Below are 112,811 nucleotides of genomic sequence, written 5' to 3'. Positions count from 1 at the left end.
TAGGTTTGACCCAGGCTCCTATCAAATGACTGCTTTTGCCCTGGGTCCCAATGTGCGAGAGATTTTGTGTGTGCCCTTTAAAAGTGAAGTCACTATTTCCCCCAGTCCTGTGGGCCTCCAGAAATTAAGCCCCACTGGCCTTCAAAGCCAAATGCTCTGGGGGCTCATCTTCCCAATGCAGGACCCCTGGGCTGGGGAGCCTGATGTGGGGCTCAGACCCCTCACTCCTGTGGGAGAACCTCTGCAGTATAATTATTCTCCAATTTGTGGGTCACCCCACCTGGGGCGAGTATCGGACTCGATGATATCGCGAGTCTGCCCCTCCTACCCTTCACATTGTGGTTCCTTATTTATGTCTTTAGTTGTAGAAGATCTTTTCTGGTATGTTCTGATCTTGTTCATCAATGGTTGTTCTGCAGGTACTTGTGATTTTGGTGTGCTTGTGAGAGGAGGTAAGCTCAGAGTCTTTTGACTCCACCATCTTGCTGGGCTCTCCTATCATCTTTTTTTTTTCCCAAACTTGATGTAGTTTTTCTTTTAAAAACTATCAATCAATCATTGTTTTGTTGCCACAGTCAACTTATGTACAGCACAATCATCTATGTGTTTAGTGAAATTTGCTTGCCATCTCCTTTCACCCCAGTGTGGTTTACAGTATCCTGATTTTCATGATGTGAAACAAGCCGGGACCTCTGTAGGTGAATGACTCCTTGTACAGTGATAGGACTGAAAGTGGGTTCCTCACTGAAGTGGTCATAGTGCCCTGCTACTCATCAAAGGGACATAAAGTATCCACCCTCATCACCCGGGGTTCACCATGTGTGTCTGTGGCAGTTGAGTGGCTGAAAAGATGGGGCAGGGCAGCCACCTTTAAACCTGGAGATGAGCTGTGCTGTTGATAAAGTTGAAAGACAAAAGCAACGATCTGGGTCTTCTGTAGCAGCCTGCAGCTTGGCTCTTCTGGGCCAGCAGTTTGGGCTCTGAATACATGACAGCTGTGGGGGGACTTGGCATTTAATACGGGTTGTCACTGCAGCTGTGAGTAAGCTCCAGTTCTAGGTTCTTCACTCCATTTACCTAACCAACAATCACCCCTTTCAGCTTTTTCCTAACAATGATGACTTTTGGAAATTTCAAACTGATTCTTCAGTGTGATCCAATTATCCAGGAATGAAAAGTGGGTAGAAATAAATGGGCTTTAAAGAAGTGAAAAGGCAGGTTTTCCCAGATACGTTGGCCTATGAAAATAATCCTGAGGGAGAAGATGCTTTCAATTAATGCAAACATACATAGGACAGAAAAGATTCAGCTGTTTTCTCTGGAAAAAAAAAAAAGTTTATTGCATTTGGAAGTCAATAGATATCTTTTACAAAAAAAGGTTAGAATAAAGATCTCACATTTGTAAAGGCACATATGAAACATTTTAATAACAAGGGCAGTGAGAACATAAACAATACACAACTAGGACCAATAGCTAAAGACTTTATAAAAACAGAGAGGAAACAGTGCAAAAATACTGTCAAAAGTCAGTTTCATACACCTCTTAATTGTGTATAAAACTGGCAAGCATAAGCTTATTTACTGATATAAAAAAGCACATAGAAGAGCATGCATAATTTTATTTAAGGCTTTTAATATTATTAAATTGAGAGGGAGTCTACACCAAAGTAAAGTTGACATGTGAATATTAATCACTCCCCAACTTGGGGAACGTCCTATAAATGTCTCACTCCCTCTCTCCCCTTACAATTAGTTGGCAGTGAAGAGACTGGACCTCCATCTTGCAAGGTAGCAAGTGCCCACCACGGGGAGAAGAATGTGTTATCAGGATCCCAAGCCCCTATCTGGAATGCATTTCTCACAGCAACAATACGATAGGTGGTTAAATGTCCAGGTCAGCCCATGCCAGCCCGATCTGGCTGACACCGCCCTGCTATTCAGCCATGTTGGACAGCAGAAGGCTTCTGTGGGCTGACCTAAAACCCTTAAGAACAAACTGGTTTCTACATTAGCGACTTGTCTGTAGGTTCGAAATGAGACCTATTAAATGTCAGTTGGTTTGAATGATAAAACAATTCACAACATTTTATAAAACACAGACCAAGGAAAGCATCAAAATACTGAATTAAGTCTCACAACAATAGTCCAGTGAAACGAAATAGATCAGCATGTTACTTGATGTAACACAAATTACTTAAGGTTATCTAATAGTCATCTGCATATGTAAACCTCTTTTCCCCATTTACACGTCCTCAAGCAAGTTAGCTGACTATTGAAGGAACAAAGGACATACACAGGAAAGCATCTCTGATGAAGAGTAACCTTACTTTTGAAAGGATAAGGGTAACAGATTTTTAAGATTTCAAACTGGCAAGAAAGTTCAGTCAAAGGAAGTTGCAATCACATTTTGCGGTATTCCAAGTTGGGGGGAAAATGGCTCTGAATGACAGCTCTCAGTTCTAAGCTGAAGGTGTTTATTAGCTAACACTACATACAGTTCAGGGAGGTGGGAGGCCCCTGAGAAATGCTGAGAACGCCAAGCACCTCTGCTCTGAGAGCCAGCTGAACTCAATGCAGAGCAGGGTTCCTGAGATGTTAGCAAACTAGTTCCACCCTAAGGCCCAAAAAGACCCCAATCTAATGTTTTTAGCTTTTTCCCAAAACCTCTGTCACGTGAGGCAGCCTCTGTGTTTCCCTGAAGGAGGAGGTGGAGGTGAGGAAGAAAAAAATAGGACACATTGCAGACTGGATGAAGAGCGTGTCCTGCCCTTCCCTAGACAGTGGAGAACGGATCACAAGGCAACGTAGAAATGTCCCTGTGGAGCCCAGAGCTTCACCCATTTCACCAGACTGGCCAGGCTGCGTAGAGGTGACGGTGAAGGGAACAGAGTCAGCAGGAGAAGGCTAGAAACAAATTAATCCGACTACATGTGTCACGATGCCAAATGCAGCCGCTGTGGCTCCATGTCAGCTCGCCTCAAAAGAAGCCTGAGGGAGTGGTGCAACCTTTGTCCTAAACAGGACTGACCATCGATCCAGCTTATCTTCCACTCCTTCTAGTACTGCCAGTGCCCGTCGCCAAGGGGAGAAAGGGGGTAAAGACAGCTTCCTGGCTGCCGACAGCACCTAGCTATTTTCATTATGGTTATTTCCCTTTGCCAGATTTCATTCCTTGAAACTACATAAATGCCAAATTTTACTTTTTGAAACTACATAGGCTTTTCAGGATTAAAATCAGATTTCCGAATTACATAATTTGGAGAGATTGAAGAGAGTGATTACCTATGACTAGATTCAGCTGCTCTGTAGGAGTTGCTAAAAGGGTAGGGAAAGGAAAGAAAAGGTGTGCCGTCGAGAGCTGATCCATAAAGCAAAGGAAAAACAAGGCCGGCGTAGCCCTAAGTGAATGGGGTGCTCTTGGAAGAGGGTGACATCACAAAGTAGTCCCACCTGTGCCCTCAAGTGAGCCAACGAACTGCCGTCACTACTGATATATTGACGTCTTACCTGCTTTTTATGCCCTGATTAGAAACACGATGTGCTGGGAAGGGGACTCCGCTCTGCAGCCCCCCCGGGCCGGAGGAGAGGCGCAATCAACATGCACAGGAGGGGCTTCCCTGGTGGCGCAGTGGTTGAGAGTCCGCCTGCCGATGCAGGGGACGCAGGTTCGTGCCCCGGTCCGGGAAGATCCCACATGCCGCGGAGCGGCTGGGCCCGTGAGCCGTGGCCGCTGAGCCTGTGTGTCCAGAGCTGTGCTCCGCAACGGGAGAGGCCACAACAGTGAGAGGCCCGCATACCGCAAAAAAAAAAAAAAAAAAAAAAAAAGATGCACAGGAGCTGTGATAGCTAACTCCAGAGCCGTGTGGTCGAGCAAATCTTCTGCTAATAAGGTTGCAAGGAAAGGGAGGGCCACCAGCAAGCGAGGGGAAGTGGTCTTTCTGAGCAGCAGACCTAGGCAGGCATCAGAATCGAGAACATTCGTCAAGCTCCACTGCAACAGTGAGGACACGATTTAAAACTACGAGCGAGGGTACGGACTTCCCTGGTGGCGCCGTGGTTGAGAGTCCGCCTGCCAATGCAGGGGACATGGGTTCGAGCCCTGGTCCGGGAAGATCCCACATGCCGTGGAGCAGCTAAGCCCGTGCACCACAACTACTGAAGCCCGTGCGCCTAGAGCCCGTGCTCCGCAGCAAGAGAGGCCACCACGATGAGAAACCTGTGCACGCAACGAACAGTAGCCCCAGCTCGCCGCAACTAGAGAAAGCCCGCACGCAGCAATGAAGACCCAACGCAGCCAAAAATAAAATAATTTAAAAAAAAAAAGCAAAAACTGTGTGAGGGTGAAACAGATCTCCCCACTACAGCGTGGTCTTTCCCAGGATCACCACCTCATCTCCATCCCTCTGGCCTTATAGAAAGGGAAGGAGTAGGAGAGACATCACCGAGTTCAGAAAATTGTTTGTGAATCAGGAACTTTTTGATAGAAACTCCAAGCCTTCCTCTTTCTCTTCCCATTTATAGCTCTTCTCTGGGCAAGCTTATGGCATTTTTTGGAAAGAATGATCTTGATGGCCCAAAGCGTGGCAGAAGGAACAGTGACTTTCTAGATAGATGCGTTCTCATGTTCAAGGCTGCCCATCAGCTTTGGCCCTCCTGTCTTAAAACGAGAAGTTCCTTGAATTTAGTTTTTAAATGAGAGGGCTGATCAAAGTTCCAAACGGTAGGAACTGATGCACATCCTCCTTTTCACTGCACCAAGCAACAATAAATTATGCAGTCCTGTGAAATGGACTGATGCCAGCTATTCAGTGCCAGGCTCATGGACATTTTAGTAGAGAACCTTTTAGTTTGGCCTTGAGGAAGAAGACACAGCTGTTTTAAGCTGGAAAAAAATAAGTAAGGTAGTAAGCTGGATAAAAACACGCATCTGAGTTTCTAACAGAAATGCAAAAGCTGAGAGCAGGCAGGATAAAGGTTGAGTGTCAGGCAAGTAGGCCATCAAGTTCCTCAGGACCCCATGAAGAACAGCAATTTTGGGGGCAACACATATGAGTTGGCAGAATTTGATTGGATATACCTGCCCATTTCTCCCAGGCATGTTGCTGTTACTTTCAATAGATGCACCAGTAAGGTCTTTTGCCCCAAATGTCTTAGAAGCTGAGGCAAAGACAAGAACCATTGTGCTTAACTTGCTCAGAGTTCACGGGAAGTGTCAAACATAATTTAATATGCTAGAGATGTCCACCCTATAGGGCCGAGTAGGATTATTTCAACCCTATAGAGCCAACTAATCTGTCACCCGTAAAGCTCTAGACCAATGGAAAATTTTTGCGGTCTCCATGAAAACCCCAAATTTCTCCATTTGGAATCAGTGCTAGATGAGTTGTTACTTTGCTCACGAAAAGAAATCACTAAGTAAGAGCATGATGAGTGTCTGATAAAATCCATAGGCAATAAAATAAAACACAGTTGCAGAAGTATCTTTGGTAAAACAAGAGGAAACTATTCCCACAAAGAGCCACCTTAAGAGCCCAACAGTAATTACTTGGTGCTTCTGGAAATTTCTTAGTCTGGGATCCTGACAGTTACTCCCGACACGAAGGAGGAATGAAGGGTAGATTAACACTAAGATGGCTCAGACTCAATCCCCAACCCTTGAGTCTAAGCTCCCTGGCACACATCTTAGAAGGTCCCTGCATTTGCCCACCCCCTGACCTCAAGCGATTGACAGGTCTACCCCCGCCCAAAGAAAATCAATAACCATACCCACTTTCTCCATCCCACGCACCACTGGAAGTGGGGAAGAGAGATTCAAAAGCACATTCTGCTTTGTGACTCTGGACACTTCGGGCCCACATGTTGTGTTCCATAACCACTGGGCTGAGGTCAGCTAATACAGACTGTATATCAAGAAAGGATGGCCTGCCTAGGAGAATCCAAAGTGCTCTCTGCAAAGAGTGACTCCAAGCCCCAGGAGATGGCCCACTCTAGTGAGGCAAGGGTTGCCGTAGCAAGGCAGTGAGTTCACAAAAAGCGCTTAAAGCCCAAGGAACCCAGTAAAGCACAACAGGATACGGTTCGGCTTTTCAAACAGGCTTAGCTCAGCTCAAGGATGAAGACGTCAAACTCAGCCCCTCTGGTTCAGGCACCACGGTAAACAAGGATGAACACTGGGTCAATATATCCAAATGGGAGTGGATGAAAGAAACAAAACATTTCAACTGGAAAAACTTCAAAACCAGAGGCCTGAAAGTGTTGGATGGCTTTGTTGTAAGATGGTATCTTTTTTTTTTTTTTCCCCTCCATTTTTAATTTTCTCCCTTCAAGTCGAAACTGTAGCAACAGACCCCGATAGCTCCAGCTTCAGACTTGATACATCGTCAGGAACTCACTCCAAAAGCTCTAACTAGATAACTAATTTAATACACTTTGCTTCAAGGTTTATTCCTTGGCTTGCTTCCCAGATATAAAGCATCTCTGGGCAATTATTATGCAGATGCCACTGAAAGGACTTCAAATGGCTGCTGCTAATTTAACAGGAGATAGGTTGGCATTTACTGGAGACATGAAAAGGAAGGCAAAATGGGCTCAAGGGCGAAAAGCATTTGTTTTTAAAAACAAAATATGGGGAATCACTTTTAAATGTTTTCCTTTGAGTTTCAATACAACCTCTGGCTAGGAAATTGGATACTGAACCTACTTCTTTGCATTTTGTGCGTTCATGAATATTCCCAGAGCACCAAGTGGCAACAGTGGATGAGTTGAAAGGAGGGCCGTGAGTGATGAGCTCAGAGACAGCAGATCTACACGCTGCCCACATGAGACATTTTAACACCCACACTGGGGCCTGAGAGACAAAGAGAAATACCGATGTGGTTCCTCAAACAATAAACCAGCAACGGCAGACCAACTGTTAAAACATCCCTAACAGCAGAATATCCCAAGGATGGGAAGTCCCTAAGGAAATGGAAACAATACCTCTTTGCTTGCCGATGACCCAGTTTCTGAGCGTCTCCTAGTGAGGGTTACGAGCTGTGATCCACTGAAAATACACGTCATACTAGTGGTTTTCTTTTTCAGATCACGCAGCAAAATTCCAGAATCTATGGCGCTCAGCTGAAGTTCTACTCCTTGACTGATTCTTTAGACCTTGGAAGAGAAGGTAGGAGGCCCTCCATCGCCAGATACTGAGTCCAAATACAGAGAACCACCACTCTAACACCTGGCCAGATGTGAAACCAAGTTGATTCATACCCCAAAGTAGTTCATCAGGAATCTGCTTCCGCACCCGCCTGTTGTGGTGACCGGAAGCCACAAAGGCACACTCTTTCTGGTCGACTGGATGCCATTCTTTCTTTATATTTGCACCTCAGGAGGAAAAAAAAAAGGGAGCAGTGGAAGAAGGCATCATGGAACACCCGCAAAAGTCAATTTTAAGAACAAAGCCACAATTAAAAGTTGCATCAAGAAAAACTAGACAGTAGAGGGGAAAATTCCCCAGAAGTCAGCAGGAGGGAAACTGTGCAGAACATGATTTATTATGTACTAACCTACAAAATTCAGAAGGACAGTGGCCAATGAAGGCCCAGAAGGAGACGAACTAAGGACTGAGCTTCAAACTGAGGGCAGGGTTAATACCACAACTGACCAGAGTGGGCTGTATGGAGAAAAGGAAAGCAGCACAAATCTCACCGTCTTTCAGCAGGTGGGCCAAGCTTTGGACTGCAAGGTCCTGGGTGGGCTTAGTTCTGCTCCTGCAGGCCAAAGGCTGGAGATGCTTAGCAGCACAGCGGGGATAACACTTGGGGTGGCTCCTGGCAGGGCCCCTGCCCCCTGAGTGCCAAAGAGCCCCCATACATCAGCTTTCCCAACCGCTTCCTTTATAACCTTTCCATGGCACCCAGCACCTTGACCTTCAGATCCCCGTCAGCACAGGCTTCATATTTAAATAAGAAACAATATCAAGGGCCTGCATGTCTCCTCTCTCTTCCACACTGGTCTGTTATCTTCTCTCAATCAGGCAAGAAGCCTAGCCGCACAGACGGCCTGGCCCAGGGCCTCGGAGGCCACCAGATTAGGGTCCACTGAGCCAACAGGGAAAAGCAGCAAATATCAAGGGTGCAGTCTCCAGCAGGGGAACAGGCTCCAGAGCCCAGAATAAGGAGTGGTTGAGAAAGATACAACACAGAGTCCTCGTTCTTCCCGGGCAATGGCAATCACTGCATTGGAAAGGGAGCATTTCCTCTAGCTGGTCCTGTCTTTAACTCAAGCCTGGGAGGAAAAAAGAGACTACTGAGGGAGAGGGCAAAAAGGGGAAAGGGAAGGAACTGCCCATCAAGCCGCAGGAGCCCTCAAATATAAGAAAAGAGTGTTGTTCTTCTCCTTCAGGAAAGGGCCTTAGCCCTTATCTTTTATATTTTAGGATGAACTCATTTTCTTGCCATCTTTGATTTGGACGTGAGCAATGAGGCTGACAAATTTCAGGGCTGGTTACAAATCTGGCTGCAACTTCACTAGAGATGTGTTCCCTTATGCCTCTGTCCCCCAAATAATCCACCAGGCAACCCTCCCTACTGACCTATTACAATGCAGATCAGTCAAAATGTGGTTCAGAGGAAAAGTACTATATTATTGTGAAAACTGCATTACGATGATTCACAAAAGTTATTCCAAAGGGGGAAAAAATAAATTATCTCCTATAAAATAATACACGATGTTTGTGAACGATCCGGGCGCTCCTGTCTTCAGGGAGCCCGTGACCTGCCTGCTCCGGCCATCCGCGCCCTGCCGGGGGAGCAGATGTTGTCTGGAGGTGCGTCCCCATCTGGAAGGTGGGGCTGGCCGCCTCTTCCAGGAGCTGAAGCCGGGGGTCAAATGAGTCTGGAGTTCTGGAGGAACTGGATGAGGACCTGGTAGACAAACTTGTACTGAGCGATGGTCTGGATCATAAACATCCTCTGCTCCCTGAGGAGCCTCAGCATCATGGGCACTTCCACCTTCTGCAAGAAAAGAGAAGAAGATCCTGAGATGGGGCGGGGCGGGGCGGGGGGGGGGGCTTCCCTTGGTTCCTTCCTCATTCCCTCATCCAGGAAGCATTCACTTGCTGCCCCTGTGCAGGTAGAGGAGAAAGCCAAAGACAGCCCCCTCTAGGTTATCCCAGTCAAAGACCCTAACAGTAACTGGAGAAGCTGGTCGTCGTGTACCGCTGGTGTGGTATTTTAACTGCAGACCAGTCCACTAGAGAAAACACAGAGGCTGGAGTTAACCCCGATTTGGTACTCTTAACCCTACCATGACCCAATGGTAGGATTTAAGCCCTTTCTGGGTCTTCGCTTCTTCATCTGTAAAATAAGGATAATGATGCTTTCCTCCAATGGCAGTGTGGCCTTGGCCAAGTTAGTGACATTTCCTCGGCAGTAACACAGGGTGATAAACAGTACCCTCCTCAGAGGATCAGATGAAGAAATACATGTAAAGCATTTAACACAGTGTCTGGCACATAGTAGGCTCTTAATAAAGACTACTCACTGTCTCATTAATATTAATGAAATAAGAACACTCATGCTCATCCTGCTACCCCACAGGATCGCAGGCATAACCAAGTGAGATAATTTACATGTAAACCTTTAAAACATCAAAGCACAATCTCTGGGCACCAGTCACGCATGTTTGGAGTGAAAGTCTTTAACTAACGATATCTTGAGTATTAAATGAGATTGCCAATGTGTAAATTCTTTGAAGATCTCCAATGGAAAGGAATTAATACGGCGGATCATTGGTGCCACGGTGTCCCCTCACTTGTGTCACTTCCATCCCCCTGGACCAGCCAAGGCAGAAGCACCATGGAGTCAATGTACCATCATGGCCTTGGTATACTTCCCCCTGCTCTGGGAGCCCTTAACCCAGGCAAACGACCACACCCACGAACTCAGCGCGGACTGAGCAAGCATCAGAAATAAAATAATAAGAACTCAGCTGTATGTCTTTTCTTACTTTACTTTCAAGTCATTTCAGCTATTTCCAAACTGTGTGTAGCTACAATACCATACATGCCATCCTGTTTAGTCACGCTTCTCCAAAACTAGCTAAGTAATGCACACCACAGATTTAAAAGGAACAAGTCCCTGGTAATACGCAAAGAGAAAAAGGCATGTGAATCCTTAAACTATTAGTCAAAATACAGAGCCTAGACCATAAGCTTCTGATGGTAACTAGTGGGTCTGTGCCTAAACTCTACTCCAGAGTGACTGACATCATGATACACAACACAGAGCACCTAATAATGAACTTAACATAATGCATGATAAGCATTACTCTGTGTTGGGCACTGAATATAAGGATAGAATAAGGCTGCTCCTACCTCATACCCATCAAAGGCTTTGACAAGAGAGGCAGGGTCACACAGAAGCTAAGAGGTCATCTCCCTGTGCCTCAGTTTCTCTTTGTTAGATGAGGGTACTAACAGAACCTCTCTCGTAGGGTCACTGTGAAGGCTACGAGCTGTAAGGCTCTTGAAATAGTGTTGGCACATGGTAAACACTACATACACGTTAGCTGTGGTTATTATAGTATTTTCATTCTCCTCATCATCACAACCACCACCACCTCCCCCGCCACCATCTCCTTTACCTCGACCATCTCCTCCACTTCCATCTCTGCCATCACCACTATCATTCATGGTCATTACCATCTCCATAGCCTGTAAGACTCAGCCCCTCAGGCTGACTCAAGGACAGTATACTAGGTGATATAGGGCAGTTTGGAGACAAGACAAAGTTCCCCCTGGTCCTCAATGAAAGAATCCTTCAGCTTGCCTTGAAGATGCACTTCCACAGGCTCTGCTGCCCACCGTCCCTAACCCAAGGAATCCGGAGGCAGCTGGCGCTTGCTCCATCTTGCTTAGAAGACGTCCCTCCCACCCCCCTACTCTACGAAGGAGGGATAACCAATTCAGAAAAGCAGCAAGATCAAGACATCTTGCTCTTTGGCTAGTGAGAACCTGACCTTTTGTAATTTAACTAATCTGGGACAGGTGGTCAAGAGAGAGTATCACAAACCATGAAACTGGTGCGTTTTGAAAACAAATGTATGGGCATTAAAATGTCATAGCTAACATTCAGTGACCAAAAGCAACAGGGCACAAAGAAGCTTCTCAGGGCAGCCCAGGAGAATCCCCTCGCAGCGGCCCGACTTCACGGTTAAGCATCTTTGCTCCAGGAAAAAGAAAAGGCATTTCACTGACAAAATTAAAACTCTATGGATTATAGACTAAAACATAAAGTATCCTAAATCCAGAAGCCATGGAAAGAAGATGGGAAAGTTTAGACAGGAGAAAAATGGGACAACCAATTTTATATTGATTTAGCAAAATCTTTTGTTTAAAAAACAAAGAAACATGGTCGCACTCCTCTTCTAAAATAAGGGTTTGACTTTTACTAGCCAGGTCTGAAGCAGAACAAGTAGAGACCTCTTTTCTTCCTAGCCGGCTACCAATAGCAATTATGGGAAATGGGACAGATAAGGCTGGCTACATGTGCTAGGGGAAGGGAAGTGAAAACTATGAGTCATCTTGCTATCTTTGAATATCAATGGGAACAGAAGTCCTTTTTGGACTGACCACATTCCAGTTAATGTTCTGGCATGCAACTGGGCACTGAGGAAATCTGCTATGTCTGGATACACCATAGAGAATTTACTCACCCTGAGCCCTCACCAAGTCCCCTCAAGGCCCTGGTGGCTGAACCCCTTACTCTGTACCACGCTGGCTCTGACATCTGTTATGTTCCACTGGGCCAGTGACATCTGGTGATCGATGAGCCTTCATGTCATCATGTTACTGAGGCTCAGCCTTTGATGGGTCTCCAAAGAGCTCTCAGAACACAGCGATCCTTCATGTCAGACCAGACTGACAAAACAGCTTCTCAAGTTGAAAAGGAGGAAGGGGGAACAGAGGAAGAGCACATGGGGAATGCAGAAAAGAAGGGGAATCTGGCGAAGAAAGTGACATGAGGAAAAGATCTCTAAGTGGGGAGGGGTTGATGCAGCCCTTCTTCCTCCCCAGGAGCCCACTGGTGCTGCCAGCGGAGCTCGGATATGCTTGAGCCACACGTACCCAGAATCCACTGCATCTTAGTCTGTCTTCCCAGCAGTGAGCGGATCTGGGACTCAGTGGCGAGCTATTCACTCTACTAGAAACTCCTAGAGACTTCTAGTAGTGACAGAGAAGCAGACAATCAGGAAATCTCATGCGAGACAAAACGATAAAAACTCACAGAAGATGACGAGATTTCTGTTATGTAGACTCAAGTGATTCCATGATGGGCATTTTGTTCCCCAATAGAATGTTTGTTTGTTTGAACAATAGGCCACATGTGATATAACTCCTCTTCTGCTTTTTAGCAGCACAAGCATTCATATGTACAGACTGAAAGTTTCCAAAATTAACCTTTCATAGGCAGGGAACTTAAAAATCCTTTGAACATATTTAAACTTGGCATTTATCGTTTTCCGAGAAGTTTGAATATAACAAACTCCATGGGGCAATATTTAATCTGATCTTCAAACCATTGAGTAAATACATATATTGTTATATAAATTCCTTCACAGAACATGCATTATAACATCTCCTGATTTTAAAACTATCACACCACTTCAAAAGTTTCCTTTGATTCTCCAAGCTGTACAACTTGTAAATTGAACAAGAATCAAATGACACTTGGCATTTGGAGGCAGAGTGAAGACAGGAAATAACTCAGGGCCAGGAGGTGAGAGACCTCACTTCAAACCTTGGCACCACTGCTTAAGGGCCACCTGGCACTGGACAAGCCACTAGATTGTTTCTGGACCTCAGCATCCTCATCTGTAAAACAGGAACGGGACGTGTGCTGCTAGCGGTGATTAAAGAACCTAAGAAAAAAAAAGTGAAAGCCATCTAAAACCCCTAAAGCCCCCTGTGAGAATAGAAGGCAGAAGAATTGTTCTTTCGCCTTTGATTGCCATTTGTCTCATCTCTACAAAATCAAAAGCCCCTCGGTGTAACTCCCTGACCTACAGCAAGAAGGGAATGCCACACACCGTGTGGGCACAAATTCAGCCGCAGCCCGCGCTATGGGAGAAAAGCTGGGCCTCCAGCCTCAGCAGAGGCAGGCCACGTCTGTGCCCTCGGATTATCTGCCCGGCTCTGCTACACATCACTGCCAGTCTAGACAAGAGCAAAGAGTCCCCTCAATAAGACTCCGCACTAAAGAATGAAAAACGTGTTTAAAGTACACACATTTTCACGTAGGAGTTAAGCCAGAACACATCCCAGAAATGCAAGACGCATCTATACTATATGCGACCCCATAACCCACTGTGGAAAATTACCCACAATAAAACCAGACCTTCTACGAAACACTGCAGACTTCTGAGAGTTGATGCCAGCGAAGATCAGATTTTCTAAATGTTGCCTCTCTCACAGTTTCAACTCTTTTTCTATATTATCGGGGTCTCTACACAGAGCAGTGAAAGGCGAAAGATCAGGAAGGTTGTAAATGTCAGAGTCCAACTAGGAATCATGGGTCTGGAATACTCTTGTCAGGACAGAGGACATTAAACAGTGGAAATAGAAGGGCACAGGTGAAGGTTTGGCCATGGTGTAGATTGGTCCCCAAGGTGGAGGATTCAGAAGCCCAGAATGACTTACTTCATTATGCTCCAGGCAGTAGATCATCAGCTCAGAAAGGATGACCACGCCAGTCCTTCCCACCCCAGCACTGCAGTGGACCACTATCGGGGGGTGCTGGTTCTTGGTGCTTTCCAACATGCTGTTGGTATGGCGACGGACCGACTGGATCTCCTCCAAGTAGGCTGCAAGACAACATGCAAATCTTGTCACTGATGTCCTGCATCACTTTGCATACAAGTGAGGGGAAAAAAAACTGACTGTGAATTTTTTTTTTAAGTGACAATAATTTACACTACTTACAAGACACTAATTATTTGGCTGGTACCCACTCTACAGTCCTGGATCCAGAAAGGACCAGCTGGGAGTCAATTAGTCCACGGGAGAATTTGTTCTTCAAATTAAATAGTTCTTTTTAAAAAATTAAATTCTGTCTTCCCCTCTGCAAATCCCAAAGTCCCCCAAGCAGATGATTCTCGACATTACTTACAGCAATTCCTACTATTAACAGACTGGGATCAGACACCAGCTAGGTCCCCTTGAAATGCCCGCCTGTCAGAGCCAATTTCTGGTGGGAAGAGCGTCCATCTGTCCTCTCTTCCTTCCCCTCACTGAATGAGGGAATGTCAGCTGAGGCTTGACTCCATTTTTAGATTATAAAATAGACTTTGGGGAGCCTGGTTTTCAGCTTGGATCCCATGTGGTTATGTGAGTAGCTCAAGATAACCCCCCTTTCCTGGAGGCAACATGTGGGTAGGGTGTGTGCCACATGCCCCGTCAACATCTGCTTAGCCCCACAGGGCTGTGCAGGAGACTGTTCACTACTCCAACTGGGCACAAACTGAAAATTGCTCAACCCAAGCCTTAAGGACTATTTTTTTTAATGGTCATGAAAAAAAGGAAAAGTGTATAAATGTAATCCCCAAACAATCCAAGAACCGGAAAAAGTCAATTAGTAACTGAGATTTTATAGTAGCTAGTTCAGGGGAGAAGCAGATTTGAAGGTTCCTGATACTCAGAAAATCTCATCCCAGTGCAGCAGTGTAAAACCAAATGAGGAGAAAAACTCAAACTGCTGAAGAGAAAACAGCATTCAAACCATTCTCATAATATTTTATAATTAATTAATTTATTTATTTATGTTTGGCTGTGTTGGGTCTTCGTTGCTGTGCGCGGGCTTTCTCTAGTTGCCGCGAGAGGGGGCTACTCTTTGTTGTGGTGCGCAGGCTTCTCACCGCGGTGGCTTCTCTTCCTTGCGGTGCACGGGCTCTAGGCGTGCGGGCTCAGTAGTTGTGGCTCACGGGCTTAGTTGCTCTGAGGCATGTGGGATCTTCCCCGACCAGGGCTCGAATCAAGGTCCCCTGCATTGGCAGGTGGATTCTTAACCACTGCGCCACCAGGGAAGTCCCCATTCTCATAATTTAAAAGCACCTGTTTACACGCAATGACTAGGAACTCCAATTTCTTTTATAACCTTATTTAATTAGTAATCTGAAATAGTTTACCCAAATAAACGTTTACTACCATCACCATCACCACCACTAATAATGTAAAATGAGATAGAACAAAACAAAAGAGGGAAGGCAATCTGAGGTGACTAGATAAGATAGTTGCTATTGGTACCAACATGAGCTAAATACTGAGCATGGAATTCCTTTCACAATTTTTTTTTCCAAAGGGGAAAAGACACTAGGCAATAACATTTTCTGACGGCAGGCAATGTTCACATACAAGAGACTAGGTTTTTCTTGTGCTAAATTTAAGGAGAGAAGTAAAAGGAATATTGATCAATAAAGCTGATGCCACCGTCAAGGGGAATTTCATGAAACACAGAGAAATTAGATTTAAGCAGATTCTTTCTCCTGCAATCATATTAATAAAGTTCCTTAAGGTGTAACTCAGTGAAGCCCTCTGGAAGACAGTTTGACCCAGTTCCTCTGCATCCAAGTAATCTCATTTAAACACAAACAAAAATCTCCTAAAATTCTTAAAAACCTAAAGAACCAACATTTCTAAGACCCTGCTCAGCACACTTGTCCTGAGTTTCTTAGAAAGGTAAATTAATAAACACTGTTTAAAAATATTCTCTATATTTTTCAGTAATTTAGACGGGCTGTCCTTAAATTGGTTCTGATTTAAAAGATTTGATTGTAATTTTAACCATCTCATAAAACCTTTTATCAGATCTGTTAGCCAGTCATCAAACGGATCTACCTTTATTGTTTCCATTTTCTGAGTCTTGCTTCTAATAAAGCAATTAGCAAAACAGTACCAGAAAGGAAGAAAAAGAACACTGTTATGAGGAAAGAAAGCTCTGCAGAGGTCACTGTGCTCATTAATATTTTGAGCTGCAGGTAACTGTGACCTCAGGCCAGCCACCAACCTGCTCTAGGTATCATTCTAGATCCTTTGATTCCAATCATCTTTCTTACTCTCAGTGTCCGACTCCTTAAGAACCATCATCACTTGAATGAAAAATGAAATAGCTGCATTGATAAATAAGTGTGCATCAGAATCTTTCTGTTGGAACTTGTGAAATGGTACTTCAGGTACTTGAAAACCTATTCTCTCTTCTCTCCCCCACCCCTCCTACTCTAAATGAATATCAAAATAAAAATCAAGGTTTTGACATTCTCCAACCTCCCTTTGTTGTGGCCATAGGTCTTCTGCCAGCTGGTGAGTCAACAACATAGCAGGTGTAGTAAATCTGCAAGGCACCCTCAGGCCTCCTTCCTAGCTGGGTGAGGAAAGAGTAGGGTTTCCCGCAAGTGCAGGATGTTTAGGCAAGTCTGTAGAAGGGAAGGAGGCTGCTGCAGCCATCACCAAAAGCACCAGATCTCACCTCCGGACAGTGATCACCGGCCTGTCTTCGTCATGAGACCGCAAGAGCCTTTAAAACAAAGACTGCTTCATTTCTGCGTTCTAAGAGCCCAATTCAGTGCCTGGCACTGGTGGACACACACCCAGTTTTTGGCCTTACAAATAAAGTACTGCATACAATCTGGATGAATTAGTTTCTAAGATAACCATAGCTTGAAAACTACACATAAATTAATGAATCCAAAAATGATAGTTTCAAATACTACAAGTTGATTTCAATAATTCTTAGTATGTTTAATCGTAGGTATGAGAAACTACTAATTGGGATTGACTGCTGTAGGAAATACAGGGCTTCCGAGATACAAATTTTCATGAGAAACTTTTGAAGTTGTTTTTTTCTATATTTTATTGCTTTGTGTTTCTTTTTTTTTGGTTGTGGTAAAATATACATAGCATGAAATTTACCATTTTAATCACTGTAGTGTGCATTGCATTAAGTGTACAGTGGCATTAAGTATATTCACAGTGTTGTGCAAGCATTACCACTATCCACTTCTAGAAATTTTTCATTGTCCCAAACAGAAACTTTCTGTCCATCAAACAGGAGCTTCCTATTCCCCTTCCCCCTTGCCCCTGGTAACCTCTATTATACTTTCTATCTCTATGAAGTTGCCTATTTTGGATAACTCATGTAAGTGGAATCACACAACATTTGTCTTTTTGTGTCTGGTTTATTTTATTTAGCATAATGTTTTCAAGGTTCAGACACGGGACGTGTACCAGAATACTAAAGGTCTAAATCAAGGTAGAACCAATTAGTTTACCACATTAGCTCATCTGCATAAATGGTAAAGAGAATATGATAAATGCCATGTATTAGTCTTCTCTGTTCTACACATACTACTGAAGTATTATATACTGAATGTTGTTAATACTTTTGCCACTTAAGAGAAAGTAGACTTTCTTTCCATTTCACCTCCAACTGATAAGACCATTATTACTGTTGGTAAAACCCCGACAGGGAAGAAGAGACTTACACAAAAATCCTTGAACATCCTCTGGGCAGCCGTGATCTGGCCAATCAGTATATTGCAAATGCCACACTGTCCTTTCCTGCCCGGACAAAAGGTGCTTGACCTTCAAGCCTGTGGTTGCATAGCAACCGGAATCTGTTCGGAACTTTGTGGTGACCTTGAACTTGCCATAGGTGGCTGAGCTGTGCTTGGAACCCAGTTTGGGCCAATATCGGTGGCTCTTGGTTCGTCCGCCTTCCTGAATCAGACACAGAAGCAAAATTGGACATGAGTCAGGGGAAGCTCTTATCCTCTTAATCTTAAAATCTAAGGACAGCGGAAAACTTGAATGGCTTCTAAGTCACTGACTCAGTAGCATCATTCAGTGTCTATCCCAGAGTAGATACCCATATATTTTAGCTAACACCAATAATAAGATTTACCACACAGTTATATCAATGGTAAAATTTGAAGGTTCACAACTGGGCTGCAGTTGAATGTTAGAGAGAAGGGCCAGGGTGAAGACCAGAGGCGGGAACAAGCTAGGTGTGTTCAAGAAACAGAAAGGTCTTCAGTGTGGACGGCAGAGAGGAGGTTAGGCCTCCTGGTCCACGGTAGGGCGTTTGGATTTCACCCCACGGTCAGTGGGAAGCCATCCAAAGGTGATGAAGTGACCTTAAGCAGAAGAGCGACAGATCCCAGTAATCGTTCTAGGTCACGCTTCTCACGTCGGATGCTCGGCCCTGGGCTCTCTCTGTTACACCCCACCGGCCACTGACACTGTCTTTACCATCTAGTGTCAATCTCACGTTTTTTTCAGCCTGACCCATCTGTTTTAGTTCCATTGACAACTGAAGCAGAGGAAAACTGGCGTTACCCCTCTTCTCTCTCCCTTAATTTTATAATCTTTTCTGGGGGTATGCATTCTCAACCATTTACAAAATGGGGTCTATTTTAAAGTTTTGCACAGTTTTGATATCATAGGAGTGGGAGCGGGGGTGGAAGAGATGGCAGCTTAGAAGGGGACCCAGCAGAAGCGGGTGGTGCGAGAGGAGAAATGCCCAGCGCACGGAGCTGGGGGAACGAGTGGCAAGTGAAGGCTGGCCTGCTCACAAAGCAATACAGCTTTGGGTGACACAAGTAATCTTGCCCTGGTTCTTTGGGTTGAATTGAGTCTTCTTAAATTTGAAGCACACCTGCCTCTTTTATTTAACCATCCTGTGAAAGGAGGTTTATCTGAGGCCTTTAATTTATATAACTGCTGAGTACCTACATCAATTACAGATTTCAAAAGACTGTAAGTCTCTGGCTGCCTCACAGATCACTGGATTTTGTTCCTAAGACTGGTCCCTTCTTGTCACTCAGGTGTTAGCTCAAATGCAACCTCCTCAGAGGGCCCCGGGCTGCAGTCTAATCTAAGGTAGCCCCCCAGTCACCCTCCATTCCATTACTGGTTTCATTTTTTTTCCATGGCACTTAGCACTATCCGAGCTGACTTTGTTCACGTTTTACTGTAAATCCCACTGGGATGTAAGCTCCCTGGGGACAAGGGTCATGCCTGTTGTGTTTACCCTGGGGTCAGCACAGATGCTAAGTACACTGTTTTAAGTTGAATGAATCCCTCCCAAGGATGTAATTCGATAAAGTTATAAAACTAGAGATTTTCAGGAACATTTACTCTTTGTGGGAAGGTGGGACAGAAGGTCAGCCTAGAGAAGTACAACTGGCCTGAAAGAGACCAAAGTCTTTCAGCACTACCTTCTAATGGGCTGTTCTGGAAAGCATCTGCTCAGAAGAGTTAAGGAAGGGAACATGACTTTTTTTGTTTCCAGTTCTTTCTGTTCCCCGTCCTTTTAAAGTTGTTAGGAAAGGGATATGCAATACCATACATACGGTAAAAAACAAACAAACAAACGAACAGAAAACTCTTGTTCCTTAAATGACTTCAAAACATAAGTTAAAATTTAATGAAAGGAACAAAAGGAAGTGGTTAAAATAAAATTAAAATAAAAACTCGAGACTGTGACAAGAGAAGAAACCCAAAACGTCCTCCCCCAAAGACAGTAAGCTCCAAGCGAACTGCTAGACGGAACGGGGGTATATGCCAGTTTTTGGAACACCACGTAGACTTCTCTAGTTACAAGGGAAAAGCTATGTTTGACTTGGCAAAGGAAGAAAAAGATTTTTTTTTCTCTCCCCAAAGAAAGAGGCCTCTACAGGAACAACAGCTCTGGTCTCTTTTCAGCTGATAAGCAGGAGGGCATGGGAGCCGGCCACGCCCGGGGTTGGGAATATATGCCGATTTACCCAGAGCAGCCCCAAAGTTCTCAAACTCCAGCGGAAAGATCATTGCTTTGCTTGGCACACAGAAGTGAGCTGGCTGAACTGAAGTTTGGTTCTTTTTTGATTGTTTAATTTTAGTTCATGGTGATCCAAGGAAAAGAGTTAAGAGCTGGATAAAAATGGGGCATAACAATAAATTATCTTTGGAAAACAAAACAAACCTACATGCAAGTAAGGAGAGGAAAGAGATGCACGTCAGAGAGAGAAGGATTTGCAGAGAAACGGTGCTGCCGGAAGGAGGATGAGGCAGCAAGGGCGTAGACACAAAGCCCATCTTCTGCCCCCCGCCCCCGCCGGGACAGATGGCTGTACGGCCATTCCCCCTTACCTCCTCTGCGGTGACCATGGCGATCACATTCGCTCCCTGCTCCCACACCATCTGCCAGAAGTCATGGCACGTGTGCGGCAGAGGCCCCTGAGTGGCGATGTAGTGCCATTCTGCCCCACCAACCACCACCTGGAAACCAAGGCAAGCATTAGTGAATAAACCCCAAATCCAGGACAGAGTCACATGCTGACCACGGGTCCTTTTGTAGCCACCTGCAAACCCTGAATAATATTTTTAGGCCAAATGCGTTAGTGCTATCATCAAAAGCCCTGACACCATGGATGGCTAGTGACATCCATGCTCACATGAAAATACTTTTTGCCACTCAAGCTTATTACAATATACCTCATCATTTTTGGTCTACAACCCACAGTAATTATGTACAAACCAGTGCATATTAAAAACATATATATAATATATATATATATATATGCCCACATATACAATATTACATGAATATATGTATATAACCTAACAACTTGTTACAGAAATAATATAGTTATGTTTCCAATGTGCAATGTACTGGTAATTGCCATTCTCTTCTCCTTTTTCTAGTCTATTCCATTAAAAAACAAAAGAAAACAAAACAAAAAAACCCCAAACTGCTCCCGACTACTAAATTGATTTCCTATACCACTACCATATTGCAGTCCACAGTCTGAGACACAGTACTCCATGACATCCTTTTAAATAATAGAAAAATCTACCATGGAATAACACCCCTTTGGGAGCAATGTCTTTCTACCACTGCCCTGGTTATGAAGTGTATCCTAAACCTCTACTGTACCCGCTACTCTGTACCACATACAGTAGAGGTATCGTGAATGTACTTAAGCCAACAGTACATGATATTTTATCATCACCTTCCCCTCGTACAATACCACAGCATCCAACTGAACTTTGGAGTCATGAGATGATTTTGGATAATAAAATCATTACCCCACACAGCTCAGGGTGATCTTGGGAGGATAATTCTGCAGCTATAAATATTAGCAGCAGAGACACATCAATAAAAAGTCATGCCTCAAGTGTGAAAGCTCGTGCCATCCGGGTGAAATGGTGGCCTTTGGAGGGGTTCTTTCTGGGTTTGCCTCCATTCCTGTGCCTTGATACTGCCAAGTCAGGCTCCCTTACTCATTCACCAGTGGGGAGCTCAAGATGGTGCTAGGGGCAAAGAAGTGATCACTTTTTGAAACTTTTTCTCTCATTTATTTTATGAAACTATACACTAACTTGATTCAAACAAAAACAATGTCAGTTATTGTCTCGTTACACAAGGCATGTTTAGGTCAAAGCTGGCAAGCAAAATCCATTTTCCGAGTACTGGTGGGAGATAACACTCACACATTTGCTGGCCGGCTGGCTAGGAGTTTGGCTTATCTGTGGAACTGTGATTTTAAACATTAGCCTCTCTGGCACCCTACAATATAGGAGCCATAAATACTTCCAGAGTATGCTGCTGCCTGGGGCCTTTCAGCGTATTCCCAAGTATTGACAGGAGGGTATTAAAAACTGCATTAAAAACACAACCACCAAAGCTACTGAGGTAGATTTCACAGATGTGATTCCACGTCTGGAGCAAATAAATCTCTGTTCTGCGTTCACGGCTGCTTGGAACCCAGGGAGAAAACATTGGCAAGACATATAACTCTACTCCAAAATCACAAGGACAAGTTCTTGCAAGCTCTCTGGGTCTGTTAAACACACCCATGTCTAACCCGGATCCACAAGATGAAATGTGGGCCTCAGAGAATATGGAGGAAGGGATGGAAGGGATGTTAAGAACACCCACTGGGCACAGCGCATGCAGACTGACAGCTTTTTCCAGAGAGCAGATGGAAAATGGGGGAGGCGTTCTGGCCAAAAGAAGAAGATAGTATATTGCAGCTGTGGAAGATTTTCTCAGACAGTCTAGCAAGATGCAGCCGTGTGATCTGCATCTTTGCATGCATTATTTTGGTCATTGTTTCGTTCTCTAAACTAAGCCCATGAAATTCACCACCGTCAGTTTCCTTCAGAGTTTCCTGGGGCTCAGTTTTTACTGTTTCATTGTTTTGAGAGTTCTCACTCTGAAAAATAAGAGTAGAATACACAATAGGATCCATGAGGGTTGACGCCATCCTATTTCCTTGGACAGGACTTTCTGACACTTAAAAAATATATGTGGTTATCTATGCTGGGTGAACAAAAACACTACACCCAACCATGGTACACTTCCCATATTCTGTATCAAAACCATTAGAACTGATACATAGGCCAGACATCTGGCTGTATTTTAAAGGCTCAGAGGAACCTACCTATAATTTGGCTACGGTTGAAAAGTCCAATGAAGAAAGGAAATAATGCCAGACACAGATTTTCTAAGGTTATTGATCACAGCAGACTAGGAATCTGAACCTTGTATTGTTTTGAAAAACGTCCTGTAACAACTGTTAACAATTATACTAATACAATTCCCATTGGTACACAGATAATTCCCCTACTTCAGAGGTCAGAGCAAATGGTGACATTCTAAACAAATGTGTTCTGTCATTAGGAGCCCTGAGGAAGGTAAGCTATTTAGGAAACACTTCACTGCATGCACACATGTATCCATACCTCTAAATTCTAACTGAAGTAAAGCTAAGCTGACCAATTTTAAAGTCTATGAAATACTGAGATATGAAGATTTGGAGTGTTTGAAATGGTAACAAACATTTAATGACCCAAATGCACTGAATAATGTGGCACATTTTGCAAGATTCATTATCAACCACACCGTTATGGCTTATGTTGAAATTAGCCCACTCTTCTAAACATCATGCAAATTTGGGACTTCAGCTCTAAAATGCCTAACCAGTAGTACTACAAGGGAGAAACAGTACGTTTCTGTTGCTCTTGAACATCATAACTCCAGTGACAGAAACATAATGCCTGTGATTTCCAAATTCTCTGTCATCTGCCACTTACACACCGAAAGGGCTAATCCTCAGCTTCACCTGTGAGTTCTCGGGAGAGTTACAACACACAGAGAGAAGAAAAAGTTAAACCCTCTGTAATGAGCAAGCTTCAGAAATAGCTGACCTGAGGTTTTTTTTCCCTGAGGCCGCTGGGCTTCCTTCTCTCTGTGCAGTGATAGGCATGGCCTTCCAGTTGACTAAGAAAAGCACAGGAGTTCAAAAACACTCCCTTGGGGTTTGGGGACAAGCCAGGATGCACAGTGGCAGCCCGTATGTGTTCTCCTCCCTGCCCTTTTACCGTTAACCCGGCAATCTTCAGCCAGCCTTCCCAACACGCCCCTCTCCACCCCCCACTTCTTACCTTGATGTGGGAGGCGTTAATGTAGCCTGTGTTGTTTTCTTTGGTCGGTATGAGCTCTACGCGGTTCTCCTCGTAGGGGACGACCTCCCGGATACGGCTGCGCTCAGCATTTTCTGGCAGAGCTGCTGTGCTGAAAACGCCATTTGCCTTTTTCTTTGGAATCTGCTCATATTCTGTGAATACCATTCCCTCTTCGAGCTTCTTCTTCAGGGTTCTGAACTGCAACAGAAATTGATCTCCAGCTCTCTGAATTATCTTATCCAAACACTCCAACCAAACCACCACATTTCTTCAAATATTTACAGTGACAGTGTTAATAAGTAGTTTCAAGATGGACAACTAATATTTGATTATTTGGTCTCATTACCGACCATATTGCTCGTGTCTCTTGTCCAATAACCAATTTCCTTCTCACTCATACCTTAAACAGAACGAATCTGCCAGACCAGGCAAGGGTTGAAATTCAAAATTAGTATTTTCGTTATTATCACCTCTGTTTAAAGTTCTAGTGATAAGGAGATCGTTCATCTTAATTACCCAGACGTCCTTCCCTCCACTTACACAGCTGTTCTTAGCTAAATTTTAAGATGATACTGGTCTACAGTCCTCTAGTCGTGAGGATTAGACGCCCCATCTTTTATTTTTCCCACGGTCAAGCTACTAATAACAAAACATGGTATTAATTAGATTAAATGATCCCTTTAAAGACCCTTCTGGCTCTAAGAGCATGCTAATACTTCATACATGCTGGCAAAACCTAAACCCTAATCTTATTGTAATGCACTCTATTACATTTACATGACCTGTTTCTTAACCTGACAGCAATTTCAGGAACTAAAAGAACGCGTTTCTTCACCTCTGAAACACTACCACGCAACTTCTGGTTACTTTTCCCACAATGCATTACCCTAACAATGATAAACCAGCCATATGTTATAGCCAAACAAGGGGCCAGTGTATTAAAGAATTCTATAAATGTGTGGGTCAAAGAATCACTCCCTAGTAAAGGGTATTTGTTCACACAAATCACAGAAATTGAGAGCTACAGCAACCGCTTAACTTCTTCATTTTGCAAAAAAAATAAAGACACAGGCCCAGAGACACTGAATGACTTGACCATGGCCACACAGCTAGGTAAGGGCTGGTGTCTTTAGGGGTCGCCATGGCACCAACCTGACAAAGAAACATGAGATGTTGAAAAGGATCAATTTAATACAGCACAGACCAGGTCTTGCTAAGCTTCAAATTGAAGAATGAATTCGTCAAACACGCCTTCGTGCTGGCATGTCTGGGCGAGGAGAGAGCGTTGGAATCCTAAGACCACAGAGAATGAGTCACATGTTTGACAAGCCCAGCGCTTACCCTCTCATCCATGGGAACTCGGGTGGCATCAACGCGACTTTCTTCCCGCCCCGAGCCCCGAGCAACCGAGAGTCCGTTCAAGGCTGCCAACATCAGTGGCCTCTTCTGTGCCTCCAGGCCTGCCATCTTCTGCTTCTCTAGATTCTTGCGGCAAGAAAAGGCATGTTCTCATTGTTTGTAATACCAGGAGAATGCTGGAATGTGTTTTAATCTCCCCAAATCTGTAACTCCCCAGCCAAGGAATGCAGACAGTCACCATTAGCAGGGCAAATTCAAACAGTCTTCCCATTATTCCCACTGTGCTGGAGGAAGCTGGTTCCTCCAGGCCTCCTGACCTTTTATTTAAAATAGAGGAATGAACGAACAAACAAACAAGAGCAAAGACTCCACACAAATACACCCTGCCTCGGGGCTCACCAGAAAACAGTGTACACCAGACACTTTAGGAAGATAAGGGCTGAAGGAAGACAGGACAAGGAAAAGAGAAACAGAGATTCATGAATAATCAAACTTAATCACAATGATAGACCTTTTGTACAGATTAAACAGTAAAAACCTTATAAAAACTGTTTGTTGCATTCTTAAGAGGTTGGATACATACATAAATGGACAAAAACCTTCCCAAGTTTCCATTCAGAGGGGCTCAAGCCTTGAGGGTGTTAATCCTGTATTGACTCTCTCTGGTCCCCGGGATATCATCCCCAAAATGAGAGCTGCTGTGGTTCTAGCAAAGTCACTAATACCACAGCCTGGGGCCACCCGAGATGACCTACCCAGCAGCACCCTTCATGCTTCATCCAGAAGACCCACAGGAATGGACACCATGGCTCCCAGGGACCATGGTGGAGCAGCGGTGGATGTGACGGAGCCACAGGAGAACACGGATCTAGGGGCCCAGCAGAGCACTTAGCGGAAGGTTCGGTTGTTGACACCTGGCGCTTGTTTGTGGCTTTGCAACTCCTCTCTATCTCACCTGCACAGACACTGAAACTGGATCAGTCGGGGCTCCTGTTACCTGGTCTACGGCTGTGCTTCCTCACGCCCTCTAAACTGATGGAGGTACCAACAAACCTCCATTTGCTCATTTCAGGCAAGACAACGGGAGCATTTCCCACCAAATAATCTTGTCTTAGAAGACAAAAGCACAGAGAGACTTCATAAAGCATAGAAACAGATGAGTTTTACAGAGTTTATGATTTTGAGCCACACGAAAGGGAAACCAATTTGCAGGTTCCTTTGGTTGCCACAGATGAAGGAGTCATCTTATTCCTGTTTTCTTGTTTCAAACCTTTAGGTATTTCTTTTCTTAGTCTGTCATTTAGAAATCTACTCCCCAGAGAAGTATCTTGATGGAGCCGTGGTGCAGATTATTCTAATTGTGGGTGTAAGGGGACGGCATTACACCCCTACATGCATGCCCTCAATGCCACCTACAGTCAGAATGGAGCCTTGGGAACTATATCCAATATCCTGGGATAAACCATAATGAAAAAGAATATAAACGCATATAAATATATCCGAGACACTTTGCTGTACAGCAGAAATTAAGCACAACATTGTAAATTAACTATACTTCAATAAAGTTAAAAAAAAAAGAATGGAGCCCTGGCCTTTATGAGTGATTCTGTCAGTAAGATGCTTGGTCCAGTGACAGGGCTGACCCATTAGACAAACAAAAGGAGCATCTCAGAGGAAGATTAACTGTGAGAAAGTGAGAAAGGTCCCAAAGGTATAATATTCTTAAGAATGGCCCTGGTTTCTCAACCCCAGACAGATTTTGAAAGTTTTGGATTTAAATGTGGTGGTGTGTGGGGGGGGTGGGGGGGAGGTGTTAGTTTACTTGCTTATTAGTTTGTTTTTGTAAGGGAGAATTTTCCCCCCATTATCTCTTTTAGTTGAGAATGTTTTACTCCTCCACAAAGTTTTAAGAGAGCAAAGTTTTTTTAAATAAATGGTCCTGAGGTCTTCCCAACAGTCCTTCTGCTTCCTTCCCACCATAAGGTAACCCCAACTGGGCCCCAAAGCCCAAAGAAACCTATTTGTCTTTCTTGGGAAAGGATTACTACTTACCTAATGAAAACTGAAACCCCAGGGATAACCTATTTCTCTTAGCTCCTCCTTACTTATCCTATCATCTTATTACAAGAGATCAAAAATAATTAATTCAAAGATCTGATTTGGCCTTTTCTCTTCCCAGTACCTGATTTGGGGTTAGGTGACTAAAGACAGTGAAATGTCTTCCAGGCAGCAGTAGGAGCCAGGAGAAGCTATCAAGACAACAGGCCTGAACTATATCCATCAAATGGATAAGCACCTCCAGAACTGGAGGGAGAGACTTGCCTGCAGGGCAAATTCTCCCCATAGCTGTCTCCCTCCAGTTCCTATTTGGTTACATTTTCTCATTTTCTTATCCTAGGGAGGCCCTGACAGCCTCCTCTTCTTAGCCATGCCTAACAAGCCAGGCAAAGGCTACCCATGGTGGGGGAGGGACACAGTCATCTGGGATGTGGGGAGGTCATTGGGGTGAGTTTCTTCACAAAGACAATAGAGACCCATCCCAAGCATCAGCGCCAGTGGTGGTCACCACCTTGCCTGGCTCACTGAAGACCCTCCAAGTCCTACTCTGAGGTTGGGACACCAGCCAAGGGCGGCAGCCCTTGAGCTCACAAGTGTGTAGGATTTGGGGAAAAAATCAGAGAAGGGACTTCCCTGGAGGTCCAGTGGTTAAGACTCCGTGCTTCCAATGCATGGGACCAGGATCTTAGCTGCTGGTCGAGGAACTAAGAACCCACATGCTATGAGGCATAGCCAAGACATAAACAGTTTTTAAAATTAAAAGAAAGAAAGAAGAAGAAGGTACACATTTAAAAAAAAAAAAATCAGGGAAAATGACATAGGGCTGGGGTAATGATGTTCCTGAACTAGTTAAGGGGTAAAATTGGCTATTCGCTCTTACCCAATGGATGGGATGGGAGGACACGTGGAAACAGTGGGAAAGGCCCTTGCTCCTTTGTGATAATGCCTGAAGCACTATGTAGGGAACCAGTGCCGTGAATTTGGCTACAGGCTTTTGTTTAATACAGGTAACAAGAGAAGAGAACGAAGACGACCTAAGTGAGGCTAGGGGACCACGTAGGCAGCAGCTGAATGCTTAGACGGATGGGTTCTTGATACCGAGTTGTGTTATAGGGGTGTGAGGCCAAGAAGTGCTGAAAATCCCTTTCTACCAGTGCTTACTTTTCCCAAACTCAGAAAGCTCTCCCCGCAGGCACCCAGCCCCGCATCTCATTCCAGCATCTCATTCCATCCCCAGGAAAAGGCTCCCCCGCGAGGCACCTAGCCCCGCATCTCAGCCCAACGGTCTTATTTCCCACAGGCACAGCACAACTTTCACAATTTCCCTCTAGGTGGAAAAAGTTACGCCTGTACCAACTTCTTAGCGATACTCCACGGATGGCCAAAACCGTGAGGCTAAGAATGTTCTTAAGGCTTGTCTAAAGTAGGAACGTTGCTATGGACTAGACTCCTAAACCGAGGGACTTGGCTTCCTTAAAACTTTGGCTCTTTACAGGTTGATTCCCTCTGGAGAACTGGGAGACTTAAAAATGAAAGAAGTCTAATGAACTCCATCAAAGCCCATTTTAAGTTACAACTGCTCTGGAGTTCCTAAAATAAGCCCTGGCTACCTTATAGTTCAGCTGTGGTACATGCAGAGGAGAAGTCAGTCTAGGTTTGAATGGTTATATTAAGAGGATTTTTTAAGGGAGTGAATACTTCCAGGACAAGTGTGGCGTGTGTATAAATATGCAAGTGTGAATTCTTGATAGAATAAGAATGGTCAATGGAAGCTCAACGGTAAACTTCTGGGTTTATTGTTATTCTCTTGGATGTGTGTTAAACATCTCTCGAAAGAAGATTTGAACGTAAAGCTGGATACATCATGGACAATATTGATGAACGATCCTGACATCTAGATCTACACAGAAAGCTGTGCTCTGAAGGGACCAAAGTACCAGGAGATGGAGGAAGGTGAGCTCCTGGCAGCTCATGCAATGGGAAGTCTGACCCTGAATAAACAGCAAATGCTGGCCCAGACACCAATCTCAACACCACCAACCTGTAAGATCCTGACTCTCTCACAGCACTTTGCACCAAGCACACCTATGAGAAGCCATGAATGAGAATGGAAGGTTTATGTGAAAACCAAGTTCTGTGAAATGAAACACTACCTGTTTATATGCCAAGTGATTTTTAAATCTCTACCACATTCCCTGAATAAGGCTTGCGCTTTCTTCAGTGCCCAGAGGATGTATGTCTAAATCATGGAAAAGGAGCAGAGGGGGCCACGGGAGAGGGTGGAAATCAGCCCGTTTAACTGTCCCTCGGAAGATGCCCTGGGAGAGGAAGCCACTTACCCGGATCATCATCTCTCTTTCTATAATGCTGTCCTCCAGGGAGAACATTTCAGACACAGGTCTCTCCTTCACAGGCTCTTTCTTGACCCGCTCCTTCACACTTGTCAGGTCGGGCTCTGAGATGGATGGACCAAGAGAGGACCCGTTGATGGCCATCTGGTCAGCCCGGGAGATACTGATGGCCTTGGCTGGCCCCTGCCTCAGGACCCTGGCCCTGGCGATGGCGGGAGGAAGGCACACCTGGTCTTGCCCCAGCGCCCCGTTGCTCACACTTTTCCTGGGTCCGGGGTACTCGGGTGGGGGCTTGTTTGGAATGCGGGCTAAGGCGGCCTGTAGCTGGGCGCTGTACTCCATCTTCTCGCGGAGCACGGGGATCTGGGGCACCGGTTCCGGAGCCTCCTCTTCTTCCTCCTCGCTCTCGCTGCTGTGGATCAGCATCGTGGCATCCGAGAAAGTCTTCCTGTGGTGATACTCGGGAAGCTGGGGGACCTCGTGGCTCCCCGGCACCTCCTCGGGTGGCCCCGGCTCTCGCAGAGTGTTGCGGCGGGCCATGGGGATGTTCAGCGACTTCAAGGTCATGGCTTCCATGCCCCGCACCATGCTGCTCATCACCTCCAGGCTGTGGCGCTTGTGCACTGTGCCGTGGTGCTTGGTGGCCGTGAGGGGCTCGCTCACCTCCTGGAGAGACTGATGCACCACCGGGGAGCTGTCCTCCTGGAAGGTCTTCACGGACAGCTGCACTTTGCGAGTCACCAAGTCGGGGCTACTGCCGCTGACGTACTTGTGGCGGTGGCTGGCGAGGTCCGGGGTGCTCGTGGCGGGGCGGGGCCGTGGGTAGGGGGGTGGTGGCCGGAAGAGATAGTTTTTGAGCATGTGGGCCGTGTTGTAGTTATAGGTGCCCTGGAGCTGCATGTTGGCCAACTCCGGGGTGCTCACCGTGTGTGAGATGGCGCTTGCCCCGGGCTTGCTTGGCACCGTGGTATTCTTCGGGTTGATCTGGTCCGATGGACTGACCAGTTTGTTACCGTAGCCCCCCTGGGGCCCGTAAGGGACAGTGTAGGGGTGCCTCTCCCGCATCTCGGGCTGGCTGTACACCAGATCCTCTGGCTGGTTGTAGGCGTGGGTGTTGATGATGTTGAGGTTTCGCAGGGACTGGCTCTGGCTGTCCGTGTGCACGACCCCCCTCTTCATCTGCCGCATGACTGTCTCATAATCGGGGGTCGGCCGGTAGGATGGCACGATGATGGCGCTGTGCCGGTGGCTCGGGATGTAGTCAGCCCGCATGATGTCACTCCCAGGGATGCTGAGGTTGGAGGACACGGGAGAAGCCTGGATGAAGCTTTGGGAGCAACTGAGGGAGTTGACGCTGTGAATGCTACACACACTGCCATTGGTGACGGTGCCATTTATATAACTTAAGTCCAGGCTGTTGTGCGAGTTGCAATACAAGGCTTCTTCATTCCCATGGAAGATGCTGTCTGCAAGAAGTCACACAGAGGCACGTGAACGTCCACACCATCCTGCTTCAATCCAGCTCATCCTCACACTTACAGACATCATAAAAAGGGAAATCCCATGGTCTCCACCCACATATTCCATGGAAAAACTGGTACTTTCTTGGGCAAGATGCCAACATATGGAAGGAACATTTTAAAGCACACTAAAAAGAAAAAGTGAATCTAAACAAAGAAAGCTCTGCACATACGGAACCGTTATCACCTGGGTTAAGTTCTCGATGTGGCCACGAGCTTTTAAATCAGGCACCAACAACGGCCCTCACGTTGGGAGACCTGTCCTCTTGTTCACGGCTCAGCGACAGAACTGGGTGTTTGGGTCAGGAAGTCAAGAACTTTAATAGAGCAATAGATTTGAAATTATTGAGTCCTGGGAGCTGATCTTCCTGACCGCAGTGGGAAAACTCCCTGTATCTGAGGGACTGCCGCGCATCCGTCAAGGCACGAGGCAAATAACACAGTCAGGATGTCAGCATGCGTGATCGGCAACCAACGGAGGGCAAAGTAAGAATCAGGAGGTTTTTTTAGCCACTGCCTAAAACCCGCCTCTACAGGTGGCTTCATCACTGAGGTCAGTTTCCCATGAAAATTAATAATACTTTAAAGAGGTACCTAAAGAGATAAAAAGCAGATTTCTAAAGTAAGGCCCATTCTGGATGTCCAGTGTTCCTTTAACACACACATGCACAGACACCCCTAGGCAGGCAACCTCTTGCCAACACACTTTTCTGTGGGCAAAGTATATTCATTTTTACACTATAGATTTAAGCATGAGCAGAGTAGAAGAAAGCAAAGGCAGAAAAGATTAAAAAACAGAAAAGGTGACTGAAAACACTTGGCTGCCTGAAGAGGAGGGGTGGGAACATAGACCAGATGAGAGGATACAGGCGAGAAAAACTAGGAGAACGTGTTGCATTTATCCGCCTTAATGGGGTTTGGTGCCCTCCCACAGAAGCAGGGTAACTCTGCTAGTCTGCTTATAAAAAGTTGTGTTTTATTAAATTACATCATCTTGATTATCTTAGTCTCCATGCTCACATTTAGACAGTGCAGAAAGAGTCAAAGCAGCTAGCATATGATAACCCAGAAACAAATTATCCAATTACCATACTGTCAACATCCAATGTTTAATCCCATTCCTTTTTGGAGATACAGTTAGTGTAATGATTCCAGAGCCTGGCTCAAGAGTCAGGACACCAATCTTCATATCCAAGCTTCCCAGTACCCTTTCTGTACCCCAGTTTCTGTATCTGTCAAATGGAAATAATAACAGTACGTATCTCCTAGGTTTATTTTGAGGATTAAATGAGACAATACAGTGCAAGTGCTCAGAACAAGTGCTTAAGGAGAGGAATTGCTCTATAAATGCTCATTCTCAGAATAATTATTATTGGAATGGGTTTTTTTACACACTTTGCATGGGAGTGTTTAGGGAGAAAAAGAGGAATAAAACAGTTTAATAAGTGCACCGAGAAAGGGGCCAGTGGGAGAGGTCGGAAAGGAGAGTTAAAATGAGGGGCTGAGGGCTTCCCTGGTGGCGCAGTTGTTGAGGGTCCGCCTGCCGATGCAGGGGACAAGGGTTCGTGCCCCGGTCCGGGAAGATCCCACATGCCGCGGAGCGGCTGGGCCCGTGGGCCATGGCCGCTGAGCCTGTGCTCCGCAACGGGAGAGGCCACAACAGTGAGAGGCCCGCGTACCGCAAAAAAAAAAAAAAAAAAAAAAAATGAGGGGCTGAGATTTTATGTGTATTTCTTTCAATTATTCTGATGCCTGTGTTCTCTGTCACCTTGAAAACCTGCTTGACTGTTACAAGCTCTCTGACACTGACAAGGAGGGTGAAGAGTATTCTGTGGGGCTTAGCCGTCACTCTCCTCTCTGTCCCACTTACAAGAAGGAAGAGGAGAAAGGAACTTGCTCACTGCCTTCCCCCAAGTCCCTCTGGAGTCAATTCTGGGGAGATTTTCCTCTCAGGAGTAAATGATATTCTATGCCTTTCTCAAATCCAAGCTGTTGCCCGCTGCCATTCAGATAATGATAAAGTTAAAATGAAAGCATCACGGTCACCCCCCAAAAAAAGTCTCAGTACCCATCACCAGTTCTCAACTTTGCGTCTTAAGAAGGGACAGCGGCCAGCCAGTTACCTTGAGAAGTGTGTGTTTCCGAGTAGTGTTCGCCACACTGGACATGCATGGGAGGCAAGATGTACGGTTGTTGCCGGGGCTGAAACAGAGAACACAGCACAGGTGGGAGGCCTTGGCGCAAACGGCCGTAACACTCACGAGCACCAGCGCGAGCACACGATGGTCCCCATCGTTCACCACGCCTGCAGGGAGGCACGCTGCAGATGCTCTGCTCTCCACACTCAACCCAACCCTGCCCTAAGCATCTGCACCTCCGTCTCGTCACCAAGCTTAGGACTGGAGAAACAAGAAGCGGGGAATGGGGAGGCTGGTTCAAGGAGAGAAAGAGGCTGTAATCAACATGAAGGCCCCTATTTATAACGTATTTTCTAACACCCCTGCAAGGCTCCCAACGCCTTTTTTAAAGGAATAACTCAGAAGATGTACTTTATTATGTTCCACCTAAAACATAATGAGAGTAAGGCGGAAGCCTGTTTCCTACTATTCAAAATTCGGTCCCTCCTGAAGCTACAAGTTCGTACCCATCAGCACAGTTGTACCTATGACCCTAGTTCACAGTGCCTCAAATAGGGACAGGGGAGTGTTAAGATGGGCCCACTTGCAAATTTATATAAAATCTGAAATGTGATCCCTAACAATGAGCGTGCAGTTCCCAGGACCACTTATGGACCCTCCCATTGCAGAGGATCCAGTTCAACCATCTAGCCCTTCAGTGAGGACTCCTCGCCATAAGACTCTTAAAGATGGACATTGAGACTCAACCTGAATAACTCCGTGCTGCAGAGGAGGGTGAAACTTATAGAGAAAACACCAAAATGCTTAGAGAGCTTCACTAACTGGGGAGCTGAGAAAGGAAATATGATGAATGGCTAATATGGTCTAGAGCAAGTCATTTAACCTCAGTAGGTCTCAGCTTCCTGTCACTCAAATCAGTCTCCTCCCTCCAACATGATCCATTTTATTCCCATATTAGGGTTCCAGGTAAAAATGTGTTTGAAGGAAGAGTTTTGATATTAAAAAATAAACTTTAAGCTTATAAACCACCAAACAGGATGATCTCTTATATTTCTATTTGATTATTTTAAAATTAATCTTATAGATATTAGTTTAAATGTTACTGCTTTGGGACAGAGCTGAGATCAAGTCAAAAAAAAAAAAAACCCCACAAAGCCAGCAGGGGTCACACTTTCTCAGTATTCCTCAACAGAAGAAGAACACCCTACGCAGAGTCCGAGGCTGGGCAAATAACTACTATTTCCTTTGCTACAAATAATGTTTAAGCATCCAAGGGGCAAATAAAGAAGGTAATGAAGACAAGAAATCCAAAAATTAAAGAGAATCAGGGTAGAGGAAGTAAAGAATTGAAATGAATCTAAGAAAGTAGTTCAGGGTATCAGCTCTTCTAAATATTCCCAAATCTCTCTTGGCTGGTTTTTGAGTAGCAATTTAAAAATATTTTTCCTCTTTTTGATAATACGTAATTCAACTCAATTTTTCCATGATTGGACAGCCAGTTTTTAGGTTTAAAAAAACAAAACAGAACAAAACAAAACAGTAGGGAGGGATTCATACAAGGGAACAGAAATATACAGCACGGCAAAGTTGGCTCACCTCTGCCTTCTTTAAATAAGAGTGATCTTATTTAAAAAGAAAAAAAGAAAAATCCTATACGTAGGTGACCGTTTATGAACTGGCATAAGTCTGTAAGCAATACAAGTGAGAAACAGTAATAGCTAATCCTCCAAACACCATTTCAGGATTATTTATTGTCTCTTTATATATTTCAATATATTATTGTTTCTTTCCAGATCTGCTAACACAAAAACAAATTAGATGCCACAATATAGGAGCTAGAAGGGCAAGAGAAAAACAATTAGAAGCCCTTGTTATCAGCCAGGAAGCCCAAAGGAGACAATGTTCTCTGGTTTTACTCTCACTCATCCCAAGGAGCTCTTGCTGAAATGGTTTAATCCTAAGGGGCAGAGGACAGGGAGAAGCCAGGAATCTGGCTTCCTGTAGATTATCTTCATCCAAACAAAACAGGAAAGCCTCTGTATCTTCTCTAGATAATTAGGATGAGATCAAATCACAAGATAGCCCTAAAACACTTTGCTTCCCCTGGTGTTTCATGGACATAAGTGAACATTTATGTCACTAGTAAAGACATGTGGACTCTAAGGAAGGGAAAAGGAAAATCATATCAACAAAGGAGAAGAATAAGGAAACCAGTGCCATGAACAAATCTATTGATACTTCAGGGCAGAAGCCCAAAGCAGCCGTCTACACCTCCAAGGCAAAGACCTCTTGTGAGATGTTGCCCATTAACACAGAGATTAATCATATTCACATGGGTTTGCAGGAATTATCAATATTATGTGATATGATGACCAAACTCTAGAATTCTAAGAGTTCATGGCAATGCATTTTCCAGAAGAAAAAGAAAAAATTCCTAAAACAGTTCCTTTTAAAAGACAAGTGAAAGATGTGCTATAGGATATACACTGCGTACAAAGAAAAATTCCATTTTATTCTCCCATGAACTCAAAGGAACTGTTCAACCTACACACATTTAAAGATCACATGTTTATTCTGATTTTGTGTAAAATAAATCGTAATCTGAAATAAAAGAATTATGACGTAAAACAAGTAGACATTTTAAAGGAAACTAACTCTCCCACGTCTTGCTATGATATCCTCCTTAAGTAATTCTCAAAATAAAACACAGTCTAAGACAGAACACATGCAATGAAATGAGTTGTTTTCCCTTATTCACATGATTAGTAGAGCAGTTTTTTAAAAAAGGCTAATGGTAGGTAGAAAAGTGGATCAACTCAAATTCTGTTGGCCTTAAAATTAGAAAATTAATTAATTTTAATTTTCTTCCCCACTGAATACTCTACCTAAGACCATCAACTAGACTCCTTCAATTTTTGCTCATTTAAAGTAGATATTTTCTGACTAGTTTATTAAACTCTGTCTATGGCAGTGAATATAAAAGAATTTGTGGAGATTATAACTGAAGACACGTCTATATGCAAAAATCAGAAATAGCGGATAAAGATAGATAGATAAAGATAGATAAAGCAAATGGAAAAAAACACACAGTAGGTTGCGTGCTCAAGGAACATGGTCTCATCGGCCCAGACTAAAATTCATGGGGGTGAACCCTGAGTCACACTTAGAAAAGTGACGGACATGGGTGGGCACAAGAGGGACAAAATGGGTGTGCATCTCACCTGCATAGCAGACTGATGCCCTTCTGTGTTCTCACCATATCTCACCTGGTCATGAGGTCATGACCTAGTCATGATGCCCTAGTCATCCCTCTCCTCAAGTTAACAACAAAGGGACACTCACACCCCGACAGTCAGAGGACTTGATAACTGAAGATTTCATACATACCAGGGAGGACCGGCTCCAGGTGGGCTGGCGTCTGATAGGGGGTGGAGAATTTGATTGTCTACGTGAAAAGTTGAAAAAAATGAGGATGGTTATTATTATTTACCATGTACTAGAAGACCAGATAGACAAGAGAGGGAGAAGAGGGGAAAGGAGAAAAGATGAGTTAAGAATTACAGCAAAACATAAACATTTTCTATTTCTGGGTGCTGAAGCTAAGAACAATTTCGATTTCTTTTTTGTCCTTTTTTTATTTTCAAAATGTTTGGAACATATGATACTTTTATAATATGTTTTACAAAGTAATATTAGAAGAACGAGGCTTATTTCTAAAGACAAATTATAAGGGAAATAAAAATCAACAACCGTCTTTTAGAGGTTAGAGAGTGGAGACCTCTGGAGAAGGATGCTGTTCAGATGAGGCTGATTTCCTAAAACTCCAGAGGGCTATCCCAAGTCCTCATGTAGCCCATGCTGAGGCTCTGAAACTATCAATATATACAGAATTTACTGTCTATGTGGGGTAGGGGGTATGCTTTTTAGAGAGTCCCAGTTTTCATCAGATAAGCGGTTAGGAACCTCCCATACATGGTTGTGAAGAAGAAAGGAATGATTATTACAGAAGTAGAAAGGAAAACAGAATTTCCTTAATTTTCAGTCTAATATGTGATGCTCACTCATATATGTGATGCTCACTCGTGTAAGAAGAAAAGGCCACAAAAGAATTACAAATACTCAGAACATTTTATGTTAAAGCCACTTGCTAAGAAATGATCAAACCAGAAGACTACACTTCTCAAAATAGTTTTGTTTTTAAATTCACCCTACAGAAGTCAACTATAGAATTCTTGTTTATGTCAAAGACACCCCAACAAATCAAAGGCAACAGCAGAGAACCGCAAAGATGTGACCTATAGGGAATCTGTTCAAAAGAATGGTGTGTGTGTCTATGCGTGCATGCGTGTGTATGCGTGTGTGTACCCATAACAGATATGGTGGCTTAAATTGCTGCTAATTAGTGCTCTTCTGATTTACATTTGCAAACTTTGCTGGCAGACCTAATACTATATAGTCATCTCTTGGTATCCAAGGAGGATTGGTTCCAGGACCCACCTCGGATACCAAAATCCATGTATGCTCAAGTGCCTTATATCATCTGGCACAGCATTTGCATATAACCCATGCACATCGTCCCACATACTTCAGATCATCTCTAGATTACTTATAATACAATGTAAAGAGCTGCCAGTTCATAGTGAATTCAAGTTTTGCTTTTTGGAACTTTCTGGAATGTATTTTGATCCACAGTTGGTTGAATTCGCGGATAGGAAACCCACAGATACAGAGGACCAACTGTACTATCAAATATACTTTCAGACTCTGACAGTGGCCAATGGCAAAGACTGGTTTGAAAGAACCTCCATCACGTAGAGAAAAAAGTCTGTCAGGACCTGATGCTCCAGTTCCAAAGCAGCACCTTCTTCAGCAGGAACTGCTCTAGGACAGTATTTTCACACTCTTGCATGTGTCCACTGGGGAAGTGGGAAAGCAGTTCTTCTCCTGCATTTACATCCCGAAGTTCTTTGAAACAAAATTAAGCACCTTGGACGCCCCAACTGCTGATGTACTCTGCTGAGGAACGTCTTTTGAAGGCAACCAGAGGAAAGGCTATGATAGTGTGAGCCCGGCACGCTATATCCAAGGTCAGGTCACAGTTAAGTTCCCTCATCAGACTCCCTTTATCATCTTTATTTCCAAATTAAACTGAAAAACACACACATGGATTTGTGACATCTATTAGCGTCTTCCAAGTCTTCCTCTAATTACCCTGGCCTCTCATTTACAGGCGGGTGACGTGACCCAGAAGCACACGCAGGGTTAGCCAACTGTGTGAGCAACACAGGGCTGAGGATGACAGCAGCTTCTTCTCTTTCAAGTTGGCTCGTCACTCTGCTACCTGCTTCTGAACACACTCCACATCTGACACGAAGGGGCGCCCCGGCAAATTGGGAACCACTCGGTTCCTCCAAACTCATGGCAGAGGTTGGAAAGGCACTGATGTCGGCCAATCCGTTCAGGAAGTCAAGCACTCACAGTCAATTTGCAAATCATTTTCTCCCTAGGCATATAGACTACACAAGACAGTCTTCATCATTAAAGCTCTTTCCCTCCCGCCCGGCTTTAACCTGCCCCTTTAGCTTCTACAAGGAATGAGGAAAAAGAGTCAGTATAAAAAGCGATCTACACCACCCCTAAAGCACAAGAATTGAAGCTGATCCCGGGAGAGGGTGGACAAAATGTTTACTTACTCAGTGCAGATTTTGTTTTGTTTGTAAAACTTGTGCCGTGTAGCAAACAATCGAGATATATACTTGGCATTTTCGATATCGTCCTTGGAGAAGAAGAAACAGGGGGAAAATAAACATTTGTTTGATTGTATTGGGCTGGCCAAACAGTTCGTTCGGGTTGGGCCATCCAAACCCGAAGGAACTTTTTGGCCAACCCAAATATATGCATTTCACTAGGATTCCTCTGAGCAGGGGCACATCCCTTCCTCCCTTCACGTCAAGCACAAAATAACCCCCTGAGCCAGAAACCAGTGTGCTGAAATTCAGTGGCGGTCATGTCTATGAAGCCCACCCAGGGATGGCAGACAAATACTGTCTGCTAAAGACGTTGGGGTTACAGTGATGATCTGACGTGTCTTTACATAATGCTAAACCAAGTGCTTTGAAAATCAGTAAATAAATCAAGGCAGAGCGTAGCATGAACGCCAAGCATCATCAAATGGGAGGCAGGGAGGTGCAGGGAGTGCCTTGGCTCTCAAGTAGGCACTCAACAGAAAGGCAATCACCCAGTTTGCTTCAGATCAGGCTTGGATTATGATGGCAAAGAAAATCCCAACCAGCCAGTAAAAGAAAATACCATGCAATATCATCAGGGGTGACTAGTCCAGGGTATGCCCGACAATGTGATCCACCACATATAAGGCTGGTGGAGGAACCCAAACCCTAGAGTCAAAACTCAGCTTGAAACCCCAGCATTGTGAGCATGAGGTCCCCACCACCTTCCAGAAATGAGTGATGACAGCTCTGGGCAAGTACTGGAAAGTTATGGGTTCAACAGAATATTTATTCTGTCCTGACATGGAGAGCGAGGAGAAGATATTACAGGTTGAGAAGACAAACAGCAAGCTGCCTGTGGGACCCTGCCTTCACCTGCCCGTCTTGCTTACCGTGTGAAAGAGGGCAGTCTCCTCTTTGCTGATGAGCTCCACCAGGATAGTTGACTTGTTGTGAGTGATATTCCCCATGTCATTCCACCTGCACAGAAGAAAGCCAACGGCGTTTGCCCAAAGACGTTCTAGGCGTTTATGACGGCATAGGAGTGTCACCTGTTATTCCTGAGTCTCATTTTACAAAGTATGATGTAACCATATTTTTAAAAGCTAAACGTCCCTCCTCTCAAAGCAGAAAAGGAAATAAAATGCAACACGCATCTACTTAAATAGCTAAAAATCCTATGTCCACGACGTCTAGATATTGCTGTTAATGAAGTACACTTTCCTTTACGACCTAGGAGGAGAATATGCCAGAGACTTCCACTGCCTTGGTTTTCATGCTTCCAAATGGACAGAGCATTTCCTGTGATCCCCATTTTCAATGCTGGAGGGGGATGTCATTTAAAAGTCATGTGTGGAATTCCCTGGCGGTCCAGTGGTTGGGACTCCGCGCTTTCACTGCCGAGGGCCTGGGTTCAATCCCTGGTCGGGGAACTAAGATGCCACAAGCTATGCAGCGCGGCCAAAAAAAAAAAAAAAAAAAAATCATGTGTCTCCAGGAATCTAGGCTGAAGAACGCACAGAGGTTCTGTGTTGCGCTGTACACTACAGATTTGATTATGCCACTTGGAAAAAATGCCTAGGGAGTGTTTAATGTGCCTACATTTTTGTGATCTAAACACACACATACGTTTCCTTCCCTTTCCTCGTGGAGATCTTATCTAAAATGAGATACACAGAAAGAACCACCAGACGAGGGAAGGTTAGCTCCTGCTTCCCATTCTACTTGGAGCCAGTTTCTAATCACCTCTTACACTACCTACCCCTCACTCTGTTCCCCGACCTATAATTCCCTGCCCACCGCTTTCTCCCACCATCCTGCTTTTGTTCATTACACTCTACCTCTGCCTGCATGATTCCTTTAAGACTCAGAAGAAGTCACCTTCTCCAGGAAGCCTTTCCTCATCCCCAAGCACCCACATGCCAGGAAAGAGCCTAGTGCAGTCCTCTATCAGTCACCACATTGTATCACAATTGTTCATGTCTGTGACCAGATCCCTAACTAAACCAAACTCGATCATAGGCCCTCATGCCCCGGGCAGAGATTCTGCTTTCTTCATCTCTGTATTCCAAGCACCAAGTACACCTGGCACACAGCATTCAATAGATGTTTGCTGAAATAATGCAAAGTAATGAGGTTGTCTCGCATCTGTATAGAGTACAGTTCTTTTATCAACTCTCTTAGGTAGGCAAGGCGGCTATTTACGTTCCACTCTGGAGATGAGGCAATTCAGGCCAAAGGGGATGACTTAGCCTCACTCACTCTGCTCATCAGGGACCGATGAGTTCTATACCTTCCAGGTTTTCCTCCTATCAGCTTTCCGTTACACCAGTACCACCTGTTTTTACGTACATCTACAGGTGTTCTGCACAGCTGTCTGCTGACTTACAATTCCATTAGATCACATCCATGTGGACTCACAGCTATGTGCTCCTTAGTGAAGGTCTCAAGAGATAAGAGAGGTGTGGTCTCCTCTAGCTCCATTCCCTCAAATCAACTGCCAAAATTCTGGGTCCACTCCGCACTCCACCATATGACTTCACCTTAGTGGCACAATTAACATGACACTGTAGTAGAAGTCAGTTCCCATCTTGTAAGGGTTTCAAGGCAAGCGCTAAAGGAAGCAGTCTAGAAGCAGTTCCTAAGGAAACTGAACAAAACCTGTGAGGCGCTTATGATCAGCAAACTTTCAAATTGCTATTTTCTACTTAATCTAGATAGCCAGAATCCAAGATGTGTCTGCTTCTCTTCTCCAGACTCAAGCACTGATTTAGCTACAAAGAACTGTGTGGGACAAAATGCCTGGATGGCTTTACATGGGCATAAAAGTGTAGAGTTACAACTCTGCACATATTCATATATTTTATTTAATTTGTTGTAGGTATATGAGTTGACCGAATATGTCCAATAGTCAAAAAGCTTATTCTGTAGCTCCAAAGAGCTCTCTCCCCAATCCTGTTTCAATAATGTCTCTATTCAAAGAGCAAGAGAAAATAAATGGACGAAAATAATGGCAGGGTGGGGACCTAGGAAAAGAAAAGCCAATTAGGAAGCTTTTAGTGGGAAAACTTTCTCAAAATGACCTGCAGTAACTGCTGATCCAGAAAATACACGGCTGGCCAAGAACTCACTTCCAGAAAGTGGACCGTGCTTTGCCTCTAAGATCTGTCTTTGATCATCTGCCCTGCACGTGCAGCTCTGCCTATCAGATGCACACACTGGAAAGCTGTCTTTCTGGTAAATAATAGGCCACACTGCCCTCGTAAATGAAAGCAGGCATGCAGTTTTTCGGATTGTTGATACTAGGATGGGATCTGTGGGCACCTATACAAAGCAAGCTCATTGACATGTAATGCAGGGGACACCCTGCCACTTCCCTATGCTGCTTCTACTCATGTTAAATGGAAAAGAAGGTTGAAGGGTCAAAATAATAAAAAGTACCCAAGTCCTTTCAGTTATGATAACAAATTGATTGCTTTTTCAAAACACACTTTCACAAATAGACCTCTTTCGTTAACAGAAAAATTAGTTTGCACTTTTCTAGCACGTGTGGTTAGGTAGAGGGTTCAGGGCAATGGAAAGAACCCAGTGTGGATTTAATGACTGGTCATGGGTAATCGAGGCAAAGGTAATCCCATGGGGACCTGACTCATGGAAGAGCCCATCTCCAACCAGACTCACAGAGTTTTGTTCCACTCTTTGGCTCAGTGGAGGTTCAACTATGCATTTCTTGGGGTCAGGTGGAAAGAAAGAACATCCCCCATCCCCAAACCCCCAGGGAAAGTGAGATGAATTCCTCCATAACCCCTGAAATCCTGCAGAGGGGGCGGATCTTATCAGAGTTGGGAAAAGCTCAACTCTGATCCAAGGTCTGCCTCTTAACTCATCTGTATAATTTTCATACTCCATGGGGTTTGCTAGAGCACCTCGAGGGGAAAAGGAGAAAGACAAATCAGACTACCTGTATATTACTGCTTGTCTTCCAATTCTGTTTCTCACGAAAATCCCCATAAAGAAAATGCCCAGGTGCACACTGTTTCCATGATTGTCCTGCATAAGATCAACAAAAGATCGTTGTGATGAAACAGATCCCCAGCGGTCTGGCAGCCTACCCATGGGGACCACACCCCGTTTCTCGCCCATACGTGGAATGAATCATAGAACGGAATGGGGGCAGAAAAGCCACTAGGTCCGAAGGGACGCATCCCACTGCACATCCTAATAGACTACGTAGATACCTTTCTTTCTTTTATCTCAGTTTGTCACAATACATTTCCTGTTTGAGAAAGAATTTTAGGATTTTCTCAGATTTGTAGGCAGTTAAGATTTTCTCTTTCATGAATATCTATTAATATCTTTTCTAACCCTAGTTTTTGGTTTTTTAAATCAGAATTATACACACACATAGTTTGATTTTATCTGCATACTGCATATGTGCAATTATTTACACACACAGTTTGAAGAACTGAATCGTCTTTAGATCTTATTTAAAAGCAGCCTTGGACCCACCATTTCCTCTCCCTTAAAGGCATCCACTTCCACCGCTTAAAACCCTAGAGTGTGTCTATTTGCATCCACCATGCTTGGCCTTCCAATTTAGAACCTCATGTTCCTCAGTTCTGGGATATTTTCTCAAACTGCTACCTTCTGTTTCCCCTTTTCACTCCTTTTAGAACTCCCACTGTTCAGATGTTGGACATCTGGGCTGGCCCTCCAATTTTATCTCCTGCCTTCCACATTCCATCACTTTGGGTTTTTTGGGGGGGTGAGATTTCTCTTAATTTAATCTTCTAACCTATCTATTAAGTTTTCCATTTCTGATATCATATTTTAAATTTCTGAGAGTTCTTTTTTAGTTGCCGAATGTTCCCTTTTAAAAGCACTCTATTCCTTCAAGAAGGTAATATATTTTAATTTTTTATCCTTGAGACTCATAGGATGGTATTTTGGGCAGGGGGCCCTTCACCCTGCAGACTCTCTGCCTCTTTCACGCTGCTTCATTCTCATTGGGTTGACGTCTATTGTTCCTATTAGGGCATCATGGGGGTGGAGGATGCTCGGCTGTCTATTCACGTTCCAGGGTGGGATGCTAAATGCTGGTTGGGACCTTTGTGAGCACAGGAAGGGCACGTGCATGATAGGCTTCACTGTTGGGCAACCTGCTGGGCCCTGTCTAGGGGAACCCAGAGGTCTTCGGTCTGGTCTCTTGGTCCAGTCAGGTGCCTCCAGCCTCCCGCCTGGAAGAGTATAACCCGGCTTCCAGTGTTCTTGAGAGCAGAGTGGGAGCAAGGTTCAGCATCCAGGGAGTAAACTGTCACCCAGCCTCCTGCTTTCACTCGGGGGACATCCTCTTTGTGGAGTAAGTGGAGGGCCGTGACCAACTAGGCCTAAGATGGAAAAGATAAACCCCTACCTCCCTCAGAACACGTGACCCCACTTAAGACACAAAGATGACAGTGTCCCTTCTCAGGGACCTCTTCTCAACGCCCCTCCCAAAGCTTCCATTCAAGCAGGCGTCTTCTAACAGAGACAGAGAAAGGGAAAGACAACTGCTGATGGCAGAAGCCGAGACAGAAAGAACTGGGGAGGAAACAAGGGCCTCGGGGACTTCCCTGATGGTGCAGTGGTTAAGAATCCACCTGCCAATGCAGCGGACATGGGTTCGAGCCCTGGTCTGGGAAGATCCCACATGCCGCGGAGCAACTAAGCCCGTGCGCCACAACTACTGAGCCTGCGCTCTAGAGCCCGCGAGCCACAACTACATGAGCCTGTGCTCTAGAACCCGTGAGCCACAACTACTGAATCCTGTGCGACTAGAGCCCGTGCTCTGCAACAAGAGAAGCCCCCGCTCGTCGCAACTACACAAAAGCCCACGCATAGCAACGAGGACCCAACACAGCAAAATAAATAAATAAATAATTTAAAAAGAGGGCCTCGGTAATTATGAGAAGTTCAAAGGTAAGCTGTATTACAGAAAAATCTGTGAGGGAAAAGAAGATAGGTGAAGTAGAGACAGGAAGAAAAAGGAAAATTCTGCAGAAAGACTTTTCTGGGCACGTTGCCAGTAGGTGGGTGCAGAGGCCTGGTGGGAGGGGATGGGGACATGGGAGGAGCAGGCCACCAGGGTGGGACAATGGAAAAAACACAGAACGGATACCCGTCAGAACAACTTAGTCAAGGATTGAGGCTCCAGACTCTGTATGACCCATTCCAGAAGCTCCGTCCCTCCATGCCCACGTGCTCTGACAATACAGGAGGGTGGAGGCCGCGGCCAGCCCCATGTTTGTGGAGGGGGAGGGGCAGACCTGTCAGGAAATGGAAGGGACCCCCGCCCTGAACCTTGAAAATTTTTGAGAAACCACTCATGGAAAAACCTACACTACACATAAAGGTTCTTCCCTGGGACACATCCATAACACACTTTTTAAACCTTACCTGGTCAAGAAGGACCTGTACTAACCCAAAGGGACCCCATCCCCATGTGCAGGCTTCCCCTGCATACTTTCCTGGTGGCTTTTTCACTTAGAGCTGACCCCATCACCGCGCACACGGCTACTGCTGCCCCACCCATCATCCTTGGGTCTCCAGGAATCATGTGGTCTGTAGGTGGTCACCTGAGTCATGAACAGATATGTGGTGGAGGAAGAAAAAAAGCAGCAGCCCAGCTGAGTTACACCCACTGGCAGTGAGTCAGCCGTGCCTATCTGCCCACTCGGACTAAGCTCTGGTATCTCCCTTGTACTTTTTCCACTAAAGGACAGACTAGAAAACACATCAGAACCAAGCACGGTGGATTTCAACACTGTCTCCACTGCCTCTATTTCCCACAGTTCAGAATCACTAAAGACAACACAAGCAAATGACCACCATGACAAAACCTCCAACTTCCAGGGCCTGAGAAGTCAGTTTTCTAGAAGTGGAGAAAAGTTTAGTCTGGTTTTCCAAAATGTCATGACTATATATGGGCTGGTGAAATGGAAGTGGGATGCAGATGGCTTCATAAGGTATTATTGCAAGGAAAATGGATTACAACCCTATGAAGGGCAGCCATTAGAGAAGCAAAAGAAAATTAAACAAATCTAAAAAAGAGCCATTTAGCCTATTTTGCAAGCTGCGGACACCCTGCTCACTTCTACTTGATACACATGGGCAGTTCTCATTAAGGCAAATTGCAAGCGTGCAACAGAGGGGGAACAGAACACTTATACAACAGCCAGCGGAGCCAGTCTGGAGTGAAATGCTTATGCTGAAATTGCAGGCATCTCCCAAATTGCCGAGATGTGCCAGTTGCTTTAGGTTTCTGATAAAATGCCATCTTTTGTAAAGTGGGTCAGCAGAGAGAGGCAAATGAGTTTGGAGGATGGGCTCAGCTCTGTAAATGACCTTGCACCATGAACCCCCAAACCACACCCACTTCAGGAGGCGGCTCTGTTACAAAGGATGGGATGTGCTGTAACCGTTTCCTAGGCATAGTTTCCAGACAACACCAAAGGGGCTGGGAACCCACAACAGAGGCTCTGTAGAGCTGGAGAAATAAAGTATGATTGCATACAGGAAATGTTATTCTTCCTCACCAACAATGATCACTGCATCAGCCCAAAGAAGAGAAAAGAAAAGAAGCTCGGGCTAGAAAACTGCTGGGGAGGGTCTGTATTAAGGCACGCAGGATGTTTGCTCCTTGTCCCACTGGAAGGCTGGATGTGGCCTCAATAAATTCTTGGCACCAAATGGGCTGGTGTTTGGTACTCACTCAGAAGGTTGTCTTACAGACGAGATATTCTGCTGAAGACCATGGAAAGCTTCAAACTCTCTCCGTTACGAAAAAGGGTTTGCTTTACCTAAAGTAAATTGGACTTGCCAGCTAATGCCACGTAGCGGTAAGGAAGCCAAGCCTTCTGGCTCTCTGCTCTCAATCAACACTGGTTTTCCAAATGCCTGTGCTGTTCTGAGACGGCTGAAGCAAGGAGAGGGTATGCTACCTTCACAGGGAAGATTTCCTGTCCAAAGCCATCCAAACGTTCCACCTCATTGATGTACATAAGCTCAGCTTCTGCTGGCAGGATTCCACTAAAATCAAAAGAGCATCAAAGGAGGAAATGGTTAAGAGCCATAAAGTCAGTGGAAGATCCTACCCTCCTGGTGGCAAATTCCAGAACTGTGGTTTTAGTTCTGGGAAAAGCCATTGTCACCCAACCAACTGTGCAGGCATGGTACATTACTAAGTAATGCATTAACATATTCCTCAGTAGCCTTTTACTCAACAGGGAATAATAAGAGGAAGGTAAAATATTTAATTAAGAGCTACAGCCCTATAAACACTAAATAATTATTCCAGACATCCTGGTGAATAATGCTGCCTGCTTTAAAAAAAAAAATGTATTTTTCTCCCACCTGGGAAAAAAGTCTCCACTGTTAAAAAAGAAAGAAGGAAGAAAGGCAAAAGTTTCTGAGGATGACATTTTGGGAGTCAAGTAACCAAGATAAGAGTCTAGGACCACTGCACATGTCCCAAAGAGCTCCACGTAGCCCTGATCAAGCTCTCAGGATGCCTTAGATCTCACTCTTTCCCCTCCTGACCTTGACTTTCCCACCCAAAGCAGCTCTTGAGGTCTGCACTCAGCCTGGAGTGAAATGTTTATGCTGAAATTGCAGGCATCTCCCAAATCGCCGAGATGTGCCAGTTGCTTTAGGTTTCTGATAAAACTCCATCTTTTGTAAAGTGGGTCAGTCCCAGGCTTCCCAGGTCTGGCAACAGTTTTAGGAAGGTCACAGAGAGGAATTCCTCTGGCCAACATGTGGGCCAATTGGTGTTAAAGAAAAAAAGGAAAAAGGGGAAAAAAAAAGAAAGGGAGAGAGAGAAAAAAAGAAAGGGGAGTGGTAGCACTGTTTTCAAATCTACATGCACTCTCAGAACAGAGCTGAATCACTTGCTACAAGAAACAGAACTGTGTTGACTCAAGCCAGGGCTTGCGTGAAGGGGCCGAATGTCTCCTGCCTCGGACAGGACGGTGGCCACGTGCTGGGCCTGGCAGCCCCCGCCTTACCTGTGGGCTTTGTGTTCTTGGGCCACCTTCTGTGTCAGCTCCTCCAGAACAGCTTCTTCCAGGGCCAAATCCTATCAAAATGGAAAGCAGTTAAGGTCACTTGCTATTTTGCTTGCAAACCTTAAAAGCTCTCTTTTTTCTAGAAGTTGTTCCTGATTAGCTTCACTTCCTCAGTCTCCCTTTACTCCTTTTGTGTGTTTGTTTGTTTGTTTTTGCGGTACGCGGGCCTCTCACTGTTGTGGCCTCTCCCGTTGCGGTGTACAGGCTCCGGACGTGCAGGCTCAGCGGCCACGGCTCACGGGCCCAGCCGCTCCGCGGCATGTGGGATCCTCCCGTACCGGGGCACGAACCTGCGTCCCCTGCATCGGCAGGCGGACTCCCAACCACTGCGCCACCAGGGAAGCCCCTACTCCTTTGAATTAAAGGTTGTCATTTTTAGGACAGAGGTTCATGTTTACTTTTGTAACAGGGCTCTCCACTGTAACAGGCTATTTCAAGGCATATTTGGGGTTGCCAGCTACATTCTGGGGCATCTGGGAATAGCTCTTTTTTCATTTACCTTCTTCTTCCCTATCTGCCTGCCTCTTGGACTTTCATTAAAAATGCTTTTTAAGAAACAGAAACAGACTCACAGACTTAGAGAACCAACTTATGGTTACCAGCAGGTAGGGTGTGGGGGGGAAGGGATAGTTAGGGAGTTTGAGATTGACGTGTACACACTGCTATATTTAAAATGGATAACCAACAAGGACCTACTGTATAGCACAGGGAAACTGGTCAATATTATGTAACAGCCTAAATGGGAAAAGAACTTGAAAAAGAATAAATACATGTACATGTATTGAATCACTGTGTGGTACACCTGAAACTAACACAACATTGGTAAGCGACTATACTCCAATATAAAATTAAAAGTTTAAAAAAATCCTCTGTAAGTGCTTACACGTTTTTAATAGTGAGGATATACAGGCAAATGAGTTTCCAGGTCATCATCCCTTCCAAAGCTGAGCCCAAGAAGGGACTGTGCCTGGCCTTTTTATCCACCAGCACAATCCCAGCAAACTAATTCAGAGCCACCTGAAGTCAGAGCTGGCTCATTCAGAGACTAGTTGATGGGGCCTTGGGAACAAAAGAGGCCACGACAGCTCAACCGCCACAGCAGAGCTCCAGAAGGTAACAGGTGGGGAGCTGACCAGCTGGTGTCTCGACCAACTGAATCCCAGGCCCCTGGACCAGTGCTGTGCTGGCTCCCATGGGATTAGAGTCAACTGGACACATCGCTTCCCAACTCCCCTTCAATGATGGCGGGAGTGTTTAAAGGGCTTGTTAAACATTTAGCAGGAAAGTGAGATGGAGTCTGGAGGAATACATCCAAGATGGGAGACCAATCAGTTCCTGAGACACTGACGGGCATGGAGATTCTATAGCTCATCCCATCCCTTTCGGTGGCTCCAGCCCAGACGCCTCTGCCCTTCCCAGGTGCAACTTCCACGCCCCCCAGGCTGGTGAGCACCAAGGAGGGCACAGATGTGCTCTGTCTTCCTCTGAGCTCCAGAGGGGGCGTTAGAAGGGGCTCCGAGCTGTGTGTCCCGGTGAGCCTTCCAAGGTTCATCAAAGACACTTGAGGGGGGGACTGATGTTTTCACAGAAAACACCCAAAACGCCTCATTCCCTCGGTTCTAAAATATCATTTATATAAAGATTACGTCCAATTTAACAGCTTTTCATGAAACACTACCCCCAAAGGTACACCTCAAAACTGCAAGAAACATCCCATCTCAAATGATGCAACTGGAGAAAATCAATATTTCTTAAAGCTGGAACATGCGAGCATAACTATATATTGGAAATTCTATAGCTCTGCAGATGGTCCTGAGAAACCTTAGAGAAGACGGAGGGAATTGCTGGCAGCTCTCATTTTTCATGTGTTACTGATTAATTTGCTGTTTTCTGTTTAGCCATCCACTGAAACAACTCAAGTCCACGATAGGAAACAAGCTCGATGTTTTCCGTTTTATGCTGTGGAATCACAAAGATGCCACGTGGCTTAGGAATCCAGCTATGCCTGTGCATCCAGGTACCGAGTATTAGGAATAACTCAATATTAATTTTGAAAAGCTAATAAAAGGCATGTGGCAATAGAATAAAATAAAGATAACTGAAGATCAAAAAGTGCTCCAATAAACTGCTGTCTCCTACTTTGAAAGAAGAAAAAGTCCAAAGGGACCCCTCTGCTATTGTACTCAACCCCACCGCCTCCATCTGTGTCTGGGGCCTCCCTGAGGTATGTGGTCCCACCACAGGGCCAGGCGAGAGTGGCTGCGCGCGGATGAAAAATGGCAGAGAGCGAGCCTGCACACAGCTGCACACCTGGGGAGCGCCCTGTGTGCTTAACTTTGTTCTTTGACCGGCTGCAGAAATGCCATTTGACAAATTCGGTTACTTTATAAGATCAAACACAGGCATTCATCCCATCTTCCCTCCCCCACCAAAGGAATGCATTCTTCCCTTTGAAAGCTCTAGTGGAACCAAGCAGAAAGTTTGCAACCTTCCATGGCTCCCCACTGCCTACTCAATTAGGTCAACACCTGGGCCTGGCATTCAGACCATTTTTCAGTGTGGCTCAGCCGTCCCTTCAGACCTCTTCTCTCAAGGGTTCAAGGCCTCAGGCCAACTCTTCCTAACACAAACTGCTTTCACGTCTCACCCCATCTTTCAGGTCCTGACACACCTACCACTCCCTGGACAGGGCTTCCATATTCTCTCACGTGGGACAGAAGCCTTTCCCTCTCTGGACCTACCTCTTCCGCCCTGTGTGTCTCTCTTAGAGTTCTTACCATAGTCTACCTATTGTCTTTCTTACATAGTTATCTGGATACTCATCTTACCCTTTATCCTTGTCTCCCTCCCTCTGCTAGATGACAGGCACCTAAGGTCAGCAAGCAGCAAGGCTCCACACTGCCTCCAGGGCCCAACTCAGGGCTTTGAACAATGCCAGCGTATAAACTCTCCACATACAGTAGACGATCAATAAACATTGACTGCGCTGAGCTGAGCTGAGCTCAATATGCAACGTGTCAGTTTCATGTTGTCAAGCGAGGGTTTTTTTGTTTCTGTTTTAATTTTTATTGGTGTATAGTTGATTTACCATGTTGTGTTAGTTTCTCCTGGACAGCAAAGTGAATCAGTTATACATACACACGTAGCAGCTCTTTTTTAGACTCTTTTCCCATATAGGCCATTACAGGGTATTGAGTAGGGTTCAAGTTACGCGAAGCGGCTGGATGATAATTTATGCGCTCTGCTTGTCCTCTGTCTGCTCACATTTCAAAGTGCATAGAGTATTGTTGCCTGGAAAGCACACTCTTCAGCAGCCTGTGCTTGCCTAACAGAGACAGAAAAATAATGCTGCTGATAATAATAATGTGAGGACAACGGTGATTATGATGACAACTAAATAAACACTCACTGAGAATTCACCACGTGCCCGATTAAGTCCTTCACATGCATTCTCTCCTTTTATCCTCACAGTCAGATTAGGCTTGCTATCCTCATTTTTAGATGAGGAAACGGAGGCTTTGGTTAAATAACTTGCCCAAGTGTGTACAGCCAGTAAGTGGCACGGCCAGGATATGGGCACGGAACACTTGACCCCTATACTCTAAACCTCCTGACCACAGGCCACAGTGTATCGAGGATACAACAGGGGTCAGGGGCGTGGGGCGGAGGAGAGGATACATGACTGATGGCAGAAGCCTAGGAATGTTCACGAATCAGATATGCATGCTGACATCAGCTTCTGCCACGTCATCCTGAGGGCCGTCCAGTAGGACTTTCTGGAATGATGGACATGTTCTATACCCAAGCTTTCCAGTACAGTAGCCATGAGCCACACGTGGCTACTGAACACGTTTTTAATGCAACTGAGGAACTAAATTTTTAATTTTATTTAATGCTAATTAATTTCAATTTGAATGTAAATAGCCACCTGTCACTAGCAGCTACTATACCAAAGAGAGAAGTTTTAGATCCAAGGACAACAACATCAATATCTGTCTGGCACAGTGAAACTGAATGAGGTCTCTGCTGTTTTAATATCCGATTTGCTTAGAGCCCAGCGGAGACATGGTCTTATTCTGAAAAAGGTATGATACACAAAATAACTCCTTAGCTGCCTTACAGCACTTTAACGTGTCAAAGCATTTTACCACCTACAAACTCATACAGCTCATGCTCGTAATCACCCTTGAAAATTCTCCTGATCTCTGCCTACAGGTTATGTGATAAAGACCTTTAATGAGAGAAAGGTAAAAAAAAAAAAAAAAAAAATTGTGAAAAATTATCAACCCAATTCATTGTCTCCGTTTGACACAAACATACACGTTCTCTAAAATTCTAAGGTATCACTTTCACTTTCCTCCGCCGAGCACACCAGAAAACATCCTGACTTTTGTGTGAGCTGCTGAGTTGTTACAGATACTGACACCAAGTCCTATGAAGAACTTCTCTGCTAAGTAATATACTAATCTCTTTGAATGGAGGTTGATTTAATCGGTGGAATTAATAAGGCATAAAAAACAGCAGGCCCAAGATAATACTGCTATTATCTTGGTGGGAAGAATAAGGAGAGAGCTATTCATAAAAAGTTAGAGATTTTGCAGTATTTCCCTAACCTAGAAGAATAAGGTTAAGTTTTCGACCACTTTAGAGAAAAGGTAACCCTTGTACACTGTTGGTGGGAATGTAAACTGGTGTAGCCACTGTGGAAAACAATAGAGAGGTTCCTCAAAAACTAAAAATAGAACTACTCTATGACTCAGCAATTCCACTCCTGGGTACGTATCTTGAAAAAAAAGAAAACACTAATTCTAAAAGATACATGCACCCCAATGTTCATAGCAGCAATATTTACAACTGAAAAGCTATGGAAACAACTTAAGTGTCCATCAACAGATGAATGGCTAAAGAAGATGCGGGGTGTGTGTGTGTGTGTGTGTATGGATACACACACAATGGAATACTACCCAGCCATAAAAAAAAGAATGAAATTTTGCCATCTGCAACAACATGGATGGACTTGGAGGGTATTATGCTAAGTGAAATAAGTCAGACAGAGAAAGACAAATACTGTATGATATCGCTTATATGTAGAATCTAAAAAACTACAACAAACTAGTGAATATAGCAAAAAGAAGCAGACTCACAGATATAGAGAACAAACCAGTGGTTACGAGTAGGGGAGGAAGGAATGGGAGGTACAAATTACTGGACATAAGGGAGGCTCAAGGATGTATTGTACAATATGGGGAATACAGCCAACATTTTGTAATAACTGTAAATGGAAAGTAACCTTTAAGAATTGTATAAAAATTTTAAAAAAGTTTTTTTTAAGTTTTGGACCAATTAGATTCATCTCATCACTGACACAGGAAATAACTGCAACCTTACTCACCCCTTCTCTCAACACTTAAAACCTTTGTCGCCAGACCCCTCTACTTTCTCCCATATGCCACAGTAGTTTAGATGCCAAGCTCTGCCCACTGTACTTCCAAAATATCTTTTGCATTGCTTTTTCGTTTTTATCTTCACTGCCAACACCTAATTCTTATGTCTTGCCGAGAACACCACACACCAGATTCTTATCTGACGTCCTTCTGCAAATGGTCTCATTACTCTAATCCAGTGGTCCTCAAAGTGTGGGGCCTGGAACCCCTGGACGGAGCCCACGCGTTCTAACTCCTCAGATGTTTCAGGCTTCTCTGCCACCGCTCCCCTCTGCACCCCTGAGCGGCCATCAGACTGGCCAGCTGACTCCCACCCAGTTACGCAGGCCGCCTCGCCTCTCCTCCTCCAGCCTCTGTCTAGAGCATCCCTTGCTCCTTCCCTCTCTGCCTGCTGCAATGCTGCTCATCCTTTAAGATGCAGCTCACACACCATTAGCCTTTCGACCTACCCTCACCTCCCAAAAACAGGTAACCTCTCCCTACATAGAATCCCTATCATACTTTGTTACACTTGGATTTGCATTAGGATTTTGCATACTTCCTATTGACTCAGCCACTTTGTCGTCGCCCTGAGAACAAGCACCGTTTCTTATATAACTTTATCCCTCAGGGGAAAAAAAAAAAGTGGTAAATGCTCGTGATTTCTAAAATCAGAGCCGGAATGTTGGAGCGGGTATAGCCTTTCCCTAAAATGGTTTTTCAAATGTTTTAACTTTCCTCGTGAAAGCTCTTCTCAATTACTCCAAAGCTACCAAAAAACAAACAAAAATACAGCAGGGATAAAAACCTAGCCTCATCCCTAATTTAACCCAGGAATAAACATTTTACTTCATGGACGCATTCAACAGACGTTTATGCATGCAAATTATGTGCCAGACAACAGTGGATGAGATAGAGTCCCTGCTTAAGGACCACAGAGCTGACATTCCAGCTGACAATAGAAATGAAAGAAAGAATGAACACGTTCAGATACTGAAAGAGCTCTGAAGTACACGCATAAAAGGGCAGGAAGTGCTGGATGGTTGGAGTGTATAATATAGATGGTCAAGGAAAAGGAAGCCTTCCCTGAGGAGGTGGTATTTGAATCAAGATCTGAATGACAAGTCGTAAGAAGACCTGGGGTCGAGCATTCCAGGCAGAGGAGGCACAGTACAAAGGCTCTGGGATGGGACCAAGCCGGGTGTGCTCAGAAAGGAAGATAGAACATAGTCGTGGAGGCTGGTGTGATGGCGCCGGGGGCAGGGAAGTGTCTTGAGGAGGTAAGAAGAGGCATCTTTACCATTCTCAGTGTCTTACAAAACTTGTTCCTACTTTATAAATGCAGGGACATTCTCCCTAGGGAATATGGGTGTAAATTCCTCTGAGATTTTCAAAGGAAAGAATTGAATATCCATAGAAGGTAGAAAATTAATTGAGAAAAAGGAAATTACACTTACCATTGGAAACAGCACATACTCTCTGAGGAAATCCTGAGAGTCAAACTGATTATAGTCTCCAAAATCAGCTGAAAAGAAAAGAAGGGGAAGCAGGGCAGTCTTTATTATATGACATTAAAGATGGAATAAAATAGGGTAAACTTATCACCACATTTACTCTCGCCACTTTACCCTACTTCTGTACCATTATTAAATAAAAACAGTGCCAAGATGGGTTTGATGTTACTACCACTTTCACATAGCAATAATGTAAATATAAGCACGTGAGCACTGCTACATAATTTTCTAGAAAGAATGGGGAAATTTGAAAGTGATTCCTAAGCTATTTTAAAAACTTAAAACAAATCTATATTTATCTTTTTATTAAATATTCACCAACACATATCTTAATAATATCTGCCAAGGGGACTTTTTTTTTTTTTTTTGCGGTACGCAGGCCTCTCACTGTTATGGCCTCTCCCGATGCGGAGCACAGGCTCCGGACGCGCAGGCTCAGCGGCCACGGCTCACGGGCCCAGCCGCTCCGCGGCATGTGGGATCCTCCCGGACCGGGGCACGAACCCGTGTCCCCTGCATCGGCAGGCAGACTCTCAACCACTGTGCCACCACGGAAGCCCATGCCAAGGGGACTTTTTAACTCAAGGTTAATTTAGACAACTGAAGAGACAAACCCATCTGCATCTCTTCATATATTTGCAGCTGGAAATTTCCACTGTAAATCACCCTTGGCAAGCATCCTTGCAAATTTTATACCTCTTAAACAGCTGCACATGTTATAAGATGCCCAAAGTTCTGTTTTCTCCTACTTTCATCTCACAGTTGTAAGTTTGAGCACATGTAAAATGAATACAGTGCGCCTCTATCATAAATCTATAAATGTCTTGCTTCGAATCCTACTTGCTCTCAAAAAAAAAAAAAAAAAGAAAACAACTCAAAGCAGCATGAAATTTTAATTTCATGTAAAATGTTTAGCATCAGGTAGAAATGGATTCAGGTATCTTTTAGGTAACAAGAACTAGAGAGTGAGGGGATCCACACAGAAGGCCGTTACCAAGAAGGCAAAGATGCACCTACAAACTCAGCACATAACTAATTAACAAGGTGAGGCACTCAGGAACACCAAAGATCGTAGGCTCTGCCTAATTCCAAGGTCAGTTATCTGTTGTCATATTTCATCACAACTTTTATCTCTGTTGATGTGGCTTTCTAACTGCCCAATGAGGGTTCTCAGAAAAATTATTTTACAAATATTATAGCTAGAGGAGGTTTCATCAGACTGAACAGCGAGCTTCAAGGACCCAAGGAAAAGGGAACCCAGAGTAAGTTCACCAACTTCTTCAGCCTGAAAGCTATCACTAGGGTCCTCCAATATCCAGGATGCCTGTAATGAGCCCAACGATTAAAGAGTGAGAGGGAAAAAAAGAGAGTGAGTGAAAAGGAAGCATTTTAAAGGAGAAAGACCCAAGAAGAAGATGAGGGACCCATTGATCTTCTCTCTCTTCTCCCCAATTAAGGGTGTCTTCTCCACTGTTTTAATGATTTTTCAGTTATAACCACGGATGGTTTCGTTATATCGTTCTGGGCATTGCTCCTTCCCTTTCCAGTGTTAGGTGAACAGATGAGATACAACATATTTTGCATACTTCCAATCCACAGGGGAACAGGAGAAGCTACCTACTAAGAATCATACGTCCAACAAAAGTCGCTAACCCGCTAATATCCCAAAAATGAAAGTTATCAAGGAAAGGCTGCCTCTTTAGACATTTCAAACCCAAAAGGTTTAACTTCAGTGCAGTTACAGATAAGAAGTTCAGTTCTCAGCTTCTACAACAATCCACACAGCAAGGACTTGGCGGCTGGCAGGCTTGCATTTGGACGGTACCTGATTTTAAAGAAAATCATGACTACAAGGGAAACTTGCCTCTCTTTAAAAATTATACTTTTATCTTGTTTTCAACATGACTAAAGACAATGAAGCTACCCCTCAATAAAGAGTAATGTATAAAGATATGTAAAAACTCACATGGTGTGTTACGTAAATATATGTAACGATTTAGAGAAGATAAAAACATAGGTGTCTGATCAATCTAAGTAGGACATGTCGAAAGATAAAGGTACTCTAACACACATTTGTTGTTCCACATTACAATCTTGCATTTTAAATTTCTCTCTTTAACTGGGTCGGAATCAATTACACTACAATGTTTTAAGCTCTCACACTTGAAACTGATGTGAAAGTCACACAGTCATAGCGTCAAGCCACAAGATATGACCATGTTGGGCAGTGACAAAATTCTAAGAAAATGTTCCACCAACCCTGCAATGTAGCTTTACTTAGAGGCAGGATGAAGGCTGCTGTTTCTTCAAATAAAACTAAAATTATACAAGCATGAGCAATTTGCAAACAGCTTTGAGAAATCCAACATCCTGCCTCTAAAAATCACTCTCTCTGCATTTTTAATGTAAGATACCTTGAAATGAAAAGTGAGAGTTACTAAGGGATCGTTTAAGTAAATTTAACTTTTCCCTCTGAGAGGCCAGCGACACCAACATCCAACAGAAGACGGACTGTCACACACCGGTCCCCACTCTCTTACCTTGCACAGCTAAGCCCGCCAGCCGGATCACCTGTTCCAGCGTACATCGCAACCGCCCTTCGAGCACGTCTTTTTTGACTTGCAGGTAATACTGATATCTGTTCATGGAAACAGAAGAACAAATAACCTTAAAAACACATACTTGGAATACATTCCCACGACATCGATGCCTCTGGATGTGAAACCTTATGTACACAGCAGGATACACAGGTGATGTCGATAAAGGTCAGGTCTATAGAAGATGGAAAGTGACCTCTGCCTGTGTTTATCTTTGTTTGATGTGGCAGGTGCCACGTCCCGTTCACTCTGAGTTTGAGAGCGTTCTCATCACATCATTTCACTGTGGGCCGGCAGGATGAACTACTGATAAGAACCAGCTCTTCACAACAAGAGACCAAGAACGAAAACGCTCTTCCACACTTCGACAACCACAACAGCACAGCTGCCAAAGCCATATTCAACAGTGTGTGCACTCCTGAAAAACTTCTGGAAACACACCATTTCTTAAACCCCAAGGCTTGGGAGAGTAGAAGACAGATAGGCCAAATCATTGAGAATTCTGCTAATGGACAGGATAAAGCTTTTCAGGGCCAGGCTCACCCTCCACGTCTGTGACTCACAAAAAATCTAACCAAATGTGATACGGAGCCTTCCAACCCAAAGTACGTCCTCCAAGCAGCAAAGTTCAGACGGACAGAATGTGCCCATACACAACGTCAACCTCAGACTACACCACTGTTCGAGAAACTAATACAGCATTATTGTTTCCTCGCCAGTAAAATCGCACTTAGAAATCTCCTCACCCCAAACCTTTACATCCCAGGACTCCACTTCCTTTGACCACACTCTTAGAACACAGCTACCTCTAGAACAGTCACACTTTTTAGGCATTAATTCTTGGCAAATGCTAACCACCTTTTTGCTCCTGGTAACCATAAGTCTGTACTTCTTCAAAATTTTGGCATGTCAATCAAGGGAGCTCAGGAGTGACCCAAAGCCCAGCTCTCGTGGAGAGAGGCAATCAGCCCTGAGAGCTAATTATTGCTGCCTCTACCTTGATATCATGGACATCACCACATATCAATCCAATACCTATTTGAACAGAAGAATCAGGCTCGACAAAATAGTCTCTACTTCTCTACTCTTGGGTTTATGGGACAAGGTAAAGACAACCAGGTCTGTCTCTGGTGGGAAAACCTACACTCAAATTAGAAGGACCAACACTCGGCGTTATCTAAAGTTTTTTTTACTCAAACTTAATGTCTAATAGAAAAACAACCTATTTTTCCTACCACCATTCTATCTTTCACCTAAAGTATTCAAAATCATTTTACAGCGTCCAGTATCGAATGAATAATTTGACTACTTGTCAATATCAGTTGACTAAATCGATTAATGTACATAACAGGTACCTTCACTGCTTTTCAGAGACAAGTCCCTGGTACCTGTAGAAAACCTTTGTGTCCACTCACCACTCTGAGCTCAGTGGACACTGCCCTGACCTCACCTAGTCATTATATCCTTAGCTGGTTAGAGGCATCGTGGATTCTAAATCCCAACAAATAGGAACAGAGGTTTCATATAAGACCCTGTGATTAACAATCTTTTGTTGGTAATGAAGTGGCAGCTCTGCTGTTTCTGAATGTGCACAATTGGAGCTAATACTAGATAGGATACTTTGAAAAATCCTGTGAAGTTGAAGGTACCACCTTTGTGTGTGTGTGTGTGTGTGTATTTTTTTTTCTTTGTTGAGGGAGTTTCTGGCAATAATATATGATAGAGGGAAAAGGGGAAGTCATGACCTGCCTCTTCATTCTTCATAGGAGAGAATCAGAGTAAATGAAAACATTTTGAAGGAATAATTGTAAACGAATTAAAAGAAACAGCATGAGAGTGAATCAAAGTATTGAAGACTAAAGAAACCTGAATTGCTGCAGTTAAAATATGCCATGTTCCCCTCTGGCTTCCTTTTTTCCCCTGTTCACTGAGGTCAAGTCCCCAAGCTCTGGCATATTTTTCAAATGTTTCACACCAGGTGAGTTACCATCACAGAAGGGTGGTCCCATGCATTCCCATGATCCACGTGCCTGCTGTGTGCCTGAATGTCTCCCATCTCAAGGGGGAAGAGACAGCCAGCCTGCACATGGCAAGCGCCAAGGATCGCAGGTTCCATGGTTTCATTCAGCAAACCAAGAGCTCCAACAGAAATGCTTTACACTAGCACCTTTGCTTCAAGGAGTGTGCACCCTATCAAGTCCAAGCAAAGCTCAGGGCTTCTATAACCTTACTTAAATAACAGATTTATGCCTAAAAACATAACCTAATAATGTACACTATTAGTTCATCTCCTAGGAGAAAGCTCAGTAAAACCTAAACTAAGAGGGAAACACAGGCTTCAGAAGCCTTCTTCTCATGCAAAGCTACAGCACATGTTTTCTGTTGCATCCTCCATCTTCCTTCATGGTTTGTCCTCAGCACCCACCGCCATGCTCTTTCCCTGTCCCCAGCCTGGTTCTTGGTTTTCCTCTGGCACCTGTCTTGTGCCTCTGGGCCAGTTCTCCAGGAAACAGTAAAAGGTCCACTCATTCACGTGAGGAAACTTTTCCTTCAAGAGATTTTAGGAATTGCCCGGGAGCCATTCAGGGAAGATCTTTTTTTTTTTTTTTTTTTTTTTTCCAGTACGCGGGCCTCTCACTGCCATGGCCCCCCCTGTTGCGGAGCACAGGCTCCAGACGCGCAGGCTCAGCGGCCACGGCTCACGGGCCCAGCTGCTCCGCGGCATGTGGGATCCTCCCGGACCGGGGCACGAACCCGTGTCCCCTGCATCGGCAGGCGGACTCTCAACCACTGCACCACCAGGGAAGCCCAGGGAAGATCTTTTATGTTTATAACCTAGCCAGTTCTCAAAAAGGAGAACACCTTCTTGTAGAAACCCAGGCAAGCAAGGGGGTCCTTAGTCATCAAAGACCTTTTAAGTACCAAGAGTTCACTGTGAAAGCAGATAGGTCTTTGAAGAAGAGCCACTTAGAATCTGAAGACCATACTTTCAAAACTGGGGGAATAAGAAGAAAAGAGAGATGACGAAAAGTGTTAACATCATCCTATGGCCAGAGGAGCCCGCTGTGTCTTTCTTCAGAAAAATTAAAGGATGTTTAATTTTTTTGTTAATAAAAACAAAAAAAAAAACAACCAAAGGACTAAAAAAACAAAATCTCACAATAGGAAGGAATGTTAGTGTTTATTAAAGAAAGGTACAATGGGATTCTAAAAACAACAGCAAGAACAACACGCACCAAACCCAAAAACCCAGACAAACCAGAAGACACAATTTCAAGGTGGGAAAGGATGGTAACGTTTGCCTACTCGTCCGTCCTGTTCAAACAGTGTTTGAAAGTCTTCTACATGCATTCACTCCTTCGTATCTGGAGTTGTTTCGACTCATTTTCTGCTCTCCAAGCCCAGGAGACACATGGACATTAACGACTATTCATTAAGCACTTCCTGTACGTCTAAGTCGGCTAGACGCCGAGGACATCCTGGAGAAGGCTAAGACAGTCTGCCCCGCAGGGATGGCTCATCATCTCTCGGGCCACCGCTGTCACATTTCTCTCTCCAGTGCAGTACTTAAGGGTTTAATGTTTAAGAACCAACGAGAAAAGCATCTTAAAAGGTGTTATCCTAGCATTATCTGCCACAGCTAGGGCCTTGTACACGTCACCTTGGAGGCAAAAACGATTAGCTGAGACCTTGGGAAATATAACCCACAGCACCCAGCAAAACAATAGTTATAGTTTTCTTACCCTGCTGATCCCAACTTTCATCCACAATTATCACTTCTATACAATGTACAAGTAGGTTCCATCTATTATAGATCCATCCCACGCTAGGCAAGAGCGAGTCCCAATCCACTAGCAAGGAACACCAGGATTGTTCCCAGTCATTTAGGTTAAATGTAGGCTTGTGCTGGTAAGCAAAACCAAGGAGCTGAAGAATGCAATGCCCCTGCCTGCAAGCTATCCAGACTACGAGAGAATCTGAACAGCGTTAATGATATGGTGTGATTGCCATTTGAGATTGTGGATGTTACTACATGAGATCACAGAAACAGGAATGGAAGCTGAACCACTTTGCTAATTGATTGTTTGCGACATTTCTGCTCAAAAGGTACTTTTATAAGATATAATAATTCTATCCTATATGAAGACCAAATTAGAGAATATGAGCTGAAATTCTATTTCTAGAATGTTTGGTTTTTGCTTATTTTTGATTAGAGATTCAGTTCTAACAGCAGTAAAATACAGCACTGAATCCTATTCTGGAAACATGCAATTTCACGGAAGTATACTCCACTCCACCCTGTCATAGCTTTGGGCGGAGGGGAAAAGAAAAAAACCAATCCTTGTGCCAGGAAAGGAAGTATTTGCCAACTTTCCAAAGGGATCCTCTTTGAAAACCCAAACCCACAAGGAAAGCTTTTAAATATTTTTTATATTCAAAGACCTGGAAATAGTCCATCTGACTGCTGAGGTCCAATGAATGGCTTTAGGTGAAGATTTTGCTCTCCCTCTAAGAATTGGTGAACATAATTATGCTTATTGAACAAGGGTAACATTTCTATTTTCAGTTTTTTGTTTTGTTTTGAATCTCCAGAGATTAATTTATGGATTGAATGCAAGTTTCTCTGGGTGAAGCAGTAAAGGCTTCCTGATAATTGGTGCTATTAAACGTCTCACTTGGAAACTGACAGACACTATAAACCCATCCCTAGAGGTCTCATCTATCTGGTATACTTCTATCCAAACTCAAGAAAATATGTGACTTCTCCATGTTCTTTCCTCCCCCTAAGATTTTGAAAAGAAAGGTTAAAAAAAAATGCCACACTGGGGCTTCCCTGGTGGCGCAGTGGTTGGGAGTCCGCCTGCCGATGCAGGGGACGCGGGTTCGTGCCCCGGTCCGGGAAGACCCCACATGCCGCGGAATGGCTGGGCCCGTGAGCCATGGCCGCTGAGCCTGCGCGTCTGGAGCTTGTGCTCCGCAACGGGAGAGGCCACAGCAGTGAAAGGCCCACGTACCGCAAAAAAAAAAAAAAAAAAGCCACACTGAATTAAATCAGTAAAGCCTGCATTCAGTGGTATCAAAGGACTCTTTCAAAATTACTCCCCATTACATTATCCTTAATGTTTACAGATGTGCTGCTAAGATCTTTCATCTCTTATTTTAATTTACATATGAGGGCTTTATCTAAGCACTTATGCAAGTATATTTCACATGCAGGTCTGTTAATACTTCTCAGATTGAGAAATTCCACACGGTATTCTGGAAAGTATGGACTGTACTGCCACAGAACCACAAATAAGGCAAGAGAACCCAGAGGCCGAGTACGTGCTGCTTTTAAAATATTCCTCCCACCCCTCTCACACGTGAAATATTCATTCCAAGTCCAGTTCAGCAGAAATGCCTCAAATAGGGAATAGCCATGAAAATCTGAAAACTTTAAGATGTGATTTTGGTCATGCTTCTACCCAAGGGCTCAACATAATAACTCAGCCTAAATCACAGGATGGTGGAGACAGGAGGATGGTAGGCCACCATCACTGCTCTGAATGCTGCCACTCTCCATGGGGCCTCCCCTCCCAGAGCATCACAGCCGAATCAACTCTGAGACTAGCTTCGGGATCAGTGAAACGGAGGAGGGAGTGACACACGCCAATCCCAAGCAGAAGCCTTCCAAGCCCGTGCCTGGTTCCCAGCTCTGCTTCCCTCTGCCCTGAGACCTGCAGTGTCCAGGTAGCACTGCTGCCTGGTTAGCCTGACCACCGGGGAAAGAAGGCAATGGACACAGCACACACGTAAGGTAGCAAGAAATGAGCCTTTGGCTCTGAAAGCCACAGAGAGGTGGAGGTCATATACTAGTGCAGCATGACTTAGTGTAAGCTACTTAATAAGGGAAGGATTTCGAAAACTCACGCCCAGCTCTTCTGTTTCTAGAGAAGAAAACTCTGTTGAGGAAGGAGAATGACTTGCCCAAGGTAACACTGCTCCTTGAAGGCAGGACCACACAGACCAGAGCCTGGAGCTCCTTTTCTGCATGGCAACCTCAGAGGTGATGAGAGTGGGATGGGATTCCCAGCCATTGTAGGCAAGTCATCAATTTCACTGAAGTCTAAAAATAGAAGTGAAAATACAAACACCACTGCTGGGTGATTTTCATGATCCCAATGCTTCTAAGGAAGGGCTTCCACAACCAAGCTGCCCTCCCCTCCCTCATCTGTGCCACAGCATATGAGACAAGCATTGACATAGAAGCTTTTCTGTAAAAACATATTACATGACATGTTTCATACTTTGGCCCTTGGGTTATTCAGATCTGTTTTTTCTCCCAGCAGCAGCCTCTGGGATATTTCACTTTCCTCCCGAAGGTAGAAGGAAGGGAAAGGAGACTGAGTTATGCATTCTAACGACTCATTGACAACTTCATAAGACGCATAGAGGGATAAAAGTAAAATCTAGAGATCGGGGTCTCCAATTAATAGGCTCCTACCTAGAAGGAGAGGCTGTACGCAGAAGCCGGTGCAAACTGGGCCCTTAAATGTATATGTTGCCAAATGCAACATTTTTTAAAAAGTAAACAGCAGTTCATCATCAGCAACACACAGTCTTTACTGCCTTGCTTTGAGTAAAGATACTTCTATATTATGGATCATTAAAAGTTACTCAGACTTGGGCTTCCCTGGTGGCGCAGTGGTTGAGAGTCCGCCTGCTGATGCGGGGAACACGGGTTCGTGCCCCGGTCCGGGAAGGTCCCACATGCCGTGGAGTGGCTGGGCCCGTGAGCCATGGCCGCTGAGCCTGCGCATCCGGAGCCTGTGCTCCGCAGTGGGAGAGGCCGCAGCAGTGAGAGGCCCGTGTACCGCAAAATATATAAATAAATAAATAAATAAATTAAATTAAATAAAAAAGTTACCCAGACTTCACTCTGTTAGTGAAGTTACCCAGACTTCACTCTACTAAGGTATTAATAACACTTGAAGCTGTCTGATCGGCACATACCACCCATGCATTGATCTCTTTTACCCCCACTGCCCAAGGATATCTGAGACAGAAAGAAAACGCTCTTTCGTAGTTAAAAACAGGTGAGTGGAAGCACTCTGTATGCTCTAACTGTGGACCTGCAGTGTCACTGCTGCTGTCAGACAGCTACATCTGCCTTTCCCTCCTCTACAGTTCAAGGTCAGGCAAACCCTCTTATCTCTTCCCATGTGCATGGTCAGTAGGGATGTGACAATTTAGAGAGAGGGAGCACATCAGTACCATCCTTAAACTCCTCAGTCTGTGAAGCTTTTCCATAAAACTACTGGGGTGGGAGGACCAGAGAGAGAAACCAGATTGTTTTGTCATTGTTATTATCAAGAAAAGGGTAAGACTTAAAATGTCCTTTCCTCACTAGAAAACTCCCTTTACAATCAGCAATATCAGAAGAGTCTTGCTAGAATGTACTGGAAACCCAGTTCTCCCAGGACAGTGCAGTAGGTACCAAAACGCTCGCATTGCTTTCTGGTCAGCATTATATTGGGCAACTAAGAAATAAATGTACAAGCTTTCTACCATAAAAGACAAACGTGGGAGGCGGGGGGATGTTGGGGACAAGCTGTCCTAGAATTCTGGGACACAGGTTGGCAAAGAGCATAATTTTAACTCTTAGATTGACAGAGGTACCAACACAAGAGAAACAGCACATTCCAGCCATTTCAAAGAGTGTTCACAGCTGTAAATCCAGATAACGGACAGGGTGACCCACCCTGCTCTCCACCTGCCAGGACCAGATAAACAGTACACACACGGGCATGGAACCAGACAAACGGGAAGGCTTGCCTCCCTCGGCCCCTCTGTCCTCAAAGCCCCCGAGAAGATTTCAGTGTGTGATTATTCGGGTATAATAATGTGTTTGGTTCCTGAGCCATGCACTATCTAAAATCTTTTCTGTTTAATGAATGTTCAATTGACAGTCAATTAATACTCTGCATCATCAAGCAGCTGACAAAGTCAGCATTCCTGCAACTATGCAAAACTGAAATAAACCAACAGGGAGGAAGAAACGAAAGGAAAAGGCTAAAACCATAACTCCACAAGCAGAACCTTAAAAGGAGAAGTTTTTCTTTTTGCCTTTTTTACACCACAAGCCACCACACGTGCGTACGTGAAAATACAAACACGTGCATACACTCAAACACATACAGACAAGATTGTCCTGGCAGAACTTCAGTTCCAGAGGTTTTCAACATTCGCTGATCAATATCCTATTTTGCCAGAGACACCTAACTTCTTACTGAGACTCCTTAAGTTTCAGTGAGTCAAAGGATTGAAATTCTTTCCTGAAAAGGATAATGTTTGTTTAAATGCACACAAACACACACAGGCCTTAATGCTAGTGAAAAAAGGCCAATAATAGCCAGGTGTTGCAAAAGAGAAAAGCATGCCCCAACCTGATCCTTACTTTCTGCTCTTGAACTCCTGCATTAATTACAACAAATTACAGGGAATCGAAGTACAGTTTATATGTACGATAAACTCCCTAATAATAGCTTATAATTCAATCAAGGGTTCTCTTTAAAATAGAAAAACTCATTCTCTACAACACATCCTAGAGAGAGAGCATGAATACCCTGACAGCACTTCTTTCTGTCCCATTCTACGCTATTGGGTACAGATTCCTCCATAGCAATCACACCAATGGAACTGTAAAGAGCCCAATAGGTTTCACTGCTGTGGGCTGTGATGCCTTGAACTAGGAAGACAAGGCAACAGCACTAGAAATACCCAGGCTCAAAAGAAAACACTGTCCTCAAGTGTGTGATGTTAAAACAGAACCTGAGTCTGTTTTGCTCCGGCTTAAAAATCTCCAATGACTTGGAAGAGTTCAGCAGTTCCTCAAACGTTAAATATGGAGTTATCATCTGACCCAGCAATTCCACTTCTAGGTATATACCCAAGAGAACTGAGAATATGTGTTCACAAGGAAACTTGAGCATGAAGAGCACCATCATTCGTAATAACCAAAAAAGAGGAAACAGTCCAAACGTCCATCAACTTATGAATGGCTAAACAAAATGTTTATTCCATACGATGGAATATTATTTAGCCATTAAAAGGAACAAGGTATTGATACATTGCTACAACACGGATGAACTCTGAAAATATTATGCTAAGTGAAGTAACTCAAGACACAAAAGGCCACATATTGTATGATTCTATTCATATGAAATGTCCAAGAACAGGCAAATCCATAGAGACAGAAAGTAGATTAGTGGTTGCCAGAGGCTGGGAGACAAGGGGAGGGGGAAAGACTGCTCATGTTATGAAATTAGATAGTGGGAATGGTTGCACAACTTTGCATACATAGTAAAAACAACTGAATTGTATACTTTAACGTGCTTAAAATAGTGAATACCATGTTATGTGAATTTTATCTCAAAAAAACAAAATATCCAATAACCCTAATCAGGAAAAACTTCAAACTCCTGATACAGTACACCAGATTCTTCATGATCCACTCAGAACTACTTTCTTTTTCATTTCATGTCTCACCACACAGCATATACTTGAGTTGTAATAAGTTTACTGTGCTTCCCAATACCACTCCCTTCCTGTTTCATCTGTCTGAATGCCCTTGCCCATCCTTCTCCATTTGGACAGTCAGCATCTACTCATCCTTCAGAGCCCTGTTGAAATGTATGTCCTTTTGTAAAAGCTTCCCAAATCCTTTCATCCAGTTAGTGAACCCCTCTCCCAGCTCTGAAAGCACGTCACCCGGGTGACCCTGCACTGTTGTCAGCACCTCTCCCGTTCCACACAGACTGGGGACTGGGTCTTTCCATTTAATGTCAGTACATGGTGCCAACTAGACACTTGATAAATGTTTCTGAGTAGATGAAATACTGACAGAGAAACAAGGACAGAGGGAGGAAGCGAGACTAGTCACCTCACAGGAAGATTATTAGATGTTATTTCTATGGTATGAAAGAGGCACCTGAAAGTTTCAGAAATGTAACCCGTCACATACCTGTTTTTAGGCAAAGGTAAACAATATTCCTTCAAAGACCTAGAATAGTCAACACAATGTTAAAGGAGAAGAATCATGTTGGAGGAATGACACTACCTGACTTCAAGACTTACTATAAAGTTACAGTAATCAAGACAGTGCGGTATTGGCAAGAGAAAAGACAAATAGATCAATGGGACAGGATAAAGGGCCCAGTTACAGACCCACATAAATACAGTCAACTAACCTTTGACAAAGGAACAAAGGCAATACTATGGAACAAACATAGCTTCTTCATCAAATGGTGCTGGGACAACTGTGAATCTACAGGCAAAAAAATGAATCTAGACACAAACCTTACACATTTCACAAAAATTAACTCAAAATGAATGACAGAACTAAATGCAAAATGCAAAACTAGCAAAATCCTAGACGATAACACAGGAGAAAATCTAGATGACCTCGGGCATGGCAATGACTTTTTAGATACAAAGACACAAATTCATGAAAGAAATAATTAATAAACTGGACTACATTAAATTTAAAAACCTCTGCTCTGTAAAAGACAATATCAAGAGAATTACAAGACAAACCAGAGACTGGGAGAAAATATTTACAAAAGACACATCTGATAGAGGTCTGATCCAAAACATATAAAGAACTCTTAAAACTCAATAATAAGAAAACAAATAACCCAATTAAAAAACAAGCCAGGATTTCCCTGGTGGCGCAGTGGTTAAGAATCCACATGCCAATGTAGGGGACATGGGTTAAAGCCCTGGTCCGGGAAGATCCCACATGCCGTGGAGCAAGTAAGCCCATGCGCCACAACTACTGAGCCTGCGCTCTAAAGCCCGTGAGCCACAACTACTGAAGCCCACGTGCCATAAGTACTGAAGCCCGCGCGCTTAGAGCCCGTGCTGAGCAACAAGAGAAGCCACTGCAACGAGAAGCCTGCGCACTGCAACCAAGACCCAAAGCAGCCAAAAATAAATAAATAAATAAATAAATTTATTTATTTAAAAAATAAAAACAGGCCAAAGACCTTAACAGACACTTCACCAAAAAAGATATACAGATGGCAAATAAACACATGAAAACATGCTCCACATCATAAGTCATCAGAGAAATGTAAATTAAAACAACAATGAGATGCTACTGCATTACCTAGCAGAATGGCCAAAATCCACAACACTGACAACACCAAATGCTGGCAAGGATGTGAAGCAATAGGCACTCTTCATTCGTTGCTGGTGGGAATGCAAAATGGTACAGCCACCTTGGAAGACAGTTTGGTGGCTTCTTTCGAAACTAAACATACTCTTACCATACAATCCAGCAACAGTGCTCCTTGGTATCTACCCAAAGGAACTGAAAACTTATGTCCACACGAAAGCCGGCACACAGATGTTTATAGCAGCTTTCTTCGTATTTTCCAAAATTTGGAAGAAATCAAGATGTCCTTCAGTAGGTGGATGAATAAATGAACTGTGATACACCCAGATACTAGAATATTATTCAGCACTAAAAAAAAAAATGCACTATCAAACCATAAAAACACATGGAGGAAACTTAAATGCGTATGACTAAGTGAAAGAAGCCAGTCTGAAAAGGCTACATACCGTACGATCCCAATTATATGACATTCTGGAAAAGGCAAAATGACGGAGACAGTAAAAAGTCAGTGGTTGCAGGGGGAGGATGAATAGGCAAAGCACACAGATTCTTAGGGCGGTGAAAATACTCTATCTGATAATCTAATGATAGAGACATGTCATTACACATTTGCCCAAACCCATAGAATGCACAACGTCAGAAGTGAACCCTAGGGCTTCCCTGGTGGCGCAGTGGTTGAGAGTCCGCCTGCCGATGCAGGGGACACGGGTTCGTGCCCCGGTCCAGGAGGATCCCACATGCCACGGAGCGGCTGGGCCCGTGAGCCATGGCCGCTGAGCCTGCGCGTTCGGAGCCTGTGCTCCGCAACGGGAGAGGCCACAGCAGTGAGAGGCCCGTGTACCGCAAAAAAAAAAAAAAAAAAAAAAAAGGCAAAACTATGGAGATGGTAAAAAGATCAGTGGTTGCAGGGGGGGAAGATAGATAAGATAGAGATATAATCCCAGCAACTGCCAAACGAAGCCAGTTCTTCTGTCGATGAGGTAATGTCCCAGAAATGAGGAGAAGATACTAAGGGCTTGATAAATGTTTGCTGAATGAATGATGGAATGAAAGTAATGAATTAATTATAAATCCAGAGAGACTATGATAAAAATAGAAGTTCCCAGCCTATATTAAATCACATGGTTAGACCCACAGGGTATCTGATTATTACTGGTGACCAGGAAACTCAGTATGGATAGAGGTGAATGGGGAGACCACTGGGTACCAGGATGCTATCTTCTTCAAGCCATTTTCCTGCTATCGGAGCAGGACAGCACGAAATGGAGGCCTTCTTCAGTTCTCATAAACGAAATGTGCTGGTCTACCCAACTCTCACACACCCACTGGACTCAAGAAACAACTGAAGATTCTATATTGGCCACAACAAGGCAATGACAAGCGAGGCCAAGGGAACACCCTCCAGCTGTGGGAACCTCTAGTCTAAAATAAGTGTTGGAAGGGAAGAATCTGTCACTGACTGTGGGGGTTTTTTCTGCTCACAGTGACGGGCTGAGAATCCTTCCTGCCTTTAGCTGTCTTCCGCCAGCCCTGTCCCTGGGCTCTGACACCTCAGTACTCTGTGTGACCAGCACCACGTCCGTCCTTCCTCCCAGCATCTCTGTCATCGAAATCATGATGAAATCCATTGTGCTAGCTCTTAGTTAGGGACCCAGTTTTGTCCCTAACTAAGACTAGCCAAATCTAATTTTACACTCTGGTTGCTGTTTTTACTTATTGACCAACTACGTTTTAAATCTTTTTCGTCACTAGGCTTCAGGCTTCAGTGCTTAAACTCTGCAGCTGCCCACTTAACCCCATGTTCTCTTAGCCACTTAATGCACATTTCCTCATATTCACAGCTTAAAAATGCCTGAGACCTAACAGAGTGACCCATATTAAAAGTATATTTTAAAACACTGATAGAAAAAAAACACACACATAAGCTAGATGGGTTGTTCATCAGAAATAGCAAAACAGCTGCTATTTCTGCTCAGAGGTCAGGAATATAGGAGATACCTTAAAATCCTGACGGATGATCGAAATTTCCATTGTGGGGGCCTACTGTGACCAACCTCACCTCACTTTCTATTTGGCCAATGAGATTCACGTTCAACTTCTCCCCAGTCACAGCACTTCCAAATCACAGCCTTCATATATTTCGAATGATGACAGGCTCATCATCTCTATCAAGCCATAAGCACTCAGAGGGCAGGAACACACCAGTCTTCGTTCAGTGATTCATAGACCCAACCGATGATCCCGGACATGATAACTGCACAATAAAACACTATGATCATTTACTGACTCAGAGAAGCCCAGTGGGTAAAATAGAACGCTTTCTTTGGAAGTCAGCCACCCAGATGGTTGGCACAGAAGACTACTAGACTCAGCAGCAAAGCGAAACCCCCAAATCACCTATTCTCCAGGTAACGCACAATGAAGCCTTTCCCAGCCACCAAACCGGAGTAATTCATTCCATCCTCTGTGTTCCCACAGCGTTTGGTAACTCTAACATGCCTAATCAAGGCGATGTGTTTAGTTATGGGGATTTCTTTCTGCCACCTGGACTACTGTATGAGCTTGTTTTGTACGTCTTTGTATTTCACCTCAACACCTAGCATAAAGTAGGTCTTCACTGTACCTCTACATTAGAACAAGACATCACGCCAGTCGTACGTGATGTGGCCTTACTTAAAAGCCAGTTAGTTACAGACTAGCTGAAAGAAACTTTACATTGTTCCCAGGGTGGTCTGAAAGAAATAATACAAACATACCACATGTGCATCAAAACCTATGGAAGACTTGAATTCTCCACGATTGAAATTTTCATCAATTTCTCTAGATGTTAAGAAATCAGAAGATTCAAATAATCCTTAACAATAACCGTGCTTTCCATTTGTAGAGTTGTCTTCCAAGTGTTTTCACGTGTAATACGACACGTCACTTCATATTCACAGCCACCTTTGAAGACAGTCACTACAATTTCCCTTTTCCCCGTGAGGAAGGGGAGGCTCACAGAGGCACGGTGACTTGCCAAGACTCCTGATCTTACAGTCAAGTGCTCTTTCATGACAACATTGCGCCTGCGTAGTAAACTGGCACAGTCTGTAGTTTCTGTAAGTGTGGAGCATAAACCTCAAAGGAAAAATTGGAAGGAAGAAAAAAAGTACAGAAGACTGTAAACACATTACAACATGAATCCACTGACCACTTACTGGATTTTTACTGCTAGAAATGAATACTATTTTTCTTTTGCAGAATCTTCAAAAGCAGCTAAGAAGATCAAATGTGGCAACAACTGCCAAAGATAAAATACCAAACCAGCAAACATCTCACTGCCCAAGAATCTAGCATCTTCCTATGCTGTGCTTTCTGCCAAAATTGTCGCTGATATTTTCAGGCATGAAAATGTCTCTCTACAATTCTTCCTTTCAAACCCCTTCTGGGGCTCTAGGATCAAAGGACTAGATACTCCATGTGTTGAATGCAATTTGACAATAATTTTAGATGTCCTTCCTTCCGTTACAGAGTTTCAGTTTACTAACTGCCCCAGTCTCTACGCAACCCCCAATACTTAGTAGACTTTAAGGTAGGAACTTTTAATTCCTAGAAAAGAAAATGATGACCCAAAGTGACAATGAACTATACACAGGTGGAAAGAAGCCCTTTGTTTAGGTATGGGGGCAGGGAAGGGGGACTGTCAAGCAGAGGACTGTAATTCCCACATCAAAGAAAATTCCTCATTCCTCATTTCTTCCATTTCATGCAGAAGGCTGCTGGAAACACATTTCTCTTTTTCACTCTGTTTAAGAATTGAAAATTTTCTCATTAGAAACCAGAGTAAAAACATATCAAATGTTTCTTTAGGAACCCAAAACCTAGGTACACAAAACCAAGAAGGTGCCAGTTCCGGAGAGTCAGTAGCTGCACGGGGCCTGAGGTCATGTTCAAAAGACAGGATTCCTACAGAAAAGTACAAACTCCCCCTTAAACAAAAAGCTCAGTGGGCTTCTCCTAAAAAATTATGACTGCAGAAAATATATGGCCTGCTATATTTTGTTAATATGTTCACAAAATCACTACAAAATCCATTGGTTAGTAATCATAGTAAAAATGGTCAAATTCTATTACCACAATGATTTCTGAACCTCTTATAACACTTTTATTCAAAAGTAAAGCCAACGTAGACCCAATTTACTGGTAAAGTATTAGAAATACACAAATAAATATATTCAATGATGCATTCATCCATTCAATAAAACTTAACGAGCACCTACTACATGCCAAGAGTGGTTCTCGGCACTTGGGATAGAGCAGTGGCTAAAAAGTCCCCATCCCTGCTCTCGTTCATGTAGGTTACATTCTGGTGGGGACCGACAAGCAATAATTAATTAATAAGTAAGTTCGCTGAGATAAAATCAGGTAAGAGGTATAGAGAGTAACAAAGTGCAGGTGGTCAAGAAAGGTCTCTCTGATAAGATGAACTTTGAGCAGAGATCTGAAAGAAATGAGGAGCTAGCCATTGGGGGGGGCGCGTGGGGGGGAAGTGTGGAGGATGCTCTCGTTCCAAGCAGATAAACGGCAAATACAAAGGCTTGCAAGAAAATGTGCAGTGATGTGCTCAGGAACGGCGAGGCGGCCAGTGTAGCAAAGAGTGAGCAAGAGGTCAAACGGCAGGGAAAGGAGGATGAAAGACAGGGAGTGGCACAGATCGTAAAGGGCTTCTACCACAAAAGGTCAGGATTTTGACAATTCTAAGATGGCAAATCAGTGGAAGGAGCTGTGCAAGGAAGCTACATGAACTGACATACGTTTAAAAGGATGGTACTGGCTGCTGTATAGACCTCGGACTGTAAGGGGCAAGGGTGGAAGTAGGGACACCAGTCAGTAGAAATGACCGTGGACTGAGGTAGAGCAACAGCCATGGACATGGGAGGAAGTGGTCAGATGCTGGACATATTCTGAAGGTTGGCTACAGGGTGTATGAGAAAGAGAGAATTCAAGGATGACTGCAACATTTTTGACCTGAGGAACTAAACTAAAATCTTTAGATAAAGGCCTCTCCTTTTTGGACAACTGGCAGACTACTTTTTAACAAATAGATTTGGGGGAAATGGATTTAACTGTTGGTTTTAAAAAAAAAATTATAACCAGATTATGTTTTACTATTACAAGTTCATCAAAATACTTCAAACATTTGATTTAATCTTTTTTAAGTTTGGAGGGGGGTGTCTTTGATATAGTAATGGATTCACTCTTTTTTTCATCATTCTTTTTCTTCTTCTTCCTCTCCCTTGTCCCCCTGCCCCCAAATCTTCTGCTTTGTATTTCTGTAAAAGCAGAATGAAGTTCTTAGATATTTCTACCTGTTTTCTATGATCTGAATTTTGAGTCCTGATCAACAACAGCAAGGAGGCCCATGTAGCAAATGTGGAGTGAGCAAAGGGACACGTGGTAGGAAATGGGAAATGAAATACTACTCTCATCCAGCATCTGCAAAACCCCTGCGAAGCCCAAATCATGGGCACTTCCCACTTGATCTCCATTATAAAACCGCCATACTTTAAAAACAACATCCTCCTCATCAAATTAAAGAATAATAACACTAAAAAAAATCTGCAGTATAACTTGATGAGAAAACATGCACTGAAAAGATTAGGGAGAAAGGAAAACCAAGTGTTATTACTGTGTAATTACGAGTCCATGCATTTTCTGTTACTTAAATTTTACCTTTATGAAAACTCATCTAGAGACACTATCCTCTTTACACTGGCAACTAAGTCCTGTACACGTTCCACATAGACCTAAGTCCCAAGCATTTCTCCACTTTCTCAAGTTAGTACATTCTGTATAATTTCCATCAATTCTTACATAAAGGAATGACTGGTTTATAGACAGACATTTCCTCATCAAAGTCATAACCATAGATTTAAGTCAAACCTAAAGAAGAATTTGACTAAAAACTTTTTAAAGAACAAACATAGTGCACCCTTCTATAGTTTATTTTTTATATATATATATATATGTTTATATAAATACCTTCTATATGCTTATCATTTCTATGGAGGGACCTGTAATAATTATTATGTGAAAAGAAACCATTTTGGGGGAACTGCACAACATTGTTTCACAATTTTTTTAGAGAATTTGGTATCTGATTTTAATCATTCAGCTAACTAGGTACCATATGCTCTTATAATTCCCTGAATTTTATAAAAGGGAAGGGGACATTCATAAACAGCTATAAATATTTCAAAAATGTGACCTTCGTGAGGGAAGGCAGGGACTTTGGCTATTTTGTTCACTGCTGTATCTCCAGTTACTAGAAGATTCCTAGCACACAACAGATGCTCAGGATATACTTACTGAATGTATACACACACACATGAATGAGTGAATGAAAAACCTAAGTGACTGGTATATTGCCCAAAATGGTTGTCTAAGCTAACTCAAATATAAACTATAAAAAATTGTGTTGTTATACTAGTTATTCCATGCTAAGGATAAATATGTGGTATTTAATAATAAAATATTTTGGGGAAGTACTAAAGGTGGATAATTGTTTTTCAAAACATAGGGTTTTAGGATGAGAAGAAAAAGTAAAAGTGGTCTCTTTGTAATGAAAATACTGAGCACTCTAGACTTAAAGATAGCATTTTTCCTCACTGACTACCAAATTAAAACTCTAAAGAAGAAACAACATAACTTAGTTCCAGGATATAGAGAGATTTCATACCAGGAACCTGTGACCCAATAGTAACAGGAAAATCTTGAACTTCAAAATATTCTTTTTTCCAAGAAATCAAAAAGCTGATTCAAAAAGATACAATTATTTCTATAAGATAGAAATTTTTAACCTCTCCTGTGGTATAGGAGATAGTATTTAACAGATTAAGAAAATAACAAGAGAGACTAACTGGTTGCCCCAAGGTCACACAGCAAGTTAACAGGGGCACCAAAAGCAATGCAGAACTGCTGACTCCTGGTCTTCTCTATTTCTGGCTGAAACCACATTGATTTAATAGGATTCAACAAGTGGATATGTCTTTGTTGGCAGAAAGGAGAAATGAACTTCATCATCTCTATCTTACGGATGTGGAAACTGGCTCTCAGAGGGCAGTCACCTTCATGATTTACAAGGAGTAAAGGGGTGAAGCCAAAATACAAATTCAGGGCTCTTTCTGCTACAATGTAGCTGCTTCCTACCACATTTTAGAACACCCTTGAGGAATTTACACTGCAATTTTCTTCTCCTCTCATATAGTTTCCTAGGAATGTTCTCCCTTCAGAATGTTCTCCACCTTCACCCATCAGTGAGCCCCTGCTACTTATGGGAGTTACCTTACCCTTTAGGTATGTGTGGGAGAAGACAGCCTACCACCTTTGTCTTCCCTTCCAACGGTCCTGATTCACCTATCAAAATCCAACATCTTCTTCAAAGTCCAATTCAAAGTCCACTGACACTTCACACTTCGAGTTACCTTTATTGTCAACTTGACTAGGCCACCATATCCAGATGTGCGGTCAAACACTATTCTACAGGTTTCTGTGAAGCTGATTTTTTTGTAAGATTAACATTTAAGTCAGCAGAGTAAAGCAGATTATCCTCCATAATGTGGGGAGGGCCTCATCCAATCTGTTGAAAACCTTAAGAAAGAAACTGACTTTGCCCAGGGAAGGGGCAATTCTGCCAGCCGCCCACCTTTGGACATAAACTGCAACTCCTCCCTGGGTGTCCATTCTGCAGGCCTACTCTGATGATCTTGGATTTGCCAGCCCGCATAGTCCTGTGAGCCAATGCCTTAAAAGAAATCTCCCTCCATCGCTACAGATCCCGTTAGTTCTGTTTCTCTAGAGAACCCTAATACACTTTCCCAAAGTTTCCTCTTACCATTCCACCCATGAAAGGTACCGCCAGTTGGCATCACCGTATACTAGTGATACCTTCAGATATTTTTATGTGACCATCTAATCTTCCCTAATAGACTGAAAAACCCATAGAGAACAGGAGCACCATCTCGTGCCACTCTACATTGTAGAGCATCTTACACTTAGGGACTAATAAATGTGCTGAATGAATGTCCAGAGATGAGTCTGGAAGGCAGAGGAGGCTTCCAAAGCAGGAAGGAAAAGGGAAGGAGGTGATACTTCCAGTACTAGCAAAGAACAGAAAGAACTGAGCAGCTCAGGTGTCAAGAAACATCGAAGAGACCGGCCAAACAAGTATAAAAGGTGAACGGAAGGAAGTAGAAGGCAATAAGGAAGACACAGCCTTGCAATGCTTCAAATGCCGGTGTATATTTATCTTTGAGGCAATGGTAAGCCCTCAAATCAAAAAGGTTTTTGATAAAAGGAAAATGATGAAAACAACCACCCTTAAGAAAAATGCTTAGAGTTGGTGTGTAGGTGGTATGTACCACAAGATGGGTGGGAAAGATACAAGTTAGGAGGCCAAATAATAATTATGATCATAGTGTCAGGTACTATAAAGCATACTTTTCCATTTACTAACCAGATTAATCCTCACGAGATCTGTTCGTGAAGAAACTAAATCATAGAAAGGATAAATAACTCACCCGAGGGCACACAGAAGGCAAGTAGCAGAGCTAGAATTCAACTCCAAGTCTGTCCAACTCAAAAGCCAGTTGTCCTCACCACTTCACTGTATCTCAGGCCAGAGGTAAGAAAACATGAAGCGGGGACAAAGTAAGCTGGAATGGATTTAAATGGAAAGCGGGGCAGCATAGGGGTAAACATAGCTTCTGGAGCCCCGCTGCGTAGGTTTGAATCACAGCTCTGTCGCTTATTCATATCTGGGGGCAAGTTACTCAACCTCTCTGTGCCTTAGTTGCCTAGTCTGTAAAATTAGAAAAAATAGTAGTACTAACTCTAAGAGTTACTGTAAGGACTAAGTGACTTAATACATACAAAGACCTCAGAACTGTGCCCTGGCACACAGTAAACAGTTAACAAATGTGAACAGTCATTATTGTTAATATTAAGAAAGATCAGTAATTGTAATGACCTGCAGCTGAGCAAGTGCCAGAGTACTTGCTTTCATGTTTACTGATGCGCCCTAGCGGCCTCAAGCACAGTAGGCACACAATATATATTTATTTTATAAATAATGAACGCAATACAGGGAGCTAAGAGAACGCAAGATCAAGTTGCTAAGATTTTTCAGCCTGAAGATTTGCTTTTTATTTTCCTGGTAGTAATAAAAAATTTTACAGAACTGCTAGATAAAACTAATATATGCATGTTCAGCAGAAATGAGTCCACTTGTCAAAGCCATATGCAAGAATGTCCATAGGATACGTACTAGAATGTCTATAATACACATACTAGATATGTAAACAGCAGCACAGTTCATAGTAGCTCCAAACTGGAAACAATCCAAATGTCCTCTCAGGAGAATGTGTAAATTGTAGCATATGCATATATTGGAATATTAGGCAGCAATGAAAAGGACCGAGATCTAACTATACATATATTGTTATATGGATGACTCTCACAAAATGGTGATTAAAGAAGTAAGACACCAAAGAGAACATACTGTATTATTCCACTTAAAAAGTTAAAAAAAAATATAAAACTAATCTATATTTTTAGAAGTCAGGATTATGGTTACTCTGGGGGGATAGAAACTGAGAGGGAACATGAGGAAGGATGTGAGGAGCTGGTGATGTTCCCATTTTTTTTTCTTTTTTTTGGCTGTGTTGGGTCTTCGTTGCTGCACACAGGCTTTCTTGTAGTTGCAGCAAGCAGGGGCTACTCTTCATGGCGGTGCACGGGCTTCTCATTGCGGTGTCTTCTCTTGTTGCAGAGCACAGGCTCTAGGCACGCGGGCTTCAGTAGTTGTGATTCGCAGGCTCAGCAGTTGTGGCTTGCGGGCTCTAGAGTGCAGGCTCAGTAGTTGTGGCGCAGGGGCCTAGTTGCTCCGCGGTATGTGGGATCTTCCCAGACCAGGGCTCAAACCCGTGTCCCCTGCACTGGCAGGCGGATTCTTAACCACTGCGCCCATTGGGGAAGTCCCGATGTTCCGATTTTTGATCTAAAGACTGGTTACATGGGCATGTTCACTTTGCAAAGATTCACTGACCTGTACCCTTTGATTTCTGCATTTGCCTGTATGTGTCAGCCTTTAACAAAATTTACCTTAAAAATGATTATTGGTAGAGAAAGAAGATGACAATGAGACTCCAAGTGGAAGTAAATTCCAGAGCGTGGAGGAAAGGTCAGGGCCTGGTATAACAAATGACATAAGGAAAGAGAGCCCTGGATGACTCTAATTGCCAATTTATGACAGGCAAAGAATCACGGATTTACCTATAGGAAAATGAGGTATATAGGGAAGGGTATAAGGTCAGGAGAGGTAGCAGGAGGGTAATAGTTCATCACTGTCTGCCTTTCTGGATCCTACAAGATTTGGTTGTGCAAGGGTGTGCGAAGTGCCCCAGGTAGAGGTGATCAACAAATGGTACTGTCATCATCACCCCAGGGAGCCTGAAGCAAGACTATAACACGCAAGCAGAGGGGCTCCCATGAACGTAGGTTCCTTAAGAAAAAGGCTGTATTTTGCATATACTCCAGTGCCGTGCACACAGTACATACTCAGTATATTCATGAATGTGTTCTAGACTGTCCTCTGTCAACAGGAAATCAAGAATAAGATGGGGGTAAGTGGTACAAAATTAAGACATCTGTCAGAAATTACCTCTAAAGTCTGAAGATGATTAAGCTCTATGGCAGATCATAGATAAAGAAAAATTTAGAAGGGCAGAGTTCTGGCAAAGCGAGGACCAGATAAGGGAATGGCACCAGGAGCCCAGGAGGGAGGGAATTTCAGGAGTGGACTCGCCATGTCTAGTGTTGACCGGGAGTAAAGAGAATAGGAGTGGAAAAGGCTCCCGGTTCTAAGGTGGGGTGTCCCTTGGTAACCTTCAAGGGGCCCATGTGAGCCAAATCAACGACGTACATAATTTCTCAAGGGCTCAAGAAGGAATGGATGAACAAAAAATAATGGAAGCAGTAAGTAAATAAACAGAATACACGCAGGAACACCAGGCATCTGAAGGTAAGAGAGATTTTAAATGGTAATTAGGAAGTAGAAAGCTGTGAAATGAATATTTTGGGATGAATTTTTGAAATAGAAAAAAAAAAAGCCTGGTTGAAAATAGAAGGCAAGGAATCTATGAGAAGCAGATATTAAAGATATTTGAAAATTACCAGAAACTGGACCCAGACTGGGGAAAGCGTTGAGAATCAAGAAAAAAGGTTGAAAGGTCAACCTGCTTGCAGACAGCAAACACCCAGTCTGTGGACCCAGGTGAAGGGTGGGAGTAGAGAAGCAGCAGCTGGAACATATTAAACAAGGATGTGGGCATAGGACAGCACTCCGGAAGCAGACACCTGCCTGGGCTTCTTTGCTCTGGATCTGATCAGACTGGTTTCTTTAAAGAAGAGTCATATTTGATTATCTGTACTGTCCTTTATCATGACAAAATTCTGTGTTTCTTAAATGAATACCATAAAAGGAGAATCTGTACAATGGCCAAATGAGTCTCCTTCAGAATATTAGCAAACATTACTCTAAACAATTAAATATACATATATAGATGTATACACACACACACACACACACACACACACACACACACACACACACACACACACACACACACACACACAGTATTTCATTCCTGATGATCAGAAGTTAGATTGGGGCTTCCCTGGTGGCGCAGTGGTTGAGAGTCCGCCTGCCAATGCAGGGGACACGGGTTCATGCCCCGGTCTGGGAAGATCCCACATGCCGCGGAGCGGCTGGGCCCGTGAGCCATGGCTGCTGAGCCTGCGCATCTGGAGCCTGTGCTCCGCAACGGGAGAGGCCGCAGCAGTGAGAGGCCTGCGTACCTCAAAAAAAAAAAAAAAAATTAGATTGATTCTCTCTCATTTATTTTAATGCTTTCTAATCCAATTATTTATATATTGGGTCAAGGGTAAAGAGAGGTAAAATGTTTTAGTCCTGGTGTGTGTGTGCATGTATGTATGTTTTCAGGTATAATGCAAGTATCACAGAGCAATGAATAAGAATCTCTGTAATTCAACATACCCCTCCTGCAGATGTTCAAAGCTCTAAATGGATTTTCAATCATACTGTAGTTATAATTATACAATGTTACAAATTAGCAAATAATCACATTAAATCAGAAAGGAAAAATGCCTCCTTTAGTGTATAATGGTTATATAATTCATGATACCCTTTTGAAAATGAACCAGATGTAAAGAATACAGCTTTCCTTTATCTGTATTTTCCAACTTCCTGTGGATAAAAACATTTCCAAGACATTTTTTTTTTTTAAATAAGAGTGGAATTTTCTTGGGAAAGACTGTCAGAATATTAGCTCTCAGAATAATACTTTCAGTACTCATAACAAAGGGGAGTACTTCAAAAATCATGTGTGTGTGTGTGTGTGTGTGTGTATGCAACACAAAGCCTATACTAAGGAGGAGGTCACAGAAGATTTAGAAAATTAAGATAACTCCTATCTAGAACTGAGCATTTCTACCTTTAAATTTTTTATTATTTAAATATACTGTGCTTCTGGTTGGTAGTTGGAATCAAGGACTCCATGAACCAGTCTAGAAAATAATATCCTTTTTAAAAAAACTAATCATGAAAACTTTGATGTTTTTACAACTTTGGGATTTTATTTGGCTGGATGTTTTTATTATCGTTTCTCAATTCACCTATTGTTTCATCTTACATTTACCTAAATTCAGTAGACATTGACAAATTAGAATGGCAAGAGAAAGGAATTCCCTGGTGGTCCAGTGGTTAAGAATCTGCCTTCCAACGCAGGGGACGTGGGTTCGATCCCTGGTCGGGGAACTAAGATCTCACATGCCATGGGGCAACTAAGCCCACGCACCACAACTAGAGAGCCCGTGTGCCACGACTACAGAGAAACCTATGTGCCACAACTAGAGAGTAGCCCGCACACTGCAATGAAAGATCCCACATGCCACAACTAAGACCAGACGCAGCCAAAAATAAATAAATAAATATTTTTTAAAAAAGAATGGCAAGAGAATTACTGAAATCCATATACAGTATTCTCAGTTTTGAAATATTCTTTTTTTTAATTAAAATTAAATTTACAATTTCAAAGCCTGAGTAAACATTGGAAAAGGTCTTATACAGAGTTTTAGGGTCTTAGAGTAGTATACACAATTTAGGCCAGTTGTTATTACCACTTTTATTAAGGATGCACATAATGCTAAATTCTTGTACAATAAATAACATTTAATGACTTATTTAGGGATCTATCATACATTACAGTATGTGTGATCTATTACGCATTATCAAAGTTTAACTAAACGACGAAAATGTTAGGCTCTGAAGTATGTGAAATAAAAACTGACCAAAATTGCTGAAGAACCTTGAGTTCTCCATTGTGTTCAGACCAGGAACCCATGAAGATGCCTACAGTTAGTCTACAAGTAAGACCACACCATCTATCATCCAAGTTCCTCAGCCTAAAACAAACACTGAGACTCTTTAATTCCGCCCCAATTCCTCCAATCCATCCTAAGAGTCTCTAACATCTATTTACTAACATAAAACACCAGCTACGGCAGAAAGAACATCAGGATAGAGTTTACTTCCATTTAACAAAAAAAAGTATAAGACTCACCTGTGGCACTAATTAAAAGATTTTGATTCAGGCAGTCAGGAGTGGGGTTCAAGAATATGCATTTTTTAAAGGTACTGATTTATTTAAAAAATTTTTTGAAGTATAGTTGATTTACAATGTTGTGTTAATTTCTCCTGTACAGCAAAGTGACTCAGTTATATATACATATATATATATGAATATGCATTTTTAAAGAATGCCACAGGTGATTTTGAGCCATGCAGGCTAAGGACCACACTTAAAGATTCAACCAGCCCTATTTCTTACTTTTGTTTTTTTTTAAATAATCATCACTTACCAAGAGTCTATCATCCCCTTAAATAATCTTTATTTGGAATCTGTTTATCTTCTTCAAACTACACCCTCTTCAAGTTACAAGTACTGCAAGATTAGCATCAGGTCATCCTGGCCCATCCTGCTGTAGCCATCCTGGCTTCATGACCCTGAACAGCTGCTCTGACCATCTGTGAAGCTGCAGGCCAGGCCTGCCTTATCCTGTTTCCTCACACTCGCCTGTAACCTCAGCCCAGAAAGCAGGACCAGCCTGGGCCCTCTGGGCAAGATCTGCTCCCTTGTATGGGACTGGGTCAAGGGTAGGGAATCTACTTAGGATGATAACTATACAGTTTTTGCTTAAATTAGTTTTTGCAACTCTAACTTTAGGAAGTGCCAGAGGAAATAAGGGACAAATTTGAACTTAACTTCAATGACATCAAATCCTTTGTCTTTGGAGGGTAATTTTGATTTCTAGCACTCATGTGTCAGTACCAAATTTGTACTCAATAAGAGTTTCTACTAAAGCAGGGTTTATAGCGATTTGGGCTCTGCTAATCATCAATTAGGTACCTAGCCCCTTGGTAGCAACGTAATGTCACAACTTGGCTAGGCTGAACTACATTTCCCAGAATGCTCTTCCCTGTATGTTTCCTGTTACCATGGGCCCGGATTGATTCTTCTACCAGGTGACTGACAACTATCCGCACAGCAATTTCTCCTTACCTTACACTATATCTTTGTTATTTAAAACACAAACATTATTTGAATACCCACTGTGTGCTGAAACCCACTATGTGCTTTCTGAATTAATCATCACAGTAACTATGCTGGTATCATCTCTGATTGACAATAAACACAAAGGCTGAGTTTGGGGAGGTTTACAGAGCCTGACCAAGAAACAAATACCTGCAAACTAGGTCTTCTGACTACAAATCTGTCTCCTACTACAGCAGTTTTGTTTTTGAACTATATTTTATTCCCAGCTATTATTTTCCTTAAGATTAGACCGAATATGAGTTCTTTGCTGATTCCATCAATCATTCAAAATATACACACAATGAAGTCTGCAGATACATAACTTGCATTCATATTTTTCCACCAGTATCCATCTTTTCACAACTGGTCATTTATTTCAAGGATCCAAATTACTGACCTTTTCGAGTTTTCCTTTGATCTATGGGTTTCTCTCTTTAGCGATCACTGTTCAGGTCTTCTGAAGACCTTCTTCAAAACATTTGTTGTCCTGGTCAAAAACATTTGTTTCTAACATTGCTTCCTCTCTCTGATTGTCTGTTAAAGTATCATGCAGTCTGGCTTGCATTTCAGTGAAACTTACGTAAAATTTGCTGGGCTTTGCTCTGAATAACGGTAACACCTTTTTATGCTGGCAGGAAACATTTTTACGCTGGCAACACATCTACTCACTCTGGCCAGCTGCAGCACAAGACTGACGGGCCAACCTTGAGAGCTGGGCTGCTGTAAACTGAAACACGTTGCAACGTGCCCCTGCTATGAGGACTCCTCCCCTCCTCTCACAAATTACACCAGAAAGAATAGTATCATCCTTTCACAGTCACACCTGGGAACCTGACACCAGCTGACACCTTTCTACTGTTTATTTCCAATGTCTCAATTTTCCACTCTTCTAAAGGGCTTAGTGTCATCTGAAAGCTTGGCACTTTCACTCTGTGCCCAGGGCAGCAGATCACTGATAAAAATGTTAAATAAAACCCATCTCAGTTCCAATCTCGACATAATGCTCACCCCATTCAAAGAAGTACCTGTTCTCCCTTACCCTTTGTTTCTGCTGTCTAAACTACTTCCTTCCCTTGGACAAAACACATCTCTTCCAGTACCACAGGGTGTCTTAGCTATTGCAGGGCAAGGGAGGGGAGGACGGGCCAAGGCTTTTGGAAGTTTAAATAAATCCTCTCCCCGGGCTCTCCCACGTCTGCATTCTTGGTTCACCTAAAACCATTCCAGCATTGGCTGAAGAGTCCGACTTCTCTGTCTCTAAGCAGTGGTGTGACTATGGGCCAAGCCCCTTTATCTCTCTAGTTCTTACTTCTCTCACCTGTACAATAAAATAACTGGCCTCTGGAATCTGTGGCATTCCACATTTGGATATAAAACTATGATTCTGGTAAATCTGTCTTGATAGATGGCAAACTACTTTCTCAAATAGGCTATGTTTGGTTAATATTTGGGTGGTTTTTTTTTGGTTTTTTTTTTTTTTGGCCTACAGGACATTTGGTACCTTTGTGACGGATGGAATCTTTTATGAGTAATCAGAGATGAGGCAGATATTAAAACAATAATGGGGAAAACTCTGAAAGACTTAAGCCACATCTCCACTACATAAAGTACAGAATATGTCATCTAGCACCCTGGAGCGATCTGACATAGAAACAAACTTTTCAGATGAGGATGTAAGGAAAATGATACTCCTACATCCAGCTGAACCATCTTCAGTTTCTGGTAGGTGGCTAAAGTGTTAAGACAGCTGGACTCTGAGTGGCGAAAACCCAACTGGGCCAATGCGGAGCTATGGGTTGATCCCAGTACTGAGAAGCACTTCAAGTTATATAGAAAGCACAAGTATCAGCAGTCACAACCTAAATGCCTACAGGGCCAGCAGGTCACATGAAGGAATCCATGTCGCTGACTGTAACACCACAGGGAGTCGGGGAACTGGGCAAACTAGACAGCCTATACCTATCTGTAAGGCATCCAAATTCAATTCTTAAAAAAATGGTCCAGGGCTTCCCTGGTAGCGCAGTGGTTGAGAGTCCGCCTGCCGATGCAGGGGACACGGGTTCGTGCCCTGGTCCGGGAAGATCCCACATGCCCCGGAGCGGCTGGGCCCGTGAGCCATGGCCGCTGAGCCTGCGCGTCCGGAGCCTTTGGTCCGTAACAGGAGAGGCCACAGCAGTGAGAGGCCCGCGTACCGCAAAAAAAAAAAAAAAAAAAAAAATGGTCCAGGTAAAACAAAACCCACCAGTAGACCAGAATCAGCTCTCGTGCTGCCAGCGTATGATCTCTGACTTTACGGGTACTTCAGCCCTCTGGATTCCTTTGAACTAACGGCCCCACCTCCCATTTCTCTGGTAACGCTGGGGAGTAGATGGACATGTGGACGAGAGTATTTCTCTGGCAAAGTAATGTAAAAGATTCAACTACTTTGATGGACGAAATCTCCACTTATTAGTAATAAAACTTCTATTAGGGAAAAAAACCCACAATCCTTTTTCAGAGAATAATAATAGAGCCCCCTTCATAGGGGTGTAGTGAGGACCGGAAAAGGTAATCACCTAAGACACTTGGCGCAGCACCTCATACATAAACGCTAGCCACTCTCATGATGATTATTGTTAAATTCTATCAGGTGATGGAATACAAACTACATGCTTCCATGGAACCTCATAGAATTATCATATTCTCAGGCTGGGTAGGTTTGGAAGTCTTGTCCTGGGTCAGAAAACAGCTATACCATAAAGCACAAAAAAGGATTCTGTGCTTTCTAGATGCTGCTGCTCTGACACTGTAGGCCTCTTTAACGTGGGAATACAGCACATCTGCCACTTCCCTCCTCCTTCCCCACCCACTCTGCCCTGACTTAAGGTCCCTGCACTGAGATCCCAGAAAAAGTAGAGCAAAGGATTCTAAAACATCTACTACTTCCTGTGCCTCTCCCCGCAAGACTTTTTTAAAACCCCAGCATTGAAATTAACACACCATTCCCAATCCCACCCATTATAATGATAGCCCTACAAATCCTAGGAATACTTTCTAAGGAAGTGGATGTCTTTTAAAAATCCATAGAACATAGCCGGCATGCTTTGACAGGACAGAACACCTCTTCCCATCGCTTCTGTTTATTTTTCCCCTCTCCACCCCTCAGCTGAAGGTAAACACTGCTGTGTGGGATCATCATGTTCTACCAGCTTTTGAAATAAAAAAGAATATTCTAAAATTTTAAACCCTGCTCTCTTATAAATCTTTATTGTTTCATGAGTCAAATGGATCCTTCTCAGTCTTCTGCAATGTAACTCTGATAAAGAACCATTTGAAATCAATGAATGAGTGAATAAACAAACGAATAAATGTACGTTTGAAAATCAAGGAATACACAAAGAACAGAAGTATTACCCTTGCTTAAGATTTCAAGTTATTTTCCAAACAGCTCAAGAGAAGCACATGATCTTTGTTTCCTTTTGAAAATTTCAGAATAGATCATCAAATACTAGTAAATAGGGACTTTCCTCGTGGTCCAGGGGTTAAGAATCCGCCTTCCAATGCAGGGGGCACGGGTTCGATCCCTGGTAAGGGAATTAAGATCCCACATGCTGCAGGGCGACTAAGCCCATGTACCACAACTAGAGAGCCCACGCACCTCAACTACAGAGCCCGCGAACCGCAACTACGGAGCCTGCACGCTGCAACAAAGAGCCTGCACGCTGCAACTAAGCCACAACTGAGCCAAAAATAAATTAACAAAAAAAACTAGTAAATACACATTAACCATACGATTGAAAATGAGAATCTTAACACTTTAAAAGCAAAGGGTTTTGTTTTTTTTTTGAGGTATACTATTGATACTTCACCTATTTGGCAGAAACTTTGCTTTACTAATGGTTAAAGCATAGAGAAGCATATCTTGCTTTACAAAGGGTGAAAATCAAATGTCAGATGCATTAAAGAAAACTAACATTACATGAAGGCTCCTTTTGAAACATGAATGATGCCACGGACCTATTTCCATTTGAAATTCCAATTCTTCCATTTATTATAGAACACCTACAATAAATAATAATAATGTCAAGTGATATTATTAAAGAACACTGATTTATTTTACCATTTGTTTTCTCTCCCCTAAAGGGAAAGAATATCAAAGAAACACCCAGATTGTGTTTAAGTGTTAACTTCATTTTATTTGTGTAGACCTCATTGTTCTACTGGCAGTGTGTTGCCTAAATAGCTATCTCCCTACCTATTCTTGCAATCTATATCTTTTTCCTGTGAGAGGAAAGAGAAGGATAAAAAGTAATTCCATGCATCTGGAAGACTTGGTATGATGAGGTAGGCACTAAGGTGTGCTTTCGATTTAATTAAGAAAAGTATAAACTTTGTGGAGTCATCTTCTTCAAAGCAAAACATGAGGAAATCCTAGTTGAGGATTGAGATAAGCTAATTGATCAGCTTCCCTAAAGGAAATTCAACTGATTTTATAACAGTTCCCCAAACTCTACAGGATTTTCCAGTAAGTCAAGTCCAGGAGCAGAAATGGTTACCAGGACCTCAATTTTATTTTCATATTTGCAGAGACAGTGAAAATTTTATTTGTGTTCCCCCATGGTTTTTGTTTGTTTGTTTGCCTTTTTACCTTTCCTCTTTGATCACACCCATAACAGAAGACTCAGATCTACCCAGAGCTAAGAGCAAAAGTCACAAGGCAACAATAAAACAATCAGAGATGAACGAACAGGGATGGAGGTAGGAGGCTGTCCTGGGCAGGACTGGCTACAAAATCTGCAGAGTCTAGTGAAAAATGAAAATGCAGCGTTCATTATTCAAAAATTAAGAATTTCAGGGACTTCCCTGGCGGTCCAGTGGTTAAGACTCTGTGCTTCCGCTGCAGGGGGCATGGGTTCGATCTCTGGTCGGGGAACTAAGATCCCGCATGCCCCGGGGCGCAGCCAAAAAAAAAAAATTATTAAGAATTTCCAAAGAACGACAGCAGTGCACTAAGCCAACTGCAGGGCTTTTCTGAGCGTGGGGCTCCGTGCAACTAACTGCACAGGTCACAGGTCCTGGAAGACACTTACCAGGCTCCCTGGGTAAGCTTTCCAAACAAACTCCAATAAGTCAAACATGTAGAGATGAAATAAAAGCTGCTTGGAGATACAGCTCTTTTCAGGAGAGAGAGGACGTGTTGAGATCTGTTCATTTTGTACTCCCACTGACTAGCAAAGTGTCTAACACGGAACAGGTACTTAAAATAAAGGCTGAAATGAAAAATAATGCAAATGGCAACTAACATTTTCAGCAACTCATCTCCTTTGGGAAAGCAATTCTCGCCTTCAAGATTGCTCTGCTTGTTGCAGACAGCCATTTTCCTCTCTCATCTCATCATACATGACATTAGCCACACAGCATGATGTTTGAGATTGAATCCCAGTATAAACAGCATCTTAAAATATCTAAAATATCTGGCAGGAACAACTCTGTTCTCAATCATCAACAGAGAGAGAACAAGTTCTCATTCACCCGCTGGAGCTGGCCAGGAGGAGGATTTGCCATTCTCAGCAAATTATATTATCCACGGGGAATTCATGCTGAATTTTAAGTCTGATTTGAAGAGAGTCCCTATTTCCCAGCCCACGGGTAAACTTTAAATAGCCATTAAAATGACATTTCAAAATAATAAAAGAATTCACAGAACCGGGGAACAAAATAAATGGTGTTGTAAAAGGAAATGGAAACGTTACCATAATTAGAGCTTTTAAAAGAGACATTTTAAACACTGGTTGAACACTGACTTGTTTATAATAGCACTCAAGGCAGATGGCAAGAGACTAAAAGGGAAACCATAGGTATTTACTAGAAAGGTAAGGTGAAGAGAGCTTTTGTAAGGTCATTGGAACCACTTCTTGAAACCTAGTTTAAAAAAAAAAAATCAAAATACCAATTTAACCTTTATGGGGATGTAAGGCTTCACCTAATCTGGCTTTGCCATCAATATAATATGCCAGAGGCCCAAACTATGTAATTGGAAGAAAAGGGGGGTTACCACTGCCCCCCCACCATAGTCTAACAATGTAATAACGTAACTGTCTTGTCACTCACCATCACAACAAAAATGCACTCACGCTCTTTATGGTACCTGAACAGTGCAGCTTTCAATGTGGGCATTTATTTGCAGTTAGTGGAATGACACGCTGTCCGGTAAGTTCTTCCCAGACAGGAGCTACATTTAACATTGTAGAATGCCCCCTACAAGCCCATACAGAGATTAAGTATTTTTCAAAATCCTTCTGGAAAGAACTGCTAGGCAGCTTTACCGAGCAGACTAGAATATAGCCTCATAGTCCAGTACTTTAGAGAACTTGAGACGTGTAAGGAGAACGGTGATTCCAAGAGTAGAGTGACCCACAGAGGCTGAGAAGTGCAGAAAACACAGAGGCAGCACCCTCTAGATGGAGAGAGCTTGGAACAGGTCCCACAGACCCAAAGTTTCCACCAGAATTCCACAATGTGTCAAGACTGTCCTTGGCCGGTAGAGCAACTGTGCTGGCCACAGCAGTGGTTCCACTGCTTTGCATCAAAACGATGCTTACCTCTAGGAAGGCGGATGGCCGCACCTCAACAGCAGGCTACAAATGTGTTCTGGAAAAGTAGGAAAGGTTATCTGCCCTCATTAGGACAACTAAAAGTCCCTTAGCACTATGCAAACAGACCATTCAACAGGGATAATGCAAAGACAAACATGTTCTGATAACAGAAAAATGTCCCAGAATTGAAAATTTTAGAAACCATGTATGCAGTCAGCAACTTCAACCTTGAAGCCAATTCACTCTTCAAAAATTACTTTTTCTCTTAAAAGTGTTCTCTTTAGTATTGAAAAAACTAAAGAGGGACTTCCTCACTGGAGGAAGACTTGGAAAAACCCCAGACCTAAACGAAAAGCAGCGATCTTGGCCAACAGCTTTCTGGTTTCCCCTGGCTATTATTAAGGATCCTTCTGTTTGACTAAGAATTTCTCCACCTCTCACAAACCATCTTTTTTCTTTCTGTGTCCAGAAAAAATCTGAAAACCATGTGTTTATAATGAGCCTGTTGCTATGCACATCATTAAAACACATTACAAAAATCTTTCCTTTGAGTCAGGAGGAGGACAGGATGGGGGAAGATGAACTCCTAGCCAGAGTCCCTTTGCTGAGCAGATAAGCTGGTAAAAAGGGAGATGAGAAACAAAGCAAAACGGAAAAAAATATGGTGGTCCCATCCCTTGAGTCATTTTAACCAAAGGAGGAAAACTAACATTTTTAAAGCCCCAAGGTAATGTATCTTACAGTTTGGAACAGGGCTAACAAACTCGCTTCCTAATCTCTTTAATTCCTATGGTTTCATGACTCATCTTCCATCTGTCTATTAGTGTGTCCTTTTCACCAGCTTTTTCACACTTCTGTAAGACTATCAGGAGTTTTGTTTTGTTTTGTTTTTCCCCTTTTATGTGTACTTCTGTGTGTATTCTCCTTTTGATATCTTTGGTCTTCTATTCAGTTACCACCTAAATGTAGGTCCTGAACTGTCCATGTCGTCCCCTACTCCCCATAGTATCTTGGCCTTTTTCCCTCACTTACGAAGAGATTTGTTCTGCAAAAGTCATATCCTGGAAATGAGATGAGACAAAGCATATCAAAATTAATGTCAAAAAACAAAGATTCTCGATTTTCTAACTTAAAAAACCTGGACTTGATAATCTTAAGTCAATCACCTTCTTAAACAGTTTGCAATCAACATTCTTCTCCAATTTTTGTTGTATTGTTCCAAATACTGTGTTAACCTGCAAGTTTTCAAGGGTGGACTGTCTGAAGATGAGAAATGAAACATACGTCTTTTAAATATATCTTTCTTTCACCCCTGTGTGTCTTTATATGGGTTCACACACATGCATGCACACACGCGTGTGTGCACACGCACACACACGCACACACACAGAGTATTAATTCCAAGCTCTTTGTCCTTAATCAGAAAAGAAATGGCTGGTCCCGACTAATGCTATAGAACCTGTTTTACTCTCCAAGAGAAGTAGCCGAACCATTGCAAACATGTGTTGGGTGAAAACAACTGTGGTTGGCTCCAGACAAAGGCTTATTTTTTAAGCACAGATGGTTGAACGGTTGCCTCCTCCAAAGGGTTGCCCACAATGAAAGACAGATTTCTATTTCTAATCTATGCAAACATCTTACTCTGCGGGGCATCACAAAGACTAACTGTTCTGTGTCAGATGCTGCGGATCCCAGGTGCTCTCAGAGAAGCCAAAGCCCACCTCCACCTGAGATGCCTGGTAACTCAGGTAACAGGGGCTGACTGGGGAGTGAGCCACTAACCGGCTCCTCATGAATGCTGCCGGGGCCCTCTGTCAAACATTCCTCTGGAATCCCGCCCCCCGCCCCCCCCCCCCCCACTGCTTCTCCTTGGCTGCTCTGCCTGGAGGACAGTTTCAATATTCAGTTGAGACCGCAGATGCTTCTAAAACCTCCCAGGAAGGCTCAGATTCCCAAGGGCTCCTAATGACGATTGGTAGCACTCTTCACCTTGAATTCAGCTCTTCTATTCATCTCTAATATCAAACCCAGAAATCTTGAGCACTTAAAACTGTTATTCTGTTCAAACCAGTCTCCTTTACCCTCTAGTCTATATGCCTAAAACCCAGGTGAGTCTCAGTGGATCACACCTGGGTCATTGTTGGTGTCCCTCAACCTTCCCAAGTATATGTATTCCTTTTTTCTTTCTTTTTTTTCCCGGCCATGCAGTGTGGCTTATAGAATTTTAGTTCCCCAACCAGGGATTGAACCCTGGTCCCCCCCAGTGAGAGGGTGAGTCCTAACCCCTGGACCACCAGGGAATTCCCTCCTTTTTTCTTTTTGTTCTCCCTCTATCAATGTTCCTTTCTTTATTTACAACACTTTTCTGTATTATTTCTCCACCTCCCTTGCTCTGACCCCGCCGCCCCCGCCGCCCCCCACCCCCCCCAGGCACATTCCAGTTTTAGGGCCCCTTGGGACAACAAAAATTCCTGCAATGCTGGGGGGGGAGGGGGAGGACCAAAAAAACTCTTCATGCAAACCGGCTCCTAATTTTAAACATACTTTCCCATAAAGAGAAGGTTATACCTGAAATCTACATAGGTTAGTTCCAATGTTTAAGTCTAAAAAATGTCCTTCAAAGTTTTGAATTATTTTCTGTTAGTGTTTCTGATCAAACAACAGTAACAGAGTTTGCTTCAAAATCCTGTGTTGAAAAACCCTTCTTTCCTTCCTTATCAAACTTCTTAAATGAACCAACCTAACTGAGCAAAAAGAAATTCAAAAGTTCCTACTCTATACCTCAGTTTCTGAGATTTAAACACTTTTTGTTTCAGCTTATAAATGCAAATATTGACAGTCAAATAATGCAGCATTAAGTTTACTTATCTGGAAAATCTAAAACTGTAAAGAGCTTTAGAGGTTAACTAACTTATTGATTCCCAAGTCTGAATGAACATCAGAGCTACCTGAGGAATATTGTTTATTTTAAACAACACATCCTCGTGAACCCCAGTCTGAGACATTCCAGTTCAGACTTCTGGTGCGGCCCTGGAATCCATATTTATAATAAATGCTTTGGGTAATTATGATCTAGCAGGCCCTGGTCTGTTTGAGAACCACTGATGATTCCAACATTCTTCCCAATATGGCGGTCTCCTCTACAAGACACTACATGGGCTATCACTCTGCTACAGCATTTTCAGAGACTGGGGCTCTTGCCCTTTTATAAGTCTGCTTACTCCACTTTTTTTTTTTTTTTTTTTTGCGGTACGCGGGCCTCTCACTGTCGTGGCCTCTCCCCTTGCAGAGCACAGGCTCCGGACGCGCAGGTCCAGCGGCCATGGCTCACGGGCCCAGCCGCTCCGCGGCATGTGGGATCTTCCCGGACCGGGGCACGAACCCGCGTCCCCTACATTGGCAGGCAGACTCTCAACCACTGCGCCACCAGGGAAGCCCCTGCTTACTCCACTTTTACATGGAGTAAATTATTATTATTATTATTATTATTAGAAAGTCTGTTCTTATGTCGAGCCAGATAACCGAAGTTTTTCAACTCCTTGAACTTCATTATTACCGGCCCTAATTTTGTGCTCTGGAGCTGACACAGAATTCCCTCCCCATGAGAGTCCAAAGGCAGCTACTGTACCCTTGCAAGTCTTCATTTTTCTGAGCTTAAACAAGCTTTTTTTTCTTTAACTTCATAAAGCACAATTTCTGAGTCCCTCACCATTTCAACTGCTCTTCCTGAACAGACCTTACAGAATAAATCTGTCTAGAGGAACACCACTTCATTTTTTTTTTTCTTACGGGCTGTACTTTTCCCAATATGCATTAATTTATAGTCCATGTTTCATCCTTGGCACTCATTCTCTTGCATTTAATGGTCCAAGAGCCATGAATCAGCAAGTATTTCTTATTTACCCTAATGCTGTGTTCCTAACACTGTGTAAAGTACTCAAGGATTCAAAAGCTGGAGGAAATCATCTTGCTTTGATTTGCCTTGAGGAGATAATTTCTTGGACAGAAAGGACTTAAATAAATGAAATCACTTGAAAACAGTGCACGATGGTACACAATCAAGTGCTTCAAATGAATGACACCTGAAAGACTGACATAGGTTTCCTGGGTCAGACTGTCGGCTCTCTCATGGCCTGTGTTTATAGAAATACCACCTATTTAACAATGATATGGGTTAAAAAAAGAAGAAGATGGACACTATCACCTTAAAATGTAAACAAAAATTTCAACTGCATCCTTATTTCAGAAATTTAAAATCTAAGAAATGACACATGGAAAAATCAAGTAGAATACTGTTCCTTCTACCTGGGATGCCGCTGACATTGCTTCCCAAGCACTCTGAACGCCATGATCCAAGTAAAAGGCTTAAAGTAGAGGGTTTCTGCGATTCCCTTCAGTACCGGAAATGACAGAATGATAAGGAGACACCCCCGCCACCTGCATATTTGAACGAACACCAACAAAAACGCACTCGTTTCATTCACAGAATCGCAGACTATCAGAACGTTTGGGACTCATTCAAATCCCTCACTTTACAGATGAGGGAAAAATATCACTTCAAAGATGGCACATGGTTTCTCTCCCAGGTGAAGTAGCCAATGAGCAGGAGGGCAGGGCTCATCCCCAGATCGCTCCGCCCTTGGCTTCCTGCCTCCTCGTAGTCAACCCACGAAACCAGAACTCTTGCCCTCTCAGCGCTTTCCTCAACTCTACTCCCATCTTCAGTTACCTTCTCAATCCTCAAATCCAGAGTCTGATGATGCATTTTGTTTGGGGACATTTTGAGGGAAGGACTGGACCAAACGGTTTTAGGTGGTTAATTTTTCATGAAATCCTAGCCTATTGATTTTACCCACAGTCTATGCTGCTAGACACAAAATTCTACGTGCTTCAGGGTCACTGCTACCTCACTAGCAGTACAGGGAGCCGCTGGGGTTAGCTACATGGATTCAAACAAAAATTCCAAAGCTGCAAAGCAACTGGTAAACAATTCCCAACTATGCCACCCTCTTCCCCCAACACACACACACACACACACACACACACACACACACACACACACACACACACACACACACACACCCTAAATCAACCAGCTCATCTACTTCATCTGAAGCCTCACAGTTAATCCACATCCTACTTGGAACACGGAGGAAAAAATGTACCTACCTTGTGGCCTCTTGCTGAAGCCACGACACATTTGGCACATAAAACATGACTCCAAAGAAAAGCAGAGGCTCATTAGCAAATTTGTCCAGATGTTTCTTCAGAGGTTTCTCCAGCTCCACCCATCGTGCTTGCTGGCTCTTGCTGAGAAACCAAAGGCCAAAGTAGTGCGTCTAGATAAAAGGATAAAACAGCGTCAGTTCATGGTTACAAGGGGCATCCTGAGACCACACAGGAAATAAGACTCCAGCACCTTAGCTCCCCTTTGGTGCCTCAGCCCGTACACAAGGATCCGGCTTTTACTTTTGAACTTTGGGACGCATGAAAAGAAACCACAGGTACCCAGTACTGTAATCTACTCTGAGTCTCCAGATGCAGTATTCCTACCCATTGCAGCTGTTTGTACATGTGGGTACTGATGCACCTATGCTATGTAAGCGGGGGTGATGCAGAGTGGGGACAGTGTGGACTTATTCTAAGATCTCAAGGCTGACTTCCCTGTGCTAGTGAAGCGCAGGAGCAGAGGCAAACACAGCTCTCTCACCTGCTACAAAGTAACTTACGGTTCAACTCCAAAGATGAAACCTTCTGCCAACGTTAAGCTTCAGCAGTGTAGATATTTTCATACAGTACCGGATTGGAACAGAAAATTGATTCACTGTTTAAGCTTTAATGAAGTACTTTTAAAAAACATCGGCCTCGACCACTTCATTATACATGAACTGCAGGGAATCTCTCCCCGGCATTAAGCAGGGAGAGCGGAAGTAGCCCCTCTTCACAGCTGCCACAGGAGCCCCTGGTGGCTGTTCCTGGCAGATGATGGGGGGATTTGAGAGATGAGAGTGAGATTTTCACCCTTAGACTTGAAGCCTCAACCGGGTTAGTTTTGAACAACGTTCTAAACGATTAAAACAGGTACTTTTATGCATCCAATCCTGTCTTTACATTAATTCATGCTAGGATTTCAGGATTAGCACACAGTCGCTAAAAAATAGATCCCTGCTTTTGAAGCATTCTTTTATATTTCAATTATAGCCTAGAATGGTTTACAGCACACCTGGAAAGCCGCCTTCAAAGGAATCATTTCATTACAATGTTTAATTTCCAAAGGCATTTTTGCGCCGACCTTCCCACTCCAGCCGGCTGCCACCTCAACAATACTATAGATCAATCCCCATCACCACCCCACCAAAATCTGTAATCAAGTTTTGACTCTGACTTTACCAGAAAACCAGACATATCCTTCCCTACATAAAGCTGCAGACCCAAAATACTCTAAAGGATATTTTTAAACGGGTGTACTTTCAGATGGGACCATTTCCTCCATGATTTTCCAAAGGGCAAGTCCATACCAGAAATCTATGCATTTCTTGAGCAACAAAATGCCAATGAACAGAGCCGAGGTTATATTTCTATCAACTTAGACCAACCTGCTTGAGTGAATTCTGACCCTATTGTTCATTTCCCAGCTCCAGTGAGCCCATTAGTTGTTCCAATGGGACTGATGACGTAGGGGAAATGAAATGTGGCTGAACAGAAAGAAAATAGGCTTTGAAGTCAGTTTATCTCCCAGCTTTTACACTCTCTGTCTTGATAACTTTATACAAGTGATGGAGCCTCCGAGGGTCTCAGAGCTTTCTCATCTGTAAAACGGGGATGGTGATTACAACCATCACCCACAGGCTGTTAGGGGTGTAAATGAGATAATGCCTGTCCACGTGTGCATGGCCCACATTAAGTAACTACTTCATAAACGGTGACTTCGGTTGCTGCTCCTATTATCACCATGATCATCATCCTCAGTGAGTGAAGGCAGGCAAGCCTCAAGAATCTTTGTCATCGTGCTATTGGCATCTCTATCGACCACAGAATCAGAAAACAGAAGTTAAAAGACGCAGACGTAGAGAATGGTCTTAAGGACACGGGGAGGGGGAAGGGTAAGCTGGAACGAAATGAGAGAGTGGCATGGACATACATTCACTACCAAATGTAAAATAGATAGCTAGTGGGAAGCAGCCGCATAGCACAGGGAGATCAGCTCAGTGCTTTGTGACCACCTAGAAGGGGTGGTATAGGGAGGGTGGGAGACGCAAGAGGGAGGAGATATGGGGATATATGTATATGTATAGCTGATTCACTTTGTTATACAGCGGAAACTAACAATACACTGTAAAGCAATTATACTCCAATAAAGATGTTAAAAAAAGAAAACAGAAGTTATCTAAAGATAAAGGAGAAAAAGCAAGCAAAAGCAGAAGCTGGAAGGCCTATAAATAACATAAAAATCTAAAAGGTATAAGAAAAAAAAAATCACAAAGCAGTGCCTCCCCGAAGATTTTCTTTAGAGTCTCATTGTAGGTGTTCATGGGACACTGGAACATCACTCTGATGCTTTCCTAGGGGACCTATCATGTGGGCTTAGGCTAACCTTAAAATGAGGCAATCTGGGTACTTAATAAACCGTCTGAAAAGGGTCCAAGGCAGTTCTGCATTATACTGAATTCCTTCATGGAGCACAGCACCATATGAGGGTATTCCACCATATTGTAGATGGCTAGTAATGAGTTTGCATATGATAAATGAGGTAATATATGTAAACAGTGACAGGCTATGTGATAATTATTTTAGTTGAAAAAGAGCCCTTTTATAAGCATAGGTGGCGAAAGGGAGGGCAAACTTTGCAATTGCTTAACAAGCCAACCATGATTTACTATCTTTCACTAAATGGAGTCTTCACATTTGGAGCTATGATTTTATGGTCCATACTTCATTCAAATTGTAACATTCACTCAAATTAGTAACATTCAAACTATAAAGGGTCCACAGTAACTGCATAAACATTCTACAATTGATTTTGGAAAAAAAAAAAAAGATTTAACTTTTACTTCTCCTATGCTTTGAAGGCCGGTATTTTAAATTTCCTTTTCTCATTCCCACCCAATCATTAAACCAGAACTGAGCTCCCCGCTTCAAAAAAAAAAAAAAAAAACGCAATTTCCCTCATGGCACAGTGGTTAAGAATCCGCCTGCCAATTCAGGGGACACGGGTTCAAGCCCTGGTCCGGGAAGATCCCACGTGCCACGGAGCAACTAAGCCCATGCACCACAACTACTGAGCCTGCGCTCTAAAGCCCGCAAGCCACAGCTACTGAGCCTGCGTGCCACAACTACTGAAGCCCGCATGCCTAGAGCCCGTGCTCCGCAACAAGAGAAGCCACCGCAATGAGAAGCCCGCGCACCGCAACGAAGAGTAGCCCCCGCTCGCCACAGCTAGAGAAAGCCCGCGCACAGCAACGAAGACCCAACGCAGACAAAAATAAATTAATTAAAAAAAAAAACACCCTGAGAAAGAATATTCCATGGAGTACACATACATGCATGCACAAAGATACATTCATGCACACGTGCACACACAGAAAAGGAAGATGATGAGGTACAAAAGAAATCATTGTATGATAATAGTCTTGAGCCATAATTAACAGTACAGAATTCCAAATAACAAGGTAAACCACTTCCAATGCCAAAACCTAATCCATGGCGTAAGCTATTTTTGTTGCTGCAACACAGTCTTTTCCAGAGGACACAGGGTATTTCTGGGTGACTCACCATGCATTTATCCAATGAAACAATTATTTAACTATTCAAGAAATGGGGTTCCAATGCAGAGGCAGGTAATCTGGAGGACACAGTTTCTACATACTACGGCCAGAACGACCTAGTTTTAGAAGTGCTGTATTGAGTTATTTAGGAGGAAGGGAAGTTCATTTATGAATGAGATCCCCATCCGCACACTGTTTTGTGAAGCTCTGCCCCAAGTAACCTTCTCCATTCCCCCCCTCCCCGCCCCCCGCTCTTCCCCTAGCCACATCCCTGCTCTGGAGTATTCAATGGAGGAGAAAGACCCTGTCTCAAAGTTCTTACCCTGTTCTGTTCAAGTTCACACGGCAACACATTTATTCAGCCATGTCTACAAAATTCATCACAGGAAATGGAATCAGAACCTAACCACTCACTTAAACTAACATGTGCACCGATCAACTTCCTGTGTGTCAGCCAAGGGGCCATTACTCCCATCAAGCCCAGCTGAGACCACACCAGGCCTGTTCATAAGCGACTTGCCAATTTCAACTCCAGCTGAATTCTGAAAGCTGAGCTTCACTGCTAAACGCTGCCAGATGGTTGAAGGAAATGTGGTGGATTCCAAATAGAAATGGTAGAAATGGCTACCTCCTCCATGACCAAAAGGATTCCACCATATTGCCCAAGAAAATACCTGAGACACTTGTTTGGTTTATCTCCAAAGCACCAAACATAAACCAGGTCCATCTAATCCTCAGGATACCTCTGTGTGAGCTCTAAATCCCATTTTATTTCTCTAGTTTTCTTTAGAAAACAGCTCTGGTGCCATGAATTCTGCAATGAGTTCATTGCAATAAGAAAAGACAGGGCTTCCCTGGTGGTGCAGTGGTTAGAAATCCGCCTGCCAATGCAGAGGACACGGGTTCGTTCGAGCCCTACTCCGGGAAGATCCCACATGCCGCAGAGCAACTAAGCCCGTGCGCCACAACTACTGAAGCCCGCGGTTAGAGCCCATGCTCCACAACAGGAGAAGCCCCCGCTCGCTGCAACCAGAGAAAGCCCGCGCGCAGCAACAAAGACCCAACTCAGCCCAAAATAAATAAATAAATAAATTTATTAAAAAAAGAACAGAAAAGACAGAAGAACCGGTTCCCAGGGAAAGGAACCACATCTCTGAATCAATTGCTAAAAATGCAAAAATGCATTACTAAAAAAATAATGTAAGAAGAGCCACATAAATTGTCATTTTCATATGAGTAGTCCCCTGGTTTATTTGGTTTGGAGTTTTGCATTTTAACAGGGAAGGATAAATGTATGTGAGCCCTCAAAAACAGGCTCGTTTCTTCAGTGGCAGATTGGCATGTGAATCCTTCAGTGTCATAATAAGAGCCCTCTTCCGGTATCATGAAAAGATTGTAGTAAATAAGGCCTTTAAAAACAGTTTGGGATGTTTTTGATTGATTTCTTCATTTATTTGTAAATATGGTGTTATCCCCCATGGTAGCTATTAATAAGGAAAGATATTTTTTGAGGGTCTTGTTTTTCTAGTTTGATGACAATGACACAGCTTTAATGCTAACTATTTATAAGGGTTACAGACACAGTCTTGGCAATTACTAGGGATTAAATCCACGATCTTATCTCAAGCATTCTGAAGAGTTAATCATCCAGAAGCAAAAGTTTAAAATACTTTCCATTAGGTTGTAATAGGGTCCCTGTCGTAGCCAGTATATTTCAGTTGTAAATTAAGAAACAAAGAGGTTGAGACACCTTCACATAAAATATATAGGAATTACATACAAGCATTCAAACTTTCACGGAGGCATGGAAAATACTCCAAAAGGTGACTAGACACAGACTCTGAAAACAGCACTTCACGCAATTACATTCCAAATGCTTTGGAAAATAAACCACCATACATCAGTTGGATAACTGCAGAAAACAACTTGTGTGCAATCAACCTCTGCTCTGGATAGTCTGGGATTTCTATAACTGGCACGTCTATAATTAACAACTGCACCATCTTCATTTTCCTAGTCAATCTTTTCATAAAAGTACAGGAAAAGAAACTGCAGAGTAACACAGACCCAAGAGGCAAATCTCATAGCCAAGAAAATTCACTCTTCTGAGGCTGCACGACTCACTCGGAAAATACAAAAAGATGAAGACCAGGGGATTGCTTCACCTACAATCTCTGTATCTAGAAAATAGACACTAGCACCAATTTACCTTACAGAATTGACATCAAGCTAGTAAGATTTCACATCATAATCTTTACAAAGACAAAAAGCAATGCAAAACTCAGAACTTTCCCCAGCAGAGGACTCTTCAATCAGTTCTTAATTATGGTTGATTATTTCAGTCCTCTGCAAATACAAACATATATAGATATGCTTAAGCTAGCTACAAAATACAGCAAATTCCACTATTATCTGACAGGGCCAGGGAATGAAGTGTTCGAGTACTCCCATTATCACAGATAAATTTCCAATTCCCAAAAGATTAACATAAAATCAAGCCATAGAAATGTCCTTAATGTAGGTTAGCTTTACTCTGATGAAAGGAAATGCATGTTAAGATTCTGTACCTTTGTAAGCTCTAGCCATTATGAAAAGAGCAAAATGTGAGACATTTCTACCATAGCTGATAGCTCTGGATAAATCAGCTTTCAGTAAAGATGAAAATATAAATTTGCAAAAGAAAAGGGGAATAACTTAGAGGATAATCACCAACGCTATGAAATGGTTATGGATTTTTTTTTAGGCTCCTTTAAAAACCAGGGCTCTTAGTTTAGCCTTAGAAGAGGCCCAAGAGTTATCAAATTTATTCTTCCCCAAAGTGCTGAATTTCCGAATAAAACAACAGTTCTCTACCTTGAATAGAGTATAGCCATGAAAAGTATTCTCACGTACCTGTGTAAAATTATTTATCCCTCCTCCATTTATTATTTTTTAATTAAAAGTAGAGCCACGATTATCCCTAAAGGAAATAATTCTAGCATATTTTTATGTTTTATTGGAATTCTTTATATTCCTTATTATTATTAACATGGCCTCCTTGCTTTTCTTAGAACAGCGGTGTTTAGTAGAAATATAACGTGAGCCAGATATTTTTTTAAATGTGACCTGAATTTTTTAAAATTATTATGCTAACACTACTTCGTTTTATTTATTTATTTACTTACTTACTTACTTATTATTTTGACTGTGCCGGGGCTTTTTTGTGGCATGTGGGATCTTTGCTGCAGCATGCATGCAGACTTCTTAGTTGCAGCCTGCGGACTCAGTTGCGGCATGTAGGCTTCTTAGTTGCAGCCTGCAGACTCTTAGTTGCGGCATGCAAACTCTTAGTTGTGGCATACAAACGGGATCTAGTTCCCTGACCAGGGACTGAACCTGGAGCCCCTGCATTGGGAACATGGAGTCTTACCCACTGGACCACCAGGGAAGTCCCCGAGCCACATATGTAATTTAAAATTTTCTAGTAGCTACATTTAAAAAGTACAAAGAAGTAAAATTAATTTTAATGAAGTTTGTTTAAGAAGTAAAATTAACATTAATAAATTTTACTTAAAATGGTATAGGGACTTCCCTGGTGGCACAGTGGTTAAGAATCCACCTGCCAATGCAGGGGATACGGGTTGGAGCCCTGGTCTGGGAAGATCCCACATGCTGCTGAGCAACTAAGCCCATGCGCCACAACTACTGAGCCTGCACCCTAGAGCTCACGAGCCATAACTACTGAGCCCACGTGCTACAACTACTGAAGCCCGCATGCCTAGAGCCCATGCTCCGCAACAAGAGAAGCCACCGCAATGAGAAGCCTGTGCACTGCAACGAAGAATAGCTCCCGCTCGCCGCAACTAGAGAAAGCCCACATGTAGCAAAGAAGGCCCAATGCAGCCAGAAATAAATAAATTAAAAAAGAAAATAAAATGGTATATTCAAAATATTATGCTTTCAACATGTAACTATTATAAAAATGACTGAGATATATTAACTTTTTTTCATAGTAGGTCTTCAAAATCCGCTGTGTATGTTATACTTACTGCACATCTCAGTTCAAGCAAGCCACGCTTCAAGTGCTCGATAGCCACACGTAGCCAAGGGCTATCCTACTGGGCAGCACAATCTGAAATTAATAACTGTTCAAGGAACTGAAAGATTCTGGCTCAGTGGAAGATCATAGCTTCTAATGATCAAAGCCATCTAAAAATGGAATGAGCAGACTTACAAAAGGGTGAGAGCCCAGACTCTGGAGGGACTGTAGGGGGTCTAGACAGCCTGAGTGGTGTCTTATTTTTTTTTTTTAACTTTCTATTTTATATTGGAGTATAGTTGATTAACAATGTTGTGTTGGTGTCCGGTGTACAGCAAAGTGATTCAGGTATACATATACATGTGTCTATTCTTTTTCAAATTCTTTTCCCATTTAGGTTGTTACATATTATTGAGCTGTGCTATACAGTAGGTCCTTGTTGGTTACCCATTTTAAATATAGCAGTGTGTATATGTCAATCCCAAACTCCCTAACTATCCCTTCCCCCGACCCTTCCCCCCACCCCATAACCATAAGTTCTGTTCTCTAAGTCTGTGAGTTTGTTTCTGTTTTGTAAACAAGTTCATTTGTATCATTTCTTTTCTTTTCTTTTTTTTTAAATTTTTGGCTGCGTTGGGGTCTTTGTTGCTGCATGCGCCGGCTCTCTCTAGTTGCAGCGAGTGGAGGCCACTCCTCGTTGCAGTGCGCAGGCTTCTCATTGCAGTGGCTTCTTTTGTTGCAGAGCTCGGGCTCTAGGCGTGCGGGCTTCAGTAGTTGTGGCTCATGGGCTCTAGAGCGCAGGCTCAGTAGTTGTGGTGCACGGGCTTAGTTGTTCCACGGCATGTGGGATCTTCCTGGAGCAGGGCTCAAACCCGTGTCCCCTGCACTGGCAGGCAGATTCTTAACCACTGCACCACCAGGGAAGTCCCTGTATCATTTCTTTTTAGAGTCCGCATATAACATACTATATTTCTCTTTCTCTGTCTGACCTGAGTAGTGTTTTGCAGAGGAGACCGCCACATTAAGTGCTTCCCATGTGCCCAGCACTGAGATACGGTGGCAACTTTGCAAAAACTAACTCATTTAATCCTCCCAACAACTTACGGAGGCTGCTACTATTACCATCTTCATTCACAGATGAGAAAACAGAGGCACAAGGTGGTTAAGTAACTATTCAAGATCACACAGCAAATCAGTGGCAGAGCCAGGATTCAAACTCGGACAGTTTGGTCCGAACTCTCATTCCTACCACTAAACTCTGCTGTTTCTCCATGTATTTATTTTTTAAAGATAAGGTTAGTCATAAGGCAACATTGTTTTAGCTATTTCTCTCGTAATCTAGGGCAATGATTTTTCAAGCCATGTTGGGGTGTGTGTGGGAAGGGCACAAGGAGATGGGGCTCCAGATACCCTATCCACCCCCTCAGCAAACAGAGCAGCTCCATTTTACATACTGAAGTTCCACCTAAGATTTCATTTGGGGAAGAGGAAATCCATTGATCCAAACATATTGTAACTATATTATCAGAATTCTAATTTTCTAAGCCTCCTGTATCTCCCGAGCCTCTTCCTTTAAATAGAGTTCCCAGCCAGAAACTCATACCTGATTTTTTTTCCGAACTTATTTAAAACAATTAAAAATTTTTTTTCTTAAGGGGTTCACGTTATTTCCTCTTGCCAAGTTCTTGTTATGCCCACCTAATTAGCATCTCTGTTCCTCCTGTCACCCAATCCCCATTGTTTTTCGGCTATTTGGTTCTTTTCTTAAAACTCAAGGTGATCATGTCATGCTTCACCTTGAAATCTGTTTACGGCTTTCCATCTCCAGGCAGTGTTTTATTACCCAAACGATTCGAAGAGTATTTACTAGAAGGCTAAATTAATTGTGAAACACTGAGCTCAAACATTTATTTTTTTAACTGCAGAACTTATGAGAGTGTTTCCCAAAGCATCTTACCACATCCCCTTTCTCTGCCACTACACATCCCTGGGAATTAGAATGGTGGAGTCAGTCTACCTGAATTGGAGCCAGTCCAGTGACTACACTGTGGTCTCCCCATCCATAAAATGGGGACAGCAAGAGTAGTCACCTGACAGACTTGTTAGAAAAATTAAATGAGGTGATCTATGAAAGGCGCTCAGCAAAACAGGTGGTACATTAAAAGGTGGTGATTATTTTAATTATTTTTGTGACACATTTTAGAAACAATGTTCTACTGGATCTAGTTAAAACTCCTTAGCCAGGTACATCAAACCCTTCAAAAGCAGACTCCACCTACCTACCCACACTCCTATCCTCCCCTCCATGACCCCTACACACACACACACACACACACACACACACACACACACACAAATCTGTGCAAACTGCACTCTGCCCTTCCCTGAAAATTCCATGTTCTTTCCTGTTTCTGTACCTCGGCACAGGCTGTTCTCTTTGTTTTGTTTCTTGTTTTTCCTATTCTCCCAACTCCAGGGTTTCTGGGAGCAGGGACCCTGGCATATTCTGCTTCCCCAGGGGATGACTGTTTCTGCTAACTAAGCCAGGCCTGGGCACTCTGGATGCCATATGAAATGGCAGCACAGCTGTGTATTCAAAACCAAATTTGACCCTGAAAACATTTAGCATTATCAGTTCAGGGATTTCTGAGCACGATCCACCTGTTCCCTTTGCTTGGCCCTTGCAATAAACCTTTCTTTGCTCCAAACTTGGACGTTTCGGTTTGTTTGGCCTCACTGCATCGAGCACATGAACCTGCGTTCAGTAACAGGAGGATAAAGTCATACAGGACACGGTCAAATACTAGCAGAGAGTCAACTGAGACCTCTGGTGACCCAAGGTGACTCAGGGTGACATTTCATTCTGTTGGTAGAGGAATATGTGTTTAACGCTGAAACATGTATACTTTTCAATTCATGTTTGCATATAACATTTGTTTAAGAAATCAGTTTATTACATTAAAAAAAGAGTTTCCCATATGGACACACGTCATTATACGTTTGTCAAAATCCACAAAATGTACACTACCAAGAGTGAACCCTAACCTACACTATGGACTTTGAGCATATGATGTGTTAATGTGGGTTCATTGACTGTACAAATGGACCACTCTGGTGCGGGGTGTCGACAGTGGGGGTGCCTGGTGGGGAGGGGACAGGAGGTATAAGGGACTCTCTGTGCTTTCCACTCAGTTTTGCTATAAACCTAAAACTGCCTCAAAAAACACCATTTTTTTTTTTTTTTGGCCGCACCGTGCAGCTTATGGGATCTTAGTTCCCCAACCAGGGATGGAGCCTGTGTCCTGCAATGGAAGCATGGAGTCCTAAGCACTGGACTGCCAGGGAATTCCCTACAATCTATTTTTAAGTTATCTAATAAAACATAAATTGTAATTAACATAGATCAAAAATTAAATCAAAATTAGTTTTCCTTTCCTAATATAAATCTACCGTCAAGTTTAGGGTACACCTAAACTACAGAACACTTCTAACGGCAAAGCCAAAAATTCACCACACTCTACTTTCCAAAACTTCATAAAGACTAAACAATTCATTGTATCTTAGATGCATTTTTTCTTTCTTCTCTAAAGCACCATCAGCCCTATTTGAAAAATGACCCACATCCAAAGTCAAGTGAGTGTGGCAGACCCTGTGTTCACACCCTCCCCTCCGCTCTTGGGCGGGGCATGCATTCCTCCTTGAGGTGTGTCTGGGCAAATGAAGAACAAAGTATTACATTGCTCTGTCTCATCCTTCGATTCAAGAGGACTTTCTATAGGACTGTTTCACAAAAGGCCAATACCTTCAATGTGATCTGTCACAGAATGAAAGCATAAAACCAAAAGAGAAAGTGATGTGTTCTAATGTGGATGCACCTGTTTAGAGCACGTCAAAATAAAGCCAACATTAAACGCAAACCCCATCTTAGCATTAGAAGATCAATCACCCTGCAACACACGTTGACGGTAGAATCTGGACTTCGCTGCTTTGTCCTTTGTGACGACCCAGTTGTGGGATAATCCAGGGTTGACCTTTGCCCTCTCACTGAGAGAAACAGTACTCTGCTGGAACTTAATTATTATTATCATACACATCTCCAGACGCCCCTCACTTTGCACCTTACACTCTGGCTTTACCTGGTGATTCACAGAGATGCCTTCTCCCCATGCCCAGAATGACCTGCCTTCTTTTCCACCTACTGAACTCCTGGGCATCCTTCAAGTCCCTGTTCAAAATGCAAGGGCTCTGTTCATATTTCACTGAGGCTTCCTCTCCCCTAGCTAGGGCTGCGGTGTTCAGTGGAGCAGGCCGTGCACTGCACAACTCTAAGGAGAGCCACTGCCTTTCAGGCCAGCCCCTGCATTGTATTTAGTGTGGATCACATTCAGTCTTAGCTGGTTTTTACATGCTGGATTCCTCTATTAGTCTGTGCATATCTTGAAGGAAAAATTACAACTTATTTATCTTAGTTTCACCAAGTCCCCAAACAGTGTCTGGAACATTGCAGTTATTCAGTATTTTCTTTAACGAAAAAATGTTTTTCAAAACTCTCAAATTGGAACAATTATACATTATTAGACACAGCCCTATGCATTTGCCATACTATATCTCTTCTAATATTTACAACAGCCCTGTAAGGTAAGTGAGGTGAGTATCACTATTCCCATTTTATTGCTGAGAAAACTGATTTCCAGAGAAGTTCAGTAACTTTTCCAAGGTTACCTAGTAAGTGACAGAACCATAACCTGACTCAAGTTTAAGACTCCAAAGCCTGCACTTATAACTACTTAACCACATACTATACTGCTTCTAATGCATGCAAAGAATATTTAGTTGTTCTCATTTAAGTTACTGGGAATATTCAAAAGTAAAACCACTGCATATATTTTCAAATGATCTATAATGAAAATTTTTATGAGAATTTAGACCAGCCTCTTGACCAACTGACGACAGCATCAAGGTTTTTCCTTTATGCCGATACACACACATATGTTTAAATATGTGCACCCCAATGTGCTACCAAGAAGCAAAAAAGAGCCAACTATCAACCAGCAAGGTGAGAACATTTCACATGTTTATTGTGCTAGCTACCAAGCTCCATATACCTGTTGGGCAGGACAGTCTCCTCCGCAGGAAGATAAATGTCAAAGGAAGGCCTGAACACTGAAACCAAAGTATAAACACGAAGACCAGTAGGAAACAGAAGTGCTCAGGTGAAACCGTCCCCCAGAGGATAAGAGGCAGCCTGTGGAAGATGCCAAGCGGAGAGGAAGACCTTCCTTGACCCCAACTCCTTTGTGCAAATGGAAAGAGGATGGATCCTGAGAGGTGAGCAAAGAGATCAAATAAGATCACTTTCAATAGGGACCGCTCCCCTCTTCTGCATCACCCTGAGAACTGGGCAATGGTGTCACAGGGCCCAGGACAATCACAGAGCTCTTCCTTGCCCTCGGGAAGGCTTGACTCTCAGGGGTCTGCCGTCATTTCAGCACTGGCAACCTTTCAACCACACCCCCTTACCTACCAGCCCATACGCCACATGCGATATGCTCCCAAGACACAAATGCTTGAGGGGGTTTCTCTCAAAAGTCCCTTGTCCTAAATGTCTGTAAGACTGAAAAAAAAAGGCAGGGCTTGCTGGTTACAAAGGGCACATTGCTCTAAGAATCTCTTCTAAAGAGAGATAACGTGACTGTCTTAATGGTGAACCCTGGGTTTGCTTAAAGCCCAAAGAAAACAAGGTCATGAGGAATCTTAAAAGAAACAAAACCCCCATTTTACAAGCTCCCACAAAAAAAGCCTCACTGGTCATGCTCACTTTAAATGCTCTTTCTTTTTTCCCCTCTTTTCCCTCTTTGAAGAGGAAAATATGGAAACAAACAAAAAAGCAGCTGCATCCACCGCTTATGTGGTTTTCTCCTTGATATGGAGCCGGAATGCCAAAACCCCAGCTACCCACTTGATTGTTTTTAAAGAGAGTAAATGGTTTTGGGGAGGAGAGTCTCATTACGACCTCCTCATGGGCTGAAAGCAAAGGGGTGCTGCCACCCCCAGCCCGTGCCCCGTGCAAACTCTAGGGGGTGTCCCTGCTTCTCACAACATCAGAGCAGGTGTCTGCATCCACTGAAAGGTGTTAAGATCTAGGCCACGCTAAGAATAACAGGATGCTTCGAAACCAGGCTGAGGCTGAAAAGCCGGGCAGGTGCCAAGAGAAGGTGGCTGGTCCCTGGGGTCGAGCTCCGGCGCATCCACCCACCACGCTTGCACCCTTACCTCCCGCAGCTCCAGCCTCTGGGCCACCGCCTCCAGGCACTCCTGCCCTGTGCTCTCCACAGACAGCGTGCACTCGATAACGTTGCTGTCCAACAGGCGGATGCGGGTGACAAAGCAGTTCTTGCTCAGGACGTTGTAGCGCCGAGTCCGGCGGAGCTTCAGGCCGAAAGGCATGGCTCTGTGGCCCTCGGATGCTGCCCTCCTGTCCTGACGCCCACGCCCCTGAGACGGCCTTAGCAGCTTTGTGACTGGGCGATGACACTAGCACCCGTGCTCCTCCAAGTGCGGAAGAAGGCGTCCATGCCCGGCGTGGCGCTCTGGAGGGTCGCTGCAAACAGAAAAGCAGCAGCAAGGTCATCACCTGGAAGGGAAGCTCCAGGCGGCACATATTCCACACACACAAGCATATGCCCCTGATAGATGAATGTCCAGATTCAAGAGCCAGCAGACTCTGTTGCTCCCAAGCGCCTTGGTCTAACCCCTGCACTTGACCTTACCTTACAAGGGTGATATGATAAGATCCACTTTATGGCTAGAGTAACTGACGCTCAGAGCGATTAAAAGAACTCAACTAAGAATGCACACGGCAAAGCCTGCATTCACACCAGTGTCTATGTGACTTCGATTCACATGCTTTTTTTCATCGTACAAGCCTGTCTGCTCAAGAAAGCAGGAGTAGAATTTGAAATTTTTTTTTAATTTCTAAATATATTATATCATTTCAGCCTCATTAACAACCCTCTGGGTGTCGATTGTAAAATCCCTATTCTAGAGATGAAAAAAGTGGGGTTCAATGATTTAAGCAATTCCCTGATCCTGAACTTAAAATCTTATCTTATTCCTCACTCTTTGTAACACTGCCTCTTTACTTCCATTAACATTATTTCCGTTTATTTTAATTTTTTTTTTTTTTTGCGATACGCGGGCCTCTCCCTGTTGCGGCCTCTCCCGCTGCGGAGCACAGGCTCCGGACGCGCAGGCCCAGCGGCCACGGCTCACGGGCCCAGCCGCTCCGCGGCATGTGGGATCTTCCCCGACCGGGGCACGTCCCCCGCATCGGCAGGCGGACTCCCAACCACTATGCCACCAGGGACGCCCTGATTTTAATATTTATACTTATTTTCTTATTTACTTTATTACTGGATGATAGCAAATGGAGTGAATATGCATTTAATTATTAACTAATTATAAATTAGTAATTAATGATTAACTACTCAGCAACTTTCTTTTTTCAAAAAAAATTAATACATGAATTAATACATGAATTTTTTAATGCACTTAAAATCACAACTCTATCCTTTTTTCACCAGATATTTAGACAGATGTGGGGAACCACCCTACAATCATTTTGTTCCTTAACAGAATTCTTGATGCAAAAGCCCATCACCAAATTACAGATAATTTAACTTACTAATAACAAGATTTACTGACACCCGGATGTCCCACCAAATGGCAGTGATGACATTACTGCCGTGGACAACACGAGAACAAAATAACAACAGTAAAAGCGGCTTTACCATTCCGCCCTGTGCCAGCAATTCTCTCACTGGGAGGCTCGTTAAACTTATCTTCCCAAGAAGCCAGAAACGTCCACACGGTCTCTCTGTTCAACTTTCTGTTCTCCATGAAGTGCAAGGGACTATCTCTCGCTCATATGATTGTTCTGTTAATTTGATTCCCTAAGTCAGGCAGCCTTTATGCCCTTTATCCACAGAATTACCTCTGAGCGCCCTGACACTTGGATAGACAAACAGGAATAATTACTTGTAGGCATTCTTGCATTCATAAGTTAAATGGCTTCAATATTTAGAAATCACTCCTTGTCAGTACCCCCCGGCCTCACAGAGGCTGTCAGGACACAATCCTACAACACAGTAAAACACACTCCTGAGACTCCCTCGGCCATTCTTTGATGCCTGCCCTCGGCACATTCCTCAGCGTGACAGGTACGTGTTTTATGATGGCTTAAAATACTAGAGACTTGGGCTTGGTAAAATAGATAAACATTTCTAAATCACTTTATGTTGGCAGAGTATCATGTTTACCTGCAAGGTAGGCCAACCTGATGATCTCCTGGTATCTGCAGAAAAAAATATGGAGGGACCCACCCAGAAAAGAAAAACAAAAGAGTATCAGAATTGAAATACAGAGTCCTTAAGAGTTTACTACTCCCACATTCCATCAACTTGCTAAAACACAGGGCAGAAGACACCAAGATTCAACTCCTATATTAGCTAGAGAGCCTCAAAGACAGAAAAATATTTGCTCTGTGGGCACAAGTCACATTTCTCATCCTGGGCCGGGCACTTTACATTCGGGTGTGTCTCGCCTTGAACACCTAGGAAGGAATGTGGCTGGCTTGGTGCACTTTTATCCCAGGCACCACGAAACACAATCTCAGCTACATATTTGACATGACACAATCCACAATGCAGTTAGTGAGATAAAAAGTAAACTGCACAACAATGTGTACAGATGATCAGTTTTTATAATAAATAAATAAATGGGAAAAAATATATAACTTCACCAAAATGACTGTTATCTCAGGGCTACATGGTGATGGTATCAAACGGAACTCTTATTTTATATTTCATACATAGTCATCCCTCTGTATCCGCAGGGGGATTGGTTCCAGGATCCCAGCAGATACCAAAATTCGAGGATGCTCATGTCTCTTATATAAAATGGCATAGTGTTTGCAAAGAACCTATCTCGTATACTTTAATTCATCTCTAGATTACTTATAATACCTAATACAATGTAAATGCTATGTAAACAGTTGGCCAGCTTGGCAAATTCAAGTTTTGCTTTTTGGAACTTTGTGGAATTTTGTTTTAAAAAATATTTTCAGTCCAAGGTTGGTTGAATCCGCAGATGCAGAACCTGTGGATACAAAGGGCCAACTGTATTTCTGAATTGTTCTAACATTTTACAATTGCCTTATTTTTGTAAATAAAGATTCTTTTAAAATATATTAGCTACAGAAAATATCAGGTGCAACATCTGACAATCTGGCAACACATCTCCTAGAAAATACCTATTTTAGGTTTAAAGAACTTTTAAAATCTTCAATTTGCAAGACACTTGCCAGGTAAAGTGTCAACAAAAAGGTTATAAGAAAACTGGTCTGGTCCCTCTAAAAGTCAGTGTCCCGAAACGAGAGCTGAACAGGAGGGATTGGAGGCAGGTTGGTCTAGAGTAAGAGAAATTCCGGAGTTATAAAAGCAAAATGCAATGTGTGAGCCTTAAGCAAACCCAGGTTGGAAAAAAATAGTTATCAAACACATGAGACCATCAGGGAAATCTGAAATAGAGAGTAGAAATGAGATGATACGAACATATGCTGGTTAATTTTCTTGTTTTTAATAGTGGAATTGTGGTTACGTAGGAGAATGGCTTTAGGAGATGCCAGTGGATATATTTAGGGGTAAAAAGACACTCACGTGACGAGAGGAGGGAGAACTGCAATTGAGCTGAGCGGTTCTCTCTAAGAGCCAAAGTTTAATCTCAGGGAACAGAACATTCACAAACCTTGGTATGAGAACTGGATTCACCCAGAGAGGCCTGGAGTGAGTGCCCAGTTACTAATCCTCAGTTTACTCATCTGGAAAGATAACCTCTGCCTCAGTCTACTCATCTGGAAAGATAACCCCTACCCCAAGTTTGTGAGGAGTTAATGAGAAAATGTTTCCGGGGTGCGCTCAGTAAGTGTGGGCGTGTTCCCTTCCTATGCCCCTCACAGTGAGCTGGGTTTGCCCAAAGGATAGCAGAACAGGTGTGAAAAGGACTTGAGTACCTTGCCACCTACTGTGGACAAAGCCTTTTAAATAGAAAAAAGGCAAAACAAAGAATATAGAGTTTAACATGAAACAACGAAAATTCCACAGGGAAACTTGACCAAGTGTAAAACGAACCATGGACTCTCCAAGAACTGCTACCTTGTCATTCCCCCAACTGACATCTGGAGCAGAAAGGAACTGGTCATTCGACGAAATGTCCCATTATGAGCCCATTCTCAGTGGGTTAGAAGACT

General features: G+C 43.3%; 1 protein-coding gene across 1 annotated transcript; it reads right to left on the bottom strand.

Annotated features, from left to right (window-relative positions):
• Nucleotides 1–1,357: 1,357 nt before the first annotated feature.
• PTPN14 (protein tyrosine phosphatase non-receptor type 14) lies at nt 1,358–109,004 on the bottom strand. Its single transcript, XM_082680584.1, has 18 exons — nt 108,779–109,004; nt 94,892–95,061; nt 57,222–57,319; nt 54,625–54,692; nt 47,685–47,755; nt 46,620–46,707; nt 42,602–42,690; nt 39,534–39,621; nt 38,608–38,690; nt 36,302–36,359; nt 32,900–32,978; nt 29,245–30,722; nt 24,830–24,973; nt 23,468–23,686; nt 20,168–20,296; nt 17,521–17,755; nt 13,685–13,848; nt 1,358–8,999 (listed from the first exon to the last, which is right to left on the bottom strand). Exons 1-18 carry the CDS (start codon nt 108,950–108,952, stop codon nt 8,871–8,873), a joined length of 3,564 nt encoding a protein of 1,187 aa, XP_082536710.1. The 5' UTR covers nt 108,953–109,004; the 3' UTR covers nt 1,358–8,870.
• Nucleotides 109,005–112,811: the final 3,807 nt, after the last annotated feature.

Source organism: Grampus griseus (assembly GCF_964374135.1).
Source record: "Grampus griseus genome assembly, chromosome: 1".
NCBI classification, from domain to species: Eukaryota; Metazoa; Chordata; class Mammalia; order Artiodactyla; family Delphinidae; genus Grampus; species Grampus griseus.
The sequence above is the reverse complement of the archived record's forward strand: the minus strand, read 5'-3'. Positions and strand labels throughout refer to the sequence as shown.

Coding starts and splice junctions, on each gene's coding strand:
- PTPN14 (XM_082680584.1), bottom strand. CDS start 108,952: ATGCCTTTCGGCCTGAAGCTCCGCCGGACTCGGCGCTACAACGTCCTG. Junction 57,320..94,891: donor CTTCAGCAAGAGGCCACAAG/GTAGGTACATTT, acceptor TTCCATGAACAG/ATATCAGTATTACCTGCAAG. Junction 13,849..17,520: donor GGATGTTCAAGGATTTTTGT/GTAAGTCTCTTC, acceptor GTTGTCTTGCAG/CCTACTTGGAGGAGATCCAG.